This window comes from Acomys minous, assembly GCF_964271855.1.
Source record: "Acomys minous genome assembly, chromosome: 3".
NCBI classification, from domain to species: domain Eukaryota; kingdom Metazoa; phylum Chordata; class Mammalia; order Rodentia; family Muridae; genus Acomys; species Acomys minous.
The window spans coordinates 64,420,707-64,550,644 of NC_140485.1; the positions used below are offsets into that span (position 1 = coordinate 64,420,707).

General features: G+C 46.4%; 2 protein-coding genes, 1 long non-coding RNA gene and 1 pseudogene across 7 annotated transcripts; 2 read left to right on the forward strand and 2 right to left on the reverse strand.

The window, feature by feature from the left end:
* Window positions 1–23,919: 23,919 nt before the first annotated feature.
* On the forward strand, window positions 23,920–24,655 carry LOC311595184 (prefoldin subunit 3-like; annotated as a pseudogene). Its single transcript has one exon. The product of its transcript is annotated as a prefoldin subunit 3-like (transcript).
* A 31,522-nt stretch (window positions 24,656–56,177) lies between these two features.
* PFDN4 (prefoldin subunit 4) lies at window positions 56,178–64,924 on the reverse strand. Of its 2 annotated transcripts, none has more exons than XM_084776199.1 (4): window positions 64,780–64,924; window positions 59,146–59,253; window positions 57,912–58,052; window positions 56,178–56,575 (listed from the first exon to the last, which is right to left on the reverse strand). In XM_084776199.1, the coding sequence occupies exons 1-4, from the start codon at window positions 64,867–64,869 to the stop codon at window positions 56,444–56,446; spliced, it is 471 nt and encodes a 156-aa protein (XP_084632325.1). In that variant the 5' UTR covers window positions 64,870–64,924; the 3' UTR covers window positions 56,178–56,443. The 2 variants fall into 2 exon arrangements, with proteins under 2 accessions (XP_084632325.1, XP_084632326.1); XM_084776200.1 differs by lacking the exon at window positions 64,780–64,924 and adding an exon at window positions 62,629–62,697.
* Window positions 64,925–78,104: 13,180 nt separating this feature from the next.
* Window positions 78,105–95,750, forward strand: CYP24A1 (cytochrome P450 family 24 subfamily A member 1). 2 transcript variants are annotated; one of them, XM_084776526.1, is made up of 12 exons: window positions 78,105–78,686; window positions 78,839–79,029; window positions 79,813–79,906; window positions 82,527–82,623; window positions 85,797–85,888; window positions 86,910–87,021; window positions 87,282–87,427; window positions 90,723–90,889; window positions 91,944–92,022; window positions 92,720–92,917; window positions 93,018–93,137; window positions 94,179–95,750. In XM_084776526.1, the coding sequence occupies exons 1-11, from the start codon at window positions 78,429–78,431 to the stop codon at window positions 93,126–93,128; spliced, it is 1,545 nt and encodes a 514-aa protein (XP_084632652.1). In that variant the 5' UTR covers window positions 78,105–78,428; the 3' UTR covers window positions 93,129–93,137; window positions 94,179–95,750. The 2 variants fall into 2 exon arrangements, with proteins under 2 accessions (XP_084632652.1, XP_084632653.1); XM_084776527.1 differs by having other exon boundaries at window positions 94,268–95,750.
* A 4,355-nt stretch (window positions 95,751–100,105) lies between these two features.
* Window positions 100,106–121,465, reverse strand: LOC311593734. Of its 2 annotated transcripts, none has more exons than XR_014777827.1 (3): window positions 121,301–121,465; window positions 111,746–111,826; window positions 100,106–100,319 (listed from the first exon to the last, which is right to left on the reverse strand). It is a non-coding gene; the product is annotated as an uncharacterized lncRNA (long non-coding RNA). The 2 variants fall into 2 exon arrangements; XR_014777828.1 differs by lacking the exon at window positions 121,301–121,465 and adding an exon at window positions 118,757–118,807.
* Window positions 121,466–129,938: the final 8,473 nt, after the last annotated feature.

Below are 129,938 nucleotides of genomic sequence, written 5' to 3' on the forward strand. Positions count from 1 at the left end.
CAAGACTTGGCAAAGAGCCCTTCAGCCTGTGGATACTGACCAATTTGGCATCCATCAGACAGATTCACTTCAGCACTTTATGGACTATAGACCATCTGTCTTTCAATGGCCCTTTGAACCAATGGTAACCGCTGATTGATTTCTTCAATAGTAAGTAACTGAAGTAAAGACCACTGGCTCATCTTCCATCTGTATTTGTGTGGGAGTAGAGATTTTGGCTCTCCGAAGCATTACCAGGAAACAGCATCCTCACTGTCTGGGGAAGAAGCACATACCATCAAACATTTGGCCTCTATTGCCCCTTTTCAACATCAACAGGTTTGCTGAAAGTTTTTGTCCCCTACGGTTTATGTTTAATTATGTGTGTGTATATATATATATGTACCTCTATTCTTACATCAAAATGTCCAGTGGTGAGAAGGTATGGTCCTCAGCACCTACTCACTGCCCTTTGCTAGAGAGTTTGCTTTTCAGTAAGTTACATAATTGCTGTCTTAAAAAAAAATGACCTGACCAGACAGCGTGCTGGGAGAGGGTACTAATATGGCTTCTTAAAGAGAAGTTTTTTTTAATTGCTCAATATAAGTTTAAGCCAACTGTTATACAGTAGAAAAATAAAATTAAATTGAAAAAAAAAAACCCAGCTTCAGGGCTGGCTGTATCCAGAAGCATCCAGCATTAGCAGCACAAATTAAGCTCTGCCTTGCCTGTCTGCATTTGCTTCATTCTCAAGAAGCCTTTTCTTGTGAAAAGTTCAGACTGCAGTCACACAGGCCTGTAGCCAACCCACTAGTTTAAAAGGGTCATTCTCAAACACCCGCAGTAATATTAGGATGCACAGAAGTCTGAAGGAACTTCACTCGATAATGCAACGGTGTGGGGGCTGGAGACATGGCTGTTGCCGTACACACATGGAGACCCGAGGTCCTATCTCAGTGACCACGTAAAAAGCTGGGCGTGAATAGCCAGGTGTGGAGGCGCCCGCCTTCAATCCCAGCTCTCAAGAGGCAGAGGCAGGCAGATCACTATGAGTTTGAGGCGAGCCTGGTCCACAAAGGGAGTCCAAGATGGCCAAGGCTACACAGAGAAACCTTGATTGGGGGTGGGGTGGAAAGCCAGATATGGTCTTGTATGTGCTGGATGGGGCTTGGGGCAGGAAGACAGGAAGATCACCAGAGAGCGCTGGATGAAAAACACCAAGCCTTGGGTTTAGTGAGAGACCCCCCCATCTCAAGGAGATAAGGTAGAGAGTGAAGGTGTAGGGCATCTTCCTAGGCTTCCTGGAAGAGAAGCCACCTCCGAAGCTTTACAGCAATGAGACAGAATTTTTTCTTCTTTGCTTTACTTCCTGGCAACCTCCCTGTGCTCAGCCACCTCTGCACAACCAGGGCTTTGTTTTTGCTTCTGATTTCTGTTTGAAGTCACTGAGCCGCGACTCATGATGGATGACTATCCCCTGCCTTCCCTGACTTCAATTTTGGGGGGTAGAAAACCAACACAGTATTTATGGTTAATATACTTAAGGTATTGGAAGGAAAGCACAACAGAGCAAAGAAAGTCAATGAGTTCTGACAATAAAAGAAATGAAACCATTTGGCGCGCTCGTTGGTTCTCAGCTGGGAGGCATTTGGCTCAGGCAGAAGTCGCCATTGCCAGGCTGAGTCGAGGTGGTCACACTGATGCGTTTATAATAGAAAAGTTGGTTTTTCAACTCATGGAGCAAAATCTGGAAGTGTACACATTGCCCTTGACAATAACCATTTACAGCTTCTGTCTCGCTGGGTGTCTGTGGAAGAAAGAAGGATGTGTCTGTGTGCACGCACACAGAGCATGGATCTTCCCCACTCCCTCTATGTATTTATTTCCCTTTGCACTGATGTTAAAATGTCAGATCTGAGAGAGAACACAGAAATTTATTCCTTGCCTTCCGACCACACACCTCCAAGATCTTATTAGATAACGCTTCTCCATGCATCTTAACAAAAAAAAACCCCTTGCCACTCTGGGCCACAAGATGAAGGCAGGAGGAAAGGAAAGGAAAGGAAAGGAAAAGACCAAGATGGGCTCTGTGAGCAGAACTGTATGCAAGTCTCAGAAGGGCTGAAGTGGGGCGCTGGGAGGAACTGCAGAGCTGACAGTACGGGGAGAGTCAACCCCACGCGGGAAAGCCAACCAGCCTTTAGAATCCACAGGCAGCAGTGCTAACAGCCAAGGGTAATGGAGTGAGGAGGAGCCCCACGCCCCTGCCCCAAGGTTCCAACAGGGAAAAGAAACATGTGAGTGAACAAACAGACTGAGAGAAGCTCCTGCAGGGCACTCAGCAGGAGATGGGGGCAGGGGTGGCTCTCAGGAAGACCTTCTAGAACACTTCTCAGACTTGTGCGCATTTAGTTTATCTGGAGGTCAAGCATAGGTTTTTTTTTAATCAGCAAGTCTAGGCTGCCACTTGAGCCTCTTTGCTTTGCTTTTCTTTAAATGATGTCTTGTATTTCTTGAGAACATCACACATGTATACAATGTACTTTGACCATAGACACTCCATGCCGCACCCCTTCAAACTCCAGCTCCCCCACTTCACCACGTCCATCTTCCTCCCAAATTCAGCTCTTGTTTTTTACTCACTGAGTGTAACTGACACTATCCATGTGGTCATGAGTGTAGAGCCACCCGCTGTAGCATGGAAACACACCAAGGCGCACAGCTCAGAAGAAAACTGACTCTCCTTCTCCCAGAAGCCGTCAACTGCCTGCAGCTCCTCAGCCAAGGATACAGTAATGGCGTGATACATGTGGCTTTTGGTGCAACAGTGGAACCAATGTTATGGAGGGAACCAACCACTTTCTGCCTAGATTCAAGGCCTGCGCCACAGGAATGAACTCATATCTGGTATTTTATAAGCTTGGATAAAAATGATGGCTGGAAAGACCACAGGAGCTGAGAGAAACCCCACTACTATTAATTTGCTAAATGGACATAGTTTTAAATTGCCTTCTATATACTTTTGTTTCTATCCATAGGTTCAGGGAGACCTCACCGGAGATCTTCCTTTGCAAAGGACATCAGTTAATACAGAGGTTCACAACCGGTCAAAGAACAGAGACGCACTTAGCCATAAAGGGGACATCTGTGTCGTACTTATTCCTCCTGCAAGGCTCATGAAGCACAGTAAAAGAGAGAGTGGAAGGACTAAGAGTCAGGGGTCCTAGAGGACTGTGGGGAAGGAGCATCTCCTGGATATAACAGGGCCGTTGCACACATTGCACACACACTATGGTTGTCTGCCCCAAGGGACCTATACAGGAGCAAGCCAGTCAACATCCCAACATGCACCAGAGGAGAGCTTACGAAGCTTCTTTTAATGGGTCCCTTCTCAGAACTGCCCAATACTCTTGAGCCTGGACCACACTTCTCCTAGCAAGCTTTGGGAGTGCCTCTTGCCTAGCACTTTAAGAGCTGATTCCATCTCCCTCAAGGGAGCACAGTTAGTCATGGCTGTAGGGGAAGAACTGCTTAATCTCAAGCACATTGAGTAGAAAGAGATTAAAACTTACAACGTCATTCCAACAGTTCACTATTGCAGATTAACTTAGAAGTCAATTTTTAGGGAGGATAGTAAAAGTCTAACTGCAATGCTTATATTATGCATTTCTTGCCAAGGAAGCATCCTGAACAGTGGAAGGGCATGAGTCGATTCTTTTCTTGTGCTGGCCTTGTCATTTGCAAGCTAACAAATCCTCCATAACAGGCTACAAGCTCCACGAGTCCAGAGGCCAAATGTTTTGTATGTATTGCTTCCTATATGGTATCAAAGAGTTGTTGAGCCATAAATATTGATAATCAATACAAATCATAATTTTCTAATGTCTTGTATATAGTATATCACTTAAACTACACAATAACATAGCTAGTTAGATACTACTATTATTCCTTGACTACAACCAAGAAAACAGAGGTGCATTTTTATGTAGACCAGAGATAGTTACCTAACCAAGTAGATGGTAAGTGTTGGACCATTGGCCTTGAATCTGGGCACCCATATTTAAGAGTGTGCTAGCCTACTATTCAAGGGAAACTCTTAAAGAGGCTATAATTGGGATGCATGTATTAATGAATATGTGTCAAGTTGTAAACACTGATGAGAGGAATCAGTTGAAGTTGCAAATGGTTCCAAAAGAATCAGAATACCACACACTGAAGTCAAATAGAGAGAGAGGAGTCAGCATGTCACACATTTGTAGTTGGACAAAGAGTAATGAATTTACAAGGGGCCTCTTAAACTCAAAATGCAAAATTGTTCAGTATCTCCAGGGGAATAATCAATTGCATTTTACCAAGCTCAATTTCCTTTTTCATAGACAGGAATCATCTGCGTTCTTCTAAGCTTCATTATAGATCTCTGAAATCGGAAGGCAAAATACCCAGAAAGGCATAGTAGCTGGGCTTGACTAGATGAGGTAGTTGGTGCACCACTGATTGTACATCAGTCTTTCACAGTTTTCCTCATGATGGAGCTCATGTCCCAGCGAAACCAAACACAAAGAGACAAACAATCAGAGGGCACAGCTCTCTGACACAGTCAGACGTTTGCTGAGGTCTTCAGTAGATGTCAGTTCTTAGAACAACTGCTCTGTGCTCGGTTGCTGCTGTCTGCCCTAGCTCAGGTGTAAACAGTACTGTGGTAGGGGGCAGGATTTATGACTAACAACTGCATAAAATATCTTGGGGTCAAATATTAGTGGCAGGAAAGCTCTAGTTCAAGTTTCTTGGTGGTGCACACTGTAGTCAGGACAAAAATCCACAGTTAGCAATGCACCTTGCAACTTTAATTAGTTCTCACATCTTGCTGGCATGCAAACCCTTTGGTAGGACATCATGTAAGTCAGTTTGGTGCTGTCCCTGTGGCAATTGCTGATTTGGGCAAGAGCTCTCCAGAGTTATAGGGGCTGTGATAGGACAATGCAGTGCCTTGGAAAGACACTGCTTCTGTGGCTTGTTGCAAAGGTATGAGCAATTTTACAGAAAAGCAATGTTCTACCCTCTCTTCTCCACCTTCTAAGGCTTCAGGGAGAGTAGCTCTCTTCACACATGCACACATGCATTCTACACACAGAGAGAGAGAGGGAGAGAGGGAGAGAGAGAGAGAGAGAGAGAGAGAGAGAGAGAGAGAGAGAGAGAGAGAGAGGGAGGGAGAACATTAATCATCACATGTTTCTAGAACATTGATCTCCCTAGACTGGAAAAAAAATGGGGGATGCACTCAACCTTCCTAGACATTGTTTAGCTGTGTTTTCTATTAACTATCCTATCACTGGACACACTCATTAGACTCTGTAATTAGTAGTTTTAAATGCCTAAGTAGCTGATAAATTACCCAGCTTGAGCACCCTTCATTTACAACCTGCGTTAACTGCTTAACCCCAAATAGATGTGGCAGACTTCGGCGGGTGAGTTCAACGTTTAAGATTCTCAAGCCTAGCATGACCGACCCGTAATGATGAAGCTTCAGTATTTGGGGTCAGAGCCTTCACATGTGCTGGGATTTACAAACTATGACATGATCGTGAAAACACGTGAACAAAAGACGAATCTAAAACATAACAACCGTTAAGCTTGTTACTCAGACTTGGGTACCAGAACCATAGGCTAACAACTGTATCTCAAGAGATGCTTTGGAGTTGACTATAGCAAGTATCTGTGCTGTGACTATGGGTGTCTGCACTGTTGCACATAAGCCGATGTGGCAGAAGTCCCTCCAATTTACCACAGACACATTCTAAGAAGCCCCACCGCAGAATATGCCTCAACCCTTAGATAACACAACCCTGTATGTTCTATCTTTCCATATATATGATTACCTATGATAAGGCCTAATTTTTAAATTAGACAACTAAATATTAAAAATACAAAGATGATTCTACTTCAATCATAAAAGTGCTTTCTTATTTTATTACTCTAATAGAAAAATTATATAATATTCTGTAGGTGCAATGGGGGAACCAGAGGTTGAGTTCCAGGGAGTTTTCCTCAGTCATCTTATTTTTGAAGACAGGGTCTCTCACCTGGAGTTCACTCTCTCAGCTAGACTGACCAGCAAGGCCCAGGATCGCACTGCTTTCACTCCCAGCACCAGGGTCACAGCCACTGACCGGCTTCTACAGGCTCTTGAAGATCCACACACCGGCCCTCATGCATGTTGCAGCAAGCACTTTACATAGTGAGCCGCCTCCTTGGCCCAAAATTTCAGCATCTTCCAGGCAACCTAAGATGCTCCTCACATGTCACACATTCGTGTTCTTGGTCTATCTTGCTCAGTCTTTACAATGGCTCCCATGATGATCTGTAGCACGGCATAAGTTCATAGATCCTCCAAAGATGTCAGCTGGTGTGACCTAATAAAACCAAAGCTGTGGCAAACGTGTCTCTCTAGCACTGTCCTAGTTAGGGTTGCCGTTGCTGTGATGAAATGTCATGACCCGAGCAGCTTGGGGAGCAAAAGATTTGTTTGACTTAGGCTTCTGACTCCCTGTTGATCATTGAAGGAAGTGGGCACAGGGACTCTAACAGGGCGGGAACCTGGAGCCAGGAGCTCATGCAGAGGCCACGGAGGGGCGCTGCCAACTGGGTTGTTTGTTATGGTTTGCTCAGCCTGCTATCTTATAGAACCCAGGACCGCCTCCCCTTTCAATTACCAATTTAAAAAAAAATGTTCTAAAGGCTTGCCTTCAGCCCAATACTATGGAAGAATTTTCTCAATGGACATTTTCCTCTAGCTTGTCAAGTTGACATAAAATCAGGAAGCACAACTCACCCCCTCGTCAACTTGACACACAGTGCTTTTTAAGATATAGCCTTTCCTCTTCTTGGTTTATCCCCATGATCTTAGACTAATAAATAGCACAAATTTACAATATATTATGAACTGAAAATCCCACAGTCTTTACCAATTCAAATGCTTTAAAAGTTAAGTCTCAGGGCTGTAGAGATGACTTAGCGGTTAAGAGCACTGACTGCTCTTCCAAAGGACCCGGGTTCAATTCCCAGCACCCACATGGCAGCTCACAACTGTCTGTAACTCCAAGATATGACACCCTTACACAGACATGCATGCAGGCAAAACACAAATGCACTAAAAATAAAGAAATTATTTTTTTAAAAAAGTTAAGTCTCTCTAAAAATCCAAAGGCTCTATGAAAATCCCAAATCTCATTCATTATTTCATTTATCTATTCATTCACTTTACATCCTGGTTGTAGCCCCATCTTTCCTCACCTCCCAGTCTTACCCTTCCTCCTTCTCCCCCTCCCCACTCCCCTGTTCCTCAGAAAAGGGGAGCCCTCCTATTCACCCACCCCAGCTCATCAAGTCACATCAGGACTGAGGACATTCTCTTCCCCTGTGTCCTGGCAAGGCAATCCTGCCAGGGGGACGTGATCAAAAAGCCAGCAAGAGAGTCCATGCCAAAGAGCCCCCCCCCACACTTCCCTCAATAGAGGACCCACATGAAACCTGAGCTTCCCATTGGCTACATCTTTGTAGTGGGCCTATGTTCAGTCCGTGCAAGGTCCTTGGTTGGTGCCTCAGTCTCAGCAGGCCCCTCTGGGCCCAGGTCAGTTGGTTCTATTGGTCTTTTTGTGAAGCTCCTGTCACCTCCAGGTCCTTTTCTCCTTCCCCCCACTTTTCCACTAGACTCCCTATGCTTCACCCAACGTTTAGCTTTGAATCTCACCATCTGTTTTGAGGCACTGCTGGGTGGAGCCTCTCAGAGGACAACTCTGCTAGACTCCTGTCTGCAAGCACAGCAGAGTTTCGTTACTAGTGTCAGGGGTTGGTTCTCTCCCATGGGGTGTGTCTTTGGTTGGGCCAGGCATTGGTTGGACATCCCATCAGTCTCTGCTCTATCTTTATCCCTGCACATCTTATACGCAGGGTTAAGCTTTGAACCAAAGTTTTTGTGGGTGGGTTGGTGCTCCTCTTCCTCTGCTAGGAGACTTGTCTAGTTAGAGGGTGTCCTCTTCAGTTCCCATGACCCCTGCTACTAGGAGTCTCTTATAGTGTCCCTCTCATATTCCCCTGGGAGCCTCCCCTGACTTAGGTCTCCATCTCGTCACAGAGATGCTCCTGACCACAGTTTCTCTTTTCTCTACAGGTCTTTTGTCCTCCTGCTCTCACTCTTGCCAGGTCTGATCTCTACCTTCACATGTTTTGGTGTTTCCTCCCATACCTTGTTCTCTCTCTTCAACCATTACTTCTGTCTATTCTATTTTCCCTTGTGAGTGAGATTTAAGCATCCTCCCTTAGATCCCTTCTCTGAGCCTGTTCATTGTAGTATGTTTATCCTGTATGAAATGGCTAAAATCCACTTATAAGTGAGTATATACCATGAGTGTCTTTCTGGGTCTGGGTTACCTCACCCAGGATGATCTTTTCTAGTTCTACCCATTTGCCTGCAAATTTCAAGGTTTCCTTGTTTTTAATTCTGAGTAGTATTCCATCGTGTAAGTGTAGCACAGTTTCTTTATCCATTCTCCCATTGAGGGACATCTAGATTGTTTCCAGTTTCTGGCTGTTAGGAATAAAGCTGCTATAAACATAGGTGAGCAAGTGTCCTTGTAGTATGGTGGAGCATCTTTTGTGTATAAACCCTGGAGTAGTATAGCTGGGTCTTGAGGTAGCCCTATTGCAAATTTTCTGAGAAAGCACCAGATTGGTTTCCAAAGTGGTTGTACAAGTTTGCACTCCTCCAATAACTGCCTGCTGTCCATAGCTCAGGAAAAAGTGGGGCCTGAAGGTCATCTACCCCCACCTATGCTGGAATTCTGTCTGGCTTGATCTTGGGCTGGTCTTCTGGTGGTAACCACAGCTGCTGTGAGCTAATTAGTGTGACATCCAAGTCACATCCAGAAGACAGCATTTCACAGAACGCCTCCTATCCCTCTGGGCCTAACATTCATTCTCTATATGTTCTAGAATGCAACAAAGTACAAGTAGCAAATGACTAATGCTAAGCCTACCATGTGTTTGGTATATGGCATATGTGTGTACAATGTTCCTGCATGTGCACATGTGTGCATGCCAGAGGCTGACACTGGGCTTCTTTCTTGGGCAATCTCTGCCTAAGTTCTGACACAGCATCTCTCACTGAGGCTAAAGTCCACGGATTCATCTAGTCTAGCTAGCCGCTGGGACCCAGGGATGCTCCCATCTCTGCCCTCCCAGTACTGGGGCTACAGGCATATGCTACTACACTTGGCTTTTTCTTAATAGATGGGGGCTGGATATTGACTAAGGTCTAAGAATCCATGTATCTTGGCCTTGCATGTCTATACCTCTAAATCTGCTGCTAATCTAGCTGTCTGCTGCCACCATTCTATTCTCTGAAAAAGAACACCCAGGCACAGAACAGCCACGGAGCTTGAGAGGAGTCAAGGTTGCCTGTGAAGTGCTTGGAACATGGACTCTGAAGAGTGAAGAACAGCAGTTATCGCTCTTAGCACCTGAGATTTCAGTTTGAACAATGCCTGCTCCGAGTACCCGCAACCCAGAGGTATTTTTTCTCTTGGCAGAGAGAACACAAAAGCTGCCATCTGCTAGGAGTGACCCTCACAGATAAGAGCTCAGACACTATGGCAATACAAACTAGATCTTGCTGGAAGCCATCCACATACACAATGCTGTTTTTATCTTCCTAGTGTCATACGTCAACCCTGGCCTTCTGTGAGCTGCTCTTTGCCTGTCCCTGTTTTTTGTTTTGTTTTGTTTTCCTACTTTGAGCTATCTGCATGACTGGACACAGGACAATGATGTCACCACAACCCATCCTGGGGTCCAGTGTCCTGGGATGGGCTCCTCCTGGAGTTTGGATGAAAATATTACAGAAATGAAGCTGCTGAGCTTTGGGGAGCTCCCAAAGCCCGTGCAGTAAAACCAGGGGTATCAGAAGAAGGAAGATCACAAAAACCTAAAATAAGTCAGCCAGAATGCCAAGGAAAAGTGGGGCAAATATTACAATAGTGTTTATGGCATATGAGTTTCTGAACCCAGTCACCCCTGAGGCCCAGCTGCACTCCACACAGAGCTGCCTCCGAACAGCTTTGAATGTCCGAGCTCATTTCTGACACATTTCCATCACTCCACCCTGAAGAAGAAAACTCCATCCAGGCTGCTGGGAACCCTAAGCCTGCTGTCTAACATTAAATACATCCCTGGATCAGTGGCATCTCATTTCTCTTTATAGAGAAGCAGCCACAACCATCTGCTGCAGTGACATGGTGTAGGCAGAGCTTCAGAACCTGATAGTAACCCAAATTCTTCTTGCTAGATGTATTCAGTGAGAAGGAGAATTAAAGCGAAATCTTGATGCCTTTGTAGAAAGCGAGTGCCACACAACCTGCTGCTCAGAACAACACAGGCTGTGTGCTGGCATTTGTATTTTAATTTTAGAAAATGAAAAAAAAAATGGAGAGAAAATAGATCTCTCTCCTTCCCCCCACGTGTGGGTGTGTGCGTGAGAGAGAGAGAGAGAGAGAGAGAGAGAGAGAGAGAGAGAGAGAGAGAGAGAGAGAAGGTGTTTAATTCAATGCAAACTAAAATTTCAACAGTGTAGATGAAGGCATCAAAGCTAGAGATAAAATAATTCCAAAGGTCAAGGTCAACAGAGGTAAAGACTAAGTCTATTCAGTCAGTTGGGATTTTTTTTTTTTTGAATGATCTTGATGAGAGACAGATAAAACACTTCCGTCAGCTTGAGCGCCTATGAGAAACACAACTGCCCAGCTTGAGTCAGAACTTGCTAAGCAGATTGAGTCAGCTGTGTGAAGGGTCTCGGATGAGGGCTCAAGGGGCACACTGAGATGGGTTGTTATAGGTAGTGAGTTTGTTAGAAGATCTTCCCATGTCACAGACAGACAGGTAGACAGGACAGACACAGTGTCATGGGGGACACTGAGAAGCACCAGAGCACCAGACACAAATAGCATGGTGGGGACTCTGAAATGGAGGCTCGGTCCCTTCTAGCTCCCTGGAGGAGGGTATATTAAAACACAAGCCTATAGCTGGTCTGTCTGATTCCCCTATAGGTGGCAGGGAAGGAGGCTGAAAACAAGACATGAGGACACCAGGAGCATTTTGAAGTGTCCAAGAAGGAAAATTCGCTTCCCCTAGTAAGAAATCCAGGTCTCTGAAAGCCTGCTTACTAGACACTCAGCCCAGTTACTATCAGTAAAGGGCATGTCCTTGACTGTGACAAGGCAAAGGGGCTGGGCCATGGCTCGGGACAGTGGGCTGGTCTGGAGCCTAACACTGTAGTTGGAAATCAGAGTCCAGCCATGTGGAGGTCTCAGACAGCAGCCAGGTGGAGCCACTGAGATGGTCAGGCTAGACCTCCAGGTGGTCACTTCTGTCTTCAATACTTGGTTTACTGGTTTTGATGATTCTGATCTTCCACATCCTTGACCCATCCTTGTCTGGGCTTCAGTCTCCTCCTGTGAGGTGGCTTAGCAAGTTGTCAGAACATGTCTGCAATCTCAACCCGCCTCTCTCCCCCCGCACTGTGGGAAGATGGGAGGTGAAGACAAGACAATCCTTTGAAGCTCACAGGCTAGAGGTAGCCTGGCATTTTCAGAGGTGAACAATAGGAAACCCTGTCTCAAACAATGTGTAAGTAGAGGACCAACTCTCAGTGCTGGCCTATGACTTCCACATATGCACTATGGTGCATGTACACTCATGCTTACACATGAGCATATACACACATACACACATACACACATACACACATGCTAGACTCCGATCACCCAAGTCTATTCCTGGAAGCCCAATTGAGAGCCAGAGTCCAGAGTCAATGCAAAAGCAAAGGAATTTTATTGAGCTGATGCTCCAGGGTCCACCAAGCTCCTGAGGAGAAGGAAAACCCCATTCTGTAAAAGCAAAGGGTGTAAATACCCTTTACAGAAGCAGAACTTAGTACAGTGGTTAGTTAACATGTGATAGGCTAACAATCCGAGGTAGTAAATTCCAAGTACGGTAGGGTGAGATGGGTGCTGTAAATTCCCAGGGCAGGGTGGAGATGGAGGTGAATGGCGGTCTGAGGTAGTAAATTCCAAGTAGGGTGAGATGGGGGCGGTAAATTCTGAGGACAGGGTGGAGATGGAAGCTGGAGGACAATTTATTTTAACTTCGGCCTGTAATTCTTAACTTGTTTCTGAGTTCAGGCCACCTGGAAACTTACACCCACATACACGCACACACATACACAAAGATTTTCACAAGCAGGGGAAAGGGGGTTGCAGCAGTCCTGATGTTTGTTCTTATCAGGGTCCCTTCTTTAAAGTGTTATTACTTCTTTTATTTTTTGAGATTATAATCACACCATTTCCGCATTCCCTTTTATCCCTCCTAAGCTTCTCACATACCCTTCCTTACTCTCTTGCAAAATAACGGCCTGTTTTATCATTGTTATTGCATGCATGTGTGTGTGTGTGTGTGTGTGTGTGTGTGTGTGTGTGTGTGTGTGTACACACATATATATCTCCAAATTATAATCTGCGCAGTCCATATACTGTTAACTTGTATGTATCTTCTCAGGCCTGACGATTTGACATTTGATAACCAATCGATGTGTTCTCCTTGGCTGCCTGTAGTTCTTTGTGTAAGGTTGAGCACATCTGTTGCTATTAATTTAAAAGTAAGGCCTAATAAATGTTTATTATTAGGCTTATAGTTATTATGGCGGTATTATTTAACCTGTTTTCACAATTAATAAAGACACAGACACTGATAGATTTTAAAATAGCCTTATCACCTAGGGAAAGGCAGATATTACCTCCTAAGCTACTTTCCATTATACCTCAGCCTCCATCCCATGCCATCTGCTCCTAATCATTTCTATTAGGGCTACCTCCCATCCATAATCCCAAAATACCAATAAGGTTGTTCATCTGGGCCATTTCTTTCCATGTGGAACTTTAGAGCTCCTCCTCTTGGCCCACGTGGCTCCTTTCTATCCCATGGCGACCCTCTTCTTTTTCCTCCTCCGGTACCTGTCCACTTCTCCTTCCCAAGATCCTTCTCTCCCAAAGCCCTTGAACGTTGGCCACACCTACCCCATTCTGCCCTGCCCAGGTTTAGGCCTTTTAATCAGCCAATCAGGAATAATTTCTTAGGCAAGGTTAAACAGCAATACTTGGGGTATGTGACAGTTTGAATGGGGGGGGGGGGGGGATAAAGGGGGAGGGGAGGAGGCAAGCAATTAACAATACAAAGCACCAGACCAAACTCCAACACACTTCTATTGTTGTTGTCCTTGTTCCTGACTACATCCTAGATATTTGTCCTTACACTCACAGATAAATGTCATCCTCATCCCTCAACAAGGAAACTCCTCTTTGCAACAGACTAGGACCACTACAGAAAACCACACCCAATCAAAACACAGAGTGTGGAGCCCAGCCCCAACAGACCCACCTACAACACAGCTCCCTGCACCAGGCACCTTTTTAAAATGTGGAAGATCCTAGCTGTGCTTTTGTTGTGCTAATGGGATTTAATTAAACTAATGATGTCTGACTTCCACTACGGAAGACCAGCCCACTAAGCTCTCCCTGGCACTATAAATAGCTGTAAAGTATGAGACTACACTTACAGTTACTCTGGTAAAAAAAAAAAAAAAAAAAAAAAAAAAAAAGAGTTTATTAACAGTGTCCAGAACTGCCTAATATGTCATCCATGGGAGTCATTTTCATTAGTGGGTTAGAATTAAATAATATTTGGACTTGTGAAGACTGAAGGTAGGTCGTCAATAGGTGGAGAAGAGATTGTTTTCTGGCTGACTGACGTCTGTGTGATTTAGAACCCCGACAGCAGTAACAAAAAAACCCTGCGGCTTTCTATAGACAAATGAAGGTGTATTTCAGGAGAGCATCACCACAATCCAGATGTCAGACGCCCAAGAGTGTTAGATTTACAGTAAGATGTGCCAGCAGGAGAGATGCTATGGCACACTAATAAACAAGCTAAAATAATGCCATTCGCAAGGTTTTTGTACGCTGGCAGCACATAGATCATCCCAGAAACCAGGCAGGGTAAATCTATCATGAGCCTGGATCCGCACACTGAGCTCTGATCTCAGCCCCGGGAGAGGGATGCTCAGTAAACGGGCTCTCCAGGCTCAGCGCCGAGTCCCACTTCCATTCCGCGGCACTGCCATTTAACTCTGTGGCCAGCAGTGCAGCCACGTGCAGATGCCAGGATTTCTCATGCTTTGAGTCCCGGTTGCATATTTAATCATAAGAACTGCTCATGGGAAAGCGGACAGAAAAACTCAAATACATTCACAGTATGTCCAAGAGGGACAAACAAAAATGGGGCGGCTTGGGGTCTGAGAGATGTGTCAGAGGTTCGGGCTTTTCACGACTGCCTTTAAGTCCAGGTCCAGGGGACCTGATGCTCTCTTGTGGGGCACGAACGCGCATGCATGCGCGCACGCGCGCGTATGCACCACACACATACATGTGAATAGAAATGAAATAAATTTTAAAATGCAGCACCTCTTTGGAAATGCAAATGAGCTGAAAACTTGGGATCAGTTAAGGACTAAGAGAAAGAGGTAGAAAGGAAGGGAGGGAGGAAAAGAAAAGAAGAAAGGAGGAAGGGGGAGGGGGAAAGAAAAGGGAAAACCAAAGCTATGCACCCTTCCATGGTAATTGCTTCTGGTGCTCTGTACCAAGCCCCTGCACTGATGAAATTAAAGCCAGGTAAAAGGCATTTAAGCAGAAGGCCACTCATTTCCTTCGTCTTCTCCCAACAGGCAAATTTACTAAAGTTTATATCCATCTAGAAAGTTAATCAGGTTTTTAACAGTATTTAAAAAAAAAAAAAACTTATGTTGCAGGGATCTTATCTCTCCACTCTCTGACCTGGCCCTTCAATCATCATCATCATCATCATCATCATCATCATCATCATCATCATCCTGTAAGCAAAATTAAATTGGACCCATTTCTTTTTTTTTTTTTCTGAGCTTATGTTTCTTCATTCATTCAGACAACAGACATTTACTGAGTCATTTGCCAGGCACTCAAGGGGTAAGAATTAACAGCCTGAACCAAACCCACCACCTTTGTGAAGCCGGAATTTTAGAAGGAGGTAGGCTCCCTGCTTGGTACCTAACTGAAGGATCCTAAGTCAGTCTGTACATCTGTGTCTGTCGCTGTGCTCCGCACATATCGAGGCCACAGAACCTTCCTAGCAGTCCCCTTCCCTGGCGCCTGCTGGACTTGTAGATAAAGGCTCTCGGCACAGAAGAAATGGCGTGGATACCCGTTTATGCTTCTCTCGTTTTCACGCTGCTTCTTGGGAAATTTTGCATGTAAACAGGAAAATTTAGGCTTCTCCGTTTATAAAATGGGATATAGTGATGGCATCCTTTTTTGTGATAACATATGTAACAAGAGATACGTGGCAGGGAGCCTGGTTTTTATATATAAGAGTAAGATGATGACAGATACAAGGTACCAGATATTATATGAGGTTTATTAAATGAGCATGGGGGGAAGGGGAAAGGGGGGAAGGGTACCCCAGAGAGAGAGAGACAGAGACAGGAAGAGTAAGAAGAAGAAAGAGAAAGTAGAGAGAAAGAGGAAATAGAGAGAGAAGGGGAAGGAGGGAGAGGGGAGAGAGACAGACAGACAGACAGACAGACAGACCGACCTCAGGGAGGGTCTGTTCTTTCATATGGCCCTAGGCAAGGCCACGCCCCCATGACAGGTAAGCAATGACATCACAAGTAGGCGGACTGAAGCAGAATCCTAACATTGGTCATCTCTCCAAAATCGTATTTGACCACATTCCCTTTCATTGTCTGCCAACAATGGCTCAGAGTGGAGGAGGGTAAGAACGCTACTGTTTTTTTTAAATCCAGAACATTCCAATACTTAGAAGTCCCTAACTCCTCTGATGTCTCCCCACATTGTACAATCACATTGTCAGACAAGCGTACCTCTGTGTTCTCTTTGACTTTAGGAGTAGAGTAGAATTAGATAGCTAGGAAAAGAGGAAAAGTGAGATGGCTCAGTGAGCAAAGACGCTTGCCACCAAGCCTGAGGACCTGAGTTCAATCCCTGGAACCCACGTGATGGAAGGAAAGAACCAACTCCTGCAACTTGTCTGCTGAGCTCCACACGTGCATCGTGGCAAGCATACATAAATAAAATAAATGCAATTTTAAAAAAAGAATACAAAAACTCGATGTTCTTTTCAGAAAACAAGTAGAAAAAGAAAATAAGAAAAAAAGAGAAGTAAATAAAAATTGAGAAGAAAATAGTAGAAAGAGAAAAGAAAGTGTTCTTGGTACACTCTTGCCACTTTTGGGTTAGTGTAGTTCATCTTAACCCAACCCAAGACTGGTTTCCTACCACTGGAAACAAGCAAAGGAAACGCTCTGTAGACCTCTGTTTAAAGCAGCCATGTGTGGTAATCGCTCAGCACCTGGCTGTTTGTTTTGACAAAATCAACACAATGAACAATGAATAAAGGAAATGAAGTGAAACAAAAACAAGTGTGTCACAGTGTATCCCGATGGCATTTGGTAGCAAAATGGCAAATTCCATTATCTCATTCAGTAGAGAGAAATGATTTCCACCTTGAAAATATATATTTGCCTCTGAAGATCACATTACAGCCAATCAAATCACGCTCTTAATCTTTTTATTAACAAGACTAAGCTTATTCCAAATGCATCCCAGCTGCCACTCTGCGCACACCGCAGTCAGATTTCCCTTTGAATCTGTCTCACCAGGTACCTCCCAAAGTCACTGTGGAGCCAATAAACGGGGTTATGACACACTGCTCAAAGAAGCTGGGTGCCTTTCGTATATCTTTAAGTGGTTATTAATCTCTGAATTAGTTTAGAATATATTACCCTTCAAGGTAAATTAAATCAATAATGAGATTGACTCACAAGGGCTCCATCGCCTTTTTTGATGTTGTTTTCACATCTGATTCATATGCTAAGAGCGCCAGGCAGAGACATGGCTGTATCAGTCCCCATTAATGATGGAGAGCTCAAGTTGTGGACGGGACTGCATTCTCACCGCTCCTGTTTCTTAGCTAAGCTTTGCCCACCCAGACCGGGAGACAGGATGAACAGACATGGGCTTTTCTTCCCACCCACAGTCTCAAGATGTTTCAACTATTGTCAAGGGGAAGCAAGTGGCCTGGTTCCTATCACCCTCGGTGGCCTTTCAGAGTTCCCTACTAATAGCTACAGGGTGGAAGAAAGTAAAAAGTGATAACTGTTAAGGAATCCAAAATAATTGCTCTCTAAAACTCTCCAGAGTTTTGGAGGTCAGAGGTCAGAGGGCAATGTTGTAGGCTCAGCTCCCTCCTTCATCTTTATGTGGGTTCTCAGGATCCAACACAGGTTTCCCATCCACTGAGCAACCTCCCTAGGACCAACACCAAACATCTTAACTTGAACATACAATTTAAAGAAAAGCATAACGTCTTCTCAAGACTTTTTGATTCTCTTTCCTCCAAGATTTCTGTAGAGATAAGTGAAAGAAGACAAGCACACACACACACACACACACACACACACACACACACACACACACATACACACGAGAGAGAGAGAGAGAGAGAGAGAGAGAGAGAGAGAGAGAGAGAGAGAATATTTGGCCATGATTTTTTGGATAGGGAAAAAGTGACTCTGGCTAATGTCTCTGAGGACCACATGAATCAGCAAAATGCTACCAAAATAAGTTCAATTGTTTTTTTCTTTCTCTTTTAAAAAAATTACATAAAAGTTGGAAGCTAACCCTTTGGGGGAGCCTTCCAATACATTCAGTAGTACAAAAGAGAACTGGAAAGAGGTGTGCATTTATTAGGGCTGAGTAACAGACCACAGCTTTGATGACAGGAGAGGCTGAAACACTGCATGGCCAGATCTCAGTCACAGTTTCTTTCGGGATGTCTTCAGCCCCTTAAACAGCTGTTCCTTGACCACCTCTATGCCAGACCTAACACTCTGCTAAACAGATTAAAAAAAAAAAAACCTCAGGCCTAGCCAATGGACAGGACATTCTCCAGTTGAGTGGAGAGTGGGGACTGACTTTCACACAAACTCTGGTGCCCCATATTTGACCACATTCCCTGGATGGGGAGGCCTGGTGGCACTCAGAGGAAGGATAGCAGGCTACCAAGACTTGATACCCTATGAGCATATACAGCGGAAGGAGGTCCCCCTCAGTCACGGGGAGGGGAATAGGGTGAAAGTGGGAGGGAGGGAGGAATGGGAGGATAGAAGGGATGGGATAACAATTGAGATGTAATATGAATAAATTAATAAAATATATTTTTAAAAAAACAAAAAATCTCAGGATGCACTAAGGTAACAATACCCTATTCTCTGCCAGTCAAGGAGCCAAGAACATATCAGACAGCATCCAAGGCCCATAGCCGAGATTTTCCTGCTTTGTAGTAATGGCCACTTAATGTTCCCACTGATATATTTGAAAAGCCCCTTGATTTATGGCTTTTCTTTGTTCTGTTACTATAAAACCTTCATGAAACCGCTTCCATATTGGAACATGGTATTTAGGAAGAACACAAATACATGTCCCTGAACTATGGTCATCTTCCTTTCAGGACAAACATCCTCTTAATCTCTTGGGGGGAGGGGCAAGCTGTGTCTGCATGGATAATGGAATCTGCAATAAAAGCTGTCACAGAGCTTAACTACCAGACACTAAAAAGGAAGTCAAGCAAGAGACGGAATCACTGTGACGGATATAGCAAAGTCTGCAGCCTCTATTACTTCCTGTACTCCTTGCTGGCCAGGCCAAAGAAAGGGACTCAGGAATTACAGTATCCAATATGGAGATTGGCACAGAGAAAAATCTTTTCTTTTTCCTTTATAAAAAGTGAGGTGATGCCGGCTCCCCAGAACAAGAGCAGTACGCAAATCCCTAAAATGAGAAGAATGCCCAGAGTTGCCTCTTAGGTAACCCTTCACCATTGTGAGGCTGCAGTAACCCACCGTTTCCTTCTCTCCTGCTTCCTTTCCAATTAGAGGCAGTCGAGAGTTAGCTCCTGTAGGGCCTTGTTTCACGGTGTAGGAGACAAATGTAATCCCTTAATGGCCTTGTTTCCCCCTACACAAACACAGTGACTGACACAGCATTCTGCAATTAAGAAGGAAGAGGACATTCACTTAAGACAAATCATACTGTAATTGGCATTGTACGCGAGGATGTGTAAAACACAATGACACTGTGACGCGGACGGTGCTCTTTAGGCAAAGTCTACTGCTTTCTTGTTTGTTGATCCATCCGAGTCCATGAAGGAGCTTTTATTTGACGATCACTGTCAGTGTTTCACATCTCAAGAGTACGCATTGTAATTTCAGGACGCCAGCTCTGCCAGACTCCTTCCTACAGTGGTCAGGTGACATTGCTCCGTGAGTATCCGTGCTTGTGTGCATTGGAGCCCCTCACAAGGATCAGTGGGGGGGGCCTTCCCAGGACACCTGTTCTACCTGCCTTTCACCACACAGCTTCTGTGTCCAGGACAAAGCCCTCCTGGGAAGGTACCAGAAGGAAATCGCAAATCCAGATTCTGGACTGCTTACAGGACATCTGGGAAATCCCCACATCTTTGCTGGCTCACATATGGGAAGGGCAGGGCCACACCCCAGTGTTGCCCCAAAAGCGTGTGTATGTGAATAATGCCAGCACGTATGCGTGCATGTGTATGCACTGTGCTTTTGGATGTTTGTGTATGTGTTGGGCATGCACGTGGTGGCCAGAGGTCAACATCTGGTGTCATCCTCTACCACTCCCTGCCTCAATTGCTGAGGCATGTTCTCTCAATTGAACCTCAACAGGCTCATCAGTTCAGCTAGGCTGTCTGTCCTTAGAGCTCAGGACACCTACCTGCATTCACCCCCACCCCCACCCCAGGGCTGGGGTTACAGTCCTGTAGCACCATGCCCAGTTTTTTAACATATGTGTTGAAGATCAAACTCAGGTCCATGTTTGCAGGGCAGTCACAGTGCCAACTGAATTATCTTTCCAGTGCCATGGGGGAGTTGTTTGTTTGTTTGTTTGTTTGTTTGTTTGTTTTAAACCCTGAATCCTCTTGTCAGGTTGTGTTCCAGGCTGTCCTTTCAAAGAAGACTCTGAAACAAAAGGCCTTGGGAGATAGAGTTGCTTACTCAGGGGCACAGAGCAAACTGCTGCCTTAACCAACATAAGGATAATGTTTAGTTTTTGGCAATGTTTGGGCAGATTTGCTATTGGCCTCTTTAAATGACTGGGTTTCTCAGTTCAGACTTCCTTATCTGTGGGCCGTGCGCGCACACACACACACACACACATGCACAAATGCACTCATGTACACACACACAAATGTGTGCACACTGGTACACAAACACACACAAATGCATACAGATGCACATGCACACAAAAATGCACATGCACAAACAAATGCACTCATGCACACACACACAAATATGTGCACATTGGTACACAAACACACACAAACGCATACAGATGCACATGCACACATGCACATACACACCCGGGCAGCATCTTCGTGTGCTGCTACCCAGTCTCGCCAGGATCTGGAAAGAAGGAATATCACACACCCAGGAAGCTTTGGAGGCTCCTGCTGCCTTCACTGCTCCAAATAGCAAATGTCTTTTGTATCTGAACCAAGAGTCCTGTGGCTCCCACCAGCCTCTGCAGGGCGACAGCAGAGCAGAGTCACGGATCAGGAAGCAGAATGAAGAACTCTGCCCTGTCACCACAGTTCTTGTCAGAAAGGAGAGACTTTTACAGAAGGGGAGGGGGGGCGTGAGTAAAAAAGAGGTGACGTGGTTGATCACCTTGAAAGTATTGTGGTATCAGATATGAACTCTTAGGAATGCATAGATAAAAATCTCATCAAGGTAGGCAAAGGCTGCAGGGCCCTCAGACCTCTCCATACCCTAATAGCTGTATCTGAAAGATTCCCCCAGTAAAAGGCACAAGGACTAACTAGCAGTTTATTGGAAGAATGCTATAGAAAAGACAGACAGACAGCAGTGTGGAGGGGCTGCGACTCCAGTGAGAGTTCAGGACGGTGAAGCTCTTTCTCATAGCTCTCAGCAGCAGGGAGGTATCTGAGCGAGGGTGTAGCCAGGCTGTCACTCTGATTCCCAGACTGGGAAGAGAGGTGAAAATTTAGGGGAAGGGTTGTCAGACTCTAACTGCAGATGTGGGGAAACCGAGGAGGGGCACATTTAGTTGGGGTGTACCCATCTTATGGGTGGGAGAGATATGTCACCTTAAGTGGCTCTTTTAATGTCTGAGAATCTTATAGGCTCTTGGGGTGCCTGACCCTCCTTGTAGCATCAGAGATCCCAGAAGTAGTGAGGAGGTAGAGGCTGAAGAAGGGTGCGCGTGAGCCGCCCTGGCCTGGAATGCAAACGTTGCTTTCCCGGAGTCTGGTACAAGGAGGCCTGACACTGAGTCATGGGCGGGCTCTCTGTGGGTGCTTGCCAGGAGGTTTGTGGCTGCAGAGAAATGTGACTTCTGGATTAGCCCCTAGTTTAAACTTAAGAGCATCCTCTAAGTCCAATCCTCTGGAGCCACCAGGGGACTTGACAGAAAGATGGGCTAGTTCCTGAGAGGTGAATCTCCTGGCGCACCAAACTAACGGACCCTGTCCCCTACTTAGAAGCACTCCAGCCATGACCAGAATGCCTCCGTCCATCACATAGCATCCTTCCAGCCAGGCTCTAAATAATAGCTTGGGTGACATCAAGAGCTGAGATTGCAAAGCTGAAAAGAAGCGGCTGGAAATGACAAGAAAGACACGTGAGAAAAGCAATGAACAGATGACTGTGGCCCTGAGGCTCTGGGTCATATGCAGGTCTGGAATGAAGAAGGGAAGCATAGCCTATGGGTTACAAATCCTGGCTATCCGTGTGCTGCCTCTCCATCAGGCCATTTTTGCAGATTTATGTCCCTCAGGGTCCTGGAGTCCTAAGCACATGAGTGATTTCCCTGATGAGTGCCCTCCCACGGCAAGGCTGCCCTTCCTGCAGAGAGCCCTAAGTCCTGTGGAGCACCAGTGGAAACCCACTCAGCGAGGACCCACGTGCTTTTCCTCACAAACTTTGTAAGGTTACAGAAATAAATCTCACCTTTGACACTGGACTATAAAGTACTCAAGGGTTCCTCTTTGAGGTACTATAAGACCCAGGTCCCTGAGCTGTCCCTAACACTAACGATGGAGCCCTAGATCTTTTTAGTCCCCAGCTCTTGTGCTGTATGGAAGGCACAGGTGTCACAGGGCAGCCTCTGGGGACTTTCCCCTTTTAGCCCAAGTCCATGTGGAAGTGCACCTCAACAATGTAGTTACATCTCCGCTGCGTTGATGGGTCTCACTGTAAACTTGGTCTGGTTTAGAATCAACCAGAGGCCATGCTTCTGGAAGCATCCAGAGGCCACACCTCTGGGAGCATCTTTGAAAGTGATTCCAAGGAGGAAGACTTTACTGGGGAAAGAACGCATGCCCTAAATGTGAGCTGGGGTCCTGGGCTGAATAAAAATGAACAGCAGAGCTGGATGCCACCGTTCATCTCTCTTTCTGCTTGCTGCTGTGGATTCAGGTTGGATCACGGCCTCACCTACCTAAGATGGATCTCACCACTATATACCTTACCCTCCAAGACAGACTGTATGGCCCAAAATGAACCCAAGTAAACCTTTTCTTTCTTAAGGTGTAAGGCAACTTCCTTGCTTACTTGCTTTTTTAACATATGTGGGCCTTTGTTTGTGTGCTCTGTTTTGTTTTTGTGGAGGAGGAAGGGTGGTTTGTTTGTTTGTTTGTTTGTTTGTCTGTGCCAGGGTCTCACTATATAGCTGTGGCTTGCCTCCAACTGGCTATGTAGATCAGGCTGGCCTCGAACTCACAGAGATGTGCCGGTTTCTCTAGTGCTAGGATTAGAGGCCTGTGTCTCCTTGCTGAGATTTAAACTGCCTGTACTGAGAAAGGTAAGGAAACCAAGACACAATGGTTGCCAGCCACCAGAACTGTACCACTGACGTCACAGGGCGGTGAGAGAGAGGAGCCACACAGCTGTGCAGTTAACCAGGAACTCGGTAGGATGTCTCTCTGTTCTCACCATCTTGTCCTACCATGTAGCTGGCCATCTCCTCCTTGAAACAATCTCAAAAGAATGACTCAAACTTGACCTCATGGTTGGCTCTGTCCTTGGCCAGCAAATACACACCACCAGCACAAGCTGCAGAGTGACAGGCCAGGGTTGTCACTAAGCACGCTGACTCTCTGGCCGCCGCTGCTTGGCTTGGCCCTGATACCACTACCAAGCCACAGGATCACTGCACTCACTTCCTTCTTGTATAGGAAGGCCGGACTTAGGTTACTGACGAGGCTGATGGTGTCCACACTTAAAGCTTTTCAACATACATCAGGCTCTTAAGGAGCCAGAGAGAGAGCTTGGTCAGTAAAGGGCTCGCTGCATAAGCCTGAGGACCTATGCTCCACCTTCACAGTCCTTGCTTTCTTAAAAAAAAAAAAAAGCGAGGCACAATGGAGCACATCTGCAACTCCAATGATAAGGGATAGAGATGTCAAGAAGATTCCTAGAATTCCTTGGCCGGCCAGCCTAGCCTACTTGGCAAGCTGCAGGCCAGCAAGACACCCTGACACACACAGAAAACAAGTTGAAATTCACATCCGCGCATGCATGCACGCACGTGCACACACACACACACACCTGACACACAGTATCACATCTGGCTGAGCAGATATGCAGAACCTTCAGCATCCCACCAAACAACGTGTCATAGCCCCACTTTGTCATTAAGCCATCTTGAGCAGAAGTATAAGAAGTTCTTCTTTTCCTTTTTTAAAATGGCTGTGGCTAAGAGCAGATGTGGCTTAGAGACTGTTCCTGGAAATGAGCGGCAGCTTTACCTAGGGATTCCAGAAGCAGTGTTTGTGGAAGATGTAGAGTATTCCCTGAAGCAGCCTGGGACTGAGACTGCAGGTACAGTGTTAAAGAAGCTGGATGAAACACATCAGAAGTAAACGTTTATGGAACTCAACCTTACTCAAAATAAAGGTGGGGGGCGGGGGAGAGGGCTGCAAGGTCAGATTCCTGACATTAAACAGACTTTGGAAGCTCTGAAATACATGCAGAAGAAAAAAAAGAGTCCACCAATTCCATGGAGACCAGATTCTTACTGGCAGATAACCTGTACTGTAAAGCGTCGGTGCCTCCTGATAAAGTGTGCCTATGGTTGGGGGCTAATGTAATGCTTGAATATGGTATTGATGAAGCTCAGGCATTGTTGGAAAAGAATTCATCAACTGCCACAAAGAATCTTGATTCTCTTGAAGAAGGCCTTCACTTTCTTAAAGATCAATTTACACAAGTCAATATGGCCAGGGTTTATAATTGGGATGTAAAAAGAAATAACAAAGAAAATTCTACCAAGAGCAAAGCATAACACTGGCAATTGAAAATGTAGTTCAGGTTTCCAAACATGTTAAATAAGGCAATGTTTATCTTTAAAGATTGATGTAACTTTGAGTAGTTTTTTTTTATGGCAAGAATAATTAAAACTTTAAAAACACCATTTTATTTATTTATGAAAACAGAATTGCTTTCAAATATTTTATGGAATTAACAGTATTTTTTTTTCATATTTCCCTACAAGGTACTGCTGCTTATGTTTTATTTTATGTGTTAGAAGACAACTCTTAACTGAAGTGGCTGAAAACTGTGAGGAATGCTACGGAGGTCACCAGCACAGTTTACGTTTTCTTTATTGATATTGATTGATGTTACTCTCACTTGACGTGGTGAACCTTTTAGAGTCAGGGAAGACAGACAGTGCCAACCTTTGTAGCCCTGTTCTTCTTCAATGGGACATTACCATCCTCTGTGGCTGTTGTGTTCTGTAAAAGGGGCTTTCTTGCATTTCTGCTTAACCAGCAGCTTTTCTGATATGCTGAACTTTTCAGAAACTGATTATTTGCTTTCCTACATAGTCTGAGGGCTGTTGACATACATAAAACTTTAACCCTCAAATAAATATGTCTTTCTCAATGACTTGATCAATGTGAGACAGTGCTACCCATTCAAAACTTTAAGCTAAGGTAATTTTATATTATGTAACAGTTCTCCAAAGCACCTTGAACAGGAATATTAACATAAATGTAGATCAGCATTGATTGAAAAGAGTTGTAAGCTTTTTTAACTCATGAGAAATTGCATAGGCAGGATAAAATCTCTGGAAAGCCATTGGTACTGTGGTAAAAAGTACTTGGTGATACAGATTCTGGTAAAAATACATGCATGCTATTCCATCTCTGTGTGGTAAAAAGTATACTTGTGCTGTGGTTTGTACTTGTATTTTGTGTTATTAAAGCAATGATATTGGGGGTGGGGGAGAAGTTCTTGTTTTAACTAAGTAAAGGGCCATCTTTGACTGGCTTTCGCTTCACAAGACACCAGTGGAGCTGCCTGCAGACTTAGCTGGAGCTCAAGCCAGTTGAAAGACTGCGCTCGTCTGTCATCAACCGCAGCAGCGTCTGCCTCACCATCCTCCCCTGCGTGAAGTAATTCACGCACTCTGTAATTAAGAAACGCACTAATTACAGCATAGCTCTGAGATGAAAGTTGCTGTGTTCCGCTAAGAGGATGTCAACTCCCCCAGAAGCGGGAGCATGTTAAGTGGGTAGATTCTGACAGGCAGCCCGCTGCTTCTCCCGAAAGCCTGACCTCAAGGTGCAAAGACAGATTGCTCAGTTGCCAGGTAGAAGCCTTGGATGGTTTCTGAGCATAAAAATGCAAAAAAGCTCTTGTAAAGTAGACAATTTACTTAGAAAACAGTTGAGCAGGTAATGCCACAGGGAGGGAGGTATTTAAATAGACAGTCCACAACACTTGATATTATGCACACAGGGGTGACAACACAGGCCTGTGGGGTGTGTGTGTGTGTGTGGGAGGAGGGTGTGGGTGTGTATATGTGGGGTGGGGTAGGGTGTATGTATATATGTTGAGGGGTGTGTGTATACATGGGGGGGATGTGTATACATGTGGGGTTGTGTGTATACATGTGGGGGTGGGGAGTGTGTTTCTTGGAATTGAGCTTTACAGAATTTGTCCATGCTAGGCAAGCAATCTACAACTGAGTTGTAACTCCAGCCCTCCTTTTCCAAGTCTCAGTAAACTGCCTGGGCTAGCCTTGAACTCACTGTGTGGAGTCTAGGATGGCCTTCAACGGGTAAGCCAGCGGTGACTAAACCTATTTTCATTCTTTTTAAAACTCCTGGCTTCATATTTAGTGACACGGTACCTTTTGCTTTTAGCTTGTGTCAAGCTGTCAGTCAACACTGAAGTTGTCACCACTTCATCTGTCCTGTACAGCAACCTCGTTAGCGTTGAACTCTCACTGCCTTTACTGTTATGGTACCTTCTGCTTGCACCTCTCAAGCCTAACCGACAGGCTTGCTCCCCCAAACTGCCAGACTGAGGCTCATTTTATGGAGTGTTTTAGAAGAAGCCTCCATAGCAGTCGGCCTGATAGGGTTGTGTGGTCTTCAGCACTTCCCAGATTATGTCTTTTTATTTTCACTGGAATTATTTTTGTTGAGTTTTTAGGAAAGATGTTCTGCTGGCATAGGGCTGTTTGCTGACTATAATTACCACATTTTCTCACTGACTGCCCCTCTGGGCAGATCTGCTCATGGCTATAGCGATTCCGGCGAAGAAAGGTTACTGTTTCTGCTCAGGAATTAGTTGAATTGGGAAGGCTGTCTATACAAACTCTTCTATTTTGAAAGAAGGGGAGAGATTTTTTTTCAGTAGAACTTAAATATGACTAATGAAATCATTAGGAAGGAAGAATGTTTCTATCAACTACTGGAGAGGTGGATGCACCGCAGCTGAGAACCAGGAAATGTAAGGAAGGCATCTGGGATGGAGAGGCCGGGCACCAAGCTTAGCACTGCCATTCCAAATGGTGGCCTGGAGCCCGGGGCTCTGAGCTCTATTTCTTGGGGGCTGCCTTTCAGATGCTGTACAAATGGAAAGTTGACATCCTCCCAGGATTCTTAGAGTTTCTTGGCTTCAGAGGGAAATTGGCAATGTTCCTAGTGCCTCCGTGATTGACTAGAGGAGCCAAGATCCTTAATTGGGTTCCTGGTTGGTTTACTTTCTCTGTGTGTGTGTGTGTGTGTGTGTGTGTGTGTGTGTGTGTGTACGTGTGTATATGTGTATATGTGTGTGTATGTGTGTGTATTTGTATGTATATGTGTGTATGTGTGTGTATTTGTATGTATATGTGTGTATGTGTGTGTTATACATATATGTGTGTATGAGAGAATATGTATGTATATGTATGTCCCTTTCTTCTAATGGTTTAGTTTTCAAGTACAGCAGCATTTTTTAAAAATTTTTGTTTCATACCTGAATACAAAAGGAATGATATTAGAGAGAGGGGAAATGATGACCTGTCATTTCGAATTATACATGTATCACACCCAAAATCTTTTTGGAGTATCCCTTAAGAGTCCCTCTCCCACACTCACACAGCTGATGGAAGTCCTGCAGGTGAGGGTGCAGGGTGTGTGGTGAGCGTGAACAGGATGGTCGGAGCTTCCATGAGCAGCTTCTATTGCAGGAAATTCATCCCTCTGGTACAGTACACACATGCCCAAAGGCCACCCTACTCACTCACCTCTGAAGGCATCCACAGAGCACTCAGGAGGATTTGCACGCCCACCAATAGACTTGAGGGGAAATAAACAGGATGGGAAATCCACGACACACTGTGAAATAGACTGTAAAGTGAAACCATTCTAGCCTTCTGTAGCTTGGGTCCCCCGATATATATTAGGCAGCCTTTGTGAGACACAAAAATCTCATACTATCTGCCAACCAATTAAAAGATAATAATCACTGATCAGGACAAGAAGCATGAATCGTACACATCAATAAGGAATAACTCAATAAGGCAGCTAACAGACTGAGCGGATGGGCAGCATGACATCAAAACAGCCGTTAGAGAACCACTGCCAAAGCCCAAAAAGATATTGAAAGAATCAAGCAAGACTTTCAGAGATGAAAGCTGGAAAAATACGAATTTTTAAAATACATTAGGGGATGACAAGATGACCTGAGTTCAATCTTAGCCACAAGCCATCTCTCTTTTTCACCTTTGAAAAAATATTTTATTTTGCCCATTTTGTTTGCATTTGTATGTGGGGGTGGACCTAGGTTTTTAAAAAACAGTATGCAGGAGTCAGTTCTTTCTTTCTACTACTTGGGTTGGGGGAACTGATCTCAAGTCTATAGGCTTGGCAGCGAAACCCTTAACAGATGAGACACCTCACCAGCCTGGCTTATTAGCAGCATCCCTGATTATGACTGTGAAGTCTGCTGCCAAAAACAATGAAAGCCAGGTTTCATTTTTTTCCCTTTGCTATCATGCCAGGCACTGTTTTTGTGCAACACACACACACACACACACACACACACACACACACACACACACACGCATACACACACGGCCAAACTCCCAGACTGCAGTAAATCTTCACCCTCACTGAACCTGAGGAGCAGTGAAAAACCAACATCTGCCTGACCTCACTTCACAATGATGGGATTGAAGGAACAGCTGGGTGACTAACTGTGTAGGGACATCAGGGGACCTGGGCACCTAATATAACTAACTCAACTCACTTTGACTTTGAGATGGACGCACATGGGTCTCAGCAGCATCATGAGTATCTGGAGGCAGGGCCTGGCGTTCATCACTCCAAAACCAAACAAAGCTGGGCTAAGAATGGGGTTCAGTTAGCAGAGTGCTATCCTAGCATGCAGGAACCCCGACATCGCATAAACTAGGCATGGTGGTGCGCACCTGTCATTCAGCTCACAGGAGGAGGAGGCCCAGAGGGTCAGGACATTCACAGAAGCAAAGCAAATTCAGGGCCAGCCTGAGACTTTGACTCTATCTCAAGAGAATGAAAAGCAAAATAAAATAGTCTAAGGTAAACAGGAAAGATCTTTGTTACCTTTGTTATACAAAATAACACAGGGAAGTGAGCTTTCTGATATATAACATTATACTGCAATGTGTGTGTGTGTGTGTGTGTGTGTGTGTGTGTGTGTGTGTACTAAAGAGACTTTACAAAGACTCTGGGTAAGATGGCTTCAGAAGGGGAGAATCAGAAATAAACAGACACTCTGACAGTCCTGTGAACTTGGAACAGTCACTGACATCAACAAAAATCTCTTAATAATTCTTCTTGGGGATCCACAGAAATTTGGGAGACTTTTTTTTTAAATCCATATTTTCTGTTGACAGTTTCTAACCACAAGCCTGATTATGCTATACTCATAAAAGGTAAGGTCACCTTGGTCTGTTGTGGCGCCCTGGGTTTCCCTCCCACAGCCCTGTCACTTTCAGCTTCGTCTTTGCAACCCTGAGTCTTGACCCTTTCAGCAGCAGGTTATGCTCACAACTCTCCTGCCTCTTAAACATCTGGCCATTAACCCCATACCCTTGCCCCTTAATTCCCAGAGGGCAGATGTTGGCAATTAGTGCTTCTTGGGTTCAGACCTCCAGAAGGCTTCCCGCTGGGGTCTTTCCGTAAATAGCTTCAACTAGCTATCAAAACTGTTGTAACGACTGTCGGGCTATCAAACCGATCATGAGGGACAAACAAAGTCTCTCCAGGCTCATGGTGGGTATATATCCTAGGCAACTATAATAGAGGTTAATTTATAATCTAGGCACAGGAATGGTAGGACACAAGCAGTCCTCTCTGAGTCACACTTAAGAGGCCAGAAGATACAGCCATAAGAAATCAGACTATGTCCCCTGCATACAGGAACCCTGACATCCATCGATCGATCTATCTATCTATCTCTGGAGAAGGAATTTTAAAACAAGCAGTAACAACAACAAAAAAAAAAACCCACAAAATAGCTTCTTAGGCTTTATTTTATTTTTACCACGTGTGCTTGAGCATGATTGTATGTGCACATGCGTGCAGGTGACCTCAGATGCCAGCTGCAGCAGGCCTCCTGGAGCTGGGCTTACAAGAGGTTGTGAGCTGCCTGACATCATATGCTGGCTAGTTTTATATCAACTTGATAGGAGCTAAAGTCACAGAGGAGGGAGCCTCAATTAAGAAAATGTCTCCATAAGATCCAGCTGTAAGGCATTTTCTTAATTGGTGATGGGTCGGGGAGGACCCAGCTTGTTGGTGGTGGTGCCATCCCTGGCCTGGTGGTCCTGGGTTCTATAAGAAAGCAGGCTGAGCAAGCCATGGAAAGCAAGCCAGTGAGCAGCACCCTTCCATGGCCTCTACATCAGCTCCTGTCTCCAGGTTCCTGCCCTAGTTCCTGTCCTGAGTTTCTTCCATGTGGATTATAGTGGGAAAAATATAAGCCAAACATCCCTTTCCACCCCAACTTGCTTCCTAGTCCTGGTGTTTCATCACAGTAATAGAAGTCCTGACTAAGACACATGGCTTCTGGGGAGCTGAACTCAGGTCTTTTGTAAGATCAACACACTCCCCTCCACTGAGCATCTCTCCAGCCTGGGCTATGGTGTTTACAGCTACTCATCTGTGATGCCTGGTGTCTCTGTGTTCCTTGTGACAGTGAGCTATGAAATCTATCTCCCTCCCCCTCTCTCTCTCTCTTTCTCTCTGTGGGTTTGTCTTTTTCTGCCTCGCTTACTCTCAGGCTTTGTGAAGCTTCTTTCCAAGTTTTAAGAAATGTCTCTCAAAAAAAAAAAAAAAAAGAAAGAAAGAAAGAAAGAAAGAAAGAAAGAAAGAAAGAAAGAAAAAGAAAAAGAAAAAGTCTCTCCTTCCCTTTAAGGCCCCCACTGTGCTGGTTTTATGTGGTGCTGGGGATCGAACTCATGGTTTCCTGCGTGGGAGGGAAGCCCTCATCCATCTGAGCCAGATCCTCTGTTTGCTGTGCTGGTTTTAATACATTGTTGTTTATTTCTGACACTGTCAGCCCAAATCCCAGTCACGCCCTTAAGGCCCTTTCTTGTAATAAAGATCTTGTTAAGAAATAATTTTTTGTTCTTTGAATGTCATGCATGCACACAACATATTTAATCATCTCCATCTCCTATGCCCCCTTCCAACTCCTCCAGCTCCACCCTCCTGCCCACCCTCACTCAATATTATGTCTTTATTTAGAACCCATCAAGTCTAATTTATGCTGCCCAAACACTCATGGGGTCACCCGCAGGAGCCTGGTAGACCCACCCGGAGCCACACCCTTAAAGGAAGCTTCATGCTGGAGTGCAAGCCGGCTGCATCTGGTACAGGTCTAGTATGGAGTGCCAACCGGCTTGATCAGGTCTTGTATGGAATGCCAACCGGCGTGATCTGGTCTTGTATAGACATGTACTGCTACTGTGAGTTCATGCAGACAGAAGTCCTGTCATGTCCAGAAGGTGAGTTTGGGTCAATAAACCTCATTCTTGGTTGTTTTTGTATTGGTTTTGTTTTTTTGAGACAGGGTTTCTCTGTGTAGCCTTGGCTGTCCTGGACTCGCTTTGTAGGCCAGGCTGGCCTCAAACTCACAGTGATCCACCTGCCTCTGCCTCCCGAGCGCTGGGACTAAAGGCGTGCGCCACCACACCCAGATTAAACCTCATTCTTGAAGGGCAATTAAGTGTCAGTGTCCTTCACACAAACTGACCTTGTGTCTTTCTCTCTTTTTTCTTACAGTTAAGTGAGCGATGATTTTCTAAAAGAACCTGTGTCTGCACAGAGTAATGAGACCCAGTGCTGTGGGGAGGTTGGAACGGTGCCGGTCTAGAGGCTAATTATTTTATTTGGGGCTAGCTTCAGCACCCTCAACAGCCACCCCTTGCCCACCCACCTCAGTGGAGGAACGAATATCCTAATAGAGAAAAAACCGCTTCCACCAACCGAAAGTGAAGTCATCAGACAGCATCTATAGACTCTACAAGAGATCCTCCCGTTCTGTGAAGTCATCAGACAGCATCTGCAGACTCTACAAGAGCCCCCCCCCATTCTGTGAAGTCATCAGACAGCATCTGCAGACTCTACAAGAGATCCCCCCATCCTGTGAAGTCATCAGATAGCATCTGCAGACTCTACAAGAGATCCCCCCATCCTGTGAAGTCATCAGACAGCATCTATAGACTCTACAAGAGATCCCCCATTCTGTGAAGTCATCAGACAGCATCTGCAGACTCTACAAGAGACCCCCCCATCCTGTGAAGTCATCAGACAGCATCTATAGACTCTACAAGAGATCCCCCATTCTGTGAAGTCATCAGACAGCATCTGCAGACTCTACAAGAGACCCCCCCATTCTGTGAAGTCATCAGACAGCATCTGCAGACTCTACAAGAGATACCCCCATTCTGTGAAGTCATCAGACAGCATCTGTAGACTCTACAAGAGATACCCCCATTCTGTGAAGTCATCAGACAGCATCTGCAGACTCTACAAGAGACCCCCCCATCCTGTGAAGTCATCAGACAGCATATGCAGACTATATAAAAGATCCCCCCATTCTGTGAAGTCATCAGACAGCATCTGTAGACTATACAAGAGATCCCCCATTCTGTGAAGTCATCAGACAGCATCTGCAGACTCTACAAGAGCCCCCCCCCATTCTGTGAAGTCATCAGACAGCATCTGCAGACTCTACAAGAGATACCCCCATTCTGTGAAGTCATCAGATAGCATCTGCAGACTCTACAAGAGATCCCCCCATCCTGTGAAGTCATCAGACAGCATCTATAGACTCTACAAGAGATCCCCCATTCTGAGAAGTCATCAGACAGCATCTGCAGACTCTACAAGAGACCCCCCCATCCTGTGAAGTCATCAGACAGCATCTATAGACTCTACAAGAGACCCCCCCATTCTGTGAAGTCATCAGACAGCATCTGCAGACTCTACAAGAGATACCCCCATTCTGTGAAGTCATCAGACAGCATCTGTAGACTATACAAGAGCCCCCCCCCCATCCTGTGAAGTCATCAGACAGCATCTATAGACTCTACAAGAGATACCCCCATTCTGTGAAGTCATCAGACAGCATCTGCAGACTCTACAAGAGACCCCCCCATCCTGTGAAGTCATCAGACAGCATATGCAGACTATATAAAAGATCCCCCCATTCTGTGAAGTCATCAGACAGCATCTGTAGACTATACAAGAGATCCCCCATTCTGTGAAGTCATCAGACAGCATCTGCAGACTCTACAAGAGCCCCCCCCCCATTCTGTGAAGTCATCAGACAGCATCTGCAGACTCTACAAGAGATACCCCCATTCTGTGAAGTCATCAGATAGCATCTGCAGACTCTACAAGAGATCCCCCCATCCTGTGAAGTCATCAGACAGCATCTATAGACTCTACAAGAGACCCCCCCATTCTGTGAAGTCATCAGACAGCATCTGCAGACTCTACAAGAGATCCCCCCATCCTGTGAAGTCATCAGACAGCATCTATAGACTCTACAAGAGATCCCCCATTCTGTGAAGTCATCAGACAGCATCTGCAGACTCTACAAGAGACCCCCCCCATCCTGTGAAATCATCAGACAGCATCTATAGACTCTACAAGAGATCCCCCATTCTGTGAAGTCATCAGACAGCATCTATAGACTCTACAAGAGATCCCCCCATTCTGTGAAGTCATCAGACAGCATCTGCAGACTCTACAAGAGACCCCCCCCCATCCTGTGAAGTCATCAGACAGCATATGCAGACTATATAAAAGATCCCTCCATTCTGTGAAGTCATCAGACAGCATCTGTAGACTATACAAGAGATCCCCCCCCATCCTGTGAAGTCATCAGACAGCATATGCAGACTATATAAAAGATCCCTCCATTCTGTGAAGTCATCAGACAGCATCTGTAGACTATACAAGAGATCCCCCCACTCTGTTGTAACAACCTCCCTAATGGGAGGTGTCTTATTTGGATTACTATTACTATGAGGAAGTACCATCACCAAAAAGAAAGTTAGGGAGGAAAAGGTTTATTTGGTTTACACTTACATGTCACTGTTCATCATGGAAGGAAGTCAGGACAGGAACTCAAAGGGAGCAGGAACCTGGAGGCAGGGGCTGATACAGAGGCCACAGAGGGGTGCTGCTTACTGGCTTGCTCCTCATGGCTTGCTCAGCCTGCTTTCTTATAGAACCCAGGACCACAAGCCCAGGGCTGGCACCGCCCACAATGGGCTGGCCTCTCCTTCTTCGATCATTAATTGAGAAAATGCCTTACAGCTGGATCTCATAGAGGAATTTACTCAACTGAAGCTCCTTCATCTTTGATGACTCGTCGACACAAAAACAGCCAGTATAGGTGGGTAGCAATATATTTATTATCTTTATTTTGTTAGTATCAAATTCCCTGAAAATGATTCTACATCGGGAATGTGGAACCTGGGGAGACCTATGGCCAAAGTCATTCAAGTTTGGATCCAGAATAATCCATTTCCCTTTCTCTGTGAGGTGAAAGGGGTGTGTGTGTGTGTGTGTGTGTGTGTGTGTGTGTGTGTGTGTGTGTGTGTGTGTGTGTACTTGGGTACTCTCCCATCATGAGCCAATAAGCTGACCACATTATGAAGTGCTGTGCAGTGAATGACACAGACCTGGTGACACAGCACTTCTGCAGAGGGTTATTGGAAAGCAAGCACAGCAGTATCATGAGCGGTGATCAGATAAGCAGGAGGGTTGCTGACTAGTTTTGGGGGAGCATAGCCTTTGAGGACAGAAACAGGGGTGATTCACATCCAGGCAGAATGAGGCAGGGTGCCTTCAGATTTCATCATGTCACTCGAAGCAGCATGCTACTGAAAACCTGAATGAAACTGTTTCCTTCTGGAATTTTCCACATAAGCATTTTGGACTGTGGTGAACTGTAAGTAGCCAAACCCAGAGTGAGCTAAACTGCAGAGAAGTTGGGAATAATGTCACACAGCCTGGGTGTCTAGTTTGATGGCACAGCCTCGGGGCATGATGCCAAGGACAAACTTCAAAAAGCATCATTTCCAACGTGGGTGTTTGGTAGAGTTCACAGACTTGCTTATTCACTCCGTCAGTCCTTTCAATGCCTTCTTGGGGCATGCTCCCCAGGCCTGGGCCCTTATGTATTCCAGCCCAACTCCATCCCTGAAGAGCATAGCAACTGGGGGAAAAGACAAGTAATGCAACCATCCATTATGCAAAAGGAGATCTCACAGCAGGGGACCAACGCAAGCCCGGTTGTGTGGTGACAGGGATGCTGTACAGCCTCTCTGTGCCTCAGGTTCCTCATCAAGAAAATAGAACCATGAAGAGGATCAGGAGGCTGGAGAGAAGTCTCAGTAGTTAAGAGCACTGGCTGCTCTTCCAGAGGACCAGATACCGACATGGCGGCTCACAACCATCTCTAATTCCGAGTCTAGGGGCTTCAAAGACCTCCTCTGACTTCTTGTGTGTACATGGTACACAGAATTAAAATTCTACAAATAAATCTAATAAACTTCTTTTGAAGCACCACAGAAGAGGGGCTGATAAGAAGACCCAGTGTGTAAAGGCATTTGCTGCCAAGCCTGACAACCTGAGTTCGATTCCCCAGAACCCACACAGAGGGAGAACACATTCCCAAACATTGTTCTTGACCTCCATCCACACGCCAAGACACATAAGCACATACCTCTCCCTCCCTCTTTCTCTCCCTCCCCCATCTCTCTGTAAAAAAGTGTAATAAATATAATAAAGAAATAAATAGCTATTCTACAGAAAGCTAAAGAAAATAGAAATCTAGCTGGGCATGATGGCACACACCTGTAATCCCAGCACTCGGGAGGCAGAGGCAGGCAGATCACTGTACATTCGAGGCCAGCCTGATCTACAAAGTGAGTCCAGGACAGCCAAGATAACAGAGAGAAACCTTGTCTCAAAACACTACAAAAAGAAAAAAAGAAAGAAAAGAAAAGAAAAAGAAAGAAAGAAAAGAAAATGAAAAAGAAAGAAAGAAGAAAATAGACACCTACTGGATGCTGGCCCTTACCTGTAATCCCAGCATTCTGGAAGGAGAGGCAAGAGAATTGGGAATTCAAGGCCAGCCTTGAATACATACTAAGTTTAAGGCTATCCTGGGCTACATTAAAAACTAGTAAAATAAAAGTCTAAACTGAAGGTAACAGAATCACATCGGGAAGTTTAGGAGTTGGGTAGAAAGAAGAATTTCGTGTCATTAAAAGGGTCCGGGCATTGGTGGCTCATGCCTTTAACCCCAACACTCAGGGAGGCATAGATCTCTGTGAGTTTGAGGCCAACCTGGTCTACAGAGTGAGTTCCAGAATAGCTAAGGCTACACAGAGAAACCTTGTCTCGAAAAAAAAGGGGTGGGTCCAAAATATATGGTTTAAATTCTGTCTAGAAAGACATGTAAAATTCACACATTATTTTTTTAAAAAACTTTCAAATGTTTCTTGTAGCTTTTATGACATATTTTTGGCCTAAATCTGTCATCCTTAGGCAGACATTAGCATTTCCTGGGAAGGGCTGACTAGGAAAGTGGCAGAAAATAAAGCAGAATAAACCACATTGACCAGAATTTGGTTTAAAGGTCTGCGTATGTCAGAAAGGCTTCCAGAAGGTGCAGACATGGGCGCTCGTCTCTGAGGAACGGCTACAGGGTAGAAGCTCTGCATAGATAATTTTAAACTCACTGAGCAAAATACATATCGAACAACAGTGCTGTGTCCACCATTCACCAGGCGGTGTGTCACAGCTGGCCCTTGTTGGCATTTGGAGCTGGATACGTCCCTGGCATTGCGCCTTGTGACAAGATGCTTGGTGGCTTCTGTAGCTCCTCCCCCTTTGTGGTACCGCAGCACTCACATCAAGCTGCACAAGCAGAAATGACTCCAAATATCACCAAATCCCTGAGGGGAGCAGGGAGATGGGATTCAAATCTACTGCCCACTGAATCACTCAGTGCCCAAAGTTGCAAGAGATAAAAGGATCACAGCCTTCTTCCCCTCCTCCTCCTTTTCCTCCTCCTCCTCCTCTTCTTCTTCTTCCTCTCTCTCTCTCCCCCCTCCCTCCCTTATTTCCATCTAAAAAATCTGTCATCTTGTTGCAAGAGGAAGTATATATGTCACACGTTATATGTATGGCTTATTCTGAACTTGTTCGTGCCATGGCCGTCTACGTGCACATCTCACATGAAAAGAAACTTGCATAGCAAGGTGGTTAGCGACGGGAGAGCTAAAGAACAGCTTCCACGTGTGATTCAGCATCACTTGGTAAGTGAGCGATGGACGGCATGTCACTTCGCCTACCTAAAAGAGAACAACTGCCAGAAGACTGTCAACAATGGGGTAGAGAGACGGCTCAGAAGGTAAAAGCTCTTGCCATGCAAGCCTCATGGTCTGAGTTCAGCCTCTGGAACCCACATAAATGCAGAAAGAAAGGACTGGCTACGGGGTTGCCCTCTGACCTCCACGTGTGCACTGTGGCTCACATGCCCCTGTGCTCCCTCCCCTGACACACACACCACACACCTTAAAAAAAAAAAGACTGAGGTGGAGTGTGGTGGCGCACACCGTTAAGCCCACCACTCAAGAGGCAGAGGCAGGCAAATTTCTCTGAGTTCTAGGCCAGCCTAGTCTATATAGCCCAGACCAGCCAGTGCTATGTAGTGAAACTCTGTCTTAAAAAACAAAAAACAAAAAACAGCAGGTTATTGAAAACATTAAACATCAAAGACTGATAAGCGCGACCTGTGACATATGGTCAGAATTCAGGCAACTTGCTCAGCATAAGTCAGGTGTTGATTCCCAGGAGGAGGTAGAAAGGTCGCGCAAAGTCTGTGACAAGTGGTACACAATGTGCTTTTACACAGAAACTCTGCAAAGGAGGAGGGGCGGCACGTGTAAAACACTGCTTGATACTTTCTCATTGTTTAGGATGCTGTAAGTACCAACCAAGCAGAGTGGTGTTGAGAACGAGAAAATCCTCAGAGCAGCCCATGAGGGCTCCTGGTGCCAGCACACAGGGCTTTCTGGTACCGGCATTCCTACCCTGCAGGTGTCATGAGTGATAACTGACTGCCAGTCACCAAGGTCTTTCCTGTCCAAGCCCTCTTAACAGAAGGCAGCTCAGGCAAAGGGTTACAGATTCTGTAGTATTCATACACTTAGTCTCTCACCACTGGTGCCAGAGAGGTACCTTCCTGTGTGCCAGGGAACTGGGATGCTGCTAACCCAAGCTGAGAGGGAGGAGTATGAGGTGGGCACTGATAACGCTGCACTCAGACTCTCGCCCACTCCGACCGTCTGCTCACTTATGTTCTGCCTTCATTGGATGCCGAGGAGATGAAGGATGGGAGGAACAACAGTGGAAATCTGACTTCACGTACTCAGAGTCTGGGGTTCTGTGTAGAACTCTGTCTCTCAGTCGCAGTACCCCTGGGACACTTCCCAGTGCCTGGAATTCCTGACCCAACGGCAAGGATGGCAACAAGAAAGATGGGATGGAAGGCGCAACCACAGAGCAAGAGTTAGGGTGTGTTGGCGTGCTCCGGCTTCTAGCCCAGACTTGCTCGGCAGTTCTTTACTGGAATGTTGAGGGTCCTCTTGCCCAAATTCAAACTTTAGCATGTACATACATATGTCTTAAATACATTAGTTTCTCCATGAGTGTTCTAGGAAATGAGGAAGGCAAGAGTGTGAGTGTTCTCATCCCCTGAGATGCTCCCGTAAGGTTTAGAGAGCAGGGTGTTCTGAGAACAGCAGGAAGCCATCTTTGAGGCGACTGACTTTGTGCCTAACCATGACCAGTACTGAAAGACCAAGTCCCCTTCCTTTCTGCAAAACAGGAGTCACGTGGCCCTTCCTCTGCTGTCGTTGCTCCTACGTCACTTTAAAGTGAATCTTGGCCACCATTCCATTGCAGCTCTTTCTGTTCCAGTCCACTTCTCCAGGCAATATGGAGGATTACGTGACCACAAAGCCATTGCCACAAGCCATTACCACTGAGACTTACTAAATCCACGATACTGTATAGCAAGCCCATATCTAAATTTTTCTCATCTTCAAAAAAAAATCTTTTAATTGTATTTTTAAAAAGTGTGTGTATGTATGTGTGTGAGTATGAATATGTGTGTTTGTGTGTGTGTGTGTGTGTGTGTGTGTGAGAGAGAGAGAGAGAGAGAGAGAGAGAGAGAGAGAGAGAGAGAGAATGCATGCCTGCATGATTGCACTGGAGCACAACTTGCCAGAGACATCTTTTTTCCATGTGAGTTCCAAGGATTGAACTCACGTCTCTGGGCTTGGTGGCAAGCGCCTCTACCTTCTTAGCCATCTCACCGGCCCCTTTCTCTGCTATCTCTTGAACTCAAAGTCTTATTGCTCTAAATAGCCTTTTTGGCAAAATAAGCGAGTTGGCAGCTTTGTGTTGTTCTCACAAAACAGAAAGAACGTGGAGAAAAGGAGAACCTATCTTACATTTTGAAACCCAAGATTATAGATTCTGGGCCCCAGAACAGAATTATAAACGCTGGACCTCAGAACCTGTGGCCTCGCCTCACAGGTGCACTGGCTCTCAAGGCCATCAATAATAACTTATGGTAGCCAAAGATGCTTGCCTTCCAGCTCAGGTCTCAGGTAGAACCTGGAGAGCCATATGCATAAGTGTGCCCTGTATACGCCTGGCACTGAGCAAGCCTCCTACACAGAAGCTGGATGCTAAGTTTGCTTATCAACTAGTGCCTACGGAGGACCTATGATAGCCTAGTACTGCTATGGGTTAAACAAAGGACTAATCATTTGAGATTCTTGACTCCGTGACTAGGGAGATGGCTCTGTGAAGAAAGTGACCTGAGTTCAAATCCCCAGCACCCATGTAAAATGTGGTGAAGCATGCCCACAGTCCCCTTGGGAAAGCAGAGGCGGGAGCCCACTGGCTGCTCAGCCTAACCCAGTCTGGGAGCTCCAGGCTCAGTGGAGATCAACTTGACACTTACCTCTGCTCTCTACAGTCATGTAATGTGTGTATACACACACACGTGTGTACACACACACACACAAACACCCCAACATTCACACACTCAAAGATCCTTGATTCTATAAAACTTAGATGTTGGTGGAAGCACAGAGAAAACAATCAATTAGCTGTATGACAGGCAGTGACACAAAGCAGGGAAAGTGGTTGGACCGGGTGATGGTCGAACAGAGCTTGGATGAAGTCAGGGAGTGAGCCTGGTGGCTTGGAGGAGCTTCCAGGCAGGGCTTGTTGCATGCTGAAACTCTGCAGTGGAAGAAAAGGTGTGAGTTCAAGGAAAAGGGGAGGTCTCTGGTGGCGGGAGGGAGCACAAGAGGGGAGGGAGCTGGTAATGAAGTCATGAAGTCAGACGGGGAGACAGGCAGGGGCAGACCATCTGGAGTGGACTAACAGCCGCCCTCTCATAGAGTCGGGTGGTCTTCACCAACATTACTCAGTTCTGCCATCACAGAGGGAAACTTTGCCATAGGTAATATGTAAATGGCGGGCATTACCGAAATGAACCTCACTTGTGGCAGCAGGTGAGACTTGGCTCAGCCTTCTTCTGTCCTGTGCTCCAGGGTTTTATAAGACCTGGTGATTCGCCTGGCTTTAATTAGAAGCACAGTTAGAAGCCACTTGAGGGTTTTGAGCAGGAAAACAGTATAATTTAATTTACTTTTAAATGATGACCATGCCTGATCTTTATGCACTATAGAAAGACAAGCTCAGAAGCCCGAAGACAAACTGCACACAGGAAGCTGCGGTGGTTCATTTCCATCGACCACCCTCATGGGAACTTAGAATCATATGAGAGGTGGGTCTATTTGGGTTTCCAGAAATGTTTAATTGAGGCGGGTTTGATTCAATGAGTGACACCATCCCGTGGGCTGGGGTCCCACAATGAGTAGAGAAGGGAAAGTGAGCTGAGCACCAGGCGCTTCTGTTTCCTGACCCTGGGTGCATTGTCAGCAGCTGTTAAAGACGTGAGCATCACCTTCTGAGATGACGTAGAGTGACAGCAGAGTTCATCAAAACAGAAACTGGGAGTGGTGTCCCCAACTTGTGCTTCCAGTGCCAGAGAGACAGGGACAGGCCCACCCTCGGTGCTTGCTGGCCCACCAGCCCAGCCTACTCAGCAAGCTCTAGAGCAGCGAGAAATTTTGTCTCATATAACAAGGTTAAGGGCATCTGAGAAGGAATGTTCCCCACACAGACACAGTGTGCCCAAACACACACATAAACACAGCACTGCATTTGGTGAGCTTGAGCCAACAGCTCTTAATGTACACAGTAAAACATCTGATTTTTTAAAAACTCCTCTCTTGCTTACGGAGTATCTTCTTGACATTGGAGAGAATGTGGAAGCTTTAAGTGGCTCGCTGGAAGAGTCCTGTCTTCGCTGTCTTGTTTCAGCCCTTCTGCCCCATTTCCGGAGTGATTTTTTTCACACACCATGTATAGTGATAGTAGAAAAGCCATGAACACTCAGCCCCACCCTCTCATCCTCCCTATTTCCCAGCCAGTGACCCCATTCTGTAACCTTTTCTAAGTGCCACCCGCCTTCTGTTAACTCCTTTTCCTTTGTTTGGTTTTTTGTTTTTTTTTTAATTCACATTTTAGCTGGAAACGACTTTTCGTTCCCTAACATCTCTTTGGCATTTTTAGCTCAGTTAAGGGTTTTCCTTAAACTTTAATGCATTTCATCAGAAGAATAAAGTAAAGCAGTCTTGCCAGATTTTATGAATAATTAGTGACTCAGAAAAAAGCCTCGGAGTTAGTGGGAAATTCACTGTAAGGTAGTGAAGTGATAAAAATACACCACAGTATATACTTTGATGCACTTTAAAGAATTCATCACAGACTAATAATATACTATGTCAAGAGAACCCATCAGACTGACAGGAAAATTGTTTTTCAGGAAACAAAGTTGGTATGGCATTTATAGCAACCCCTCAAGAGGTTTGCAGCACAAAAGAAAGGGGAAATTTAATTCTATTATTTCCCTGTGCCAAATAAGTAACCAAGCCACACACACACACACACACACACACACACACACACACACACACACACACAACATACCCAGACATACATGCACACACACATACACAGAAACACATGTACACATACATGCATATACACACACATTCACAGAAACACATGCACATACATGTACTCACAATCATACACACACACACACACACACACACACACACACACACACACACACACACACTCCTTCAGAAAGTGGGACACATTTTCTTTCACTCTAACATTAAGAGGAGTGAGTCATTTTTTGGTCACTCTTACTGTTTCCTACGAAAGTTTGATTTTGAATAGAGTCACACTAAATGCCAGGGTGGAAAATAGTGGAGGGGCCTCTTTGCAAGCTATTTATGTGATACGCTATTGTGAGAATTTCAGGCCTAGGTAGGGGATGGAGAGAGGTGGGGAATCTAGGCAATGCCTTTCCCTTCCCTTCCTCAGGCCCACTGACAAACCAATGTTCTATTTTGTGAAGGCGTTCCCTCTGGAGAAACAATGAGTTTGTGTGGCTCTCTTACAGAGCATGGGTGATGGTTACAGTCATGGGTGACCCTGAAGCTCCCACACTGGAAAGTCTACACCAAGCATGGATGACGGCTTCTACAGCCAGTGTGGATGATGGTGGCTTCTACAGCCAGTGTGGATGGTGGTGGCTTCTACAGCCAGTGTGGATGATGGTGGCTTCTACAGCCAGCGTGGATGATGGTGGCTTCTATAGCCAGCGTGGATGATGGTGGCTTCTACAGCCAGTGTGGATGATGATGGCTTCTATAGCCAGCGTGGATGATGGTGGCTTCTACAGCCAGTGTGGATGATGGTGGCTTCTACAGCCAGCGTGGATGGTGGTGGCTTCTACATGCCTTCCCCATGGCTGCCTATGTCATCCCCTTCATCTAGTCACCCTCAGTATATCTACCTTTAGCTCCTCCTGAGATCTAAATGCCATGTGCGATTTGGGCAAATTTGGGAGGAATGGCTGGATATTGCATCAGGGTCCACTTATCCTCCCACCCCCTTCTTCTCTGAGGGAACATGACAGTCCACAGGCCCAGCTGTGATGATAGTCTTCAAGTGGACACAGCTCATGGATGGAGAGGGTGGCAGTTTGGATCCAAGGATGTTCTGTACAGCACATGCTCACCTCTCCAACTCCTCCCCCTGCTCAGCCACCTGTCAGGTCCGCATCGCTTCCCTTCCATTCATCCTTAAGATGTTTTCTATGTAGGCAGCTGTAAAGCAGACCCTGCAAAATGTAAAGTCAGCCTGGGGAGGTAGCTCGGAAGGCAACACCCTTCTGACACAAGTGTGAGGACTCCAGACAGCATCTAAATGCCAAGCAGACATGGCGGCCTCCTCTCCAGCACAGGAGGCAGAGACAAGGGATGCCAGAAGTAAGCTAGATCAGACAAACTGGTGCGGTCAAACGAGCGCTTCTGCTCCCATATAAGGTGAACTGACCGTGATCCCGGAAATCACTCAAGGCCAACCTCAGGCCTCTACAGGTACACACGTGCGCACTACAGACACATGTTCACATATACACACACACATATGCGTGTAAAAAATAATTTGAAATTCATTAAAACTCACTAGGTGAATTAACAGCTGCTTCTTTTTCTATTCCTAGAACATAACAGGAGTCTCCAGACGTAGAAAATCTTTTATAGATGAAGTTGATACAAAGCTGATAGGGTTTTTTTTCTCAAATATAGAGAAATATCAACTAGCTTTGCTATATAGAGACAGAAAAAAAAATACCAATTTAGTTTTAAAAATAAAAGTACCTGTGCAATGGGGAAAAAAACTATTTTATCCCCACAATGCTTGGTTTATAGGCTAGAATCCCTCTGTTTGCTCACAGAGTCCCCTTAGCAAAGACACCTGACTCACGTACAGTGTGGTTATTACATCCTGCCATCTCCTTTCTTCTTGTTCTCTCCCTTGTGTCATCCTCATCCCCTTAAGGGCTGAACTCAGTCGGTATCGTGCTTTTAGTCAGCAGCCCATGGAGGAGGGGATGGATGCCACTTTTTGAGATTAGGTGACAAACCCAGTAGCTTCCATATTTCACTCTCTCTCTCTCTCTCTCTCTCTCTCTCTCTCTCTCTCTCTCTCTCTCTCTCTTTCTTTCTCTCTCTCTCCTCCCCCCTCTCCTCTCCTCTCCCCTCCTCTTCCCTCTCTCCCTCCCTCTCTCTATGCTATGCCATAGGGCAGATCAGAATCAAGTGGTATGTTCACAAGCCAGTGTGAATCTTCTGAGACCTGACAATGGCCACACTAATGATCTCTGTCTGGGGTCCACACTCTCCACCTAGAGGCAGGGGTAGCCACACCCTGTCGGACACCCTGGCCACCATCTTGTGAGACACTAAACTGAGCAGAGCAGCTCAGCTCTTCCCAGACACTGACCTGTGGACCTGCCAACCTTTCTTTTCCTGGCTGCTAAACTGCAGGGGGATTTGTCAGGCAGCCTAGTTAACTGATGCAGGAGGTCACTGAATCCCTGCTGGGCATCTGAGTTGTGTCTACTGTACAACGGCTCCAATTGCAAATAGTAGAAAGCTTAAGCATAGATGTTCCTGTTCACTCAAGTTCCCAATGTGATTGAATGTTGCTAAGGTAGTTGTTGTTGTTGTTGTTGTTGTTGTTGTTGTTGTTTTCTTTTTGAGACAGGATTTCTATGTGTAGCCCTGGCTGTCCTGAACTCACTTTGTAGACCAGGCTGACCTTGAACTCGTGAACCTGCTCTGCCTCATGTATGCTGGGATTAAAGGCCTGTGCCACCACCACCCTGCTAAGGTATTCATTTTTATCGATGCCAAGAATTGATCTCATTGTTGAGACAGAAACAAGGAAGAGGGAGAGCTGTAAAGACACTTTAAAGTTTAAACCAAAAAAAGCTACAATTAGAAAGCCTACATTTCTGCAAGAAGCATGTTCCCAAGAAAAGTAGTCAATTCTTACATATATATATATATGTGTGTGTGTGTGTGTGTGTGTGTGTGTGTGTATGTATATGCACATGTATATATGGTAAAATTGTAGATGTCATATAAGAAAGCAGATTATATCTAAATGTTATATTATATATACACACACAGTGCGCGCGCGCGCGCGCGCGTGCGTGTGTGTGTGTGTGTGTGTGTGTGTGTGTGTGTGCATGCTACAGCTGGCATATGGAGGTCAGAAGACAACCTGTTGGAGTCAGCTGACCAACTCCTTCCACACTGTGGGTGTCGGGGATGGAACTCGGGTCATCAGGTTTGGCAGCAAGCCCCCTTACATCTCAAGTCATCTTGCTGGCCCTAGATTAGACATAATGACCAAAAGAGAAAAGAATAGTCAAAATTACGCCAAACTCACACATTTTTCTCTCTGAAATGGACTGCTGGACAAATGTGTGCCTGTTCCAGGCTCCATTACTCTGTAGTGAATGGTCTCTGCCTCTCACTGACTTCCTATCACTAGAATTTCCTGTTCTAGTGTGGGTTGGGTGTGGAACAGAGCTCATGACCCAGGCTTAAGCAAGCAGACCACCCCAGCTCCTTAACATGCAACAGACATGTAGATACGTGAAGCAAGCTTCTCTGGGGGGGGGGGGGGTCAGTTGTTTCACACGCTTACACCTGAATTGATGAAAAGATGGAGCCACCAAGGCCATCTCTCTATGATAACAGAAGAACATGAAAGAAGCCAGTGGGTTCTGATGCTTGTTGTTGAGAAATAAAGCCAGCAAAGCTGCCACCAGAACCGAATAAGGCCTCTCTTGGGCCCTGCCTCCAGCCTAAGGCATGGCTAGTTATCAGTGCCGGTAAAATTCCTTCTGAGCTTCGGCCAGTACAGGGAGAAAATTCTGCCTGGTTGTTTGCTTAGATCGCATTCAATAGAAAGCATCTTCCAGGCATCTTTAAGACCAGCCGTTCCACCGGTCAGATACCCCGAAGAGTTCCGTTCACACCTCATAACATCCTGATTATAGCAGGAACTGCTGTTGGCAGCCAATGCAGAGATGCCATAGCAACACCTAAAACAAGGACTTTAACAGCAGCCAGGCATCATGCACCACTGTGCACTGGGCTCCATTGGACACCAAATAGATGAAATCTCGTTGCTTGGCTTTTTTTTTTCCCCCTTCTGGACTTAGGGGAGTAGTTATAAGGCAAATTCTAAAACTCAGTATTCAAGGTTTGAGTAGTTTTCCTACCAATGAGTGAGATTTTCAAGAACATCTTTTATTTATGTATTTATTTATTTTTTACGTGTGTGAACATTCTGTCTTCACGTATCTGTGCACCAAATGTGTGCCTGCTGCCGGCAGAGGTCAGAAGAGTACATCAGATCACCTGTAGGTGGAGTCACAGATGACTCTGGGCTGCCGTGTGGATGCTGGGAACCAAACCAGGTTCCCAGGCATGTTGTTATACACCTGTAATCCCAGAATTGGGCAGGAGTTTGGGAGGATTGGGAGTTCAAGGTCACCCCTGGTTACATAAGAAGTTTAAAGGCTAGTCTGAGCTATAAGAGACCCCGACCGCCCCCCTCAGAGGAAAGGACGTGGCTTGAGACGTATTCAGTAAAGTGCTTGCAAGTGACCTGAGTTTGTATCCCAACCACCCACCTAAAAAAAACCGGGCGCAGTGCCTGCAGTCCCAGGACTGGGAAGCTGGAGGCGGAGTCCCTGGAGCTCACTGGTCCGCCAGCTGGGTGCCTCTGCCCTAAAAGTTCCCACAAAGATACAATCAAGGCATCTCATCTGAGGGGGCTCATTTCGGCTCATCTCATTATTAGCAGGGTGACTAGATTCTCCATGTCAGGCAGTTAGCCTCCCTCAGTTCCTTCACACACACACACACACACACACACACACACACACACACACACACACACCAGCTAGCTTCCTCAGAGTAAGCGTGCAAGAGGAAAAGGGCAGACCGTGGAGAGTCAGGTGAGAAGCTTGGCTACCACAGGTATGGGGATTAAAGTTGACTGTTTTTTTATTCTTGACTCACAGCATCAGCCGCTGTGGACCTCAGTTCTCCTTTCGCTAAAACTTTATATTATATTATATAAAAGCTCCCAGTCAGGCGTGGTAGCACACACCTTCAATTCCAGCACTCTGGAGGCAGAGGCAGGTGGATCGCTGCAAGTTTGAGGCCAGCCCAGTCTACAAGGTGAGTCCAGGACAGCCAAGGCTACACAGAGAAACCCTGTCCGGGAGGTGGGGGGCAAAAAAAAAGGCTCCAAGGTCTCTCTCTCAGCCCCAATATGAGTCTAAGGGATGCCAAACATTTGGAGAGCACACCTGGATGCCACTCTGCATTCCAAGGGGATTTACAGGGGCTCTTCTCTACCTGCTTTTGTTAGTGTCACCTCTGGTGGCTTCAGTGCTAATGAAAGTCACAGTGAGGAAAGCACTAAGATGCGCCACTGGTTCACCTCCTGGACCACGAGGGACCATGAGATGAAAAGGGGCTGCTGTGGTTATATGCCAGTTTGCAGCATCTGAAAAGGTGGCAACATGAGTTTCCGAAGTTTAATTGAAATGGGAGAGTTTTATTGGTTTACCCACAAGTGTCAATAAACACTGGTGCCCAGCACCTGGTTCCCTCCGAGGCAGCAGCAGCGCTGTCATGAGTTTAATAACCTCCATGCCTGTGGACGGACTGGCAGGATCCTCTCTGGCTGTGCTGAAGTTTGTTTAGATGTTTTCCTGACCAGATTTTCAAAAATCCTACCTGCCACTTTTTTTTTTTTTAACTGCCTTCCTTTTGAGTGGTCTTTGTAAACATCTCTTTGAACTCCTCATAGCACTGCAACTGAACAAGGGGGCATAAAAGCCAGAGTTAACAATTCCCTGGTGTTATTTTTTTTTTAATCCTTGATATATTTATTTATTTAAAAGGAATCTCCTTTAGGCACAAGATAGGGAACATTGATGAATAATGTTGTTTGATTGAAAGTCTGAGATAGGCAAGATTTTATTTTATTTTACAATTAATAGAAAGGATTTCTGTCAGTGCGCATGGATTCCTTTTGAACTGCTATGTGTTGCTGATCTGTACACAAGAGCTTGCAGATGTCATCTCTGCTCCAGCGGTGACCACTGCGGCACACAGTTAGTTAATTCTGCCTTCTTCTGCCTCCATTTTTGTTGTTGTTGCTGTTTGTTGTTTGTTGTTTGCGTTTTGTTTTTTCAGAGACAGGGTTTCTCTGTGTAGCCTTGGCTGTCCTGGACTCCTTTTCTAGACCAGGCTGACCTCTGAAATCACAGCCATCCACCTGCCTCTGTCTCCCACAGCGCTGAGATTACAGGCCTGCACCACCACACCTCCGTTCTTGACTGTCCGGGAAAGTGTGTTGTTGCCTCGGTTTTGCATGACATCAAAACCCGCCTCTACAGACACACGCTTCCTCCAACAGTGCCACTCCCTGTGGACAAGCACTCAAACACGTGAGTCTGTGAGAGCCGTTCCTATCCAAACCACCACAGGGCAGGAACACACTGACCAGAACCGCTCAGCTACGCATGTCATCATCTTCAAAGGCAGACTTAGGTTGGGGGAGGTCACTGGACCTGTTTATTTGTTCCTCGTCCTATTTCAGCTGCTGAGTAAATCTCCATTCTCTGATTTTCACTATTATATGCCTGTTCCTTGGCCTGTTAAGGACAAGTGGCCAAGCCCAGCTTGTCAGGGCTGTGCTGGGCGCAGGATCTGACCCTAGAGACGTGGGTAACAGATATACTGTTTTCCCTAATCTTTTTTTTTTTTTAAGGCTTTTCCTTTTACCCAACACCAGCTTTAAGCTGCAGCCTGCCACTTCCCACCACTAGCTTCCTTGAAAGAATATTTTGACATTGCCCAGTTTAATCTTTCACCACCTGTTCACTGCCAGCAGCCTGGATGTCTCCAGCTACCCCCCCCCCCTCCACTCCTAAACCCTTGGGTCGAATAACAAGATGCTCCTGTATCCTGTCACCTCATCCACGGATGGTCTGTACCAGACTGTCAGGCAGAGCTCCAGTCCCCCTGCTGACTCCTAAAAGATAATGTGATTTGAACCAGGCCAGTTTTCTTGCTGTTTCAGAATCACCCTAGGCTTGTGTTTTAATTCATTTGTGTGGTTAAAACAGATTGCCTGAGGCAAGCAAGTTTTAAAGAACAGTTTTCCTTCCTACAACTCTGGAGGTGGGGAAGCTCCAGGGCCTGGAAAGGCCTTCCTGCTGTGTCATCCCAAGGAAGGTAGGAGGGCAACCAAGGGGGACCAGGCTCCTTCTACAGCAAATCATTATGTTAACATATCTGTGTCTGAGGCAGAGCCCTCAGCTCCTAATCTGCTCTTGATTTGGAGAAGTTTCAATTTGGGTTTTGTTTTTTGCATTACTTTATTTTTAATAATGTGTGTTTCTGTGTGTGGGTACTTGCATGTGAGACAAATGCCCTTGGAGGCCAGAAGAGGGCGACAGATTTCCTAGAGCTCAAGTTACAGGTAGACGTAAACTGCCTGGTGTGGGTACTGGGTCCTCTGCAAGAGCAGTACTGGCTCTTGGCTTTTAACCACTGAGCTATCTTTCCACATCCTGCTTTTGTCTTTTGAGACAGTCCCACAGTATGGCTCAGGCTTATTTGTATCCCACTGTATTACCTATTTCCTGACTGAATTACCTCCCTCCCTCATTCCTCTAACAGCACATTAACCAAATGTTTGAAGAGGAAAAATAATCTTTGTGAGAGTCATTTGCTAGACTCTTTTTACAGCAATTTAATCTTGACTTGGAATCCAGGCGTGGTGGTGCACAACCTTTAATCCCAGCATTTAGGAGGCAGAGGCCTATGGATCTCTATGAGTTCAAGGCCAACTTGATCTACATATCAAGTTCCAGGACAGCCAGAGCTATATATTAGAGACCCCATCTCAAAAAAAGAAAGTTTGCCTTGAGGTTAGAGAGATGCCTCAGTGGTTAAGAGTGCTTGCTACTTTCACAGAGAACTCAAGTTTGGTTCCACATCAAGTGGCTCACAACTGTCTGTAACTCCAGCTCTGGAGGACCTGACGCCCTCTTCTGGCCTCAGTAGGCACCTGCACTTATGTCTGCCTGCGAGCAGGGGTGGGGCACACAAAAATGAAAACTCTCAAAATGTATATTTTGTTAAGTTTTAGAAATTATGTATTCATCTTTCCTTAAGCATATTTACAAACTCTTACCAAAAATATCCCATCTCCACACATCCCCTTGAAGGTTAAACAATCTCTAAAAAATATGTTAAACCTAAAAATTGCCTGGTTCTTGCATGACAACCCTCCCTTGGGTATTCTGGCCTACAGTGCCACCTGCTGGGAAGTTACTGCAGAAATACCGCCCACAGGCTCAGGTGTTTGAGTACCTGGTCAGCTGCACTATTTGGAGACGTCATGAGGAGGTCATCGAGAGGTTCATGAGGAGGTACAGCCTTGCTGGAGGAAGTATAACACTGCCTGAGAGGCAGCTTTGAGAATGCTTGCAAACGCATGCGCGTGCGCGCGCGCACACACACACACACACACACACACACACACACACACACACACACACACACTTCCAGTTCAGTCTGTCTGCTGTGTGCTTTTAGTAGATGTGATTTTCCAGCTTCCTGCTGTCATGTTAACCTCTTCCTTCTGCATTATTTTATCATAGCACCAGAAAAGATAATACCCATATCTTTTAGGGGAGGAATTCAAAGTATGCACTTGCTTCTAAACACATAGCTGCTTGATTTCTACACCGTTATCGCAAGGCACTAGCAACCTAAAACTAACTTATTACAAAAGTAAACGTTCGGGGACCAGCAAATGCCTCAGCAGGCAGCTAAGCCTGATAGCCTGAGTTCAATCCCCTAAACCTACACAGAGGAAGGAGATAATCCCCAAAAGTTGACCTCTGACCTCCACACACACCCACACACATATACTTAAGAAAGTTTAAGTAAACATTTCTTTCTATAGACTTCAATTTCTAAAATGTCTATTTTTCTTTTTTTATGAAGATTGACATGAGTCGTTTAGTCTGATTACTAGTATCCATAACAGTGAAATACATATGTTATGTAGGCCTAAGACATGTATATTATACATATACCTACATATTGTTAGCAAGTGACAGTGCTTTGGCGTGAAGTAAGCAATGCAGGCAGGTGTAGGATGAGCATCACCGTTTTGGCTTCTACCATCAGTCGCTAAAGTCAGGTGCATAAGCTACAGGACACAGCTGCTAAGTTTCCTTTCCTCATTAAAAATGAAAAAAGAAAAATGGCTAGGTGTGGTGTCACACACTTTTATTCCAAGCCTTCAGGAGGCAGAGACAGGTGGGTCTCTGAGTTCAAGGCCAGCCTGGACTGTATGTTGAGTTTCAGGCTAACCAGAGCTAGAGAGATCCTATCTTAAACCTCCCCTTGAAGGCTGGAGAGCTGGCTCTGTAGAGACCAAACCAAAGCCATTTTGTGTTCAGGGCCTGAGAACTTGACCCTCTCGGAGTTTCCAGGGAGAGCCACATACAGCTAAGCTCCTAGGAGCTTGTACCCAAGGCCTACCAATCAGCTACAGGTCACAGTGGCCAGAACAAGTGAAAAATACTCCCCTGCGGTCTGGCCCTGGTCCCCTCGCTTAGCCCTGGCTCCCTAGCCAATCAGTTTAAAGGGCAACTTTCCTGTACCTCTCTAACCTATCATGTAAACAACAAGGCTTGAGAAGGCTTGGAAACTGCCTCCCCCCCCCCCCCGCCCCCGCGCAGGTTTTTCCTTTAAAAACCCTGTTCCCCCTAGCACTAGGGGCTGCCATCTTCCCTCCTGACGAGGGGGCTGATGGTCTAGGCTCTGAGCTTGAAATAAACAAGACCCTGTGTGATTTGCATCTGGCTGATTCCTGGTGGTCTTTGGGGGTGGGGGGCCTCACAATTTGGGCACTACATTTGGTGCATTGGCTAGGAACCCACAGACCTCCAGGATCCCCAAGTCCAGAGGGTCCAAGGCCAGCCGGTAAGTGTCTCTCCTGTCCTTTCTGGGCTCCTGTCCTTTCATTGTTTTGTTCTGTCTGCATTCCCTGTTTCTTGTTACGTTATTTTCATTTTCAGGTGTCCCAGAGTGACTCCGTATCTAAACAGCCAGAGGTGGCCAGGCTGACACGCTAGACTGTCACAGCTGTGGGGGGCTTGGAAGACATTCCAGTCCCCCATGGGGGAGACCAGAGTCTCCATCTAGAGGTTGCTAACCCGACTCGGCGAGAGGGTCAGTTCTCGAGCCCTCCGGCCAGTCCACCTGGCAGCCTGCTCAGCTTTTTTTCTTGGCAGCCATGCGGCTCATGCCTCATGCCACCTAATCAGTTCTCTTGGTAGCCAGCTCCTTGAGAGGGCATGCTTCTGTGCCACCTGGCCGGTTTACCTGGTGGCCAGCTCTCAGTGTTTTCCTTTTTCTTTTCGTGGTAGCAGCTCTGGCTTTCTGCTTGCTACCTGGCTCTAGGCGCGTTTCCAAGCCACCTAACTGGTTTTACCAGCAACTATCTACTCTTGGCAGCTAGCTCAGTTTTGCTAGCCCAGTTTTTCTTTTGGTAACTAGCTGAATGTGTCCGTGTGCATTTGTACTCTCTCTGGTCTGTTTGGTCCTTATGGAGACTTTGGCAGAAATGGGACACACGGCTTCTAGACCCCCGGGCTTAGTTCTGGTTCACTTTAAGAAAGCGCACAATTTGTCAGTGAACATTAGGGGGAAAAATGACTTTTTGTTCAACAAATTGGCCCTCGTTCAACCTCAAGTTTGTCTGGGAGAAAGAGCAGGTCGGTCCCGCAGTGTGGTGAGATGCCAAACGTCTCACTACCTGTGTGCACCAGGAAGTCTGAATTGTGCTTTGTTTCCTTTTTTGTTTTTGTGTTGCTCCTGTGACTAAAAATCTTTTATAAAACCTGCAGACCAAGTCTGGTAAGTTTGGTTTCTGGCAGAACTTAACGGAGCCTGCTGGCTCTTGGGACAGTCCACCGTTCTAAATTTTCTCTCACCGTACGGGTACATTTCTGTTTGTGTGGTCCTTTTGTGTTTATCTGATCTGGAACACTGCTGGAAAGCCCCAGCTCCTGCCTGTATCCATTGAGTTCAACAGGCAAACAAGGCACTTTCCCCTTAAAAGTACGGCTGCTAAATAAAGGTTTTTGTCTGTCTATCTTAAATGTATTAATATATGTGGCCACGATTTTAGATTCAACTTGTTTTACTTAAATGTATAAATTATTATGTTCGGTACACCTTGGTTATAAATTACTGGTTATTAGAGATGGTTAAAAAAATCTTTAACAACTGTAACAACTTAAACTTATAATTTAAAGTTAAAGCCATTCTGTCTAAAGATTTATAATTTGCTTATTGGGTGCGATGTTTAAAATTTAAATCCAAACTCTTGTTTAAAAACATGTATGTGTACATGTATGCTTGTAACACAAATGTTTTTAAGTAACAACCATGTGGACACATGATCTGCAGTCGGCCATGTAACTCTACCGTCTTGAGATAGCCATGTGGCATAAGACAACAATATTAAAGCCTCTTGGTCCTAATAAGCTCTCTGCTTCTTATAAAGGTTGATTCAGCTTAACAGACTGCTGTTTAAATTTGGGTTTTGTTTCTTAAATTTATGGTTATGTTCTACCTTTATTCTCTAAAAGGGTTATCAGTAAGTCAGTTGCCTGATAGTTAATAAAACAACTCCAAAAAAAAAAAAATGATGACCCATTCTCTAGGTGAGGTAGATAGTTTTTAGTTGTTCAAATCTTTATATAAGATACAATTTACAACAGACAGCTAAAGACAGACAAGGATTCAGCTCAGATGTGCTGGCCCTCAAGCTTGCCAGAGAGCTAAATACGGCATTTAACATGTGTAAATTTATTATAAAACCAGAGATTCCCAGGTCATAACGGCAGTTCCCAAGGTCTCAGAAGACTTGGACACAAGCCTGGATTGTGGTTTCTGGCCACAGAGCAAAACTGCTCCCAACGTCTGCTATGGAGTATCATTGTCTCACGCTGCTGAGTACAAGGTGAGGTCAGTCTCTTCCATGTTCACCTTCCACAGAAACAGCCTCTCGTTCTGTGCCCAATACAAGACTGTCTCTGCCTATTATGCCGTGCTGCCACAGGAGACAACAGGGACACTGTTTACTGGGATATGACTTAACTAGTCATCTCTATCATTTTAATTGATACATAAATCTGTCTAGATTACAATTTATCCTTCTCAGGTTTCTGATTACACTGATGGCTAAGCTAATGGTAGCTTGACAGCTAGAAGACAATTAGATCTACTGTTAATAAAAAAAAAAAGTCTGTCCAATCTATATGTCAAATCTTCTAGACTGAGAAAAAAAATGTTCATACTTTTACTGAGTTTCAAAGACATAAGCCTACTCCAGCTGCCTTATAGACACAATTTTAACTTCTGTCCCGAGTTTGTATTTGTCTCAGCAGATTTTTCACCTGGCTAACAGACTCCATCCAGAGCTGCTGGGATCTGGACCTGTTGGAAGCTGATGTAAACCAGTCCCACAGATGTAACTACTCCCTGTCTCTTCAACTGGATTAGCTAAACAGGAGTGCCCCATTAGCCTTTGACTAGGTTTTCAGCCTTTCTAGACCCCGATAATGTTAACAGCATCCCTAATGTCAACAGGAAGAAGTAACAGAAAAGAATGACTGCCCGTTTTCCCACTTTACAGGCTGAGATGCTAGGTCAAGGGCAACTCTCTGTAAGAGACAAATAGCTACAAAAAAGTAGTCTTAGTTCTGTTTAAGTTTCAGGAAGACCCATGATTGGGTCTTCAATGAACCTGTCAGAAGAGTGGCTTGTTTGTGTTCAGGGCCTGAGAACTTGACACACTGCCCCCCCACCCCACCCCCAGAGTTTCCAGGGAGAGCCACAAACATATAGCTAGTAACCATTCCTAGGAGCTTGCACCCAGGGCCAACCAATCAGAGCGACACGTCACAGTGACCAGAACAAATGAAAAATTCCCCCTGCAGTCTGGCTCTGGTTCTCTCCCTTAGCCCTGGTTCCCTAGCCAATCAGCTCAAAGGGCAACTTTCCTGTACCCCTATCATGTAACAGCAAGGCTTGAGAACGCTTGGAAAACCCACCCACACACTGCTTGCAGTTTTTTGCCTTCAAAAACCCTGTTCCCCTAGCAATAGGAGGCTGATGGTTCAGGCTCTGAGCTTGAAATAAACGAGACCCTGTGTGATTTGCATCTGGCTGATTCCTGGTGGTCTTTGGGGGAAGGGGTCTCACAACATGGGCATTACAGCTCTGCTTTTTTTTGGGGGGGGTGGGGTTTCGAGACAGGGTTTCTCTGTGTAGCCTTGGCTGTCCTGGACTCGCATCATAGACCAGGCTGGCCTTGAACTCAACAGGGATCCACCTTCCTCTGCCTCCCAAGTGCTGGGATTAAAGGCATGCGCCAACCGCCGCTCGGCTACAGCTCTGCTCTTGCAGAAAACCTGGATTTAGCACCAGCATCCAGCAGCTCACCACATCTGCCCATGCCTCTAGATCCAAGGGATGTCTTCCTTTCTGGCTGCATAGGCAACAGTACACACACAGTATACAGATTCACACACTCAATACACAATACACAACACACACACATACACACACACAAATAAAAATAATAAATACATCTTTAAAAAACAAAAAGACCCATCTCCTTATGGGAAAGATCTTAGCTACATTTTATCGAAGGTGGGCAGCTGGATCCTGTGAGGGCAGAGGACAACCTGCAGGAGTCGGTTCTCTCCTTCCACCATGTGGCTCCAAGGATCAAACTCAAGCCCATTAGGCTTGGTGGTGAGCACTCTTACCCACTGAGCCATCTCCAATCCTAAGGTTTCTTAAGAATAAAAATTGCAACAGGGTGTGTGGTGATGCACGCCTTTAATCCCAGCTACATAGAGAAATCTTGTCTCGAAAAACCAAAAAAAAAAAAACAACAACAACAACAAAAAAAACCCAAGAATTCTAAAATGACAATACAGAAACAAAGACTATTTAACTGATTTTAATAACATGACATAAAGCTCCTAAAATTGATATAATCATTATGCAAAATACATACATGAATACTGTCTTCTTTTAAAAATATAAAATAAATAAGCAAGACATGTGAAAATAGGCAAGTTTTCATTAATTAAATGAAAAATTTTAAAAAAGAAAGTTTTTCTTTTGTTCCATCTGAAGAAGGGAAATTATCATTTAAGACAATATTCAAGTTTATTAAAACAAGGTAAAAAAAAACTATTATAAAATGTTTAGCTTTCATCCGCCTCAAGGTTTATGTTGCTGCCAAATTTTGCATACAGCTGCACTTTCAGGTCAGCTAACACCCGCTGGATGGACGCCACTCTGGACTCTAAGGCATCGATCTCTCCTTGCAAAGTTTTCTGGAAAAGAAACAGTTTAAGTTAACTAGCTCCAGCTGGATAATGAATGAGCACGTGGTCTGGAATAATGGCATCAATATGAGGTGAAGAACTGTAAACTGGTCAGATGCAAAATAACAGTAACAATTAGATCAAAGCCCAAACTCTGAATGTCTAATATTTAATTCAGGCCAGTACTAGCTCTATCCTCAGACTCTGCTGAGATTTGAACTTGGATCCTCTGAAAGAGCAGCCGGCGCTCTTACCCTCTGAGCCACCTCTGCAGCACCCTTTGTCAATGCTTTTGTTTATGTCTATGTCTATGAGTGGGTGTGTGTACACGATGCAGTGCCCTGGAAGGCACTAGAGAGTGTCCCTGGAGCTGGGATCACAAGCAGTTTTGAGCCACCCTGTGTGGATGCTAAGAACAGAACTCAGGTCCTCTGGGAGAGCAGCCAGGGCTCATAACCACCTCGCCATCTTGCCAGCCCCTTCTCAAGCTCTATTAGCTGTAGATGTAATCAGTGGGAAGTGTTTTGGGTTTTTTTGGGTTTTTTTGTGTGTGTGTTTAGAAATCTGAAGCAGAGACTATCATTTTAACAAACCTTCAAGCTAATGAAGCAACAATACTAGGGGCAGCTGTCACTGACTTCTCACACACCAGGTGGCTGGAAGGCACACGGGGTTAACTTCAGACTCCCGCGCTATGGCCACAGCTGACCCCGCCTGACCCCAGCATCATCAACTTCTCATTGCACATTGCCCACTGGAACATCACTACAGCGCAATATCGGAAACAAATTAATGCTAACAAGGGCACATGAACACATCAACATCCACCACACAATATTAAGATGGCCTCAAACTAGTCACAAGACAGTGCACTGGAGACCAATGTGGCTCCAGATCCAGGTGGGGGATAAACGGGAATCGACAGAGAGACTGCTCCTCACACAGTGTTAACTGACCCACGGGTGGAGCAGTTACACAGATGGGGTGGAGAAGGAGGGGGGAAGTGGGGGGGCTAACAAAAAAACTTTTACTTTAATAAGACACTCTAGTGCACCCTCAACGTTTTCAGCTGGAAGCAAAGCTCTGGGGGCCAGAAGAGCACAGTCACATGCCATTTTGGCAAGTCTTGGAACTTCTCTGAACCTTTGTTCCTCACTTTAAACTGTGCTAACAATGGATCGCTATTTGGACTAAATAAAACCACATGGGCAAAGGGCTCAGAGGCTGGGATGCTGCAGCAAACCCCTGAATGGCAGCAGGCCCCGTTATTTACCCCCGCCTGCAACTCTGCATTCTTTATAATAATGGATTCTCAGTTGGAGAACTGGACCCTCTCACCACATACCTTCGCTTCTTCTAACATTTCCTGGGTTTCCTCTTGAGAGTGGCTGATGAACACGTCTCCGATCTGGTAAGGAATCATTAAGCAGTCGTCATCTGCCAGCATGATGTCATCACAAGCATCTTCTAGATTCTGGAGCTGTTTCTGCCAGGCAAGAGGACAGCCATGAAAACAAACAGGAGCAGACTCTTATGCACACACATGGGCTCCCTGGGGTGAGGGGCCAGTGGACAGCAGCCACTGTCAGACATGGAGGCGTGTCACATGGACTCCCTTAGGAGCCAGCACAGCACCCTCGGGGTAGTTTTGGAATGTACCAAGTATCCTCTCTATGTCGGGGACCACTCAATTCTCCTACTTTAACTACTCCCCATGCAGCGAATCCCGTCACCCCAGAGAAATGAAACCAAAGCACCAGAAGACACCCCTTCCCCTCTCTCCTTGTGTGCTCAAGAGGCTGTAAGCACAAAATACTGAAATCCAATGTAATAACTAAAACCACAGCACCAATGAGAACTACACAAGAAGACACTGGGCACAGGCCTTATAAGACACACAGCAGCAGCAGCAGCAGCAGCAGCAGCAGCATGTGTCCCTAAGTCTGCAGGGCTCCAGAAATCAGTGAACACATTTGCAGTTTTACCCCAGACGAATCCTCAGGCATGGGCACAGAACTGCACTGGGCAAACTCACACTGGACTCAAAGGCCTCACTCACTGTTACTGTACCTCTCTTAAGAACATAAAAGACAGCCAGGCACGGTGGCACATGTCTGTAATCCTAGCACTCAGGGAGGCAGAAGCAGGCGGATCTCTGAGTTCGAGGCCAGCCTAGTCTACAAAGTAAGTCTAGGACAGCCAAGGCTACACAGAGAAACCCTGTCTCAAAAAACCAAACCAAACCAACCAACAAACAAACAAAGAAAAAACCCACAAATGACCTCCTGAGCGGGGCTCCAGTCTCCCACACCTGCAGTCACTTGTAACCATACAAGTCAGAAGGCTGAAGAAGGAGGATTAATAGTGTGAGGATAGCCTGGGCTACATGGTAAATTGTAGGAGAGTTTGACAAAGCAAAACCCTGTCTCAAAACAAATCGACAAACATAGACTTTGTGTTAACTAACTAGACAGTGTCACAGGAATAAGGAGCCCATGAGGAAGCTGACACGACACGTGATAATGGTTCCGGTCTGAGGCCTGCAGTACAAACTTGAGGCTCACACGTGTATCCAGTACCTTCTTCAGTTCTATTTCCTCCTTCAGCTCTGTGATTCGACTCGTATTCCGAGCAAATTTGTTTATTTTCTGTTGATCTTCAAAAGTAACATTGACATCTTCTGCAGCCTGAAAAAGATTTTTAATTTTTTTTGTAGAATTTCAACGGAGCGGTTATAGGCTGGTATCTCACACGGTGTTGCAATAACCACATACACTTGCCACCCTAAGACAGCTGAGGGGCCAAGGCCAGAAGACGTCACAAATGTGTCATGGTTATGATGTGTTCATGACTCAACAATCTTTTCCACTATTCTATAGGATCACTTGTGAACAAATGTTTGAAATATAAAAAGCAATTAACAACAACAAAACTGGGTGGTGGTGATGCACGCCTTTGATCCCAGCCCTCGGGAGGCAGAGGCAGGCAGATCTGAGTTTGAGGCCAACCTGGTCGACAGAGTGAGTCCGGACAGCCAGGGCTACACAGAGAAACCCTGCCACGGAAAACCAAGATAATAATGATGATGATAGTAATAAAAGCCAACGTACCCAAAAAGCGGAATTTGCCAAACTGGGACATTATTTCACCAAGACATCTCCAGCAAGCAAAATGTTACTCGGCCAAACACCTTCGGTGAACATCTGACAGAAATTGTTTGAGGTAAAATGCGTATGGGCACATTGTACTGATCAGGAATGGGATGGTTTCTCCAACTTTTTTTCTTTGTTTTTTTCAAGACATGGTTTCTCTGTGTAGCCTTGGCTGTGCTGGATTCGCTTTGTAGACCAGGCTGGCCTCCAACTCACAGCGATCCGCCTGCTTCTGCCTCCTGAGTGCTGGGATTAAAGGCGTGCGCCACCACGCCCAGCCAGTTTCTCCAACTTTCAATCTGATGCACCCGCCAGAGGGTCACCATGCACGTCGATGACGCTACTCCAGACATTTAAACTCTGTATTCATGTTAAGGTTGTGAATCTGCCACAATGTGATGAGACTTGAGTTTCATATTTAATATCTGATGTGATTAATTCTACAAAGCTGAGTGTTTAGACAACAGAGTATCTATAAAGTAACACAAATAGCTAACACCACCTGAGCTCCTACTGTGTGCTAAGAACTCTAATCCCTCAGGCTCACAAGGCATCACCAATATCACTATTCATAGGTGACCAACGGCTGCAGAGTGAGGATAATCTGGCTACAGCACATAGCCAGTAAATGGACAGGCTTTGATTTTAAAGCAAGCACTCTGTCCCCAGAGTCAAATATACATATGTGTATCCAAGCGTGTGCAGGGTCACGAGGTTTTGTTCAGTTAGATGTGGCAGGGCGTTCCTAAGTTGCGTCTAAGTCTTATAGGGCTGTCAATATACTAAAATAGAAAATGAAGTGTCAACCATGCCTGACAGTATCTTTATAAAATAAGACCACGTGTACTTGACAATACCTTAAAGGAGTAAAGCTCTGTGTATGTGAAGACAGGCCCTACTAGCTGGACATGGTGAGGCTGAAGCAGGAGGATTACCAGTTTGAAGCTAGCTTTGGATACATAGAGACTGTTTCTCCAAAAGCTCACGGAGAGATGGTCTGTGATTAAGAGCACTTGCTGCTCTTTCAAAGGATCTGGGTTCAGTTCTTTGCACCTACACCAGGCAGCGTACAACTGCTTGTAACTCCAGCCTCTGTGGTCCCCTTCTAGCTTTTGCAGAAGCACATGCACACATGTACACCACATACATACAGGAACACACACATACACACAAACAAAATTTAACAAGGAAAAGGCTCTCACTGAAGCTCCACTAATATACAGTAACATTGATAGATAATATACCGTATTGGAATTAATAAATGCAGGGTCAGTGAGAATGGCTCTTCTCCCCCATAGCAGAAGTAAGTTCACGACATCCACACTCCACCCACTCCTGGTCTCTTGTAAGCTATGGCATAAGACGCATCTACGCAAACTTCCTCAGAGGTTGAAAGGTAACCTCTTGTCTCAAGAGCCGGCTCAGTGGTCCAGATAGAGAAAAAGGTGTTGGAATTTAGGCCTCCCCTTCATCAGGCTCTCATTCCAGAAAGCAACTCTGCATGCACTAAGCTGTCATCAGACCCAAAGTGTGTGCTCAAAGAATCTGTCCTAACATTGTGTGCAGAGCACGGGGGTGGGGGATGAGAGGTGAGGGGGGGGGGTGGGGGGGCTACAGGGACGGACAACACTGTAGCTCCTATCAACAGAAGGAGGAGCACTCGACAGACACCGAGATGGAGAGACTGACATCACGGTTGCTTTGCCTATGAGAATTACCAATCTCCCAGACAGAGAACCCCAAAGGCCTCCAGCTTGCCTGGGGACTGTACAGGCCCCAAAGCCCTAGAAAGCACTACAGTCGTGTCCGTCACCATGAAGACTTTAAGAGCAATTCAAGTGAGGCTCTATTATGATAGATCAGACTCACAAATATTTGGATGCCAAAGAGTGCTGGAGGTTGGCTGTTTCTATCTTTCCAAAGCAGGCACTCCCTGCTGTAGCTCTGCCAAACAGCAGCCACCAGCAGGCCCCTGGCCCTGGGGCCCAGTTCCTCAAAGTCATTTTTCTTCCAGGGTTAGGACTGTAGTGGGTGAGTTAAGGGCAGGGCGTTGCTCCACCCTGGGCCAGGGGGCGGTCCCCAGCAGCAGCTAAGAAACTGGCACCCCGATCCCCAAGGGCAGAAGCTCCAGAGGACATCTTACCACTCTCTGGGGGGGCTAGGGATTGAGCTGAGGCCCTTCACACGCTGGCCGAACACACTGCCAGACAGCTACACCCCACCCTACTTCTGCGTTTCTTGAACTGCATTCTGGCAGGAAGATAGTAATTTCTAACTGGCGAGAAAGGACATGAAGTTGATTTAGCCCTCCAAATCATAATCAAATTGGGTGGGCATCGCAGGCGTGTCCAACCTTTTGACATCGTGACATGAAATCATCTACAATTATGTTGGGCCACATTCACAGCTTTCCTGGGACCAAAGGCTGCATGCAAGGTGAGCATGGCTGGCATACAGCATGTCCATTCTCTAGAAGGGTCTTGGTAGCTTTCATCAGATTTTCCAAGAGACCTACAGGTGCAGAGGGCCGGCACCTGTCTTAGGCAAAGGCGGGTGTAGTGACTACAGAAGGCAGTTATTTTCTCGTACTCCAGGCAGCCGTAAAGGGAAGGCAGGACGGACTCCAAACCACACATGCGGAACTTTAGATAATTTGCTCAGTTCCCTGGAGCCACCCCAGATCTGTCATGTGTGAAATGATTTGCCTTTCAGGGGTGGTAAAATGAGTACCGAGCACACAGGACCTGGGTGTGCGGTCACCCTTCTATAAAGGACGGCTAAGCCCACTGCCTGCTCCACATTGCTTCTGAAGCTCAATACAAGGCTAGCTCGCTTGTAAGATGCTTGTCCAATTTACAGCCCTGAGTTTCATCCCCAGCACTGTTGAAAACCAGGCATGCCGGGACAAACCTGCAGCCCAGCAGCCAGGAGGTGGAGACAGGAGGATGGAGAGTTCAAGTTCATCCTTAGCTGCACAGTGAATTTAAGGCCAGCGTGGACTGCATGAGACCCTGTTGCAAGAAAGCGAAGATCGGGAAGAACGGTGAGCAGGGTTATTTTAGATTTAAGGGAATTTTGCTAGTTATAAGAGACATGGCTTGCTCCAGATTCAAGAGAAAGGTAAAATGCCCCGAACCCTGGTCATACTCTTGTCATGGTGACATCTTACGGGTTGTAAGAGGACACAAACCATACTCTATTCCAAGTTCAGGTACTGATAGTTGGGTCCTCATCAAAAATGTTCTCACCAATTTCAGCTGGCAGTCAAATCGCTAAGATTTCCAGGCCAGCCCAAGCTACAGTGAGACCTTGTCTCAAAACAAATAAGCAAAACCAAGGACAAACTCCCAACAGTGTCTGTCACGGAACTGCGTGGTGTAAGTGACAGCTGAGGGCCCAATCTAACAAGAGGCAGTGTGAACCTGTTTCCTACCTGGCCAGATCACCACGGCCCTGGACCTTACTCTGCTCCTGTATAACAATTTGTGGGTGACAGGCCAGGGGGTGAGCCACTCGTGCTAATTCTGAAGCCTCCCCGGACTCTGCAACCATTCACTCTTAATGAACTGTAAGGGCTGAGCGCCATCCTTCAGTGCTCGGAGGCACTGACTAGGAGGCATGGGACAGCAAAAAACACCAACAAGGACAGCTTAGAAAGTGGAATGAAAGCAGTATGTCTCCAGTCAGGCACCTCTCGACAGACAGACAGACACACAGACAGAGTTAAAGACCCTGGAATGAGATTGCTGTTTAAGTCCCAGCTTTTCTTTTGCACTTCAGTTTCGTCAGCTAAATGAAAATAAAATCAGAATCTCCCAAAAGGTTTAAATAACAAATCAAAATAAGTAACATGAAAACACTAAGAAGTGCACTGCAAAGCCCCAATAGTTATCAGCTGGTATTTTTTTCCCCTCCCTTTAATTCTCTTCTTCTATTTAGATAACACTCGGACATCTGGAAAGACTTGGAGGTTATAAAACCCACATGGGCCGGGCGGTGGTGGCGCACGCCTTGAATCCCAGCACTTGGGAGGCAGAGGCAGGCAGATTGCTGTGAGTTCGAGGCCAGCCTGGTCTACAAAGGGAGTCCAGGCCAGCCAAGGCTACATAGAGAGACCCTGTCTCAGAATAATAAATAAATAAACAAATAAATAAATAAAAACCCACATGGAACTTTAGCTTGATTTAGCGGCTCAGTGTGACAAAAAGGGTTGGATAGCCATGTAGGTCAGTCGCCTACCATGCATAAGGCCCTGGCTTCACTCCACCAGCATACCAAAAGCCAAACGTGGTGGTAAACACCTGTAATCCCAGCACCTGGAAGGTGGGAGGTGGAGGCAGGGGAATCAGACATTTCAAAACCATCTTTGATTACATAGGGAGCTGTAGGCCAGTCTGGACCACACACATAAGACATGTCTTTTTTTTTTTTTTAATATGTGATAAAATATCACAGAGCCCCATGTTTAATTATCAGGTATCATTTTTAAAAATATGAAGAGCTGTGATTTGGGGGGCGAAGGGGTGGGGGGAAACCAAAGCAAAAAAGCAGAAGCACCAGACTCAACATTTTACCAGATAAGTCCCCAGGGGATGGCTAACTGTAAAGTGTAGGGGGCAGAGTGTGGGGCCCCGTGTCCTAAGATGCTGAGGAAATCCCGGGTAACCACCACACTCCCTCGAGCCGATTCCTCTCAACGCCAATGAACACTAGTTTTAGCCTGAAGGGCACAGGTGCTTCTAGCGTGAATGGACGTGGGGGCGGGGGGGGGGGGCAGGAGGGAACACAGAGGTGCGGGATCCCACATCCCGGGATACAGAGACCTATTCGGTCCCTACGGAGACGCACGACCCTGGGCAGCTTGGACAGTTTCCTCACGATGTTAATGGTAGCATCCGTGTACCTAGCGCCGGCCCCAGCACTGAGCACCCTACTTCATCTCCTCAGACCCCCGGCTGCCAGCTGCCCACGTCTCCTCAGACCCCCACCCCCACCCCACGTGCCCTCCGACCCGGGCCGCCGCGCCCACGTCGCCTCCGACCCCGGCCCGGCCACACTCACCGCCTTCTTCATGGTGGCCGCCATCTTGGACTGGACCACGGGGCGCAGGGGAAGACCATCCGGGTGCGCATCCCTCGCCCCCATCTCCATCCCCACCAAGGTCCCTCCCGAGCTCTGCCGACCCAAGAGGCCCTAAAACACGGCACTGTCTCAACGCTGCCTGCATCTGTGTCTCTGACTTATGAATTCCAGGGGCAAGGACTCAGGAAGGAACTATTACCTGGAAGCACTTGGTACCTTCCAATTAAAGGGGCAGGCAGCTTCCCTCTCGGCCGGCATAAATACCAAGTGCGGCCGATAGTCCGGCCGGAGATTCCAGCCACGGGCAGCAGGGGGAGCCGGACTCGGATGCGCGATTTTCTCGTTTATTCAACAAGCTTACAGTGAGTAGGCAACGCAACCTAAATAGGAGCTAGAGAGGCTGGGGGCGTGGTTTCAACGCCTTTCGGGTAAGTATGTGCACTCAAACAGGACGATGCAAGTTCAATCCACAGCACCACCACATAAAAACCCAGTTCTGGGGAAGCTACAAACTGAAGGCACTGGCGTGTAGGGAAGCCTTGAAGCCGTCTTAGCTTGTGTATGACTGAGTACTGCCGGGGACACTAGGATAGAATGAACAGCCAGGAGTGGATGAAGCCAAAGGTAGGTATCCCCCAAAAGGATCTAGAGCAATGCAATCTTCCTAATGCTGCGTTGCGACTTCATTATATAAAATTTGCTACTCTTATGAATCGTAACGTAAATATCTGTGTTTTCTGATGGTGGCGACCCACAAGTTGAGACCCACTGATCTAGAGCACTATAAGAGAGTCTCTCTATGCAGTCCTGGCTGTTCTGGAACTAGCTGTGTAGACCAAGCTGGTTTCAAACTTACAGAGATCCCCCTGCCTCTGCCTCTCCCTCCAGAGTGCTGGGATCAAAAGTATGCTCCACCTTGTGCGACTGAAATGAATTCTTTTACATATTTAAAATTAAATCGGCTCAACGATATGCCTTCCTCTCCCTTAAATATTTGAATGGAAGGCTGTCCACCCAGGGGCCTGATGGGCAGCAGGCTTCCTCAGTAACCGGCGCCATTGTTATTAACTGTCTGGAGTTAGTTGTTCTGAGAAACTGAGAGCTCTGGGGACAAAGGAGCTGGGGCCATTGTCCCATCTACCAAGCAAGTGATGTGAGACGGGGTGGTCTGGGCTTGAGCAGCGACACAATAAGCATGATACTGGCGTGGGCGCTCTGTGCATCTTTACCAGTCCCTCCTATGGCTCCTTCAAGCATCAATCCTCACACAAGGGCATGCAAAGGAGGGAGAGGAGAACAGATCTCGCCTGTCTGCTTAAAACACGTTGGTTCTCAACCTTCCTAGTGCTACGGCCATTTGGTACAACTTCTCACGTTGTGCTGACAAAGGTATTTCCTTGCTACTTCATAAATGGAATTTTGCTACTGTTGTGAGTTGTCATGTGACTATCTGATGTGCAGGATATCTGAAGTTCAACCCCTGAGAAAGGGTCATTCAAGATCCCCAAAGGGGCCATTACCCACAGGTTAAGGTGTATAATGCATGTAGTTACCGTCTGTCTCCTATCATTTGAAGGAGAGAAACCTGTTCTTTAGGATCCCAAATGTGGGATCAGAATGGTCTAGTGAGAGAACAGGTGATGTTAATTCACTAGAAGAGCAAACACCTTGTGCAGGAGCTTAATTGCTGCCAGATAAAAAAGATCCCATGAACAGACTCTGGGAAGAAATATATAAATGAGCCCAGAACTGGTGGCTGGGGGGATTGAAGACTTGGGAGAGATTTGGCTGTTCATCGCTGCCCTTCAAGACGCTCCTAGAGAAAACTGCTTGAGGGAAGGCTTCAGAGCTCTGGCTCCTGCTGAGGCTCTGGGGTCTGGTTACCCCAGGTTTCAGTGGAAGAAATCCTGCAGCTCCTGACCGGCGAATCGTTCCTCAGACTGATATCCTTAAGGTTTTGTTGTTGTGTCAATTAATCCTCATTTCCTACTGTTTTGGTTAATCGGGTTATAATTGACGTAGGCTCAGTCACTAAGTTGTTAATAAAATATTTTGGCAAGAAAATTGAGTCTACAAACATTACAGTGCAGTCTTTGCTCACTGTGTGCTTACATCAAGGTTTCCGGGTGTAATGAACTTAGACCCCTCGAACAGCAGTTCTAACACACACACACACACACACACACACACACACACACACACACGGGATGTTTGCTGTTTGCACTCAGCTACTTGATAGATACACATAGAGAGGCAAATCTCAGCAGTTGGGGTCACGGTGGCACCGCTCTTGAGGAGCTCATGTGTGTAGCACCACCAACTCCAGTCCTGGGCTCTGTAACCCTTGAAGCAGACTCAGAAAGGAGGGCTAGTTCTGGCTGCAGTGGTTGATGGAGACCCTGCTGTGTTGACTGGACCAAAAGGATGCCAGGCATTGGGGATGCCGGGGATGCTGCATGACATGCAGATAAAACACCCCAACCTCATGCAGCTTGCCATCTAGCGACAGGAGACAGACCACAACCAAATAAGGAGAGTGTGTCTGAAAGGGTGACCAGTGTCAATGTGACTGGATGCCCCAGCATGGATAAGGCATGTAGCTTTCATCCTGAGAACTGCCGTAGGGATACATGAAAAGAAAAACAGAAAACATAAGACCAACTGGAAGTGAATGTATAATGTTGTCCAAACGCATCCCAGCTTTAGACTGTGTCACACAGGGATAATGAATGCATTTGTCATTTGAGGCAGATGTTTGTGGGTGCTCCCCCCCACAACACAACCAAATGGACAAAAAGCGTGTAACATCACTCCATGTTCCCTGTGCTTGATGAGGAAGAACATCCTTCCATATGGAGTGAGTAGCCAGACTAGGCAAATCTCGCTAGCAGGAAGTAATTTGATCCTGTGCCTGCAGGGGGCGCCCAAGGATCATGACTGCACTCCCCAGGCAGTCAAGTCCCCTTTCGCAATATTTTTAACTTCTTTACATCTTATCCTAGTAATTTGTCTGTTTGTATTTGGCTCAATTTTTTTGTAAGTTATTTTCCTGACAAGGTGTAAAATTCTCAAGTCTTCCCACTGCATGTTAGGGGCTAACTCAAATTCTGAAGCAAGGCCCCCTTCCTCTCTGATTATTGAGTGACACTTTTCCTGGAGAGACATGAACAAACATCTACTCACTCCAGAGGAGCCAATGACAGAACAGTATAAGGACAGCACAAGAGTCCAACTTAGTGAGTCAATGAGTTTAGCGGGGTTACTTATAGTTAGTTGTATGTGTGAGGGACATGGAGGACTCAAAGGCCCTCTTGGTCCAGTCAGCATGCCACCAATTTCAAAGTCCCCCTTGACCACTGCAGTCAGACATTAGCTCTTCCATCTGAGTCTGGCCCAAGGGTTACAGCTTCCAGGACAGACTTGTGGCAATCTACAAAAACGTGTGAGAAAAGGACCTTCCCCTCTGAAGATGCAAGAGCAGGGCACCATCTTGGATGGAGAGGCTAGACCCCTCTCCAGAGGTAGAACCTTCTAGCATCTTGATATTGGAGTTGTCCTTCACAACTGTGAGAAGTACATTTCTACTTGGGGGATCTTTGGCATAGCAGCACAGACTTACTAATACAGACACGGTCCTTAAACGCTCCCACTCCTGCAAGTAACTCTATAGCTCTCTCTGGCCATTTCCTTGGGCGCTCATTTTCTTCTGCTAAACCAGAAGCATCAAGGGAAGCAGAGCTCGCCTGTTCATTAATGAATAAATAAATGCATAAAAGAATAAGCAGTGATGTATTTAAGGATTAGCGAGTAACGTGAGATGCAAGATAGCTTCTGGTGTATTCGTTCAGTTACAATATCCAGGAGTCCCTTATGGTATTTGCATTTAGTTTTCCTCCTAAGTCTAGTACCACAGGCCTCATGTAACATAAATTGTGGTCTTGTGGGCTGGTCCCCTGAATAGCTGCCTTTCATCACCAGGTGGCGCCAAGACTCCAAACTTTAATTTTTCTTCTGTACAAAGAAAGCCTCAGGAGCCAGCAGCATGGCAAAGTGGCAAAGCGGGAAATCAAATAGCCCACACTCTGGCCCAAAATATAGACATCTCTGATAGTTTCAACTTGTAATTTGTTTTTACTAGGAAAGATACATCTTTTTTCAAAGATGTCCTCAATGTATGGGATTTTTAAACTGTGTGGACTAGGCTGAATAGCAGAGCGCTTGCCTGGCTTTGCATTCAGTTCCCAGAATCACATGCACGCACACACACACACTCACACACACACACCACACACACACAGACCACACACACAGTGCATACACACACCGTACACACACACACACGCACACACACACCATATACCACACACATAACATATACACACACACCACACACCACAACACACACACACACACACACACACACACACACACACAGAGGTAGCCGAGCGTGGTGGCACATGCCTTTAATCCCAGCACTTGGGAGGCAGAGGCAGGTGGATCGCTGTGAGTTCGAGGCCAGCTGGGTTTACAAAGTGAGTCCAGGACAGCCCAAGGCTACACAGAGAAACTCTGTCTTGAAAAAAAAAGGGGGGGAGGGAATCACAATTTAACCTGCCTGCATTCATGGTACCTGGCCTGGCAACTGTAACATTGAGAAAGGAAGGCGCCATCATCTAGAGACAGCAGCTGTGACCCAAAGACAGTTCCCTGGGGATTTGGTCAGAAATGGTGTGCACTTTGCACTGAGTCAGGACACACACACACACAGCTACTGCTCACAAGTGGGTCTGATTGGACAGCTTAGATAGTTAAGATTGTCTAAAGCACTTTGGATATTTTCGTAGGTCCCTCTCTCACCTCTTCATTCCGGAAGTCGGACCTCAGCATCCTTTATAGAATACCAGTCCAGAGACACCCAATCAGATTCGCCAATACAGTGCAAGCCCAGATCAAGCCAATCAGACTCAGCGGTGCAATGGAAGCATTTGGCAAAAAAAGCAGCAGAGAGGAGGGGCACTGCAGAAAACAGATTCCCAGAAGCCAGGGTGCCCAGGCAGAGGAACCAGGAGCTCTCTGAAGCCACAGTGAAAACATCCTGACTTCCGTGACTGAAAGTTGGGGGAATTGGAGGAGCCAGGTGCTATCAAGCAAGGTGACCTTGTGCCACTGCACACCACACCCCAGAGTCTGTGTACACTCGGGCATCCTTTTCCTAGTTCTTCTGATGAATCCTGCTAGAGGTTTGCCACAAAGGCACAGTGAGGGCTTTATTTATATGTAGTAAAAAGTTATTCCTTAAAACTGCAGCCAAGAAAACCAAGGAGGCTGGAGGAAATGTGGCGATATTCTTGAGGTTGTGGCAAGGTGAGGGTAAACACTGGCAGCTCTGGGGTGGAATTCTATCTAGAAGAAAGAAAAGGCTGCCCCCTTGCATGTTACTAATGAGCATGGCTGCACTGCGCTGGTCATGCTCTCTGCTTTATAATCCCACATGGGGAAACGTGTGCGGTTTGTACCTGTAAAGTGGGCATCGGTCATGATGAGGAGTGACAGGCCCGGAAAGTCCATCAAAGTCATTCTAAGCTTTGGTGCCAGAATAGCAACCAGAGTCACCAAAGGAAACAACCACTAATGATGGCCAGTAGGCGGAGGGAAAACAAGAGAAAGAGAAGGCTGGGAGAGACCTTGCCTTGTCCTGTGAGAAGCCAAGTGAACTGGGATGAGGATGTGGCTCAGCGGGTAGAATGCTTGCCTAGCATGTAAAAAGCTCTGGGTTCAATTCCCCAGTACCATATAAACCCAGCATGATGGCGCACACCTATAATCCCAGCACTCAGAGGCAATCCCCCCCCCCCCCCCCCCGCTCCTGTCTGCCTCCTGCCATGGTGATCTAATGATCGCAGACTGATCCTCTGAAACTGCAAGCCCCCGGTGAAGTGCTGTCTTTGATAAGAGTCACTTTGGTCATAGTACCTCTTCACAGCAATAGAACAGTGACTAAGACAACGGGGGGGGGGGGGGTGAGATATGGAATCGCTTCATTCTGTCTCCAGAAATCTGTGTTCACATCGTGAGCATTTAACCATAAACATGTGTCCGTCAAGTGTTCTAGGAAGAGTACACTCCCCTCAGTCTGCACCCTGAGACAGCCTGATTCTATGGGGAAAGGGAATAAATATGACTGCTTCAAACGCTCCCTAGTCACCAAGCATGGAACAACTGAAACCCAGCTGGGATTGCTTTAAAGAAAAATGTTTAGGATTGCAAACCAACCTCCATTTGTTCCCAATGTCCTGGCTCTCTAAGACACTTCGAGGAGACGCATGAGAGGCCAGGTGTGTGGGGCACCTGTATCCTGCTGCATAACCTGTGAGTGGCGCCTTTTGTCTTATGTAAATGATTGTGGGTCTTGGATTCAGATTCCCAAGAGAGTTATCAACATTGAGAGTCATCCACTTGGTTGACAAAAAAGATGCTAAGCAGATTGAGTCCTAAGACTCTGAGGGATGGGGATGTGGCTCTCCTGGTAGACCTCTTGGCTAGCATGCAGAAAGCCCTGGCTTCCATCCCCAGCAGTGCAGAAATTCCATGTGTTGGCACTTACTCATAATCCCAGCACTTGGGAGGTGGGGGCACGGGTCAGAAGTGACGTTATCCTCAGCTGCCATTTGAACACTTGAGGCCATTAATAAGTGAGACCCTGTCTCTATTTAAAAAAAAAACTTTGAATGCAAGAATGTTATTCAAATCTATCACTGGCATTCATGTAAAACCAGCTGAATGTCCTTTTATTTGGCCTGTTTTTATAAGAACTTAATTACTATTGTTTGAGGTTAATATTAAAAGTCAATACAACTCCTGTCTCATCCTATACTTCTAGATTTTTCCACTCAGCTGTGTGTTGCCCTTGAAGTAGGCCTTTCCTTCTCATTTGCTCCAGCCGCTGATGTCACACAATCCTCTCTTGTCCACACCTGTCACCAACACTTTGGTGTTAGAACATGCAGTATTCTTTCTTTTTTTATTTTTTTAATTATTTTATTTTATTTTGGTTTTTTGAGACAGGGTTTCTTGGCTATTCTGGACTCCTTCTGTAGACCAGGCTGTCCTTGAACTCACAGTGATCCACCTGCCTCTGCCTCTCGAATGCTGGGATTAAAGGCGTGTGCCAACAACAGTATTCTTTGCGCATTAAATTATTTTTCAATGGAAAATGCCACCTCAGTGGAGGGATCTGTGGCTGCTCTTGTGTAAACCCAGGATTCCAATTAGCCCTGAAGCTGGAGCCAGCCACTTCTTGCTTCACACGGTGTGAGAATCAGAACAGAAAGGATCTCGTGGCTGCTGTTCCCCTGTGGAAAAGCCACTAAATGTCAGTTATAAGAACAGTTGGGCAAGTGCTAAGGCCCAAAGCTGGTGTGCGTACTCTGCCCACTGAACTCTCTTGTTTTGTTTTGTGTTTGTTTAAGAGAAAGGGACTCTTCTAGCTGCTCCATTGGCCCTCTGTGTGATCATTAACAACACTCATTAACAATGCCCACTCCATATGATCACTAACAATGGAGTACCCACACTCACCCCATCAGGAGTTTACCATCCCTAACAACAGAGGTACTTCATGTGTCAACTGCCTGGCGAAGTGTATGTCTGCTGGTTCATCTTAAAGCTCTGGAAAAGTCCAGTCAGTTCTCAGTAACGGTCACCTAAGTCAGCAAGGCAGGCTCCTGACAAGAGCAAACTAAACTGTGCTTCAGATTCAAATTATTTGGCAGAAAGAAAAAAAAAAAAGAAAAAGAAAAAAAATCATGAGATTTCCTTGCATTACACACGGGTGAGATTAGCCAAGTCATGCCATGCAGGAAAAGGCACAGAACAGGTATTCATGTGATGATGTAATTTTCAATCTTATTTATGAAATGCATATGGCACCAATGGAATGTCAAAAACAAAACAAAACACCACAAAACCAAATTCGTGGGTGGAGACTGGAAGATCAATTCAAAGATCTGATGGAGTTTTGAATCATTTTCAGTTGCATAGTGAGATCAAGGCCAGCCTAGGCTGCATGAGACCCTGTCTCACAAACCAAAACTAAACTAACAAACAAAATCCATGGACTTTTTCATTGTCTGGTTTAACCTGCCTCAGACAGTTACAACAAACTTTCCAAAGTCACCAATCCTAATAACAGCTACTATATATGGTGGCCTCTAATATCTACACTGAAGAGGCTGAGGCAGGGGGATTGCCACAAGTTCTGGGCCAGTCTAGGTTACTTAAGGACTGCCAGGCCAGCCTGAACTAGACCCTGTATTGTTTTTAAAAAGGTTAATAATACCAATGCTAACAGGGACTAGAGGTTTCCCAGTGGTGAGGGTGTGTGCTGCCTTGCAAAGTTCAGTCCCCGAACCCATGTCAGGAGGTTCACATCACCAGTAACTCCGGCTTCAGGAGACCAGAGGCCCTCTTCTGTCCTTCATGAGTACCCACACACATGTGGTAGGCACACACAGACACACACACACACACACACACACACACACACACACACACACACGATCTTTAAAACATGGACTTCTTAACCTGGGCAAGCACACCATGCTCTTCCTCTTTCCTACTCCATCCCTGTGGGACTGTATTGGAGGTTTTCAGATACCTTTATCCACACTTGGGATAAAATATTGACTGATCAGCATGGCCTAGTTCTGCTCAGAAACCTGAAAGCAAGCTCTCCTGCTAAATGGACTCTATGAAGACACAGGCCAGTTTCATCTGGATTTTAACTTTGTCTCAGCCTACTTGGGTACAAGTGCATAGTGGCCTCCCATGTTGACAGCGAGGAAACTGGACTCAGAGAACCCACATCCCTTCCCAAGGCCACACAGCCAGTGAGGAGCGGAAGCAGGCTGTCAACCCACCCAGACAAATTCTTCCTTCTGTTGTGTGAGACTGCTTTGTGTGAGGCGCCCAGATGAGCATCCTCAGGGGTCACCAAGAACTTCCTCGGGAAACAAAAGCTGCATTGTACTAAACTCTCTGGGTTTGCTGGGGAATGAGGAAAGAGTCAATAATCGATTGCCTTTTCTTTGTTTATTGGGTGCTATTCAACATAAACAACATTGCATCGCGCATTATGGGAGGGACAATCAACAGAAAGACAGTAGCTTACAATTTCGAGGAGATTTAGGTAATTGGGGAGAAAAACAGAGCAGAAAAGCCATGAAGATTATGGCTTTAATGACCTGAGAGCTCATTTTCGGTAGTTTTGAGTACTGCGGGCGGCCAAATGCGTGCCAAGGGCCTGCACCTGTGGCAGTAGAAAATTCCTGGGGAATAAGTATGTGTTTTTAAAAGATTTATTTATTTATTTATATAAGAGCACCCACATGCCAGAAGAGGGCATTAGATCACCTTATAGATGGTTGCGAGCCACCATGTGGTAACCAGGAGTTGAATTCAGGACCTCTAGAAGAACAGGCAGTGCTCTTAACCAACTGAGCCACCTCTCCAGCCCTATAAGTATGGTTTTCAGAAGCCTCGCTGTGATGTAAGGACACAGGACATTGACTCTGGTGTACGCATTGTTCGATGACTGAGCCTAGATGCACACTCACCAGGACTTCTTTACTTCTTTCCTTCGACTTAACTGGCTGTACAGTTTGCTGAAGCAAAACAACACGGCTTCAGCTGCTCGGCCCAGGCAAGAGGACTGCCAGGTTGAGCCCAGCCTAAGCAACTCAGTGAGACCCCGGTCTCAAAACAATAAAGAATCTAAAGATTTGGCGTTAGGGTGCTGCTCTGGTGTGCAGGGGGCCCTGCGGCCAATCTCCAGTACCACAAAACACACAAGCTGCAGCTATTTAGTTGAGCACAAAAACCGTGATTGAAGCACCTGGCGTAGCTTCAACGAATCAGACATGCATGCAGGATATGCACACTACAAGGTAAGTTCCTGCCCACCTCACTTTGCTGAGGACTTTGGGCAGCGTCCTCAGGAGAGCCCCTGTTGGTACTCCCCCATACTCTCTCCATTTCTGAGATGTTTGAGTTTGGCTGTCAGGTTGGTTCCAACCCTCTCTGCTCAAGAAATGAAAGCCCTCCGGATTTCCACAATTAAAAAGCAGTTCTCACCCCTCGGTCAGCCAAAGTTTTACCAATCCATGTATTTGAAAGGGCTTTGTATTTCACAGTACAGAGAATCAAGCCTTTGCCCTCCAACAGGCTCCAACACACACACACACACACACACACACACACACACACACACACACACACACACAGTGACATGGGTGGTTGCATAGTAGAAAGACTAGGATCTAATTAATCTTTGCAGGACTTGGTTTAGATGTCCAGAACAATAGAGGTGACCTGGCCCTGTCTTGGGAATAGGGTCCGCTCTTAACAGCCGCTTCCAGATCTTTCATTAGGTGTGGTGGCGCACGCCTTTAATCCCAGCACTCTGGAGGCAGAGGCTGGTGGATCTCTGTGAGATCAAGGTCAGCCTGGTCTACAAAGAGAGTCCAGGACAGCCAGAACTGTTACACAGAGAAACCCTGTCTCAGAAAACCAAAAAATAAAAAATAAAAATGAGTAAATAAATAAATAAATAAAAGGGATTCCTGAGAGAATCCCTGGCTGCATGACTCACTGAGGCACGAAGGCAAGGGAGGCAGGGTAGGTTCCTGAGACTGTACTCAACATAATCATTTTGATGCTCTGAATCTCTTCGAGGACTGGTGAGTGCTTTACTCAATGGTTGCTCAATGAACTTCATGCTTTCCAATGCCTCTCAGTGTAATGATTGCTTGGGCACTCTCTCCAGTGAACGTCCATGAAATAGGAAATTTTTTTAAAAAGATTTATTTATTATGTATACAATGTGTCTGCGTGTACAACTAGAAAAGGGCACCAGATTTCATTATAGATGGTTGTGAGCCACCATGTGGTTGCTGGGAATTGAGCTCAGGTCCTCTGGAAGAGCAGTCAGTGCTTTTAACCTCTGAGCCATCTCTCCGGCCCCATGAAATAGGAATTTCAAAATTTACTCCTACCTATTTATACACAGTAACTAACAAACCCCCCCGTACTTCTAAGTAGCTATTTGGAATACATGAAGAAGTCAGATGCTATCCAGGAGAGTGACACTTGAGTTTACTCCCAGCACTCAGGAGGCAGAGGCAAGCAGGAGATGAGTTTAAGACCAGCCTGGTCAACATAGCAACAGAGCTGGGGCTACATAGTGAGACCCGGTCCCCTAAAACAGAACAAAGAAAAAAATCTAACACTAAACTCCTGGGAAAATCTACTTCATCTGAAACCTATCTCCTTTTTAAGCACACAGGATTATAAAAAATAAAAAATAAACCAATAATGGTGGAAATTAACTCACTAGCTGAAATAACAAGATATCGGACGCATCAGTTGTGACAGAATCCACACACAAGCCAGGAGAGATGAATGAAACAAACCCTCCCTATGAGGATTCACTTTTTCATCACCCTCAGCACAGAAACCACTTGGTCCACACCATCTGCCACACACCCAAAGGAAAACACTCTGACATTGCCACTGAAGGAATAATTCCAATATTCTCACACATCCATGTTTAAGGGAAAAGTGATGTAGTTACCTAGGTAATGCTAGGCGTGGTGGAATAAACCCGACATCCCAGCATTCTAGGTCAAGCAGGAGGATGAGGAGTTTGAGCCAGCCTGGCCTATGAGACATCTCATGAAAGCAATGGAAGCACTGATGTATATGGATGCTTGGCTGGGCCAGAAACTGTTGGCCTGGAAGGCCATTTGGGCCATTAATGTCGGTGACAATGGGCAGGGCGTTTACTTCCTTAAGCATGAGGGAGAAGGGTTCTATTTTCTTTTACCTGAGGTTTTTACATTGAGCGGAGGTAAAAATTTTAAATAGAAATACTGAGGTAAAATTATTATTTTGTCACAGGCTCTCAAAAGTATAATACATGGTACCTTCATACATGGTCTACGTTACATATAGTATAAAATGTATGTTTCATGGACACGCAAAGACTATATAAATTTACAGCATTGCGGTATTATGCTGAGGTGTATATTTAAACAGGTCTAATAGATTGCATTTAAATTATTGCATATGTATAGCTATTGGTTTTTTTTTTTATTAACACTGACCTCTTAGGACTAATTTGAAATGACAGTATTGGAACACAGATCACGAATTGGATTGCAAAAGCTTTACCAGAAGCAGACAGATGATTACGGAAGACTTTGCTGGTGAATGGGTCCCGGGTAACCTTAGGTCAGGTGACAGGGAAAGCAGGAGAGGAAGTTTCTGCCTCCTGCTCAGGTGCTGGTGGCTTTGCGTTGGATAAACAGGAAACAATGTGAGTCACTTTGATTCAGCAAAGACCACTTTCCTTGCCAGAATTAGGAAAGTGAGCTCCATTCTAGCCAGCCACAAAATCAGGACCGTCTGTGGAGAACTCTGCCCCCTTTAGGGAGGGGTGGGGGCGCTTGGGAATCTGTGTGTGCCTCTGCTCTGCACAGGGTAGGCGGCTCGCTAGAAGGAAGTGCTTGAGGGGACTGTGGGAAGCAGTCCAAAGGAAACTAAGCCATGCCCTCCAAGAGCATTCTAACACACTAGCATCCTTTGACTATCCACTGCAGACACACACTGATGTAGACTCTATTACGTGGGATAATTTATTCAGTCCCCTAACAACCCAACCTGAAGCATCTAGGAATCTGGTAAGAAAACTCGTCTTTTGGTACATCCTATTAACTTTCAAGTGCTCTCCTCTTTCAGAGGCTCAAGAAGGCAGCTTTCATCCAAAGTTAGTCTGGCTCAGACTGCGAAAACCTGTCTGCCTGGATGTTGGAAGGCCGGAGCGCTCTCCACTCTTTTGGCAGGCCCGGGAGGCTTTCCGCGCTGTCCTTGGGGACCTTGCCCGACCTGCATAGCGATTGTGCAAGCGCAGCTTTGGGCTGTTGCAAGGCCGGCAGCAGCTTGCAGGAGGAGGGCGGGGAGGCGCTCTCGCAGCGCACCCGCTGAACCCTAGGCTAGGCGCGCCTTTCCTGGGTTATCTCCGGGGTGGAGTCCACGGTGCGCCCGCCAGGAGAGCAGCGCATCGGTCACCCGAGTCCCGGCGCCCTCACTAACCTCGCTGACACCATCCCCTTCCCACACCCGCCCCCTGCGTCCCTCCCAGCCTTGCCAACAGGTCCCCCTCCGCCCTACTCACAGTGCTCATTGGCCACCCCGGGCATGCCCTGTCTCCATAAATATGAGGTTCCTGAGCCTGGGAGCTTGGGGAGGCACAGCGAGATACATCAGACTCGGCGGCATCCCTTCTATCCTCCGTGACACCCTGTGGCTTCAGACCTTAGGAGTCAAATTTGCAGACCCACAGAAGACTCCCCACAGAGCTAACAACCCCGGCCGCCTGCGCCCTAAGCCGCTGCACCTTGCAGCATCCCTGGGCATCTGTCTCTTCGTAGTCCCTCCTGAAACTCCACCACACCCGCGAGTTCTGTTTGCCTCTCTTCCCCAAACCGCCAAGACTTCAGAAGCCAGCAACATTTCCAAAACACCTTACCCCCTTCCAAACCCGACTACTACCCCTCAAGTCGCCGGCAACTATGAGCTGCCCCATTGACAAAAGTCGCTCCCTGATCGCTTTCCTGCGCGGACTGCGTGACTTCCGACAGCCCCCCAGGCCAGTGACATCTAAGGCGGGTGCTTCCCGAGAGCCAAAAAATGTGCCCCTCTGCCCGCTAGTGACAGGTGGAAATACTCGGGACGCCAGCTTCCTGCCTGGACCCACCAACTGGCCACTGCTAGGCAGTCTCCTGGAGATTTTTTGGAAAGGTGGCCTGAAGAAACAGCATGACACTCTGGTAAATAGTTTGTCACTCCCCTGTTCCCTATTCCTCCCCTTAAGGGTGACGGGGTGAGGGGTGGGGAGCTCAGGTGACCCGACGCAGCGCAAGGCAGAAGCGCGGGGCACCAAAGGATGCGCGCTGATGGCCTTCGGCCCGCCCCGCTGCAGGCTGAGTACCACAAGAAGTACGGCCAGATTTTCCGGATGAAGCTGGGCTCCTTCGACTCGGTGCACCTGGGCTCGCCGAGCCTGCTGGAAGCTCTGTACCGCACTGAGAGCGCGCATCCCCAGCGACTGGAGATCAAACCCTGGAAAGCCTATCGTGACCACCGCAACGAGGCCTACGGGTTGCTGATCCTGTGAGACCCCTCTACCGGGTGGAGGCGGCGGGAGGCTGGGAGCGCGAGGCTGTAGGGGAACGAAGTAGTTAGAGTTCCTTAGGACTTTTCCAGTGCAGAGCGAATACAGAAGACCCTGCACTACTCAGAGCCAGTGCAATCCTGAAAATGTGGTGTAGAGTGGGCTCCCCCAAAAGCCATACAGTGAGGGATTGCACACATGCCTACCTCCCCAACAGGACACACCAAAGGCGCCAAGCCCCTTTTTATTTGGGCTTCACATTCCTGCTCTCATTTTCAGCAAGATTTAATCCTAACGTCAAGCCAAATCCTTTAACGTGGATTTGACCCTTTCTTGCGTGCTTATAATGTATTTCTGGTCCCTTTCATCCCGCGTTCCTTCTCTGATCCCACTCCCACTGTGATTCTCTCTCATCCCAAACAACTCCCTCCCGTATGTCCATGTCGGGTTTTTTTGTTTTTTGTTTTTTGTTTTTTGTTTTGTTTTGTTTTGTTTTGTTTTTTGTATTTGTGAGTCCCTGAGGCTGTCGGGGTGGGGTGGGGGAGCGGAGGAGCGGTTATTTAGAGCACAGGCAACTTGCCAGAGCCCACAGCACTAAAGAAAAATGACTACCCCAGCAACTGCCCAGGGAGCAGAGGACCGCTGTGAGCCTCTCTCTGGTCCGTGATGGACAGCCCCCAATACTCCGTGACTGCTAAGATGCCTAGGAATTGTCCTGGAGAGCTCAGCCAATCGCTGCGCAACTGCCTGCCTGGCGCTCTAAACACACTCCTTCTCTACAGGGAAGGAAAAGAGTGGCAGAGAGTCCGCAGCGCCTTTCAGAAAAAACTGATGAAGCCGGTGGAGATCATGAAGCTGGACAACAAAGTCAATGAGGTTTGCGCACTGGGGCCAGCTTTCCGTAGACTCTTCGGGAAAGAGAGCAGCAGTTAGTGGGGCTTTGGGTCACAGCTCTAAAGTACAAAGAGAGAGAAGAACCATGCTTCATAAGTGGATCAGGGGCGAGTTGCCATTTCTCTGCGTCCTTCCTTTCACCCTGTCCCCCAAACTCATCCTCCCTTATCTACTCCAAAGCCTTCTAAAGCAACCGATGGAGGCAGCAATTACAAGCCATCCGCCAACTACCAGTGTGATCCGGCTGCGTTATTTTTACTCTGGTCAGCCAGTTTCCCAGTCGTTAGAGCCCCTAGTCTACAATACTGCTAAATGAGATGATGCTTGTAAAAGCCGGAGGCGGCAACATTTGAGAGGTGCTATGCCCTCAGAGCACAGCGGCGAAGAACCTGAGGCGGCAGGGCTGCTTTAGAGACTAGTCTTTTTATGAAATGGCGTGATGTGGCCAGAGATTTCATACTCCATGCTGACAAATGATTCTGAAAAGATTATGGACAATGGGCAGACCTTGCCCTTAAGTGGCACCCGCCTTTAATCCCAGCACTGGGTGGGGGTGGGGCGTGAAGGCAGAGGCAGGTGGATCCCTGTGAGTTCCAGGCCAACCTGGTCTACAAAGTGAGTCTAGACAGCCAAGGCTACACAGAGAAACCCTGTCTTGAAAAAACAAAAAGCAGACAATCAAACAAAAAAGAATGATTTTATACTTTGCTAAAGGACTTTAACAATATTATTTGGTCAACGAGGCCAGGTGGGGGTGGGGGTGGGGGTGGGGTGGGGAGGGGGGAAGGATGGCGCACAGCGGCAGGCTTAAGCATATAGTTTTCCTTTGATTTTGAGTTGGACTTTGACCTAGATGGGGTCTGACAGATAATAAGTGTAACACAGTAATGCAAGGCCCAAGTGCAACATTAGCAAGCAACATAGTTAAGCCTTTTTGTAGGGGGAACAGCTGCAACAGATCCAGCAACTACTGTCATGTGGGGTACACACCAGGGTCACCTCAGGTGGCAATGAGGATAATGTTAATAAGATGGGAAATACATACTGTACATGAAATCTCTCTCTCTCTCTCTCTCTCTCTCTCTCTCTCTCTCTCTCTCTCTCTCTCTCTCTCTCTCCTGGCCTAGAGTTCTCTATGTAGACCAAGCTTGTTTAAACTCAGAGAGATCCACCTGCTTCTGCCTCCCTCCTGCTCAGCTTTCTTTCTTTTTTCTTTCTTTCTTTTTGTTCTCCCACCCCCTCCCCCCTCAGGTTTTCTATTAAGGTAACAAATCCAATGTATTTTTTAAATGTCTTAGACAAGGCAGCTAAACATTCCCGAGTGTTACCTGTCCGTTTTATGACCTCTGACCCCTTCTCTCAGGTATAGCATGGCAGGTGTCAGTTATGTGAGCAAGTGACTTAGCATCTCTAAGCCGCTCTCAGCTATGACATGGAAAATGGGAGGAATGGCCATGCCTCCTGCCCAATGAGGTTGCAGTGCAGATGAGCTAGGATGTTGCCTGAGTCATCTCGGACTCTAGTTCTGGAGACTGGCACCTAGAGGCCTCGTGTGGCTATGGCAAGGCTGCAGACTTACCTACCAAGGGAGCCATATGCAGAGTTTTCATATTTCCTGGCTCCAGATTCCACACACTTCAACACAACAGCTGGTGGGAGGACATGCTTCTGCCCAGATGTGAAAGGGCAGAGAGGAGACGCTGTCATGCCATTTTGTCTGATTCCCCTCACCCCACCCCGTGGTTTATCCACCCAGTCTTCCTAGCAAGGATGTCTTTCTTTCAAAGTATCAGAAGCAGAGCTGGGAAGATGGCTCGGCTGGCAAAGTGCTTGCACTGTAATCATTGGAGACTTAAGTTCAAATCCCAGTACTGAGGAAGTAGAACAGGAGGATGGCTTGAAGCTTATTGGCCGGCTAGGTCAGCCAAATTTCAGAATTCTAGGTTCAATGAGAGACTCTGTCTCAAAATACAGAATGGATAGCAACTGAAGAAGACATCAAATGTCAACTCCTGGCCTCTACATCTGTGCACCTTGATGAATGTATACCCACACCCCCACACACAAACATGAACATCTCTCCTCTCTCTCTCTCTCTCTCTCTCTCTCTCTCTCTCTCTCTCTCTCTCTCTCTCTTTCTCATACACACACACACACACACACACACACACACACACACACATTGTTGCCATTAACATTTCTTTCTTTCTTCTTCTTCTTTTGTTTTGTTTGGTTGTTTGGTTTTTTGGTTTTTCAAGGCAGAGTTTCTCTGTGTAGTCCTGGATGTCCTGGGCTTGCTTTGTAGACCAGGCTGGCCTTGAACTCACAGAGATCTGCCTGCCTCTGCCTCTCAAGTGCTGGGACTAAAGACATAAGGCACCACCGCCCACTGCCAGGAAAATTACTAGGACAAGCCTGAAACTTAAATTTCAGTAGTTTCAAGAAGAGCTTAGGAAGAGCACAGGGCAAACCTGGGGAAGACCATGTGTAATTAGTGACAGTCTCCAACAGTGGAGATGCCCTGTGATGAACCCCCCGAGCTTCACCTTCTCCTTTCCGCTGGTGACATAACAGGGTATCATTCCTGCTGCTTTCTCTTAAGGTATTGGCTGATTTTATGAAGAGAATGGAAGAGCTCTGTGATGAAGAAGGCCGCATCAAAGACTTGTACAGTGAACTGAACAAATGGTCATTTGAAAGTAAGTGGACTTTATTATCTTGTTCACTTAACTTTGCAAGAGACCTGGCAGATAAAATTCAGCTCTGCTTATAGTTTAGTAATGACAGAGTATCACCACCTAGAACAAGGCCATGCAAGTTCATTTTAGTTATGATTTGTACTATAGGTTGTTTATGAAGTCATTCAACAAATGTTTATTAAACAAATACTATGTGCCAGGGACTGTTAGGTACCAGGGATGCACTGAGGAGCAAAATGGATAGCACCTTTGGCCTCACAAAACTATGATTCTAGAGTGGGAAATACAGGTAAGGACATTTGAAGGATTGAGAGAGAGAACAGAAGTGTCAGCCTGGGTAAAAGGACTCCTTTCCACTAAGAAGCCAGTCTTATTGGAAGGTCAGGAAAGGAGGATGTTAGAAAGGCCTCTTTGGATGAGTGTTCCAGACAGTGGAGTCAGGAAGGCAAAGCCCTTGACCCAGGAACAAGTGGAAGCATTCTGTCCTTTTTTCCCCCTTTGCTTTCTTTGAGACAGGATTTCTCTGTGTATCCTTGGCTCTCCTGTACTCACTCTGGCCTTGAACTCACAGAGATCTGCCTGCCTCTGCCTCCCGAGTACTGAGATTAAAGGCGTGTAGTCCATTCTTAGCATGTTGGCTTGAGGCAAAACAACAACAGTGGCTCCTAGCCTTCCTTCTGCACTCCACACAGAGACAAGAGGGAAATGGAGAGAGAAAAGTAGAGTACTGGGCTGCCTTTTCATCAAGAAAGCCAAGAGAGCCCTGAGGAGGTCACTCAGTGGAGACAAAGCTTGCATGCAAGCCCGAGGACCAGGGATCAAAGCTCACACAAAGCTGGACACAGTAACACAAATCTGTAATCCCAGTGCTCCTATGGCAAGCTGGGAGGCAGAGAGAGAGGGAGAAGATCCTGGGAAACTCACAGGCCAGCTAGCCTGGTGTACAAAATCATAATCCACAAGAGACTCTGTCTCAAACAAGGTGGAGGGTAAGGATCAACATCATAGGTTGTCCTTTGACTTCCACATGCTCACTGACACACACACACACACACACACACACACACACACACACACACACACACGGTGGGGGGGGGAGGGAGGAAGGAGGGAGAGAGGGAGATGCCTAAAACATCAAAAGATTGTTAAATGGGTGGATTGGTGTGGTAGCTCATGCTTGTAATTCTAACACTGAGGAGGCTGAAAAAGGAAGATAGACATGAATTTAAGGCTAGCCTGGGCTACACAGCAAAATTCTGTCTCAAAAAACAGGGGAAGGGGAGTGTTCCCTTTGGCCAGAAATGGGTCCCATAGGCAATGCCGCTGTCCTGGGACCTCTGCATTGTTACCAAGGTTTTCAATCCATCCTGATTTCTTGCTTGTGAACTGCTGCTCCTCTGATGCTCTGAATAAAACTGGAGTCATCTTAGGGAAGAACCATTACATGTGCCAATGGTAAACTTGAGAAAGGAGCTGTTTGTGTACAAAGCACAGGTGCATTTGTAAAATGGTTAAAAACAAAACAAAACAAAAAAACCAAACCCCTGTGGCATGAGTTTGCAATGTGCTCCCAAAATAATGCGCACAACTGGGAAGGTGACACTGCCATGCTGAATTCACCTCTGCACATTGTCTTCAGAGCATTCAGACGTACAAATGGGTGAGACATGCTGTGATCCTGGTGCAGTTGGTCGATGCTAAAAAGCCCAAAACCGTGATCTCATAAGTAAACGTTCACAGAGAGGGAGGGCCACTTAGCTATGAAGCCTAGGTGTTCACGAACAGGAAAGCTTTGTGCTAGTTTTACTGTACTTTTTGTGAATGGTCACTTCGTATGCAATCTAACCATTCATGACTATGCCTTTCCAGGATTCTACCATGACCACTTACAGCCTCTAAGTTTAGTAGACCATTAGGGAACTGCTTTCATTCAGTGATCTAAGTTTTCCTTGAAGGGAAACAGTAACACCTTGTAACTTGTGCGTGTTGCTGTGAAAATAAGTAATAGATACTGTTTTAAAGTCAATGGTCACGACAGCCCAGAGCTGGGCCACATGCTCTTGGTGGTACCCAAGCCAGACATTGGGGGATAAAAAGGTTATTGCAAGGTTAAACAGTATGATTTCAGAAAATATGAGACAGCCATGAAAGTTAACAGGCATGGAAGGTATTTTTGTTTAGAACAGGTGAGGGGTTTTCCAAATAACCACATAATAGGCCTGGTAAAGAACAGGCCAGGCTCTCAGGGACATTAGTAATACATCACAGTCATGTAGGGCAATGTCATCATTCTTAGGCGATTAATGCAGATGCAAAGCATTATGAGACCTAAACATTATCTCAGGTGCTGCTGCCCACACCGACCCCTACATACCCTTACATGGACACACACTCAAGGAGAAAGTAATTAAAGCAGCCTGTTCAGTTACTACATCTAGTTAAGGGGGCATGGGTATTATATAATTTAAATTCTCTCTGTGTAAAAAATTTAAAGACTAAGAAATCTTATTTGAAAATAGGCCAGGCATGGTGGCACACACCTTTAATCCTAACACTCAGGAGGCAGAGGCAGGAGGCCAGCCTGGTCTACAAAAAGTGAGTCTAGGACAGGCAGGGCTACACAGAGAAACCCTGCCTCAAAAACAAAAACAAAAACAAAAACAAAAACAAAAACAAAATCACACACACACCAAAAAAAAAACAAGAAAAAGAAAATAGGTTGATCCTAAACAACATTACTAAATGGAAAAGAGAACAGAGAGACATTTATCCTGTGCTAGCCCCACTGCCTGGTGGGTACTGGGAACCTAGTCCATAGCTTGGCCCTCCCAGCTCTTCTTCTCAGGGTGGTTTTCTGTGTGTTGTCTTTGGCAGCAGGAAACAATGATCACTCCGACAGCAAGGCCGAGCCAAAGCAGGGCAGATCTCTGACCTGGTGGTTCCTCTGTCCTCACCTCCCTGTGATAGAACAGACATCGTGTCTCTCACCAGGAGGTTCCAAAGTCATGACTTCTGGTGAGAGAAGAGCGGGCCCCTGCCCTCCTCTCTCACTCTTTGAGTTTGTGCTTTCTTCCAAGAGCACAGTCTCATGAGACATGGAACCCGGCTTTAGTAGCCGGCTAATCATAGGCTCCCACACCGCTGTGGCTGACTAACGGTATTTTCCACGACAGGCATCTGCCTTGTGTTATATGAGAAAAGATTTGGGCTCCTTCAGGAGGAAGCAAGCGAGGAAGCCCTGACCTTCATCACCGCCATCAAAACGGTAAGCAGCCCCTGTGGGACGGCACATCCTTACAGCTAGAATTCAGACTAGCAGGGGCTGTCCCCATGTCTCCCAAGGAGTGTTCACACTTACTTAATACTTAACTTATTTGCTTTGACATCTATACTTCAATATATGTGGGCACCAATCACAAAGAAACCTGCCAAGTCTGTTTATCAGTTTAGGCCAAGTTACTCTACCACGAAATTATCTTAAATGCACTTAGGATATCTTGATTAGTGGTCAGTTGCTTAAAAGATTCTCTTAAAGTTTCTGAATGTTTCAGAAATTTATAGTTTTGAATGGTTGACGTAATCTGAGAAACTATACACACGGTGGGATTGATTTGGGATTAACTACGGTTGTGTGACGTAAGAAACGGGGTGAATAGGCAAATTATGCTTTTCCAGTTCTCTTCTTTCTTTATAATTAGATCATTAAAAACTGGGGCTGGTGGTAGAGGTTTGCCATACCGCCTGCTTGGACAAGGTGCTGAGGCAAGATAATTGCAAGTTTTAAGCTGGTTTGGACTACAAAGTGAGTGCAAGGGCAGGCTAGAAAAGTTAACGATACATACGTTGTCTCAAAATAAAACAGAAAGGAAGAAGATACTGAATAGCTCAGTATTGGACATCTTTTTAGCAACCAGGAGGCCCTGGGTTTGATCCCCAGTACAACCAAATGTGTGTGTGTGTGTGTGTGTGTGTGTGTGTGTGTGTGTGTGTGTGTGTGTGTTATGAAGTCATGAGACCTATACCTTCGTATTAAACACAGAGCACAAAGCCATCTCTGAGATGAGAGAGATGGTGGGCCTTTTTTAAAAATATATTTTATGAATTTATTCATATTACATCTCAATTGTTATCCCATCCCTTGGAGCTGGTGGTCCTTTGAATTCTACCCTTTGGAGATGCAGGAGTAGTCTGGCTAAGGCTCCTCCACCTCTAAGAAGAATGCTGCCTTAGAGAGAAGAATGTAGGGTCTGAGCTCCTGTGGTTTTTTGTGTGTTTTTTTTTAACAGATGATGAGCACATTTGGGAAGATGATGGTCACCCCTGTGGAGCTGCACAAGACCCTCAACACCAAAGTGTGGCAGGCGCACACACTGGCCTGGGACACCATTTTCAAGTCAGGTGAGAGGGCCACCCTTCCACTACCCACTATGATCCCTGATTCCAAACCAAGACTTAGAAGATGCCCAGTGCATCCTGAGACGCCCATCCATGTTGGCCTTGACCAATCCTTGCCAGCACAGCGAGAACACTCACTAGTTACCCATCTTATCTAGCAAATTGTCCGTGTCCCTGTAGAGGCTCAGTGCTGCAAGATTTTCTCGAGTTATTCTCCTCATCCGAATTTTCAGGCTCTTCTTCCTTTCTCTCCGCTGTCACAGTCAAGCCTTGCATCGACAACCGCTTGGAGAAATACTCCCAGCGGCCTTGTGCAGATTTCCTTTGTGACATTTATCAGAACAATCACCTTTCCAAAAAAGAACTGTATGCTGTTGTCACGGAGCTCCAGCTGGCTGCGGTGGAGACGGTGAGCATGGACTGGGTGGACTGGAGCGGACTGGGGACTCGCGTGGCTAAATAGTCAGTTGGACCATTTGGTTTCTGTGATGAGTTCTTGTAGCCACTAGGATTGTTCTCTCCGCCAGAATTAGCAGAGCAACAACAGCCTCCAAAACCTGTAGTAAAGAATCCCATAGTGAGCACCAGGGGAAACGCAAAGCACGCAAAGCGCAAAGCATGGTGGGGCGGGGCGGGGCGGGCCAGGCACTTACTGCAATGACACGAGTTCCAATGATAAAGTACTGAGTAGGCTCAGGCCAGTGCCATGGCAGATATCAGAGCTGGTACAGGAATTTGGAAACAGTCAGGTGCCCATGCTCTGGCAAGACAATTTAAGTTTTTCAAGCTTAAGGGCTGGAGAGGGGGGGGGATGGGGAAGGAGGGAGGGAGGGAGGGAAGGAGAGAAAGGGAGAAAGAGAAGGAGGAAGAGCTCAGTTGGTGAAGTACTATCTGTGTACCCATGAGGACATGAGTTAAAAAAAAATAAAAAAGCCAGGTATGATGGCTCACATGTGTGATTCCAGGGCGGAAGAAGTGGAGACAGGAAGATCCCTGGGGCCAACCAGACTAACTAATACAAAGAGAGACCCTGCCTCAAAAACTGAGGTGGAGAGTGGTTGAGGAAGAAGATGTCTGCTGTTATCCTCCAGATTCTACCACATGCACATGTACCCTGACATATGAGCGCACACATACACACACACACACACACACACACACACACACACACACACACACATTCACTCACACAAGCATCTTTTAAGTCATTATCCAGACTTCCCCCAATTTGACTCCCTGTGGCTGACTTTTTGTCTTATTTATTTTAAAATAAGGTAAAATAAAAATCAAAATACAGTCATCTGGGCCAATAATAAGTACATTTGCTGCTTAAAAGTGCAAGCAAGGTGAGCTTGGGACAGCTTGGTTTTTATTTGAAAGCAACAACTAGTGTGCAATACACCAGCTGATTCTCTCAGCGGATTCTCCACACAGCCACACCCTGCACACAAACACCCACACACCAAGGTTCTGGTGAGGTCCATCAACTTCCAGTCAGGTCTTAAGCTGTCACGAGTGTGACACAAACTCAGACTCCTCAAAGCCCAACATTCCATACACCCACCTTAACTTTTCCAGGTGGAAACCCTCCCACCCTCCTGGTTGACCACTTTGCATTTTCCCCTGTCGTGGTGCTTCCTGCAGGAGAAAAGATAGGGTTCCTTCCCTTCTCCCACTCACTCCAGAAGACTGGCAAAAGCCCCAGATGATCCGAGCTCACTTCCAGGCGAGTAGCAAGCTTTTCACAGAGGGACAAAGGCAGCACCTCGGCCTCTGTTTTCTGTTTTCTTAAGTGTAGACTCTGTGAAAGCTGTGGCTTCATTTTGTCTACTGCTTCATTCCGAGAACACAGAAGAGCACATGGCATCTGCGAGGTGGTCAACGAATGCTTACTGAGCGAATGAGAGAAGTGGAAACAATAGAGCAACTACTGTGTGCCTGGCTCTTAAACGGCCACTAGGAAGGAGAGACAAGATCTTATTCCTCATAGAACTTAGATGCCAGCAGGGAGGGGAGACAGCAGACATGCACACACACACACAGACATATCACCATTTCAGGTAGTGGTATGCACCATGAAGAAACATTTTAAGCAGCTGGGCAGTGGTGCCTCATGCCTTTAATCCCAGCTCTCGATAGGCAGAGGCAGGTGGATCTCTGTGAGTTCAAGGCCAGCCTAGTCTACAGAGTAAGTCCAGGACAGCAAAGGCTACAAAAAGAACCCTGTCTCAAAAGAGAGAGAAAGAAAGAAAGAAAGAAAGAAAGAAAGAAAGAAAGAAAGAGAGAGAGAGAAAGAAAGAAAGAAGAAACATTTTAAGCAAGGAATAAGCTGGCCCATTTAATGCTTTGACAAGTAGACTACAGCTGGTGGGTAGAGAGTGAACTTAGAAAGTAGCTTTGAGAATCCAGTTAAGGAGATGCCCCCCCCCCGCACCCCCTCCATGCCAGCCGAGGTCATGCCAGGACATCCTGGGCCCTTGAGGTCTCCTAACTCACTTCCCCTGAAATTAAGCTTGCCAGTTTTCCTTAGGGGCTCAGACAGAGTACCCTGGCTGGTGAAAGCTGCAGTTGCCCAGTCTCATGTAGCACTGTTTGGCCCTTGTGGTGAGGCGTTCCCTGATATGGTTACACACCTGATCCATTTCTTTCTCAGTCCTGTTTATTCTGAAGGTCACCTTGGGTGGACCAGAGAGATTTGACTGCCTCTGATTTGGAGGCCACGCCCTCTTCCTGTTCTGTAATAACGGTCTCGTCCATGGTTTATTTCAGCTGAGGCCACTGGCACTCTGACGTGAAAAAGCCCACCTGGGAGGGATGTTTGCCCAAAATAATAAACAGCAGCTGGCTCTGACCTGTCTTACCCTTTGCTCAGGCGTGTGAGTGGGCACTGGCACTTAAGTCACAGGGCCTTGGTCTCTGCAGAAGGAGACTGTGACCGCTGGCCGCGTTTCAGAGACTATTCGTCTTAAATTAGTTTAAGAGCAGTTACATTCATCTGGCTCACGCTGGTGGTGGCTTTTGCTCCTCATTGCCTTCAGAAAAGATGCAAAAGATGCCCTTAAAAGGCCAAGACCCATCATCACTGGCTTCTTGGCATACTCAATCTGATGTTAGAATATATTTCCACCCCCATCCTTTTTTGGCAAGATGTATTCTCCTGTGAAGGCATTTTGCATGCGGTGAAACCCCCTGTTAACGCCTTTTCACATCCATGGTTAATTTAGAGCGTGGCCAAAAGAATGTTCATTAAATTCCAGAAAGGCAACATCTTACACGTTTAATTTCAGTGGGAACGCATCTTTAGAAAACTTCTCGTTATTGTCATCAGAGCTTTTCTGTTCTCTCTTTCCTGGGTTTTACATCAAGTTTTGCCTATTAAACAAGTCCTAGTTCCATTTTTATTTTGAGGCCAGTATACAGTCACATTTAGGCCTGAGGGTCGGAAATAGAGAAAGCATCTTTGCATCTTGCTATGGTTTCCCCCTAGTGGTGGCATCTCAAGTAGCAGTAAAATATACCACAACCCAGAAAGGAGTCCAGGCAGTCCCCAGACTTACTTTCCCCTCCCTTACCAGCTGTACTCGCATTTGTTTGTGCTCAACCAGTTACATCCAAGTGTGGTTTAGACGTGACCTTTTGCTTGCCTGGTGGAGGCTTGTGGCTAGTTATGAAGACGCTCTCATCCGTGGCTTGTTGCCTTTCAGACGGCCAACAGCTTAATGTGGATTCTCTACAATCTGTCCCGGAGTCCCCAAGTGCAGCAGAGACTCCTTCAGGAAATCCAGAGTGTGTGGCCCAAGAACCAGGCACCACGGGCGGAAGATTTGAGGAAGATGCCTTACTTAAAGGCCTGTCTAAAAGAATCCATGAGGTAAGGACACACCTCTGAGCCAATACAGGAGAAAGGGTTCTCCTTTGCCCTGGCAATACATTACATCACTAAAAAGGGGTTCTCTCAGAGACGTAACAATGATGCCTCAGGATGGTCCCTCTGGCTGATTATACACATCTACTAGAGAGGAGGACCTTAGGGTGTTGTGGGGTTATATCATTCACTTTACAAACATTGTGGGCCAGTCCCACTATGCCTTAGAAAGTGAGTTTCCTCCTCTTTAAAGCAACAGCAGCCTGCCTCCGATTGATGCTGTCAATAGTAAGGGGTCAGCTGTGATTATAGCATTGGGGATGAAGGACAAACAAAAGGACACGGAGGCTTGCATCTTAGAGAACTCTTTCTGGAAAGTAATCCTCCCATCTTCAGAAGGAAACAGTGCTGTCTTTGTGGGGAGCAGACAGCAGCAGAGGAGGAGAAAAGCCAGGCCTTAGGCGGAAGCATGAGATGCATACAGATTGAATGGGACAGAGTAACCGATGAGCCACTAGTTAGCCTTACGGGGAAAACCAGCCTGATGAGCCACTAGCCAGCCTTTTATAAGGGATTTAATTAACATGATAAGAAACAAGAGACATGCATGTTGAGAAGATGGGATTTCCTAAAAGCAAAACACAAAGCTTACTTAGCTCTTTGAGGATTTCATACAATGTGTTTTGGTCACATCCACACTCCCCTCTCCCAAGTCCGCCCAGATCCATCCCTCTCCTCAGTCACCCATTCTGTGTTGACCTTCCCCCCCCCCATCAAGTCTAATTTGTGTTGCCCATCTAGTCTTGAGTGTGGAGGGAGTAATTCATCTATCAGGGCCTACACCCCTAAACCCAACCAAGGGAAAATTGACTCTCTCTCTCCCCCAGGAGCTGTCAGGTGCAATAGCTCCGCATGGAAATGGAGAGGGTTTCTTCTTGCCCTGACTGTGAACTTTGACAGCACTTCTGTTTCTCACTCTGTCTGTATTTGCAGTGCTGTGTCAGACAGAGCGCGGTCTGTGGCCACCTTCACAATTCTAATTTTGATTTTTTTTTTCCAGGCTTACCCCAAGTGTGCCATTTACAACTCGGACCCTTGATAAACCAACGGTTCTGGGTGAATACGCTTTACCCAAAGGAGTAAGTAGAAAGTGTGTGTCTGTTTGGTAGCAAAATTTGGAAAGATGCCACTTTCCAAGTGTTTATTGCATCTGCCTGAATCTTTTTACTGGGAAAGCATTTGTTCTGGAGACGCATAGAAGACAGAGCATAGCTGGCATGCTGCTAAGCACAGAACGATGGCGGCTCCTGAGGTGAAAAACATGGGCGCCCTGTGGCCCTTATGTGTGTGGTCTGGAGTGAGTCACAGGGAATCTGTGAGCGTTGTCTTGCTCAACAGAAAAAAAAAAATGGGGAGAGAAGAGCTGGTTGTGAAAATGGAGCACAAGAGTGTAGAGTTCTAGGGCTGACCGAGGGGTTCAGTGGGTCAGAGCACTAGCTGCACAAGCAAGGGGACCTGGGTTTGGCTCTCAACAGATGTGGCTGTTTGTGTCAGCATTGGTGGGGGGGGGGAAGGGAGGGTCAGATAGAGGAGAACCAGCGGTCCTTGCTGGCTGCCATGCTAAATCCAGGTTCTGTGAGAGATCCTGTCTCCAGGGAATCAGGCAGAGAGCGATAGAGAACGCCAGATGTCCCCCTACATGCACACCACACATGTCACACTCCCTTAACGTAGGCCAAGCAGTCAATCATCACTATTGTATTTCTGTGAGGTTTTTTTTTTTTTTTTTTTTCTTCTGATTTCCTAAAATACCATCTCTTTTCTCTGTGTTCTTAGACGGTGTTAATGCTAAACACCCAAGTGCTGGGTTCCAGTGAAGACAATTTTGAGGATTCCAATCAGTTTAGACCTGAGCGCTGGCTTCAGAAGGAGAAGAAGATCAATCCCTTTGCACACCTCCCATTTGGCCTTGGGAAGAGGATGTGCATCGGGCGCCGCCTGGCTGAGTTACAGCTCCACTTGGCTCTTTGCTGGGTAAAAGTCTTATTCGGGTTCCTACGTCCACACTCTGGGCTGTTTCACAGAGTAGAGGGAGAGAGGGTTAACTCTGCTCTTGACTCAATGTGTGTTACAGATCATCCAAAAGTATAACGTTGTAGCTACAGACAAGGAGCCTGTGGAGATGCTGCATCTCGGCATCTTGGTACCCAGCCGGGAGCTGCCCATCGCATTCTGTCCACGGTAGGATGCTGAGGTGAGAGTCTGTGTCCCCCTGTTGCCCTCAGGAGCCTTAGCTGACCAGGGCTGGGCCAAATTTGGAAGTATTTAAACTCAACTTCTTTCTTTCTTTTTCTTTCTTTCTTTCTTTCCTTCCTTCCTTCCTTCCTTCCCTTCTTCCTCCCTCCATGCCTCCCCCACCCTTATTTTTCTTTTTTCTTTCCTTTTCTTTGAGAGGTTTTATTTGGAATGTGTGTATATATGTGCAACAAGAGTATGGGTACCTACAGAAATTAGAAAAGAGCATCAGATCCCTGCATATAGAGTTACAGGCAACTGGCAACTGTGAGCTGCCTAAATGACATGGGTCTTAGCAACCAAACTCAGGTCCTAAGCAAGTGCTCTTAACCATGGAGCTATGTCTCTAGCCCCAGCAAATTTCTCTTTTTTAAAATATTTGAATCGTTTTCTTTCTTTCTGCTTAAGCCCAGGTATGTCACTCAAGCCCCAAACTAAGAATGTACTTCTGCATTAAAACATGAGCTTTGTAAGACTGGCTGGTTTCTCCTACTGCACATTACAATGAACCCAAAACCATTGATCTCACTAAAAAGTAGGATGGTGAAGCTTTATAGTCTGATGTGGAAGGTGACATCTCCAGCCTGTGGCTCAACGGTCACGTGTTTGCCCTTGAAGCCAGCTCTCTCGCTTGTCTTCCCAACAATGTGGTCAGGCTTTGCTTAGGGTCAAGTCAGAGTCCAGAGGTGGGTAGAATGAGTATTTAGACGAACACACAGTTACTGTAGAAGCTTCAGAATGAGGGCCCAAGAAGTACAGATATTGCTCGCTAGTGTCTGAAGTGACAGAAAACATGTCAGGTCCTGAGAGGCCACCCGGATTGGGCTGGTGGAAGCGTTGCTCATTACAAGCCCCAGGCATCAGCAGGGCCACAGTGAGCATTTCACTCAGGAAACTACACTTTTCACAGATGCCCAGGATAATTTTAGCCTTTTGTTTTCTAATGACTGACATAGCCTTATTCTAATGACAGATGATGGGTGTCTACTTGATTTTCCAGGGTGTTTTTTTTTTCCCCACCAAGATCAAGAGCAGCAATCTTTCCCTTTCTGCAAGAATTCTGATTATGGCTTCCATATTCCTACATAGCGAACCTCAAGGACCAGGGCATGGGACAACGTGCAGAGCATGACACACCTTGCCTTCTATAGAACTATTCTAGAAGCTATTGTCTAAACAATAATGTTTACTAGACCACCACTCAGGGAAATATATGGACTCTGGGAATGCCAGGCGCCACCCTCTAGCCCTCACTGCTGGTTTACATCAGCCAATCAGAGCCCTCCTCCTTCTGTGCACCTGCTCAAGAGCCTGCTGTCACTCCATCTTCCATGATATCACCAGGAGGCTGATGGTCAGCCGCTGTAGTTTCTGCTGTCAAACCCAAAGAAACACTTTTAATTCCCATTTAGACTTCATGAAGAAAGACCTACTATGGCTTAATTGTCTGGGGATCTGAGTGGGGCTGGCAAACCATTTATTATAACTCTGTTTCATTCAGTATTTGAGGAAATGACAGCTATAAACAGAGTTAAACATTAGGTAAAAGATGTCATAAAGCTATTCTCCCTGTGTTCAAGGGGAAAACATTGTTGGAAATTACAGACTGACTGTCTATTTTAAGTGCCTAGTCTACAAAGCTACACAGAGAAACCCTGGATCAAAAAGCAAAAAAGAAGGAGGAGGAGGAGGAGGAGGAGGAGGAGGAGGAGGAGGAGGAGGAGGAAGAAGAAGAAGAAGAAGAAGAAGAAGAAGAAGAAGAAGAAGTTCTATAGTGAAGCCAGCTCCTTGCTTATGAATGCTCGTTCATACAGAGGACTCTGTAATTTTTTACTTTGTTGTACTTTTCTCTGTGGTATTAGAGTGTGGATGGAAGAATCAACAGTTTCTAAGCTGTGTGTGTGTTGGCACATGTGTGCGGATGTGTATGCATGTGTGACTGCCAGCTCTGAGGGTACTTTGCTTCCGTCAAGGTTTACATAAAAACTTAGGATACTCAATTTAGGGTCTGCAGTGCAGGACTGTGTCCTGAAATTTAGTCACAGCGTAAAGGTACGCATTGCAACTTTAACATTAGGGTTTTCTGTGCCTTGATTTCTTTATCTATTCAAAGTGATGATGGTGACATATGTGTACTTAGAGACTACCTATGCAACACATGTAATGTGACTTAGACCCTGTGGGAAAACATGATTTCATAAGCACAAAACACAAGATACAGTGTTATGCACTATTCACAAAATTTTAAAATGTTTACATATGACTTGCGCATCTTCTAACCAGTACTTTTTTCTATAGACAATTGCTGTTTACTTTTGTATATTTGATACAGATTTCCCTTTTAGATTATGGTTCTAGAATATTTCTGAAATATACATTCATATGTATATTTGAATGAATGTATGTGTATGGTTAACACATGCTTTTTCTATCTTATGAAATTATTTTTAGAGTTATAAATCCAGAGATTAAAGATGCAGTTCCATGCTAAGAGTGTTTGTCTAGTCTATGTGGGGCCCTGGGTTCAATCCCCAGTACTGTCATGAAATAAAGAATAAAATAAATAATTACACCTGTATTGTCAGATTTCATTTTCATGTATTTGTCTTTCTAAAATAAGTTTTATTAAATGTATTTGGAGGGGAGGTCACACCTGCCACATCACATCTGTGGAGGTGAAAAGACAACTTAGAGAATCAATTCTCTCAGCATGCTGGTCCTCAGGGAGGGTCAAACTTGTTGTTGGGCTTAGCAGCAAGCAACCACCCTTAGCCACTTGAGCCCAGTAGGCAGCCCTTGTATTTTATATCTTGGAGTTCTTTGAAAGGAAGAATGTTTATTTATTTATTTACAAACTTGAGAAATATTTCTTTCTTTGTTGTGCTTCATTCGGCTGTGGAAGAATTTTAATTCAGAACATGGCTGTTCTGGCAAGAGATCTGAAGACCTTCTAGGTCTGTGTGATCTGGCTGGCATACAGATGTGCCTTAAATGCCAGGAGATAGAGACAAGGAGATCTGAGTTCAAAACCAGCCTGGTATAGAGTAAGTTTCGGACAAAGAAAAGCTTAGGTCCAGGTGTGGTGGTACACCCCTTTAATCCCAACACTCAAGAGTCAGAGGCATGCTGATCTCTGAGTTCTAGTAAATTCTGTTTAGTTAGGTCATTTGAATCAGTGAATTGGGAGGCAATGCAGTGGGGTTGAGTTTGTGGAATTCAGAGACAGTTTTACCAGAGAGTTTTACAGAGACAGGCTGAAGAGAGAGCAAGCTAGAAATACTTGAAGACAGAAAATGCCAGAGAATGAGAAGGAGCCAGAAGATTGGAACAGATCTCTGAGTTAGTTTGAGGCCAAGCAGAGCAATTCAGTGAGAAACTGAGAGAAGCCAGGTTGAATCAGTCAGCTCAGAGAGGAGTCTGAGCTACAAAAGCTGAGTTGAACCAGCCAGCCAGAGTTCAGAAAAAGCTAGAAAGGGTGAGCCTATTCAGCAGAAAGTCTAAGAGGCTGAAAACATTCTAGGCCGAGATTAGATTGTTGGAGGCTAGAAGCTTCCGGGACTAGGCCTAGGTTAGCAGACGGAGGCAGTAAGCCTTGGAGATGATAATTAAATCAGGCAAATAAAAGCTACTTTTACATACAACTATTTTTTTTTTAAATCCAAACTTTGTTTTATTAGTAGAAAATGCTATGTGGCCATTTTGCCAGCCCTCATCACCCTTATGAAAGTTTAGATTTTGACATCCCCTTTGCTGTTAGAGGATTCGGTAATAACCACATAAACTTTCAGGTTTCGCTCTTACCAGCTTCTCAAGTCACGCGCCCATAAACATTAGTGTTTATATGCTCACTGTGACCGGACATCCGACAAGAACCAGCGTAAGGAAGATGGATTTGTTCTGGTTTCCATTGTCATGGCAGGCAAAGCATGAGGCAGGAGCCCAGCTGTGCCTGCTGGGGCAGGAGGAGCCTGAGGCTGCTGGCTCACACCTCTACAGAGCAGAAAGCTGAAAGAAACTGAGATGCAAGTGGGGCCAGTCTACAACCCCTTAGACTTCCTCCGGATAGACCCACCCACCTCCCACAACAGCACTATGGGGCCTCAGGACCAAGAGTCCAAACACATGAACCCAGGGGGGATATTTTACGTACAAACCATTATAACCACCATCCCCATCACGCTGTCTCTGTCTCCCTGTCTCTCTCTTGCTCTTAATCGGCTTTCGAGTAATGCAGTCTGGCTTTCTGTTTGCTATGGAGTCAAGCTTGATCTTGGATTTTAAATCCTGCCTCCACCTTCTGAGTGCTGGGATTACAGTCATGTGTCACCATGACCAACTCTTTTCTCCTTCTCTGTTTCTTCATTGTTTAATTTATTTTTAAAAAATAATTTATTCAGATTACATCCTGGTTGTCATCCCCTCACTAGTATCTTCCCATTTCCCTGTCCCTCTTTCATCCTATTCCCCTGCCCTAGACCTATGACAGAAGGGGACTTCCTCCCCCACCATATGATCAGAGCCTACCAGGTCTCACCCAGATAGCCTGCCTCCCCTTCCTCTGAGTGCTACCAGGCCTCCCCACCAAGGGGAAGTGGTCAAATAGAGGGCACCAGAGTTCATGTCAGAGGCAGTCCCTGTTCTCCCCACAATCATGGAGAATGAGCTGTCCATTGGCTAGATCTGAATAGGGCATCTAGGTTTACTGCATTCATTGTTCTTGTTTGGTACAGTAGTTTGTGTAGGACCCCCCTGGGTCCAGATCTGCCAGCCTTGATGGTCTTCTTGTGGGGTTGCTAGACCCTCTGGATCCTTCTCTCTCCCCATTCTTCCATACCTCTCTCACCTGGAGTCCAATAGCAAGTCCCAGCACCTGTCACAATCCCCTGCTGAGTGAAGATTATCAGAGGGCATCCATGTTGGGAGAATATCCACTTATAAGTGTGTATACACCATGTGTGTCTTTCTGGATCTGGGTTATCTCACTCAGGATGATCATTTCCAGCTCCATCCATTTGCCTGCAAATTCCAGATTTCCTTGTTTTTAATAGCTGAGTAGTATTCCATAGCATAAATGTATCACAGTTTCTTTATCCATTCTTTGACCAAGGCACAAACTCTTTTCAAGTACCCATCTTGACCCCGTCTCGCTCTTACTTTGTAGCTGGGGCTCTGCTTCTCTAACATAAAGACCCAAGTCTGTAAACTGGCATTTCCTGTCCTGTGCAGTGTTGCTCCCCAACTGGAGAGCTCAGCCCAGATCAGCTTTCCCAGGGCCTCTGCTCTCTGGCCACGCATCCTTCAGCCTCTCTCTTCAATTCCTTCCACAGTGCCCCTCTCAGGGTCACCCACACCTCCAGCCCTTCTCCTGTCTCCTTCCAGGCAACTGTCTGCCTGTTCCCTCCCATACACCATGCAGAGATCAGCTCTGGCTTCCTCCAGGTGACCCAGAGTCTCTCCATGGACCAGTGCTCACAAAGGGGGTGATTCTTGGAGTGCCCCAGAGACAGTGACCTAGGAATGGGGAGACTCCTGGGGTCCTGAAATTCAGGGGATGCATTCCTTGGTACCTGTAGCAATCACCATATCCAGGAACAATGGCAAGGCTAGCTCAAGGATTGTTTTTAAGGAGGACTACAGGAGTCACACTAGGAGCACAGCACAGAGAGGCCAGAGAAGGCCCAGAGATAGGAAGCAAGCAGCAGAGGATCAAGTTGGAGAAAGGACAATGCTTGCTGTCCCTGGCCTGTTCGTGAGAAGGTCACCTAGCCTTGACTCTGACCTATAGTAACAGCTTGTGCTTATGAACTGCTCAGTGACTGGGAGAGAAACTTCCAAGCTGGTGATAGAGTAAGGTTGGCTGTAATGGCCACTTAGCCTGCTCTAACCAGTGACCACCAGTCATTCCTACTTGATGCCCAGGGGCTGATTGGGAGAATGAAGCTCACATGAATCCAGCAACCCCAGCAGAAACAACATGGTAGACAGGAGATAAAGTATGCGCCACTCTTGCCTCATTTCCGGTGCACATCTCGACGTGGGAGCACCTTTGCTCTACTGTGTGGTTGCAGCATGTAGGAGTGTGTGGTGTGCGTAACACGAGTGGGGCCCTCTGCCTGACCCAATTACATCATGTCGTTTTCAAAGAAACAGAAGCCTCTTCTAAGGCTCTTGATTGGGCCGTGCTTCAGACTAAGGGGGTAAGGGCTACTGTGAGCCTTGCAAGCTGTGTCCCAGCTTGCTGACTTCCAAATCCAAGTCCTCAATGTCCCTCTGCTCTCTAGAAACACCCTCGAACTCCATGGCCTGGGAAGTTCAAGCTGGTATAGTGGGGAAATCCTAGCTTTCAGAAGTGATGACCTTACCTGGCTTCTACTACAGAGAAGCCATTGCTTGGCTGTAATATGAGGTGTCCACTAGTAAATGGAGGCTAAGATACTTCGTGTCCCCATGTTCTCATGAGGCTTAGGAGAAACTGGGATGTGTTTTGCTCAGGGCTTGACTCAGAGAAAGTATGGTGTTAGAACTCATATTATTGGGTCAAAGACGTGAAAGAGAAACACACCCCTTTATAAGGGTAAGGGGTGTTGGACAAAATGTCCCTGGCCCTGGAGGCAATGGGAATCCATGCATAATCAGTTTTCTCTACAAATAGACCAGATCTAAGAGGTTTGGGTGGAATTATAACATTTATTCTCCTGGAAAATTATCAAGAAAATTAGCGATCATCTATGCAAGATGTTATGCTAAACACTAAAAACTAAAAATCCACACATTAAGTTTGACATAGACTATGTGACTCCATTGTGGAGGCCCAATGGCAATGTCGTTGAGACTGACCATCCCCCCAGCTTTATCAGCCAGCATTCTGTCAGGGGTGTGTCTCCCCTTCCTCCCCCCCCCACCCCCCCCACCCCCGCCCCCGTGTGAACTTGCTGCAGGTACGTATGGTCAAACGGGCTGTAATCTTTCGTTGCTATTCCTTTTAATGCTTGGACCATCCTGATTCAACCAGTAGAATCTCTCCAAATGGATCCCGGTGAGCGATCAAGACGTGCTGCAGTTTTGAGCTCTTCCATCTCCAGGAACAAGAAGATGGCACGAGGCCATTCTTCTACACCAGGCCTGCCCAGGAAGCCTCTCCCTTAAAAAAAAAAATGGGGAGGGGGGTGCCAAGTTTGTTTCAGTAGAGAATGGCTTTCAGAAACCAAGATCTGACTGTCCTATGTGTGGTGGTCCGGACACACTGAGCATGACTTAGGAAGTAGCATGTGTGGAGGGCGGTGGGGAGGAAGAGACAGGCATGAGAGGAAGAAATACAAATACTCAGAACATCTGTGTGACTGGCATATGTGAACTGCTTGTGTTGTTCTTGTAGCTTCTGAAATGGTGTTGGTATAATATAATCTCAGATACAACAAGGAACAGACCGGCGGTTCTGTTGGGCTGAGTGCAAAAGCAGGTAGCTTTGCTCTGAGACCCGGGGTTCTTCACTGTGGGATGCCAGACAGGTGGTTTTGACCTCTCTGTGTTTGAGTTTTCTCACTTTCAGAGACATCACAATGTACTTGATAGCAGCATCATTGAGAGAATACACTAAAATGTGTCCAAACCCTTACTGGCCATCTTCCTCTTCTAAGGGCCAGTAAGTCTGTCTGTTCTTCGCTTGTTCATTGAGTTAATTGGTTTATTCCTGCATCAAAATTTAACACTTGCAAGGCAAGGATGAACTCTTGCATATTTCTGGCTTTTGTGGAAAACACATCCAGTCTGTACAACTCAAAAGCCCAGAGGCAAACCACAGGTTGTGGGGTGCACCCCTGTAGTACCAGCATTCAAGAGGCAGCAGGAGGAGGACCAAGAGTTCAAAGTCATCCTCAACAACACAGGGAGCTCACCAGAGCTAGCTCCCTCCTCTGACAGGGCATGAGCTGATTTCTTTCCCTGTGATGGTTCCGTTCCCCGTGGGCTTCACCAACAAACTGAAATGTACTGCTATCCAGTGTGATGGTTGGTGATACCAACTGGAGAGAATCTGGGACCTACCTGAGAAATGGACTCCCAGATAGGCCTGTGGGGAATACCCTGATTGCACTAACTGAGGTTAGAAGACCCGCCCATTCTGGGAGGCACCATTCCCTAGGTGGGATCCTGGACTGTAAACATGGAGAAAAGGAAAATAGACACAACACGCTCATCTCCATCTTCTGCCTGGAGATACGCCATCACCAGCTACTTCAAGCATCCGGTGCCTTCAGTTCCCCACCTTGGTAGACTGGACCTTGAACTACAAGCCAGAATAAACTCCTTTCCCCCCCCCCTTAAATTATGTATGTCAATGTATCTTATTACAACAGTGGGAAGAGAAATTAAAACATCTGGTTGTTTTATATTTACTGAGCATTTTCTAGACATTCCAGAAGCTTCTTACACCTTGTCTCAGCTAACCCTCAGGCAGCCTCTCTGAGAAGCTGGAAGTCTGTGTGTTGTGTTAACAGCTTAGAGAAGCTAAGCATCGCACTCAGAGAACTGCAGCAAGCAGGACCCTGGGCTCACACTGGTACTCCACAGGGCTTGTTCATTTTCCCACACTCCATGGCACTTGAAGTACCTAAGTGGGTCGATGAGCCTATCAGCGAGTATACAGGATAAACTGACTGGCGAAAAGCCAAGACCCCACTTCTGACTCAGGCTAAAGTGTTGACTGCTCTCTAATCTCCAAACTGGACTTTGACCCCAGTGGCAGAACCACTTATTGACACCCACGTCGGTTCTGATGGCCAAAACTCCTTTATTGGTGGCCCAAGATGAGTGCAGGCTTCTCAGTCATCCTGCTATCTCAGCCCCCAACCCTCTAAGTAGCATCCATGCTGAGTACCAGTGCTGTCAAATGGCTTAGATCTGCCCAGCAGAACCTTTTTCCTGCCATATTCATTTCCTCCCCCAGTAAAAATAGTGTGTGATGCTCTTAGCAAACATGGAACAAAATGGTGAGGTGTCAGGGTTGTCAGAGACTGTGAGAGCTAAGGGGCCAGGACATAAAAATTAATATGTAGCCAAGATCTGTCTCTACATACTTGGAAAATTAATAGTTCATTTTATTCTTCTGCATCCATTGCCCCCTCTTTTCTCTTTTTATCTCTTTTACTATTTTCATTGTGTATAATCACCATGCATTTGCTTTCCTTTTAATAAGCAGAATTTACTTTTCAGGTCACTTATTGCTAATGCTTCTTCAGTTATTTTCTGGGCTCTCATCACCCCAGGTGTGGTCTACTCGGGGCCGTGGGCGTCTTCTGGCATGTACCACGTGATGGTTGATCTTCATTGTCGTCTTGACAGGGTGTGGAATAACCATGGAAACACACCTTGAGTGTTTCTTTCAGTGCGTTTTCAGTTTGGTTTGATTGAGCAGGGAATCAAGGGCTGGGGTCCTGCACTGGATAAAGAAGAGACAAGCTAAGACCAGCATCCATCTCTCTCTGTTTCCTCACAGTGGGCACAGTGTGACCAGCCCCGTCATACTCAGGCTGCCATGCCCTCCCCACCATGGTGGAGCACACCCTCAAATCATGACTCAAAATATGTTCTTCCTTCTTCAAGTCCTTTCGCCAGGCATTTTGTCACAGCAGTGAGAAAAGTCACTAACACACACCAACAGCAATTGGTTCGTGACAACCCCCTGAAACAGACCTGGGAAGCCCCTGAAACTGAGGTGAGCAGGAAGGACAGAGGTTCCCAAACAGTGGGCAATGTTTGTCAGCAGTACCAGAAGAGCAAGGCAGCCTGCTTTTCTCTTTGTTTACCCAGAGCACAAAGTATTTTTGATCTCAAGTCTGGAGCTAGGAAATAACAGCTCACCTTTATGAAGTACTTGTTGGGGCTCTCCATGTAGCTCAGGCTAGCCTCAAAATTGATTTGTACCTTACTGTTCAAGTGTACCCCTGGCTTCCAAACATAGTGAGTTCTAGTCTAGCCAGAGCTACGTAGTGAGACCCCTGTCAAAAACCAAACAACAACAACAACAACAAAGCAAGGAGGAAAACACAAAAATGGACAAAAGAGACATGGGTGTTTTGAGGTCATGGTGATGTGGGCTTTTATTCAGTAACAGAAGTAGGTTATAAAATCAAATGAACAACTGAAATCTTTTTTTGTGTGTTTGTTTTTTGTTTTTCGAGATAGGGTCTCTCTGTGTTAGCCATGGGCTGTCCTGGACTCACTTTGTAGACCAGGCTGGCCTCGAACTCACAGCCATCTGCCTGCCTCTGCCCCCCGAGTGCTGGGATTAAAGGCATGTGCCATCACACCTGGCCAGAACAATCTTAAACACAAAGGCACACAATCAGCCCCACGCTCCAGAGGAACAGCGATGGTTAGACCTTAGGCTGCAGCTATAGCAGCAGCTCTCAGTGAGATTCTTACACCACTGTTCAATCTATTGTGTCTTCTTGGAGTTTCCAGAAAAATCCTGCTGGATCCTCCTTTGAGCAAGCATCCTGTCAACTTGACAAAGTTTTCCAAGGTTCACTAGTAAGTGACCTGGGAAAAAAATTCATATTAAGACTTTAAAAGTCTCCAAGTGCCGGAAAAGCTTACAATAGTTAACTTATCAACTAACCTAGAATGACCTGCAGCCAGCATGTTCCTTGTTGGGACCAGAGAAAGAAAAGCAGAAAACATCCCCGGAGGAGAGACAGTTCCATGCTATAGGTCAACATACAACTCCTTAGGAAATGAATGGCTCCACAATTTATTCCTGGCTATTCTAACGAAATCACACTTTACCCCCAAAATTTCTAGATGGCTTTTACCAAGAGACCTTGGAAGTTTGCAAAGAACACTGACCTTGTCAAAAGCAAACTCGAGTGACTCTTTTCTTTTCTTAATGCTTTAAATTATATGTACGTTAAAACACAATTTGAGCCAGGAGAGGTGGTGCACGCCTTTAATCCTAGGACTGGGAGGCAGAGGCAGGTAGACCGCTATGAATTCAAGGCCAGCCTGGTCTACAAAGCAAGTCCAGGACAGTCAAGGCTACACAGAGAAACCCTGTCTCAGGAAAAAAAAGCCAAACAAACAAACAAACAAACAAACAAAAATCAGAGCTCGAACCTCACCTATAAAACTACATGGCTATGGATGGGACTCATTACATGAATCTGCGGTGCCAGGAACAAAATCCATATGAGAGGTTCTAATTTTTTTTTAATTAAGAATTTCAGCTAGGTGTTGGTGACACCCGCCTTTAATCCCAGCACTCGGGAGGCAGAGGCAGGCAGATCGCTGTGAGATTGAGGCCAGCCTGGTCTACAGAGTGAGTCCAGGTCAGGCAAGGCTACACAGAGAAACCCTGTGTCGAAAAACAAAACAAAACAAGAATCTTGATATGATAACATATAAGTACGGGACACAGTATAGGGTCTCTGTAAACACATGTGCCCACTCTGCAGCCCTGGTCCAGGCTCTGTGCATGTTGTGACCATCACCTCTATTTTCACGTGGCCCTTGCTTTGTTCAGACTTCTCTCTTCTTTCGGCGTCAGTTTAAACGTGTTGTTTTATCTTATAGAAAATTGTCAGCCTCCAATTTACAAGCACGTCACAGAACTGCTTGGTGTGTTCTCTAATGGTTTTTAAAACCCCTTCTCACCATGTGGGCTTCTGGTCCTAGCACTGTTCCTAATGCTTTCCCGGGGCTCTGAAAAACAATTATAATTTTCAGTGTTTTTAAACACCTTTTAAGGACAAACCTTTGGGCTTTGTGTTTCATTTCAAGGATGAATGCCTTCATTTCTTTTTTTTTTTTAAGACCTATTTTGATTTTTAAAAGCATGTGTACATGCGTGGGTATGTGCACATGAGTGAAGGAGCCTACAGCAGCCAGAAACGTCAGCTCCCCCAGGGCTGGGGTTACAGGTGTATGCGAGCTGCCCGGTGTGACGTAGTGATGAGAACGCTGTGCCCTCTGCCAGAGTGGCCGGTGCTCTTGACCACCGAGCATTCTCTCCTGGCCTGGGTATTCCGTTTTTATATGTTTTTTTAGTTTACCGCCTCCCCCAACTTCTGTAGTCTAGGAATTAAAGACAAAGATTGAACTCTTTCCTTCCAAAACGGGATGACATAAAAGACATAGTTTAGTCTCAACAGTTTTTTTAGTGGATTATCTGAATGAAGGAGAAGACGGAGGATGCAAAGCGGCGTGTGAGAAACTGTGACGTCAATCTCAGACTCAACTGTTTGTCTCAGGCCCTGCTCAGAAAACTGCCTCGGGGTCCACATTCATGCCGAGGCCCCCTCCACAGATGAACACCATTGACGCACACTTCTCACACTTGTGCCTGTCACGTAGACACAACACTCTCCTATGCAATTGAGGTTAAAAAAAAAAATTAGAACAGCCATTCTGAAATGTTTGATGAGAGGTACAGAATTTACAGCTGTGAATAACGCAATGCTTCAGAAAGTCTTATTTTAAAACAAGCGGCAACTAGATATTCCTGTCCTAGTTTGATTGGACCATGTTCTGAAGAAACTCGGGAAAGGAAGGGGGTATTCCAGCTTCAGAGGTTACAATCTGTCAACAAGGGGTGCCAATGAAGGGACCAAGGAAGGAGCTTGCAGAAGAAGCTGCCTTCTTCTCAGACTCAAGTTCAACCATTTCTCTCCCACAGCCCAGGACTAGCTGCCGGTGGGGGTGGGGGGGCACTGTCCACACTGGGCTGGGCCCACCTCCGTCATTTAGCAAGCAGAAAATGCCCTCACAGATATGGCCACAGGCCACCCTGATGGAGGAGATTCCTCAGCTGAGAGTTCCTCTCCTTGTGAATGTCTAGCTTTGTGTGAAGTTGATCAAAAGTAACATGCAAATATACACACGCTCGCTCATGCGCACATCACCCCCAAGGTTCAGAGAACACTGTGGAAGAGAGGAAGGAAAAATTATAAGAGCAGGAGGATAAGGAGGATTGCTTTAAAACGGTGTCTTCCGAAAGCGACAAGGCCTGTGCATGTGGGAACTTCCGGCAGCTGTGCATCTGCACAAAATCAATGAGTCGATGACACCCCAACATGGGAGCAGGGGGAGCTCATGAAACCTCACAAAGCTGCAGAGCTCTAGGCAGAAGGAACGATCGCCATCTTCTTTCAGTTGTGTGTCTCTGGTAGACTGCTCCTCCTTCAGGAGATGGTCCCACAGCCACGTGCATAAAGGTAGCTGTAATCGGACTCAGTGGATTATAAAATACGGGGTTTGCAGGTTGGAGTGGGGGGAGGGTTGGCTGAGGAATGAGGGGGGAGGACCAAGAAAAGTTGTAGCTCTGTCTCGGGAACCCTGTCACTTGATGAGGTTTTCCTCCCACTGTTTCAGAAATACCAAAGCACTTTGCCAGTTCCCTATGTCCTCAGAAGACCGGAGTTCATAATAATAGCCTTCACACAGTGGTTTGGACCCCCCTTCTGTGGGCTTTTCAACAGGATCATAGGAAGAAATGACTTAAAAGGAGATCCATGACTTGCGTGGGGGAAAAGGTCACCTTACCTTCACAAATATGCCACCAGCCTCATAAATATTCATAAGACTTTGAAATCCAGACTGAAAAACCTATTTCCTTGTGTTAAGCCAGCCCTCTCCCAGCCCTCTCTTGGCGGTGTATGTTTTACTCTGCCTGGTAGTTTTCTTGGATTTGCTTAACAAACTTGTACTTAAGCAATCTGTATCTTTTGGCTTTTTTGTTTGTTTGTTTGTTTTGTTTTGTTTTGTTTTTACTTTCAGGAAGGTAAGAACCTTTACCAGGAACAAAAAAACAAACAAACAAAAACAAACAAACATAGCCTGGCATGGTGGTGCACGCCTTTAATCCCAGCACTTGGGAGGCAGAGACAGGCAGATATCTATGAGTTCGAGGCCAGCTTGGCCTACAAAGAGAGTCCAGGACAGCCAAGGCTACACAGAGAGACGCTGTCTTGAAAAAAAAAAAAGTCAGCAATAACAATACTAAAGAGCATTAGCATTCACCAAACCACTAAGCATGCATTACTGAGCCTTAAATATATGATAACAACGGATCAGTACTGCTACCAACACCAGGACTGAAACAAACAACAAATTTGTAAACATAAAAACTTGCTCTGGCACGATGAACACTAGATAGTGTTCTCAAATTTTAATTGCAAAGCCCAAGGTCTTTTTTTTTTTTTTAAATGGTTTTTCAAGACAGGGTAGCCTTGGTTGTCTTGGACTTGCTTTGTAGACCAGGCTGGCCTCGAACTCACAGAGATCTGCCTGCTTCTGTCTCCGGAGTGCTGGGATTAAAGGAATGTATCACCACGCCCCCTAAACTCAAGGTCTTAAAACACCATTATTTCATTTTAAAATAAATTATCTAGGCCAGCACTTACCTTGAGCATGTACTCTCTGCAGGTCAGAGCGCCTCACCCTCAGGACTGATGGAGTCCAGGGACAGATGGTGCTTTGCTGAGGGATGCTGCCCCCCATGCTTGATAGACTATTCCATAGCCACGTGGCCTCAGCTCCATTAGAAGCCAAAGGTACCCCTCTCTCAGTTATGACAACCAATGATGTCACCAGGGATTTTCACATGTGTCCTGGGAGATGATGTCACTCTGGCCAGGAGGTTATGACCCAGAGCTCTGGAACTAACATTTTTCCGTCTTTAAATACCTTAGAAGTATACTGCAAAGTCTCAAGTAATAGACAGGAACTCTATTCATGGAAATGAGAGCATCACAAGGAATATGTATTCCTCCCACACACGTTTATTGGCTCTCCTGGGACCAATGCCCATGGCTTTAAAAATGTTCAGAGTGGAAGCTAAAAGCTCAGATACCTGGGAATCAGATACCAATTGTTGGAGATTAAAATTTTCAATATGGCAATACAATCAAGAATTGGCTCTCTGGCGACTTTAGGCTAACCAAATTGTGTCCCATTGAGGGTAATTCAGGTTATCCTGACCCAGGGTATAGTCCTTCTTTAGCCCACCCAGAAAGAATCTCACCAATGTCTTAGGCAAAGCTCAGGGAATGCACAGACTTTTCTGCCAATGCCCAAATTCCTCTGGAGATCTAGTGATTAGTAAGATGTCTTCCGATACGAGCCACTTCTGTGGATCTTACGTCAGCCCCCAGGGTCAACAAAGACAAGCAATTTGTGAACCGGATGCTGTCAGTGACTCAGTTCAGATGATGCCTTTTAGAGGCATATTTGTATCAATAACTTAATACATTTTATTTCTTATTAAATAACTAGGAGCATCTGTTTAATGGTATGTAAATGCTACCGCAGGGGGAAAAAATTCCCGGCCCCCTTGCCTGCCATGACGGCAGTTCCCTGCCCACTGTGACTGCAATGCATTTGTGTGGTCGGATGGATAGCCCTCAAATTTCCAGAAAGTTCTGACAATTTGTAGAAAGTCTGTCTTCGTGGTCCATCTAGTTGCTGGCATAATCTTTTTTTTTTAGCCATGAAAACTGGGGCTCTGGTCGCCTTGTGAGCTACTGCACCATAACAGAGCCTCCAAGCTGGTGTGTATATGGTAGGAGCTAAAACCTCCAAGCAAATGGGTGCTATTTCAAGATTCACTAACTTCGGCTGTGTGTGCACTTCCTAAAATCCTGGCATTCAGAAACCCTAGACAGAGGGATCATGAATTCAAAACCAGCTTGGGATATATCCCAAACTCCAATCCAGTGAGACTGCGTCAAGTAAACAAGCAAACAAGCGGTGGTAGGCAGCCATCTTATTTTCTAGAAGATTCAGGAGGAGAACTTGAAACCTCAGCCCTTCTTCTCTTCCCACCAGTCTGCTAGTACTTTCCCACACGCATCCAGGGGGCGTCAGCTCATCTTCTGACTTTGAACGTTGCTTGCATTTTTGTGCTGAGACGGGACTTAGCTGCCCTCTGCTCATGCCAGGATGGGTGCCGAGCCTGCCAAATTGACCACACAGGCAAACTTTACCAAATAGAAGAATGTTTATGGCAGGCGTACACCTGGCAACCTGAGCAAACACTACCGGGCTTTAAGTTCACGCTAACTCTCTTCAAGTTAGGGACACAGAGGCCCTTGTGCTCATAGAGAAGAAATCAGAGAACCAGTAATGTTAGCTCACACAGGGGTGGCTAGTCCATGGAGGAGACAAAAAAAATCAAATACCTGCATTCCAGCCAGAAAGCTGAGAGTGGGCTTGTTAATGACCTAGTGACCTTTCTGCAATCTGTGGGGGCAGACCTCCCCCCACCTTCTACTATAGAGGCAGACCTCCCCCCACCCCCTACCCTAACCCCTACCCCAATCCCCCACTCCACATTCCCCAGGAAGATTATCCTAGACTCTTCCCTTCCTAGACCTCCATTACCCATCCTTAGGGGAGATGCCACATGTACTTTATGGCCTGCTGACCTCTTTGCTATCAGTCAGTCAGAAGCCACAGTAGAGACTTAGAAGCCTTTTAGCTGTAGAACCCGCCCTCATGGGAACACTGTGTGGGAGCCCAGGGTTACAGAGGAAGGGTAGAGGGAGCTTCAACCTGGATACCTCAAACATGAGGACAGCAGGAGTTGACGATCTCCCCCTTCCCAGCCTGCGACACAAAGCCAACCCCCTCCCCCACTCTACCCCCCCCCACCCCCACACCCCATCCTACCCGCCCCCATCAACCCTAGTAAGAATTTGTCACCCTGACAATTCTCAGGCTACACTCCTTATAAAGTCCCCACACACCCTACAACCCCTGAGTGTGCAGATGAAGCATCTCCCAATACCCGTGCCCAATGGGCCTGGAACACCCCAAGGGAGGGAGAGGGCGGGAACATGTACCGTGCAGAAGAGGGTCTATATAGCCACACGTTAAGCTTTATTGTGCCCCTTGAATTGGACTTTCCTGGAAATCTTTTCCCAAACAGTACTGTGTTTTGTGTATGCTGACAACGCATCACCAGGCAGGTTGACCAAGGTTGACCCAGGTTGACCAAGTCAGTCTGCACCGAGTTTTCACTCCCTGTGTCTCTTCACTTCCCTGTCTGACACCTGCGGGGCTCCATGCATAGGCAGAGGTGAGGGCGGGGTGGGGGGTGGAGGCAACACCAAGTCTTGACTGAAGGCTGCTCTCTACCACATCGCCTTAAGAAGGGGACTCTCACTGAACCTGCTGCTCACCCACGTCTGACGGGTTCAGGGGCAAGCAACCACGCCCAGCTTTTCACACGGGTGCTGGGACTCAAGCTCGGATCTCCAGGCTTACAGGGTGAGCACACTTACCTACTAAGCCATCTCCCTAGTCCCCGTATCCTCTCTCTTCAATCTTCCCCCCAGGCTAAGGTTAGGATTTCCTTCTTTTACGGACAAGGAAATGGAAGCTTCCAGAAGGTGTGATGGTTTGAACCCCCTACGTTCAAGTGTTTGAATGCCATAGGGAGTGGCTCTTTTAGGAGGTGTGGCCTTGTTAGAGGAAATGTATATCGCTGAAGAGGTAGGGCTTCGGGGTCTCCTATGCTCAAGCTCCGCCCAGTGTGGGACAGTCCCCTTCTGCTTCCTTTGGATCAAGATGTAGAACTGATACCTCAGCGACATTAAAGGCTGGGGTCCCCACCACCAGCTCCTGGCATTCCTGTGCAAACCTCCTTCACTTATTGTCACTAGGCATGGTCACCCACGTACCCTGTAACACTCCGCAGCTGCTCAGTCAGGAGCTCATCCCCCTGTGAGGGTTTTGGGGGTTTGAATCTTCCCGGGCTGTCTGTCTTGCTTATTCGCGTTGCTTACCCCAGCATCTCACACAATGCCTTCCCCATACAAAGATCACTGTGAATAATCACCGCTCCATGAATGAGAGAATGAGGAAGCTAGTGAACCGGCTAGAAACTGGACTTTCACTCGCGAGACAAAGTACCTACAACAGGAAATGCCAGTTGGAGTGTAAGGGAGCACTCTGGGAGAGCAGCGACGGACCGAGAGAAGCAAAGACACCTTTCACCCTGCGGAATTTCAAACAGCCATTGATGACTCAGCACCCTAGGGGGCCGCCAAACACAGTGAAGCAAGATCCTAGCCCTGGGTGAGAATATCACGTTAGCCCCACTGACAGAGTCAGGACGCAAGGGGCGCACAGGTGAAAGGGATCCCATAGTCTATCACTGCACTCCCCACCCCCACCACCGCGCCGTAGGTCACGGCTTCTTCCTCACTCCGCAGCAGCGATTGGTTGGTTACCTGTCTTTCCTGTACGCAACTTCAAAGAAATCACCACTCAAACAAGAGTGATCTTGCATTGCTTTGTTATCACACATTGTTCCACGCCCTCATCCTACCGGGGTGCTCGGAACCTAATATGATCACGTGATTGCCAGCTAGCCCCCTCCCCTAGCATCCTCACCCTAAGGATGGGGTTACAAGCTATCCACACACTGTTCGTTGTCAGAGTACTTAACAGGACCTCTGTGGCCTGCAACACGCTTTCCGGGAGGGGTGGTCTGGGAGCCATTTTCATTTCCTTCATCCTTTGAGCGTTCTTTCAGACAGGCATTGGCAGTAGAGATTAAAGTATACCCACCAGTGTTTGGTGTGGTAGACAGTACCAAGGGGAACGCCAGCCCCTGCTTCTCTCTTCCTCGGGTGCAGTAGACTTTCCAACCTGAATGAGTTAAAAAAATAATAAAAATAAAACACTAAAATACACTTTGTACATCTATAAGAAGAAAGTGTGGTCAGGCATCGTGGCACACCCCTGTAACTCCAGGATTCCTAAGGCTAGGATAGGAGGATGGTGATTTCAAGACTAGCTTGAACTACAAATCAAAGCTCGAGGAAATTTTTTTTTTCTTCAATACAAGGTTTCTCTGTGCAGCCTTGCCTGTCCTGGGCTCACTTAGTAGACCAGGCTGGTCTCAAACTTACAGAGATGTGTGCCACCACCGCCCAGCCAGGGGACTATTTTTCAAATTAAGTATTTGCAGGCTGTAAATACATGAAGCTTGGTTTAACCTTTCTTACTAGCAATTCTTAAAAATGTACATACATATGTACTCCATTTCCTTGATCCAAATTTCTGATGATTTACACTGAAAGAAAAGTGGAAATGTCTTACCCTTTAACCCTGAAATTACAAAGCATATAGTCTATCAAGAACTACCAACCACTGGGCGGGAGAGACGGCTTCATAAGAAAGAGCCCTGGCTGCTCTGGCAGCACTTGGCTTGGCTTCCCCCACTTAGCCGACTGCTCACAACTGTCTATAACTCCAGCTCCAGGGGATCTGGCGCTCTCTTCTGGACTCCGCAGGTACTACACTCATGTGCACATATCCACACAGTCATACAGACACACAGGGTAAAAATACAAACAATTCTTTATAAAAGAAAAAAACGTCAAGAGAAACAGAAGAGCCTAGGGTTAAATACGTATGTGTTGAACTACTATTCTAAAGAGAAACCCAAACCCATCTTTTATCTTGCTTATTTATCTTTTCTATATTTCTTTTCATTAATATGTTTTAATTAATTGTCAGAGTTAATTTAACTTAATTAGTTGTGGCCTGTTTGAATGGTACATCCTTTGAATGCATGCCCAGGTATTTACTGCATGCCTACACTGTTGAATGACAGTCACATTCTTCGTAAGGATTAAACCTCATCAGCCTTCTCAAAGCCATCTTCGGTTTGTTCTGGCCCCAGGAGACAAAGACAAAATTCAACATCATCCCATTACCCGATCATCTTTGGCAAGAGGCAGCATGATTTTGCGTTCACAGGAAGGAATGTTGCCTGTGTGGCGCAAACCGGGCCCAGTGAACCTGCTCACCTGCCAACCCCCTCTCCACTCATATGAGTCAGAGGGAGCCCGCCATGTTGTTCCCCTTGCTGCGTTTGGCACTAGACAAACAGGCACAGAAGCGTCTGGGACCTTAGATGTGTCTAGACACAAGTGACTCAGAAACCCCTTCCCCAGAATGCTCTAGGTCACACAGAAAGCCTTAGGGGGAAGAAGGCTGTCTTCTCCGTGCAGTCCCAGCAGGGCAAAGCCATAATGGCAGCTATAAACACTCTCAGAATTCCTTCTCTCTCCTCCTCTAGGAAAGAAATGAAGAGTCACCAGCATGAAGAAGTCTTCTTCAGAAAAAGATTAGACTCTTCCACTGTCTTTAAAAAGAAATCAATCTAATTCCCTCGCACACTCTCTACCTCTTTTCCTTGCTATGCTGTCCTGCCCAGGATCAAGATCACCCCTTCCCAGCTCACCCTTGGGTGTTTTCTGAAATGATGTGATAATGAAAATGCCCCAGGGGTGTGTGGCTAAAAGCAGACCATCACTGAATACAGTTAAAAGGCCTACAGCTATTATGATAGGCATCTGCTCTAAGCCCCTTTAATATTCAGGTCTCATTTAAATAACTAAGACAGACCTGCACCAGGCCCTCTGCTTATAGCCTACAGCTTTCAGGTTAGTGCCTTTATGGGACTCCTGACTGTGTGAATGGGTGGGTCTCTGATTCTTGCACCTTCTCTTGGGGCTGTTTTATTTTTCTGTTCACTTGCCTTGTCTAATTTTGATATGATGGTTTCTGTTTTATTTTATTAAACTATATTTTGATATGTTTTGTTGTTATGTCTTAGAAACCTGTTTTTTGTTTGCTTGTTTGTTTTGCTTTGTTTTTCCCTAATGAGAGCCAGAAAAGGAGTGGATCTGGATGAGAGAGGAGGCGGGGAGGAACTGGGAGGAGTGGAGGGAGGGGAAACTGTATTCAGATTATATTGTATTAGAAAAGAATCTATGGTTAATAAAAAAATATGCAAGTTAGCATAAAACATAAATAAAAATGTAAATAATGAGCATATAGCAACAAAAGAATAGGAATTATGGGGCTTGGGCCAAAGGCTACATTGAGTGGCTTTATGGGAAGAACAGAGGAAGATGTAAAGTTTGCCATGAAGACAGTAGTTACCAATATAGTACACTGGAAATTGCTAATAAAATAGGAGTTGGGTATTAACCTTACCACTATAATTGGGAGGAGGAGAAGGAAATAGAGACTGGAGATGATGAATAGGTTGGTTACCCTATAAATATGTAAGTTTTGTGAGAAGATGGCTATATTAGATGCAAATGTAGATACAACAAAATGTCAAAAAAATAAAAATAAGAAAGAAAAGAAAAGAAAAAGAAAAAGAAAGATGTTGAGATGTCACAATTGGCAGTTATTGGAGTCTCCCCTGGTGCCTTGAACAGAGGACTCTCTTGGGTCAGCTTCTCTGAACCATGAGCAGCGAGAAGGAACTGCGTCACATCCATAGCAGCTTGCTACAAAACACAGTTCTGGCTCCAGAAGACCTGGCCATGGCTGTTTCAAAAGCTTATGCCTGGCTTTTTTTGGTCATCATAAACAGTCATTTTCGCCTAGGCTGGAGGGAGAGCCGGTGCCCTGGTGGCCCAGCAGAAGGGCCTATGATTGAAGCAAAACATGAGGGATTGTACTGGTATCGGTGAAGTATGTCAGATTCCTTTTCTGGCTGCATAACCGGGCTCCCTGGCTTACGTTTCAAACCAGCTGGGAGATGCTGCCCCTTCACGTTACAACTGCTGTTATGTCATCAACAGACTTCTCTTGAGTGGCCTTTTCTCAAATCTTTAACCTTTATCAAAGTAGACGGAGCTGGTGACACAAAGAGGTCTGTCACGTGGCAGCCACAGCAGCAGAGGCAGGAGAAGGAAGAAGAAGAAGAAGAAGAGGAGCAGGAGGAGTAAGAAGAGGAGGAGGGCAACTGACATCTCAAAGAGTGACCAGGGAAACATCAATGATGAGACAACAAAGAACAAATAATAAAGAGTAGGGAGAAGGAGTAGGGCTTCCTCAAGACCTAGCTACTCTACTCCTTGGAATATACCCAAAAGATGCTCCACCATACAACAAGGACATATGCTCAACCATGTTCACAGCAGCCTTATTCATAATAGCCAGAACCTAGATGTCCCTCAGTCAAAGAATGGATAAAGAAACTGTGGTACATTTACACTATGGAATACTACTCAGCTATTAAAAATGAGGAAATCCTGACATTTGCGGGCAAATGGATGGAACTAGAAATGATCATCCTGAATGAGTTAACCCAGACGCAGAAAAATACACATGGTATATACTCACTTATAATTGGACACTAGCCCAACAGAGATGTCCCCTGAAAGTCTTCACTTAGCCGGAGATTCGGATAGATACTGGGACTTCCTATTGGGACTCTAGGTGAGAGACGTAAGGAAGAATGGGGAAATAGAAGGATCCAGAGGGTTCCAGAAACCTACAAGAAGATCATTAAGGCTGGCAGATCTGGACCTAGGCAGGTCAGCTCAAACTACTATACCAAGCAAGGCCAATGCATGCAGTAAACCTAGAACCCCTATCCAGATCTAGCCAATGAACAGCACATTCTCCACAATTGTGTTGAGGGCAGAGACTGACTCAGACATAAACTCTGGTGCCCCTTATTTGACCATTTCCCCTTGGTGAGGAGGCCTGGTGACACTCAGAGGAAGAGTAAGCAGACTACCAAGAAAAGACCTGATAGGCTGTGATCTTATAGTGGGGGATGAGTTCCCCTTCCGTCACAGACCTAGGGGAGAGGAATAGGATGAAAGGGGGGGGGGGATGGGAAGATACAAGTGAGGGCATAACAATTGAGATACAATCTGAATAAATTACTTAAATTTAAAAGAAAAGAAAAGAGCAGGGAGAAAGCAACAGAGGCCAGGATGAGACGTAGGAAGAAAAACTGTGATGGACCAGAAATGAACAACTAGGCCCCCTACTCATGGGAACTGTTCCATGAAGCTGCCAAGTCATAGGGGACAGGGCCTTAGTAGTCTAAGCCCAAGAACTATAATAACAGATGTTGCCAGGGACTAAAAAGTCTCAACACTCAAGGTCAGAGAGCTGTGATGGTAGCGAGGGTCCCGACATCTGAGGCCTCTTCAGAAACTATAGTCCAAGAGGCATACATAGCTTGCAGCCACTGATGGCCTCTCACTGCTTTTGGAAGATGAGGATTGCAATAGCTGCAGTGTGAGTGGCTAGTGGCTACAGTCTGGAGCAGCAAGCCTCTAACATAAGCTCACAGAGCCATGACTGTCTGGCATTTAGTGTTGGTCCTGATGCTCAGAGACTGGACTTGTAAGCTTCTGGGTCTGCCTGTCCAGTCCCCTACACCTCAGGTTCTCAACAGCTGGGGCCTGCCAGCATCAGCAACAGATGGACCTCAGCCAGCTGATTGGTGACAAGAGGATCTAACAAGAGCGCTGTGGATGCATGTCAGGAGCTGAGTGGCCTGGAAATAACACCAACACATGGTTATGTACACACATTTTCAAGAGAAAGTCCATGGTTGAGATTCCCTGGCCCACACCCCATCACACAAGTCTATTCACTCAAGTCTCCCAAATTGCCACCACCACTACATCCACATCTCACCAAACCCAAATTGAACAACCAATAAACGCAACATCAAGAAACCCAGCCTGGACACTCGTTCAAGCATCCCTGTGCTAACCCATGGTAACCATACTCTCTGGCAGAAAGAAAACAGAGAAAACGACTAACACATCTGCATTTAGTGGCACCCAGTTGGAACGAGAAATGGTAAAGGGAAATGTGGTTCCAACTAAAGAGCAATGCTGAGACGAGCTGGCCAGATGTTCATCTCGCCCGTGAGACACAGGGTAAGCTGTTCCGTCCTTCATTTGGGCGTGGCTTATGCACACATGCGAGGGTAACTGACTGAGGATAAAATATACTTTAGCACAATTCTGGGTGGCGGGGGTGGGGGGGGTGGGGGGGTGGGAGTGTTTCTTCCTTTGAGACTGAAGATCTCAAACATATATACTCCACACCAAGCCACTTCACAGAGAACACATCCTTTATCAGGACACACCCAAACCAGCAATATGGGTCTCTGCAGGCTCAGTAACAGCTAACAAAAGAAACAGAGTTCAAGGTTCACTGATTAGCACAGTGTCCTGCAAAAAGCAGATTCCAGTGAGGAGCTTCACGTGACTTATCTTGGCTGTGAGCAGTGACGAGAGAGGGTGAATTGGCCATCTCACTGAACATCTAGAAGCAAGGTCTTTACAGCAGAGAGTGATGGAGAGATGGCTCAGTGGTAAAGAGTGAGGAGTGCTGCTCCAGAGGACCCAGGTTCAGTTCCCAGGCCCCATGTGGGGAGCTTACATTTGCCTATAACTCCAGCTCCAGGGATGGGACATCTCTGGGGACCACACTCAAATGTGCATGCCTACCTACCTACCTGCCTACTTACCTACCTACCTACACACACACACACACACACTAATAAAATAAATCATTTAAAATATACAATGATATTAGAAGTGCAACATCAGTGTTAAATTCAACTAGAAACAGCACCAGGCATACAAGCTTGAAGACCCAAGTTTAATCACTGGGAATCACATAAACTCTGCATGCAGCCAGGTGTGGGTGGCACACGCCTTTAATCCCAGCACTCAGGAGGCAGAGGCAGACAGATCTCTGTGGGTTCGAGGTCTGCCTGGTCTACCAAATGAGTCCAGGACAGCCAAGGCTACACAAAGAAACCCTGACTCTGGGGGAAAAAACAGACAAACAAACAAAAATCTGGGTACTTTGGTATGGATTTGCAATCCCAGCAATCCTAGGGCGAAATGGGAGGCAGAGACGGGAGATAAGGCTAGAAGCTGATGGATAGGCTAGCTTGGAGTACAGCTGGGCAGAAACAACATGAGACCCTGCCTCAGCCAAGTGGAAGCAGAGAACTAGTCAGATCTCTACATACATGCCATGGCACCTGTAAGACACGCACACAACAACATATAACATGAACATGTAAAAACAACATAGCATCAGCAGTATTCGGTTATGGACCTGAGTTTTGTGTGTGAGAGGGTGTGCCACTGCTATCGCCATCTCCACAGTGCTGGGGCTGTCACCTGGTTTCTGCCTGTTGGGGATGAAACCAGGACCCTGGGCATGCCAGGCAAGCATTCTGACAACCGACCTACATCCCCAGCCCATTCATTTTATTACAGTGAGTTTTCCCATTCTAAACAGTTCAAAGTATAATAACTTGTCAAATGTTTTAGGTTTTTTTTTTCCCAAGACAGGGTCTCTCTGTGTAACCTTGGCTGTCCTGGACTCACTTTGTAGACCAGGCTGGCCTCGAACTCACAGAGATCTGCCTGCTTCTGCCTCCTGAGTGCTGGGTAATTTGTCAATGCTTAGTCAAAATATAATGCCTCGTTCTATACAAGCAGAATAATTGTTACTTGTAAGTGTGACTTAATTAGTAAAGTGAGCATGTGTGTTCACCAAATGGGGTGAGGTGGGGGGTGGGGGCTGTCATGTAGTGAAACCATCTTATGTTAATTGTCTGCACTTGAACCTGAAGCTCACAAGTCTGCGGCTCCAGGGAAAACCTTACAGTCAGGCTGGGCATTATGTTCTGTTTTAAAGATGCTTTAAAAAAAAAAAAGTAAATAAAAATCAAGATATAAAGTAAACTAGTCATAAGAAGTGGAGTGATCCTACCCGTCAGGCTTGTAGTTCCCACACGGAAGGAGAAAGCACTACAGATCCCTGGGCAGCCAAGAGAAGGAACAGTGCTGGGGGATTAAAGATTTGCCAAGCTGTATTTTTTTTTCTACTCTATTTTTGGGTTCTGCTGAGCAAAAAGCTCCTGTACTTTCTGAACCTGAACTCTGAACATCCTCCGTCTAGTTTACTATAAAAAGAAAATTCTTTAATAATAAAAGAAAAATAGCTCTGGTGTGAGAGTTTAAAGTGCTCCCCCCGCCCCCCCTGCTGTTCACAGCCCCTCACTTCCTGGCTGAGCTAGCACAAACTGGTGAGTGGCAGGGAGGAGACAGAAGTGGATCTTTATCTTTAGTCAAGGTCTGAACCAGGGTGAAGAAAGTGTGCACACCAGGACCACAGGCACAGGAAGCACATGAAGGGGGTGGGGGATGGGGGAGGCCAGAGGGAGGAAAGAGGATGCTACACTTCCACATTTGTCAAGAAGTTCGAAAAGCTCAGGGATTTCACCTTCAAAACCGAAGTTTGCACTGTGTCTCAGAAGCTGTATCTGTCTATGAAGGTGGGAGCCCACTTCCTGCTCGCTGCTGGGTAACAAAAGCTTCCTTTGGCAGGCCACACCAAAGCTTTATCGTCTGAGTGTCCATCCTTCCATGGCCCATCGCCTCCAGCTCCTTTACCAAACCCTCCACACACTGGAGATGCCAGCAAACGCCACAGGCCATGAGCAAGTTGGATGCTTTGTTTGTTATTTTATTGTTCTCACTATCTTATTTACTTCAAAAATGAAAAAAAAATTAATAATAAAAGTTGAGAACAATCTCTGCACTTTTTTGTTAAAGCCCTGAAACTCTAGAAGGAAGCCCCTACAGTCTCAAAAGACTGTGTGATCGAACACGCAGTGCAGTGGTTCCTCTGTCTTGTGTTCTTGATAAAGCTACCTTAGGGTTTAACTAGATTTTTATCTCCTTGATGGAGAATCCTGTGAAAAATTACCCAGCTCTATTCTAGGAATCCAAGGTCAAAGATAATTTATCTTAGCTCCTGTTAAACTGCTTACCTATACAACCCCCTACACGCCCCCACCCCCACCCCCACCCCCACCCCCACCCCCACCCTTGCAGCTGCCAAGGGAGAAAGCAGGCTGTGGTTTTTGGGTTTTAAAAATCCCTTCACCTAAACACCCTGTTGCTACACTTGAGTCCCAACACCTGAGTGTAGTCCCAGCCGGCTGGAATACAGACTTTAATTGGCTGTAAACTGTGTCTGAGTGGTCACCTGTGGGAGCTTTTCCCATAACAACTGGGAAAGGTAAAGTGACCGAGTCCTGGCCTGGGGGTCCGTGGGCACACTGGTTCCTCCGGAGTGCTAGACATTGCTGGTCTGAACTCTTTGGTCTCTAAATGGGTAATCTCAACTACTAGAGAGACTACCCCAGTGCAGGGGGCAGATGGCAAACTCAAGAGTTGTTTGCACTAGAGTTCACTGTCAGACCAAGCAACTTAGTCTCCAAGCAGAAGGAAAAACAGGGCCAAGGATGCCTGTTCCACAGCAGTGCACTGCCAAGTGTGAGCAAAATGCTGCGTTCAATTTCCAGGGCCAACTGATTCATTATGTACTGTGGCTGGCTGTGGAGATCAGCAATGGAGCACTTGCCGTGTGGGTGCATGGACCAGATGAAAGAATGGGTGAGGCAGAACTGTGTAGCTCCTGTGGGGCAGGTCTCAGCCCTGCAAACTTCCCCAGTCCCCCATGGCTCCTCTGTCCATGGGTCCCACTCTTGTAGTCTTGGAAAACACTGGAATCGGGCCTGCAAGCTTCAGCTTGACTCTGAAACTCCATTCATTTTTTTTTTTTTTTTACTTAAGTCATCTAAGATAATTAGGCCTAGCCTCAGGACTGAACTTTAGACTCAGGAGGCAGCTCGGAAGCAGAGCGCTGCGGGTGGGTGGGTCTGCCAGTGGTTGCCTGCTGAACCGTATCACCTTCTTGGTTCATCCAGGAGTCACTGGGTTCACATATTGCAAAACTAATCCTGAGACACTGCCTTGCATCCGCCTTGGGCACACAAACAACACCAATAGCTTTGTGAGACCCAAAAGAAAAGAGAGAGAGAGAGAGAGAGAGAGAGAGAGAGAGAGAGAGAGAGAGAGAGGGAGGGAGGGAGAGAGAGAGCGAGCGAGCTGCTAGAACATTCTTTGGGGGTGACTACTGAGATGCATTGGTACCAGCATAGCCAAGAAGTTGACTGTTATCTTTCCTTATATTTTAATATTTTTCTAAGAAAATTAGAATAGAAAAGGACAAGAAACTACTATATTCAAGCTACGTTTGGGAAGCAAAGCCAGGAGGAGAGGAACGTTGTTGGCCGGGGAAGGTGCATTATAAAGTGAGACACGTGTACTTGTAGGAGCAGGCTCCTGGGGTCAGCAGGGTGTGTAACAGGGAAGATGGGGAGAGAGCAGGAGCGATGGAGACCAACCCAAAACCCCCACGATGCACAGAAACTGCGTGTCTCCTCGTTATCTCTCAGTGACCTACCTGAGAGATGGGCCCCTTTCCGTGAAGTTAAGCGGCTACCCACCGAGACCAGGATTGGAGTGCGCAAAGGCAGCGGTGCTGTGCGCGTGGACTGCAGGGCTGTAGCAGAGCCCCTGCCCCATACCAAGGAAAGAAGCCTGCGGACCGGGCCACAGCCTGTGTGAGCTGTGAAAGTCTTGCCTATGCGGGCCTCCAGCGGGTGGGGGGGGGGGGCTTTAAACGCCTGCTGTTTGTTTCACTTCCCCCCTTCTAAACTGTTCAAATGTCCTCTGTGGGCTACCTGGATCAGGAAATGGAGAAGAGAGTTAACTCAGAGGAACACAGTCCTGCCTTAGCCAAAGTAGCCAAAGAGCAAATCTGACGTCCATGGAAGGGGCGTCTGCTCTTGAACATGAAAATGTCTGAAGCGATGTCACTGCATCCTCCCATCCAGCCATGCATGCATTCACTCCATAAACACAGAGTGACCCTTCCTGGAAGACACGGGTGACCCATGCAGAGTCACAGTTCCCCGGAGTAGCCTGGATGTCAGTCTCCCAGCCTCTTTCTCACATCATTGCTCTCTCCACAAAGCTGTAGTGATGTGGAGATCATGCCAGGCACGGGGGTGCACGCCTTTCAGCCCAGCACTTTGGAAGCAGATGCAGGCAGATCTTTGTGAGTTTAAAGCATCGGGTGAGCATGGGCACACACACACACACACACACACACACACACACACACACACACACACATCCCTAATTGTCTTAAAACATAACTTATGGGCCCCAGCATAAGGACACACTGAGGCACAGGGCGGGCCCTCTGCATCTTACCGGGCTTCCCGGGGAAGAGGTGCTGGGCGTGGTGACGCTTTGCCCTCTGTGCACTGTGCCTATAGGCAATGACAATGCCCATGTAAAGGGCTGTCAAGAGTAGGGCTGGTGGTGTATCTACACTCTCAACCCTCGGGAGGCTAAGGTAAAGGAAGAAAGAGCTCCAAGGCCAGCCTGGGCTACATAAGGAGACCCTGTCTGAGATAAGTGAGCAAACCTGGCGGCAGCAGCATTCCTTCAGTAAGCATTCTCAGGACAGTAAAATATTAAGTAAAACAACAAAACAGAATGAATGAACCGCTGCAAACTCATCAGAGGGAATCATTGCTTCCTATCCTTCCTGGCTTCCTTGCAGCAGTGGGGGTCAGGTAGGGGACACCCAAATTGTCCATCCTCCAGTGAGCACCATGTGTAGGCACTTCACAACATGCTGAGCCTGATGTTTATGCAATCCTCTATCCAAAGCGACAAGCCTCCGGATGACTTATGCCGAGTCACCACATGGGACTTGCTCCTGTTGACACCACACTATGAACTCAGTGCCCTGTGTCCTTCTCTGCTGAAGTCACACTTTAACTGAGACATCACAGGCCTCCCTGGCCTCCCTGACCCCTCTCTCAGTAGGTCAGTGATCTCTGTACACACTTCACTTCCTCTAAGCTAGAACCGGTGGTTGATTCATTGAAGAGGGCTGCAGAGAGCTGCTGAGTGGCAAGTGATTGGCAGCAAGGAACGCTGTGTGCCTGGCTTCTGAGCTCTGCTCCCAGATGCTCTTGTGGGCTCTGAAACGTGGGAGCTGTCTGGCAGAAGGGCTGTCAAACACATGGGGCACAGAGCACTGATTGGATAACTCACGCCACCCGTTCTCTGGTCTGTGTGGCTGCCCTCACTTCTAAACCCAGACATTAAGTCTCAGCCCTCCAAGCTGGAATCTGTAAAACCAGAACGCTTTGTGGAAGGTTTAGAACTGTCCACAGCCTGTAATCCCAGCACCTGGGGAGAAAGACGCAGGTGGATCTCTGTGAGTTCAAGGCCAGCCTGGTCTACAAAGTGAGCCCAGGACAGCCAAGGCTATTACACAGAGAAACCCTGTCTCAAAAGAACAAAGCAAAACCACCAACAACAACAAAAACTGTCCCTAGAATGCTCCAGAAGGTACAAAAGGTTCTGAAGCAGTAAAGACACAAGGGGCGTGGCTTGTGCCTTTAATTCCAACACCCAAGAGACAGAAACAGGAGGAGGATTCCTGCGTGTCCAAGGCCTGCTTGCGATTCACAGAGAGACCCTGTCTCAAAGCAATCCAAACAAAACAGGGCTCTGAAGACATGGCCCACAGGCTAAGAGTTCAGTAACAAGCCCGGTGTCTCATGCACACCGGAACCTCAGGTATGAGGGAGGCAGAGACAGGAGGATTACTCAGACCCTGTCCTGAAGGAGTCAGTGGAGAATAACAGGTGGGTGTCCTTTTCTGATGCCTGCTGGTATGTGTGCACATATACACATAACATATAAATCATTTAAAGGACAAACAAAAGGAAAGGAGGAAGGAAGGAAGGAAAGAAGTAAGGAAGGAAGGAAGGAAGGAAGGAGAAAGGAAGAAGTAAAGAAAGAAGTCGAGAGATAGATGATTCACCAGCTAAGAACACGCACTGCTCTTCCAGAGAATTGCGTTTGGTTGCCAGCATCCATGGCAGGAGGCCCACAGCCACTCATAACTCCAAAAGAGTCACTTCAAGATTTGTCGTCTCCGAAGGCACAGACCTACCTCCATACACACAAAAAAGACAAAAAGAGTTAAAAAAAAAAAAAAACACAGGATTTTTTTGCCGGTGTGGGGTTTGAGACAGAGTTTCTCTGTACACCCTTGGCTGTCCTAGACCAGGCTGGCCTTGAACTCACAGAGACTCACCTGCCTCTGCCTGCCTAGTGCTGAGATGAAAGGTGTGTGCCACCACACCCAGCTATAAAACAGGATTTTTTTTTTTTTTTTTTTTTTTTACAAATAGACATTTACAGCACTCAGAAAAGCAGTGGTTGTCTGGCTTATTTGAGCTTTCACCATTCAGCACATCAATGAGAAATGCAACCCAGCAGATTTGTTCACATCTCACAGCTTTCCATGAAGCAAAGCTTTCCCCTCCTGCCTGCCTCCCAGAAGCCACACCCACCCCAAGTCCAGAAGGTGGTACTCAGCCTTCAGAGCCTATTTCATTGTCAATGAGCTCAGGGTATGACCAGTTCCTGGCACTGTCTGTGGGCTGCAATCAACAAGCCTTCCTGCAGTTTAATTCAGCACCTTGCTTTGACAATGGTACCTTGCTGGTATGTCACTGACAGTCAGTTAATTTTCATTTGTTTTTTTGTTTTTATTTTATTTTATTTCATTTTATTTTTCTTCAAGACAGGTTTTCTCTGTGTAGCCTTGGCTGTCCTGAACTCACTTTGTAGACCAGGTTGGCCTCGAACTTACAGAGACCCATCTGCCTTTGTCTCCCAAGTGCTGGGATTAAAGGTGTGTGCCACCACCGCCCGGCGATTCAGTTGATTTTCATTTTTAACTTGAACATAATTTTGACCAAATGATTTATGTGCACTTATTTAACCATCATCTTGTTGCTGGCTGTTCAGGTGGTTTCTGTTTTCCACATCACATTGTCTAGTCATATATATCCCTACCCATATCCCTCATGTGTGCCTGTGAGAAGCCTGCCAGGTCATTAGGTAGCTGCCGGTCACAGGCACACAGGGCCTCTGTAATGCTCCCCAGATATCTCTCCACCACGGGCACAGCATTTGATGTCCCTGTCAGTATTCTCAGAGTTTGGGTCTTGATGTGTACAGGTGACACAGTAGCACACTTAATAAATAGAATGTGTTCTTATTAGCTTACAGAAAGCCCTAGCTCCCCTCCCCTGCACCAGATAAACTGGGCACGGGTGGGACACAGCGGCAAGCCCATGCCAGGGAGGTAGAAGGAGGAGGATTACCAGTTCAAAGTCACCCTTCATTAGCCAGAAGGCTGGAGCTCAGCATGCGCAGCATGAGGTCCTCCCTCAAAAACGAAAGATTTCTGGTCTGACATCCTAACTTCCCTACGCCCTGAGGCATGTCCAGGGTTGGCTACAGAACCTCCGTCACTCGATTTCCTCACCGGCCAAAGACACCCCCGACATCTTCTATGGCACGCACACCTGGTCCTCAACAAGCAGATCTGTTTCTCATCCTGTGAACCTGGTCACCCTTGCCTGCCTGTGTCCTCCACCTCGCTTTGCACTCAGTGACCTGACACTTGGCATTTCCCCACAGCAAGCAGGCACTGACAAGGGGACTTCGTATCACTATCAGCCTATACAAGTCACAGGCTGGGACACTCTTCACACTAAGTGACACAATGACCTGGAAAAAAAAACAACTGCGCCCACAACCTCAGTGACCCTTTCTGGGGATGCCCACTGCTCCCCACAGAGGCACACCCACACCCATGACTGATCTATCCTAGCTGACTCTGGGCAGTGTGCCTACTCGGGGAACACGCACTGTTGCTGCAGGCCAAAGGTCAAGGGCTGCCTCTTCAGATGTCACCCACAAGAATATCCAATGGCAAATGCTCACCCTGCTCTTTTCACTGTACTGAAGATGAAGACCACCCTGTGTGACTGGTCCCATTTGCCTCAGGTTCATCAGCTGAAGGTCAGCAGGCACAGGACACACTTGACTTATGGGGCCCTTCATCTCATCAGTTGTGCAGTCCCTAAGGTCTGGCAAGCTTTGCTACACTCAGTGAGAAGAGACTTGGCACAAAGTGAGTGGGACTGAGACCAAGCCTGCCGTGAGTTAAGCATAAGAGAAATGAGGGGGGCTACAGCTTTGCATGTACCCTGTGTCCAAATGCCTCCTGAGAATGGGGGTGCCCCTTTACAGTTAAGTATCCCTGAAGCTGCCTCTATGTGGACCCCACTATATCAAAGGAAAGATGAAGGACAATTTCCAGTCACCATGGTGAGCTAAGAGTGTGTTTCCCCTTGTAATAGCAGCCTCTTTATGTGTCTCAGAAAATACAAGTAGGCTAATGATGTTTATTATTAAATAGCCTATAAGTATTGTGACAGTATTATCTAGCCTGCCATCATAATCAATAAAGGACACAGAAACCTGTCAGATTGTAGAATACACCACATTTTACCTGGGCATGGGCAGACATGTCCACCTGAGCTATCTCGTTACCTCCCAGCCCCCATCCCATGCCATCTGCTTTAATCATTTCTACCATTTTTCTCTGGGCTACTTCCTATCCATTGTCCCCAAATGACAGCTGATGTTCTTCATCCTGGCTGCTTCTCTCCATGGGGAGCTTCAGTGTTCCACTGCTGTCCTGTGGTCCTGTCTGAGGCCATGCTGACTCTGGTCCTTCTCCTCCTCCATTGCCTCTCTCTCCTCCTCTACTGCCTCTCTCTCCTCCTCCACTGCCTCTCTCTCCTCCTCCCAAGACCCTTTAAGGCCTTTTATTCAGCCAATCAGGAACAATTTCTTAGGCAAGGTTACAACCATCATTTTGGGGTACACGAGTGTCTACTCATAAAAGATAGCAAGCAGACCTCAGGGAGCAAAGTCACTAACCTTAGAATACATAGCACCAGGTCGAACCCCAACACTGATGGTTCCCCCACTGTTCTGTGGCTGTGCCTTTCAAGGAATCACAGGAGGAAGAGTTGCCCAAAAAGTGAGATCTGAGCTATGGTGATTTAGAAAGGAGGCAGGAGAGCGTAGGGTCACTTTATCCCCTCTGCTGTGTGACTCATCATCATATTCATTGAAATTCCTTAAAACTCCACAGTGCAAATACTAGTTTTCTGCCTCTGGGTGTGTGTCTCTGTCTCTGTCTCTGTCTCTGTCTCTGTCTCTGTCTCTGTCTCTGTCTCTGTCCCTCTTTCCCTCTTTCCCTTTTTTTTTTCTAAGTAAACATCTTATTGTCTATGTGCCTTGGCTGAATTTTTTCCTTCCACAAGGTAAGAACTGAAGATTAAAAACCTTCACTAAATATGAATGAATTAATTAAAAAAATAATTTTTTTTAAAAAAATGAAAGAAAACCTTCACTAGTAAGATTGTTCCAGTAAGCACAGTTCTAGAAGATCCAGTGCAGTCTTCGGGGCCCTACAGACACAGGACCACACGCGTAGCCTGGACATCATCCTCGGGGCCCTACAGACACAGGCACACACGCGTAGCCTGGACATCATCCTTGGGGCCCTACAGACACAGGCACACACATGTAGCCTGGACATCATCCTTGGGGCCCTACAGACACAGGCACACACGCGTAGCCTGGACATCATCCTCGGGGCCCTACAGACACAGGCACACACATGTAGCCTGGACATCATCCAGGAAGAACAGTTGTACCCACAAAATGATAAGTCCAAGTATATGTATATTCATATATCTTTGCACTTACGGTTTTGGCACAGGCTCTTCCCACACCGTGTAGGAACCGTGCTTGCTGTGAACTCTTCTTTTTCTCCTTCACTCTTCTACTTCCCTGTTTCTGGACCTTTACCAAAAACTGACCAAACCCTCAGCTCCACTCTCCCCTGTTCTGGCTTTGGCTCCCTCTGTCATTTCCCTGGTACGTTTCACTCCTGAGTCTTCATGAAACTCAATTTGGTCTCTCCATCATCTGTTCTTTTCTGTTTCTCTGGGCTCTTAGGACCACCTCCTTGGCCGGGCATGGCACATGCCTTTAATTCCCAGCACTCAGGAGGCAGAGGCAGGTGGATTGCTGTGAGTTCAAGGCCAGCCTGGGCTACAAGTTGAGGCCAGGACAGCCAAGGCTAACACAGAGAGATCATATCTCAAAAAACCAAAAAAGAAACACAAACAAACAAAAAGAGAACAGCTCCTCTTACTCCTCCCTGACGTTAGAGCATAAGATCCAAAGACTGGCAGTCAACTCCATTTGCACATCCCTTCAGCAGTGGGTATTTGGACTGGGGATGGAGTTCAGTTGGTAGAGCACTTGGCTACCATGCTTGAAAGCCTGGCTTTGGTCCCTATTACTGCAGAGAGCCAGGCTTGATGGCTACATTTGAAACTTCAGAACTTGGAAGGTGGAGACAGGGAGATCAGAAAATCCAAGTCATCTCACAGGACCTCACAGTTAGAGGTCAGGATGGACAACATGAGGTCCTGCCTCAAAAATAAAAAGAATTCTCATCTTAATGTCCCTATGCCCTGATGGTGTGCCCAGGAGTGTGCTACAGAACCTCCGTCACTCAATTTGCTCACCGGGCAAAGACACCCCCGACATCTTCTATGGCACGCACACCTGGTCCTCAACAAGCAGATCTGTTTCTCATCCTGTGAACCTGGTCACCCTTGCCTGCCTGTGTCCTCCACCTTGCTTTGCACTCAGTGACCTGATGCCTGGCATTTCCCCACAGCAAGCAGGCACTGACAAGGGGACTTCATATCACTATCAGCCTATACAAGTCACAGGCTGGGACACTCTCCACACTCGGTGATACAATGACCTGGAAAAAAAAACAACTGCGCCCACAACCTCAGTGACCCTGCCTAGGGATGCCCACTGTTCCCCACAGAAGCACACCCATGACTGACCTATCCTAGCTGACTCTGGGCAGTGTGCCTGCTCAGGGAACACGCACTGTTGCTGCAGGCCAAAGGTCAAGGGCTGCCTCTTCAGAAGTCACCCACAAGAATATCCAATGGCAAATGCTCACCTTGCTCTTTTCACTGTATTGAAGATAAAGACCACCCTGTGTGACTGGTCCCATTTGTCCCCAGTTTATAAGCTGCAGGTCAGCAGGCACAGGACACATTTGACTTATGGGGCCCTTCATCTCATCAGTTGTGCAGTCCCTAAGGTCTGGCAAGCTTTGCTACACTCAGTGAGAAGAGACTTGGCACAAAGTGAGTGGGACTGAGACCAAGCCTGCTGTGCGTTAAGCACAAGGGAAATGAGGGGGGCTACAGCTCTGCATGTACCCTGTACCCACATGTCTCCTGAGAAAGGGGGTACCCCTTTACAGTGAAGTATCCCTGAAGCTGCAGCTATATGGGCCCCACTACATCAAAGGAAAGATGCAGGCCACTTTCCCATTTGCTGTGGCTCACAGGCTAAGAACTGCCTCCTGCTGTGTCATTTACCTTGTTGTTCTGACCATCCCCACTCCTAGGCTTGTAAATGAATCACAAATAGAAATTGCATCCTGCATCCTGCATCCTGCATCCTGCATCCTGCATCCTGCATCCTGCATTCTGCATCCTGCATCCTGCATCCTGCGTGCAGAAGTGGTCCTCATCATCATGGTTCAGGAGAGAGAAGGTGGCCCTCTTACATTGGTGAATATGACAACTACCTTATAAATAGTTGTTAAAACTTTAAAATCTTAGGTGAAGGATCCAGTCCCAGTGGGTTTCCATACCCCTTGGGTGGTCAGCCTCCCCCACCTCTCTCTCACTTTCTTTGCTTTGATTTGCTAAATAACCTTCATGTTAAAGTGTGTGTGTGTGTGTGTGTGTTGGCTGAATTATTTTCCTTCATCAGATAAGAACTGAGGTTCTTCCTCACTGGGTAGCAAAACCAATGGGTACTGTGCTAGGATGTGTTCTACATGATTGGTCCTCATAGGGACTCGGGCAGCCTAAGGATCATGCTCGTATTGCTCAGGGACCTCAGAAGATGGGCAGAAGGGCCAAGCTAAGAAATGGAGGTCCAGATATTAGTCCCAGAAAAACCAGCTATAGATCAAAGTCTTACCAGAGGAGAGAGTGGTGACCCTTGTGAAGGAATTTTTCCATGGG

Bases quoted from the DNA above. Each gene is read 5' to 3' on its own strand.
- PFDN4 (XM_084776199.1), bottom strand. From the start codon at position 64,869: ATGGAGATGGGGGCGAGGGATGCGCACCCGGATGGTCTTCCCCTGCGC. The intron at 59,254-64,779 runs GTGAGTGTGGCC...AATCTTTTTCAG, and splicing joins CGGCCACCATGAAGAAGGCG to GCTGCAGAAGATGTCAATGT. The intron at 58,053-59,145 runs GTACTGGATACA...CTTGCCTGGCAG, and splicing joins AGGAAATAGAACTGAAGAAG to AAACAGCTCCAGAATCTAGA.
- CYP24A1 (XM_084776526.1), top strand. From the start codon at position 78,429: ATGAGCTGCCCCATTGACAAAAGTCGCTCCCTGATCGCTTTCCTGCGC. The intron at 92,023-92,719 runs GTAAGTAGAAAG...CTGTGTTCTTAG, and splicing joins AATACGCTTTACCCAAAGGA to ACGGTGTTAATGCTAAACAC. The intron at 92,918-93,017 runs GTAAAAGTCTTA...TGTGTGTTACAG, and splicing joins TCCACTTGGCTCTTTGCTGG to ATCATCCAAAAGTATAACGT.